The following is a 144,179-nucleotide window of genomic DNA, read 5'->3' as shown; positions in this document are numbered from 1 at the left end:
TGCCATTTGGCACATCTTTTCTTGTAATCTTAAATAAAATCAGGCCAACCAACAGAATAATGAAAAGTGAGTATTGAGTTGAACACAAATGAGATCTTATTCTGATAGAGAGAATGCAAGACATATTAGACACTGGAAAATGCTGGGACTTTTAAATAAAAGTTTACGCTAGTCTGTCTCAATACTATTTAACTAGGAAGAGACAAATCCATAGAGAGAAAAATTGGACTCAAGGAAGCGAACTTTTATTTTAATTTTTTTTACTGCTCCAAAAACAGAGAAAAATTATTTTTTAAAAAAGGCAAACAACACTATTTAAAAAAAATAGCTATCTTCCAAATGTAGCTGTATTTTAATTATTTAGTAATTTTAATTTATGTATAATTAGCTCATTTTTCTTCATTTTTAAATTATGAAATTTAGTTTTAAATGCCAATAATAAATTCAACTATAGAAAAGTAGATAGTAAAAGGTAAAATATGTCCCCCACGCTATTAATTTCTTCATTTTTTTTTTCTATCCATACTCTAAGAGGTTGCACTGAAAATTGTTTTGTATAGATATCCAGGCTATTATTTGTGCATATCTTCAAATGTGAATCATATTTCTATTAGTCTTTTACTGTATCACGTGAAATTGGTTCGATGAATATTCACCAAATTTGGAATATATACTTGAAGACATCTTAGTTAAAATAAAGAGCAGCTTCAAATGTTCCTCCAGATTTGAACATGAAAAGGGCAAACATTTGAATTCCATCTATTTTTATTTGGGATTATGTTGCTTCTTCCTGTGAGCACTGGTCTACAGCATAAGCCAAGATAAATTACAGCAAGTATATATTTAATTAATAATATTTAGGTGACTCGAGAAAAAATGAACATAAAAGCTTTGTTTTATGTTTAATATGAAATAGGCATTCTCCATATTGTCATGTATCATGAATTTTTTCACTGTATTTATTGTAAATAACTTTGAATGTCAGTTTACATAGCCATCCTATGAATGTTGACTGTATCATGATTTATTAAGATTCTCCTCATTGATAGGTTTTGGTTGTTTCCATGTTTTCTACCATAAAAGATTATTCAATAGCCATCCTTGTACCTTAGTTGAATATTTTTTTGATTTTTTGAATAATTCACTAGAGTAGATTCATAGAGGTAGACTTTCTGACTAGAGAGCAAAGAACTTTAGAGTTTTATCTTGATCAGTCAGTTCAGTTCAGTCGCTCAGTCGTGTCCGACTCTCCGCGACCCCATGAATCACAGCACGCCAGGCCTCCCTGTCCATCACCAACTCCCGGAGTTCACTCAAACTCATGTCCACAGAGTCGGTGATGCCATCCAGCCATCTCATTCTTGGTCGTCCCCTTCTCCTCCCACCCCTAACCTTTCCCAGCATCAGAGTCTTTTCCAGTGAGTCAACTCGTCGTATGAGGTGGCCAAAGTATTGCAGTTTCAGCTTTAGCATCAGTCCCTCCAATGAACATCCAGGATTGATCTCCTTTAGAATGGACCGGTTGGATCTCCTTGCAGTATAAGGGACTCTCAAGAGTCTTCTCCAACACCACAGTTCAAAAGCATCGATTCTTCGGCGATCAGCCTTCTTCACAGTCCAACTCTCACATCCATACATGACCACAGGAAAAACCATTTCCTTGACTAGACGGACCTTTGTTGGCAAAGTAATGTCTCTGCTTTTTATATTTATCTTGATAGGCAATCCCAAAGCACTCTGTTAAAAGACAGCAGAGAATAAAGGCAGCATCTGTATTCCCACAGTCACCAAATCTGAATTGTATAACTGTTGAAATGCTTTTGTTCTAATAGTTATAAAGGAGTATTTTGCTTCAAGATTCATTTCTTGGTTGGAGGATTTTAGAAACCATTCTGTGGATTGTCTTTTCACTTTCTTGATGGTGAGGCACAGAAGTTTTTAATTTTTAAGAAGTCTAGTTATGTTTTTCTTTTGTTGCTTATGTTTTGGGTATCCTACTTAAGGAACCATTGCTTAATCTAAAGTCAGAAAGGTTTAGTGTGTATTTTCTTCTAAGAATTTTATAGTTTTAGTCTTATATTAGTTTGCTGATGCATTTCAAAATTTTTTATATTGTGTGAGGTAGGAGTCCAGCTTCATTCTTTTACAAGTACATATCCAATTTTCCCAACTCCATTTGTTGAAAAAACTATTCTACCCTCCATTGAATTGCCTGGTACTTTTGCCAAAGATCATTTGATTGTAAATACGATTTATTTCTATATTATCAGTTCTATTCCATTGACCTATATGTTGATCTTTTTGCCAGTGTCTCACAGTCTTGACTGCTGTAGCCTTGTAGTAAGTTTTGAAATTGGAAAGTGTGAGTCCTTTAATTTTGTTCCTTTTCAAGATGATTTTAACTATGCAACTCCCTTTCAAATGAATTTTATTACCACTTTGTTGATTTCTGCAAAAGCTATTCAGAATTTTGATAGATATAATTTATATTATATTATAATTTATTTATAATAAATATAAAATATTTATAATTTATATTATATAAATATATTATATATATTTAATATTATATATTATATCTATATAATTATATAGATATAATTTGATTATACTGAATATGTAGATGAATTTGGAGAGCATTACACTCTACAGGTCCAAATTAAAATATATTTTATATATATATGTATATATTTGGCTAATGGCATGTAGGCCAACTTAAATTTATGAAACTTTATTGTTTTATTCATCCATTCAACACACTTAGCAAACAGTATATTCAAGGCACTATGCAAGGAATTCCAGAATAAACAGGATTCAGTGATTCCCTCCAGAAATTCATATACATGTATGTGTGTAGATGACATATTCACAGGTAATTGGAATTCAAGGCAGTATAAAAATGCCACATGAAATATGACATTTTTCCTGTAGCACCAATTATGGCAGGGAAAGCTTCTTGGAAGAAAAGCATTCCAGATAGGGAGTAAGGAACAATAGCTAAAAGCCCTTCCTAACCTAAGATTATAAAAATCCTATTTCCCAATCTACCTTAGACAGTTACTCAGTTCTTACAGATCTGTTTCATCATATTGCTAAAAAAGAAAGAGTGATAAAACGAGCTTCAATGACTATGTATATTCAAAGTTTCTGCCTCATCTGATGCTTGTAGGTAGTCGGCCTCGCTTCTGCTGCTGGATAATGAGTACAGACTTCCTTCTGGCTAAAGGCCCAGGAACAAGTTCTAAATTCTACCGCTCATCCTTTTGTTGCTTTTGTTGTTCAGTTGCTAACTCTGACTCTTTGAACTCCATGGACTGCAGCACTTCAGGCTTCCCTGTCCTTCATTGTCACCTGGAGTTTGCACAAATTCATGTCCATTGTCAGTGATGCCATCCAACCATCTCATCCTCTGTCATCCCCTTCTCCTCCTGCCCTCAGTCTTTCCCAGCATCAGGGTCTTTTCCAACGAGTTGGCTCTTCGCATCAGGTGGCCAAAGTATTGGAACTTCAACTTTAGCATCAGTCCTTCCAATGAATATTCAGGGTTGATTTCCTTTAGTATTGACTGATTTGATCTCCTTGCTGTCCAAGGGACTCTCAAGAGTCTTCTCCAGCATCACAATTCAAAGCATCAATTCTTCAGAACTCAGCCTTCTTTATGATCCAACTTGCATATGCATACATGACTACTGGAAAAATATAGATTTGACTATGATAACTTTTTGGCAAAGTGATGTCTTTGCTTTTTAATATGCTGTCTAGGTTTGTCATAGCTTTCCTTCCAAGGAGGAAGTGTCTTTTAATTTCATGGTTGCGGTCAACATCCACAGTGATTTTGAAGTCCAATAAAATAAAGTCTGTCACTGCTTTCACCCAATTCTTTACCAGCTGGAATAGTGATTTGCATATCACTGTAGGGCTTCTCTAGTGACTCAGTGGTAAAGAATCCGCCTGCCAATGTGAGAGACTCAGGTTCAATGAGGAAAATGACAACCCACTCCAGTATTCTTGCTGGGGAAGTCCCATGGACAGAGGAGCCTGGCAGCTACAGTCCATGGGTTGCAAAAGAGTCAGACACAGCAACAACAACAAATATCACTGTGATTCTTGTTACTGAGTTTGATTTTAAGCCCTTTGGTCCGGGTGGATGTTAGGAATCAATGATAATTTTGGAACACACATATGTATTCCAGTACTAAGGTATGAACTAAAATTGAATGTGGACCAAAAAATAAACTGCCCACCCAGAAAGTCATATAACCCAAGCTTGAATTTAACAGAAGGAGAAAAATAAATCTGTGCCATTTACTTTGAGCAAGGCAGAAGAAAGAATGTGGAAGACTGTTGAATCATCTATGCACTTCTCAGCTCGAGATGTATTTTTTTTACTAACTGTATTCTCCACTTCTCTCTTTTTTGCTGAGGGAAAGGGATAGAATCAAGGTCCAGAACAACCATAACTGTTTTAGATTGGGAGTGGGTGGGAGAATGACATCCCCCCCCATAACTGGGCAGCTGACCTGCTGGGCTGTGGCAGGGTGCCATGCATACATTAGCCAAATGGCCTGCAGTGCTGCCAGCAACCACGCATGAGGGCAGCACAGCTACCCCCAGAGGAGCTCACTGTACCCTCTGGAGAGGAACATTGCTCCACCCACGCCCACTGGCCAGCATCTGTGTATCAAGGATTTTTTTCAAAGTGTGGCTAAGGGCAGCTTTTTTTTTTTTTTTTTTCAGAATAAACATTTATCTTCTTCGGTTAACATCCACTTAAATATCCATCCAGTCCCTCAAATACAAAGGCACATTGCTGCTTCCAAAGAAATCTATAAATTGCTTTGAAGCAGAGGAAGCCTAATGCCCCCTCCACCTCCTCCTAAACTCTAGGCTTTGAAAGAGTCTTGTTGAGTGCTTCCCTGGTGGCTCAATGGTAAAGAATCTGCCTGCCAGTATAGGGTACATGGGTTCAATTCCTGGTCTGGGAGGATCCCACATGCTGCAGGGCAACCAAGCTTCTGTGCCACAACTGCTAAGCCCATGTGCTGTGACTCCTGAAGCCCAGAAACCCTGGAGCTTGTGCTCTGCACCAAGGGAAGCCACCGCAATGAGAAGCCCCAACATTGTAACTAGACAATGGCCCGTGCTTGCCTCAACTAGAGAAAGCTCAGAGCAAGCAGCAACAAAGACCCAGAGCAGCCAAAAATAAATAAATTAATTAAAGCACATTTTTTAAAAAAAGGAAGGGTCTTGATAACTAGGCTGTGACTCTGTCTAGTAAGAGATAAAAAGCATTCCTGAGGTTAATATGCCAATAATCAGTCTTAAAACCCCTTTACCATCACTCAGTCAGAAGTATCTTCATGCCCTCTGCAGTACATTTCCCTTGGTCTGTCCTTTCCTAACTTTAGCCCCTCTTCAAGACTGCCCTGTGCTCACTGTAATTTGATTTCAGCTCTGTAAATGATGTTATGATCTTGTCTTCATTTGAAACTGTGATACAGTGATCGCCTCTAGATTTTGTTTATCATGGATTGTTTTTTTGTATCCAGTTTTCTTTTTCATAGTGTTATATTCAAATATTATTTATCTTGATGACTAAGCTTTTTTGGCGCTCTGTACATTCTGTCCCCAGGCAAGTGACTCCTTGATCTTTCCCTTGTTCAGGCCCTGATCAGCAGGGTTACACTCAAAGACTGAGTAGTCATTGCCCTCTCTCTGTCACGGCCTCAACAGCCAAAGCTCTTTGGAAGTGCTAATATAGCCGTGAAGATACAGGGTTCTAATAATAAATTCCCTTGTACCAGAGTCAGTAGTGCTGGAAATCAGAAGGACAACAGCATGCTTACTTCTCTTCCTATAGCTGTATATCTGTGGAATCTTTTTAGGAATGTTATGGAAAACATTTGAAAAGACACATTCCCTATAACGTTATTTATTTGTTCTTGCATTGAGTTTTGTTGTGAGGTGCTGTTATAGTTAAGTATAAAATCATAAAGTACAATGAAGAGAAAATCTTGAGGGATATGTTATTATTTATTCTGAGATAGTAATCTCCTGCTGGTATATGAATGCTGATCAAGCGAAGTGAAAACATTATGAAAAATAAATGATGACGTAAAGCTGACACATTTATTTTCAAAGCAAGAGATATGGATCCTGTAAAAACTTTCCACTATTAAGCCTGTTTCTATTATTCAACATGATTGATGTATGTTTAATGATTTTTATCTGATGTGTCTGGGAATGTAGAAATGCAATTGCTTAGGTTAGTGTATGATTCTTTCTTAAGAAGTGAAGATTGTTTTATCCACAAAGCAGAGATCTTTCTTCTCAATTTAGGTTCTTCTCTAAGAAGCACCTGGTATGGCTCCTTCACCTTGAAAGATGCAGTCCAGCTACTAGCTTTGACGTAATGGTCCTTTGCTCCTAGTAACCTCACATTTGTGGAAAAGTTTTATTTGTGTGGCTTTGTTCGCCTGCTCATAGCATCATCTTGAAGAAGGTCATTGTTTTGTCTTCCAGTTTTGCAGAGGAGGAAAGTGAGGCCAAAAAAAGGATAAAGGAAATTTGTATCTGTGCACTGAACTAGCAGCGGGCTCATGGGCTTTCCTGGTGGCTCAGACAGTAAACAATCTGCCTGCAATGCAGGAGATCTGGGTTTGATTCCTGGGTTGGGAAGATCCCCTGGAGAAGGAAATGGCAACCCACTCCAGGATTCTTGCCTGAAGAATTCCATGGACGGAGGAGCCTGGCAGGTTACAGTCCATGAGTACACAAAGAGTTGGACATAACTGAGGGACTAACACTATATATAATATACTACCCACTCCAGTATTCTTGCCTGGAGAATCCCATGGATAGAGGAGCCTCGCGGACTACAAACCATGGGGTTGCAAAGAGTCTGACACAACTGAGCGGCTAATACTTTCACTTTTAGGACTACATGCTCCAACTTTCTGATTACGTGGCCTGTTCTCTGCTCTTAGCTAAACAAAACGGAAGATCAATTAATTTTTGTGTTTAGATTATTGGGCTTCCCCGGTGGCTCAGACAGTAAAGAATGAAAGTAAAGAAAGAAAGTGGAGTCGCTCAATCGTGTCCGACTCTGTGACCCCAAGGAGCCTGCCAAGCTCCTTGATCCATGGGATTTTTCAAGCAAGCATACTGAAGTAGGTTGCCATTTCCTTCTCCAGGGGATCTTCCTGATCCAGGGATTGAACCTGGGTCTCCCGCACTGCAGGAAGACTGAGCCACCAGGCTGAGCCACCAGGGAAGCCAGATGGTAAAGAATCCGCCTGCAGTGTGGGAGACCTGGTTTTGATCCCTGGGTGGGAAGATCCGCTGGAGGAGGGCACGGCAACCCACTCCAGTATTCTTGCTTAGAGAATCCCTATGAAGAGAGGAGCTAATATACCTACAACACATGAGATTCCATCTATTTTACATATTAATTATATCCCTCTTTAGTATCCTGGAGCACAAGCCATGTCTGAGAGCTCACCTCTATCTTTTTTTTACCTGATTAACCTTTCCTTAATCCTACAAAGAGGTCCTCCCATGTTCAAAAGAATTAAAGGAGGGGAATGGTTCCTGGGCAGCAGAAACAAGAAGCCCTTTAAAGTGTTGCTGTTTCAACTGATCTTACCAGAAACCTAGTAAGACACTCAACCTACAGGATCAGATTTGTCTTTTTCTATTATATTTGCCATTGTTTCCTCTTATTTATTCTGATCTCTTTCTTGGGGCATATGTTATTCGTATTTGGGGAATTCCTTCTATGCATTTTATATCAAATATCTTTTGAAATAATTTCGTCTCTGTGTCCCTTCTGATTCTGGAACTCATTTCCATCTGTGTTGGAGGCAACTTATTCCATTTATTTCCGACAGTTTCCACTGTGCCAGTTCTTCTAATGTAAATGTAATCCTGTTAGTGGAAGGACTGATGCTGAAACTGAAGCTCCAATACAGTGGCCACGTGACGCAAAGAGCCAACTCGTCGAAAAAGACCCTGATGCTGGGAAAGATTGAAGGCAAATAGATAAGGGGACAACAGAGGATGAGATGGTTAGATAGCATCACAATTTCAACGGACATGAATTTGAGCAAGTTCGGGAGATAGTGAAGGACAGGAGAGCCTGGCGTGCTGCAGTCCATGGGGTTGCAGAGCTGGACCCAAATCCTGTTATCATAGTTTGGATTTCTCTTACACTTTCCTTATCCCCTTTATAGTTCCCTATTTATTTCTATTTGCTTCTCAGCCAGAAAAATTTTGTCGTGTTCTGGTTTGAAATCCCAGTCTGCTGTCATATCACCTCATATTTAACATCTTAGTTCACGAGTCCATATGCTCTTGATTTTTACTAAGAACCAAAGCAGGTACTTGTAAAATTATTTCTCATTTCTGCAAATGCTAGTGGTTCCTTTAGTTAAATCTCTTCCTCCATGTTATGAATGCTTTTAATGGGCTGCCTGCCATTTTGTTCTGTTACTCATGTACGAGTGAGAAAATGTACATTAGGGAATTTCTCTGTGTGCATATATGCTCCTGGGTTCCTAGGTTGCTCTTAAAAACTATTTCTCAGATATTAAGCTAGAGGACTGACACCTGTGGGTTACTAGCCACCTGAGAAGTGATAGGGAGAGAGGAGAACCCCAAGGAGCAAGCAACCCCACAGTAACTCCTATACCCGCACCTGCCTTCCTGATGCAGCCTTGATGCTTGACTGGAGGCCCTGATGCTCACAGATCTTCGAATCAGAAACAGCCCTGGACCGTCCAGCCTTCTCTGGATGTGGCCACCTCCTCTCAGTGGTTCTGCCCACACTTGCAGCACCTGCTACTCACTGCTTCTGTGCCCATGGCATGAATCCAGGGTTCCCCAGAGGTACTAATATGCCACTTAGCTCTAGACAGTTAAATGAAACCCTAGCAGTGCACTCCCCCAAGTAAGACACTTTGACTGCAACCATGTCAGGGTGAGATTGTGATGTAAACTTTTGGACACATTGTCTTGTATCCAAATGAGCCCATAAAAAAATCAATGGTTCTCTATCACCAGAATCACCACCTAGAATCTGCAAAAACATCCCTGAACCCAATGCTGATTATGGTAGACTTTAAAAAAAAATTAATTGTTATTTTTCTTTTTGTTTTTGGTTGTGCTAGGTCTTCTTCGTTGCTGCACATAGACTTTCTCTAGTTGCAGAGGGCTGGGGCTACTCAGTAGTTGCAATGTGCAGGCATCTTATTGCGGTGGCCTCTCTTGCTGTGGAGCACAGACTCTGGGCGCACAAGCTGCAGTAGTTGCAGCATGTGGGTTCAGTAGTTGTAGCTTGCTGGCCCTAGGGCATGCAGGCTTCAGTAGTTTCAGCACAGGGGTTCATTAGTTATAGCTCATGGGCCCTAAAATGTACAGGCTTTGGTGGTTGCAGCAAGTGAGCTCAGTAGCTGTGGCTCACAGAATGGTAGACCTTTATATTTCTTGTTATTCCTTAAATTTCTGTGTTGCCAATTCTCCCCCACTCCCAATTATAAAATCCTTAGAGAACCAAGTCAATACAAAGTATCAGTTGGGTGTGGGACTCTATATAGTCAGACCTTTGAGATTAAACTCTGACTCCATCACTTATTAATTGTGTGACTCTAAGAAAAGCTCATGTACCTCAGTTTCCTCAGCTGGGTTACCATTTCCTCCTCCAGGGGATCTTCCCTACCAAAGAATCAAGCCTGCATCTTCTGCAGCTCTTGAATTGGCAGGTGAATTCTTTACCACTGAGCTACCTGAGAAGCCCTGCTGCTGCTGCTGCTAAGTCACTTCAGTCGTGTCCGACTCTGTGTGACCCCATAGACGGAAGCCCACCAGGCTCCCCCATCCCTGGGATTCTCCAGGCAAGAACACTGGAGTGGGTTGCCATTTCCTTCTCCAATGTGTGAAAGTGAAAAGTGAGAGTGAAGTCGCTCAGTCGTGTCTGACCCTTAGCGACCCCACGGACTGCAGCCTACCAGGCTCCTCTATCCATGGGATTTTCCAGGCAAGAGTACTCAACTATAAAATGGGGAAAATAATACACCAGGCTTAGTATTCTTTAAAATTAAAATAAATTAGTTAATATACTTAGGGCTTTAGACTTGTGCTATCATTGGCTAAATACTTGATTAACTTTAGATAGCATTATATTTTTTAAACATTTTTATAAGTAATAAATGCACATTTTCTGGAAGAAACGTGAACACTCAGGAGATTATAAAAGAATTAAAGTCTATACTCCCAACACTTCTAGATCTCATTCCTTTCCATCTTGCTTTTAGGATAGAGCAGTGAGTAGTTGGGGGCATATAAATCATATTTTAGGACCACTTGGTGCAATTCCTCTCATATATTGAGCATGCAATAAGTGTTAGCCTACCTAAAGTGTCTATCCATGTGATTCCAGGGCATCTTCTGTATTTCTGGCCCACAGACCATTTCCTTTTGGCACAGGGCATCAGAGACCACATATCCTGACCAAAATGATTTAGAGATGCTGTTTTTAAAGAGACATTAATGAGAGTTATAAACCCATTTATTCTAGACTACAGAGAAAATATAAAAGTTGGTTGTACTTAAGTACCAAAATTATGAGACAAGCCCAAAGGACACCGGGAGGATCTTTAAGGGCCACCAGTGGTCATCAGACCACACTTAGAGAACCACCAGTTTATGTCTGTTTATATATCCCAATAGAGAGCTTGCTTTTTAAAATGACACTGCTCTATTATTTTGTCACGGTTAGCTTGGGCTTCACTTATACATTACCACATCCTTTTTCTGCTCTAGGGGGATACAGCAAGTTTAAAATTAGTTTTATTGCTCTATTTCATTTTTAGTGTCATATAAAATACAGTTTGTAAAGACTCAAGCATAAGCCTACAAATGTTTCTATCGATGCCATCAAGAAAACAGAATAACTCCGGAAAGCATAACATGAAAAAAAAATTTAACTACAGTTTCTCTGAGCTGTCTTCTTCCTTCCCACGAAGTTCTAGTCCTATTTTTCTATTTCTCTCCTTTGAGGCCCAGCTTTGGAATTGGCACTGACTAGTCAGAGTGGCCATTAAAGATTCCACTGAACTGAATGTGCCAAGCAAACATAAATGCCAAAGTCCTGAATAAACACACTGCCTGGAGCTCTGCGAGTCAAGAAGGGATGATGCTTGTATAGGTCAGAGGCACTGGGCCTCCTAGCAGCCATCAACCACAGATGGATTCTGCATCTGAGTGACAGTGCAGATTTCTGGACTTAAGATCCAGCCCTCTAGGCAGGAAGCCTGATCCGGAAAGCTTGAAAAACCAGCAATCTGTAGGAAATAAATAAGGGACATTTGCTCCCCAAGTATTTCCTGTTTTAAAGAAGAAGTAAGAGAACAACTAAATTTGCTATCATCTCCTCCTGGCTCTGATTTCTTTTTTAATACTAAAAACAGTTTTCAGGGAGCAAGCCTCAAAGAGGAGACCTATGGTAACTGGAATTGTGGGAAGATTTCTTCATAACACTTAGCAATTCTTTGCACTGGAGGAGGAGTCAAGACCTGTATAAGATTTATGAATGTGAGTCCTTGGGCACTTCATGAACCACAGATAATCTATATTTTTAAATCAGCATCGTGGATTTTTTGATGGTCTATATTTACTTCTAGGGTGCTTTCCAGGTTTAGAATCTTCTTTTGTTCTTTTGATGCACAATATATTATGCTAATAATTTTATATACTCTGAATTTAATAGTATAATAGTAAATAAGAAAGTAGTACAATACTAACTTCAAGCTAGTGTAGATTTGAACACTCTTTTGTTTTCTAAATCCATGCCAGTCATTATATTAGTGCACATCCCACCCTCTTATTCTTAGAGCTCACTGAAGAAAAGGTTGGAGATTATGTAAATATAAAATATAAATTATATATATGCATAAAATGAATAAATAGAATATATATTCTAGTGCACTGAAAGACCTTTACATATAATATACATAATGTATATATGTATAACTTTATAATATTTATAAAAACTCTGACAAAGCACTAATTTCAAAATATATAAAGAACTATAAATCAGTAAGTAAAAAAGAGCAATCTTATAGAAAAATGATTAAAAGACTTGAAGAGGCATATCACAGGAAAAGGGCAACTACATTGGCAATAAACATATGAAATGATGCTCATTTTCTTTGGTAGCCAGGAAAGTGCAAATTAAAACTATGATAAGGAATACATAAATGAGCAAAGCTACAAAGTTCAAGTGATGATGAAGATGTGGAACTAGAGAAATATTCATGCACTGTAGGTGGGAAAATAAATTTGTATGACTCTGGAAAGCAGTTCAATATCATATAGTAAAGTTGAAGCCTATCATGTAGCACTATATCCAAGGCATATACCTTATAGAAATGTGTGACCTGCATTCCAGGACACAAGAACAAGAGCACTCATATCATGTTCATAATGGCCCCAAACTGGAACAAACACAAATGTTGACCAATAGTAGCACAGGTTCTCTTTATACACTGAAATACTATACTGAAAAGCAAATGAAAAAACTATAACTGACAAACATGAATAAATCACAATATTGAGTAAGTGAATATAGTATGGTTCTCAATATAAAGTCAAAAAAGAGGACAAACAAGACTATATTACTTAAGGATGCATATAATTGAGCAAAACTGTAAGGAAAATCAAAGAAAGGAATATCATAAACGTTATTATGGTGGATGATGGAAGATATTATGATGAGGAAAACACAGAGGAAAGTGTTTTCAGGTGAGTTATGTTTTACATTTCTGTTCTGAGTGACAGTGGCATGGATATTCTCTTTATCACCTCTTTGCTAAACCCTAGTTTTAAATTTTCTGGGTTTTTTTTTTTTTCTGACTACACTTCATATCTCATAATTGAAGAATTTAAAATTTAAAAGAAAGAAAATATTCTGAAGAGACTAGCTGATTGATGTCTGAAAATTAGAATCTATACTGAGGAATCAAACACTTGGTTGGAATGGCAATGACATTTGGGAGTCAAAGTCTGATGTAGGAAGATTCCAAAATTAGGAAACTAAATTCTAAGATTAGGAGCATAGTTGTTTTCCCAGAATTAATGCAAACTATCACTTCATGGGAAATAAATAGACGGGGAAACAGTGGAAACTGTATCAGACTTTATTTTTTTGGGCTCCAAAATCACTGCAGATGGTGATTGCAGCCATGAAATTAAAAGATACTTAATCCTTGGAAGGAAAGTTATGACCAACCTAGATAGCATATTAAAAAGTAAAGATATTACTTTGCCAACAAAGGTCCATCTAGTCAAAGCTATGGTTTTTCCAGTGGTCATGTATGGATGTGAAAGTTGGACTGTGAAGAAAGCTGAGCACCAAAGAATTGATGCTTTCGAACTGTGGTGCTGGAGAAGACTCTTGAGAGTCCCTTGGACTTCAAGGAGATCCAACCAGTCCATCCTAAAGGAGACCAGTCCTGGGTGTTCTTTGGAAGGACTGATGTTGAGGCCAAAACTCCAATACTTTGGCCACCTCATGCGAAGAGCTGATTCATTGGAAAAGAGTCTGATGCTGGGAGGGATTGGGGGCGGGAGGAGACGGGGACAACAGAGGATGAGATGGTTGGATGGCATCACCGACTTAATGCACATGAGTTTTGGTGAACTCCGGGAGCTGATGATGGACAGGGAGGCCTGGTGTGCTGTGATTCATGGGGTCGCAAAGAGTCGGACACGACTGAGCAGCTGATCTGAACTGATGAGCCAAAAACATTCCTTTAAAAAATTTTTGCTTTATTTTCTTGGGGAAATATACATTTATGACTTCAGTTTCTTTCAATAATAATGCAGTGTCCTCAGCCTGAGTTACTTGAGCTTAAACAGTTCTGGTTTTTGGCAGGGTCCACTTACATTTCTCCAATTATTTTTTTGGTCCCCTTCCTGTCGATCTTTATAACATCTACAATCATAGGGCAGATGTTTATGGTGTTTATTTTCTCCTACAAGGATGGCCTATTAAATTTAAAAATGTGAACTGCTTGCAAACAAAAAATGCAGAGGTCATTCATTACCCAAACTCCTGATGTGTAAATGGATTCATCATTCTATTCAGACTGTTGGTTACCCAGCACATACAGGAGATGATCCTGCTGTGGGGTTTGGGACCCCTGGACTAGAGTGCAAAGTTAGCCCTTCCTTCTGAGAATCAACAAACCCAGACCTTATCTGACCTATTTCTTACACATAGGACGCCAGAATATGTGGTAGTCAGAAAACTGCTTACAGTCTATCCAGTTATTTACTCCTTTAAACTAAAGAAAGATCAAAGTGTCTTTTCTAAAGCCTATGTAGGTTTTCAGTTTATTCAGATCCTGGCTTAGTTGGGTTGAATAACTACACTGCTAAGTTATTCTTTCACTGTGGCCATGGCAGAAAGGTAAATTGCTAACAAAAGACCAGGTGAGTCCATAAGTGCTAACCTTCTCCAATCTCTATGATGTGACCTGAGGCACAAGTCATCAGAGTCTGGGCTAAGAGTTACAAACAGGCCTGAAATGGATCAGTTCATCCAGTCTTTCCATCTAGATCTTCGGTTAAGTCCCTGAAGTTTCTTTCAGCCTTTAACTCTTATATCTCCTATATACCCATGGTGTATTTTCTCTCTGGACAAAAGTTGGCTATGCTACCAGAGTTTACCATGCACACTCTAGTTGTGTTTTACATTGTGGATTTCACATGTCAGTCTAAGGAGTTAAGTTTTTTCAGAAAAGTCTCTCTTCTCCTCAACTAAAAGTCAGGAATCCCCAGTGCAGTCATAAGAAAGTTCATGTGGGCAGCCTTTCATGATTAGCTCACTAGTGTTGGACAGGACGAAAGGAAAGTTTCCTTCTGCATGTGCGGGGTGCATTGTGGTTCTCCAGTGGCCCATGTCTGCATTTGTAAATCGTGATGTGCTGAAACTAAAGAAATTGTAAGAAATACGTTCTGGAAGACAAGATGAAAGCACGGCAAGGAGAAGGAGTTTGAGACGAAAAAGAGAGAGGGGCTCTTTATTTCAAGGTGTCAGGAGACAGAGCCTCCACAAAGTCTGATGGGGAGACCCTGCCAAGGAGGGGCAGGATATGTGTTTGGCCAATGATGGGGAGCTATTTCAGAGGGGTGCAGTCCAGGTTTCTGGTGGGGTGCTGTGAATTCATGGCATTTTGCAAGACCATTGAAAATGCTTAGTAATTGTTTGCAGCTGCTGTTCAGCCCTTTCCTTTACATTCCACGGCCCTGGAGATAGAAAGCACAATTCTTTATGCCTGGTTTTGTGGATCACAGTTTTAGCTGTAAATGCACTGTAGTCTATAAAATATAATTTTTATTTCATTGTTTCCACTTCATGCCAAATCATAAATTTTTTAAAAATAAAATGAATGGAAGAAACAAAAACAATAGAAAGGCTCTTTCAAGGAAATTGTCCCTCATATACAGTAGAAATTCAGAGATTCAGATCTGTCTAGATTAGTGGAAAGTTTGGCTGTAGAGGCTCTTAGAGATAGGTGCGTGTGTGTGTATCTGGGCATTTCCTTTCTAGGGTAATGTAGATGGCCTAGCGTGTGGACTACAGTGAACCACTAAGACTCCTAACAGTTTCTGGGCCTCAGGTGAAGTTCCCTGAAATGAGAGGTTGGAACAAGTTGGGATGGCAGATATGTGATGCATGCCAAGTAACACAATTAGTTGACTCTCTATTAGCCTCAGAAACACCCTCAAAATGTTTCTTAGCACAGAGTTCCTGTAAACATTCATTAGTCTCTCAGCCTCAACATACACCATTAAACCTATGGATGGTAATAAACTGATCTCAAAGATGCTTGGAGCACTGTAATTCCAATATGCAGATAGAGCTCCTGAAGGAACCCACTTTAAGGAATGCAAAAACGTAACTGGTGTATGGTTTCTAATACACAAACCCTTTGCAAGTTGCTTTGCACATATTTAAAATATCATCTTCACAGAATGCAATCGTTCTCATCAGACCAGAGGGAAGGGGTGGTAAGGGGAAGGAGTGGGCCAGTGGTTGGAATCACCTAGGGAGACTTTTAAAAACACCCAAACCTGGGGCCCACCCTGTCCATTATTTTTAAGCCTGCGATGGATCCAGGAGAATATTCTTGCTTAAAAATCTGTTTGCTAAATTTTGAAACATACTCCTGTCCAAAGAGCCTTTTCTGGAGTCTTGTTCATGTGATTTATTTCTTTAGACCATCTATTATTTCCAGAAACAGCAATGGTAGATATTATGTCAGCCCTTGCTCAAATTAAATTTACACATTGCAAATGAGTACAGTGCAAATAAAATGATTTTACCATTGATTGAATTTGCAGCTTTATTTCAGGGCCAAAGACACTGCATTTTTCAGATAATGGTGTCCACTCAACCCTTCCAGTTTTTCAGGCCAAAAACCCTGGAGTCATTTCTCAGCTCTTCTCTTTCCTTTACAGACCTCATACAGAATACTCAGCCAAGTCTGTCAGCCCTTGCTGCTTCTCACGATTTCCTCTGCTAGAGCTTTGAGTAGATTATTCCAATAGTTTCCTAGCTGGTTTCCTGCTTCAGTCCTTTGTCCCCAGTTTCTATTCTCCACCCAGGACAGAGTGAACCCAATGAAACTTAAGTTGGATCATGTCATTCTTCTGTTTAGAAACCTCCAAGTACCCTTGCAACTTAGTTCCATTCAAAGCCAAAGTCATTGGAACGATCTGCCAGATTCTGCACCTCCTGACATGCCTCTATTACTCCATTACAAATTTGTTCCTAAATTTGTTTGTATCCTTCTACTGAATGGTTCAGATGGTAGAGAATCTGCCTGTAATGCAGGAGGCCTGGGTTTGATCCCTGGGTCGGGAAGATCCCTTGAAGAAGAGAATGGCTACCCACCCCAATATTCTTACCTGGAGAATTCCATGGACAGTGGAGCTTGATGGGCTACAGTTCATGGAATCGCAGAGTTGGACATGACCAAGCGACTAACATACTTCACTGAAAGTCTTTGCATGTGTTGTTTTCCAAGTTCCCCATATGGCTCTCTCCCTCATCTCTTTCAAGCTTTGACTCAAGTGTAATATGATCAGAGAGTACCTTGCTTACCACCATTCTCATTAAAATTGTAACCCTACTCCCCATCCTGCTTTCCTATTTTAATTTGCTCTATTGTATGTATTACCATATAACATAATAAGCAGTTTAAGTATTTATTTTAGCAGCTTCACAAAGGAAGGGCTTTTGGTCTACTTTGCTCACTTCTCTGTCCCTAACATCTGGAACAGTGCCTGGCATATAGAAAGTGCTTGATAGATATTTGCCTAATAGAAATAAAAGAATGAATCAGCCAATGGACAATATGATTCAGTGACTGTAGGAAGCAACATTAATAAGCAGTAAATAACTGGGCCAAGGTTTTTTGGGAATTTCCATATTCAGTGTTTCCCCTACTATAAAATTGGCTAATCTTTCCTACCTTTCATCAGATCACAAAGCTGCAATTAGAACAAATAGGGATTTATTTTAACACTTTGGAAGAAATGTTCTATCTTATCTAAATATTTAGGAAATAACCATGCAATTTGCTATTTGAATCATTTACCTTTACTTTCCCTGCACTATTTCACTTAACAATTTCATAAAACATCAATAGTCAAAGAAGGAATAATAGAAGTCTCAAGTAAATCAATTCAGTTGCTCATTTTATTGTAACTCAGGAGAGGAAAGTTCAAGATACTAATTTAAAGCAGACCTGAAGATTATCTGTTTAATATAATCTCCATTCTTTTTAGGTAGAGTCATCATATTTTACAAATAAAAAATGTTAGTTTTCAAAAATAATTTGGGGAGAGTTTCAAGATATAAAAGTCAATCTAGAATAAACAGTATGACCCAAAATATTTGAATTAACCAATGATAAAAGTTAATATTTATGAGAATTTTCTAGACAGTCATTATACTAAAACTTTGCACACATGATCTTATGTTATCCTCACTTAAACTCTAAAATGGAAGAACATATGAAAAAAGATTGAGGCTTCAAAGTGTAATACATCTTACCTAAGTTCACACAGCTTAGTGGGTGGCAGAGCTGTGATTCAAATTTCAGTCCATTCAAGTCCAAAGACAACATTTGTAAGAACTTCAGTGGTTTATGGGAATGGTAAGATAAAATATTTCAAATCAGGATAGTTCTATAAAAATTGGGTCATAAGCTTAGAGCATTTTATGTTATCCTGAATTTCTAAATGTTGACTGTAAAAACAAAAGTTATTATCCTAACAAGTCAGAAGAAGAAAAACTGCTGATAGAACCACAGAGTGACTTTACCCTAGGAACCACAAAGTACTTTCACAAGATATACCTACCAAAAAGGCATTCACAGCAAAAAATAAAATGGCAATTTGGCATCTGTCCAGTTAATTGGATCAATGATACAAACTGCATGACTCAGCTCTCAGAGTGATTTTTTTTTTCCATTTTGAATTATTCAACATATTTGTCTCCAGAGATCAATGAATTGAGGGTGAGATTACAATGTCACCTCCTGATTTCCTGTCTGGACCATAATATATTTCCAAGTGAAGGCATTTTATCAAATTAGCACATCAAGGGATATCTTTAGTAAGACTGACATTTGAAATTAAATGCCTATTCCTCTGCCTACTTTGGAAAGAAAGGAGGTGGTGTACCTTGCAGAAAGAAAGAAAAAAAGAGTTGAAGCATACATATGTGGTGTATGGTGTGTGTGTGTGTGTGTGTGTGTGTGTGTGTGTGTGTGTAGGATTACCCAGGCAACTCATGGAGACTCAAAAATGAGAGTGTACTGGGGTGAGGGTGCTATCTGGGAGATCCTAGTTCCTGCTATCCTGTTATTTCCCAACAAGATCTCAGGAATTTCTATAGTCTTCAAATACATTCTCTACCAAAACACACACCACAAAAGCAGTCATTGTTACCTTCATTAAGTTTAAAGTCTTTGTTTTCTTTCTCATTATAGGTGATTTAAGTGACCATTTTCTGGATATTGTGAAACTATTTGTTGCTATGAAATGTTAAAAGGGACTCTCTCTCTATTTAGTATATTTTTGTTTATTTAGAACCTTTCAATAATTCATTTATATCCCAATAAATCCCAAAATAAAAGATAGAAAACAGAGACTGTGAATCAGTATAATTTCACGAGTGGAAGATGCGGAATCTTGGTGAATCTAAGAGAAGGTCCATGGAAGTCAAAGAAGTGTTGGGAAAGAAAGAAGTGATTATGACAAATGGCTCATGAGCCTCTTGGTACTGGCCTATGTGCCATCTTTGGATTATGAGCTAAACAGCATCATTTCTGCCACAAATGGGGCTGTCTAAATGTAATGTGTGCCAAAGGCTTTGACCTTGAATTAAAACTTTCACTTCTTTTAATGTGTAAATGATTATGCTGAACATTAGCCAAGAAAAATTAAATACACAGAAAGACCTCATATTTAAGAAACATTTGACACTAGAGAAACAAATCATCTTAGAATTAATTGAGATGAGAACATACGATATCTTAATAGGCAGAAAATACAGCCTCTTGGAAAAAAGCAAATGTTCTAATTAACACTTTGAAAAAACAAAAAAACTAGCTTAGAAAAAAAAAATTACTATATTTACCAGAACTGCCTTTGTAACTAAGGCTAAAAGTATGCAATGGGCAGGACTTCCATTTTAAATGTCCTTTCTGAGCTCTGCTTCAGAGTGGAATGAGTCAGGTGGAAGCCCTTCCACAAAGGGTTAAGTCAAAGCAGAGATATTCCACTAATGAGTGCTTTGTAGATGAAGTCAGAGATTCCACAGTGGTTAAAAATACAGTCTCTAATGCTGGACTGCCCAGGTTCAAAACCAAATTGTATCACTTACTAGCTGTGCTATCCTCAGATATATTTTTAAATTATTTAACATCTAGCCTCTTGAATAAGGTGAAAGAGAAAAGTGAAAAAGCTGGCTTAAAACCCAATATTCAAAAATCTAAGATTATGGTATCTAGTCCCATCACTTCATGGCAAATAGATGTGGAAAAAGTTGAAATGGTGACACACTTTATTTTCTCGGGTTCCAAAATCACTGCAGACAGTGACTGCACCATGAAATTAAAAGATGCTTGCTCTTTGAAAGAAAAGTTATAAGAAACCTAGACAATGTATTAAAAAGCAGAGACATCGCTTTGTTGAGAAAGATTCATATAGTCCAAGCTATGGTTTTTCCAGTAGTCATGTACAGATGTGAGAGTTGGACCACAAAGAAGGCTGGGCACTAAAGAACTGATGCCTTTGAATTGTGGTACTGGAGAAGACTCTTGAGAGTCCCTTGAACTGCCAGGAGATCAAACAAATCAATCCTAAAGAAAATCAATCCTGAATATTCATTGAAGGATTGATGCTGAAGCTGAAGCTCCAATAGTTTGGCCACCTGATGTGAAGAGATGACTCATTAGAAAAACCCTTATGCTGAGAAAGACTGAAGGCAGGAGGAGAACGGGGTGACAGAGGATGAGATGGTTGAATGGCAACACTGACTCAATGGACATGAACTTGGGCAATCTCCAGGAGATGATGAAGGACAGGGAAGCCTGGTGTGCTGCAGTCCATGGGGTCACAAAGAATCAGACACAACTTAACACCTGAACAACAACAAACTGGAAAATAGAGATAAAAATGAAGTCTTTTTCATGGGGTTCTCAGGAGGATCAAGAAGTTAACATATGTAAAGCACTTGGAACTGTGCCTTGCACAAGTCAGTGCCATATAGTGTTAGCTATTGCTAATAAGCAAATATAGAACCAAAATGGAAGCTGGAGACATCACCGTTGTATTTAAGTCACTCCTATGGCAGAAGATGACGTCATCCTAGATGAAAAATCACAGGGTGTCACATGGCACAAGATAGATGATTAACAAATACATGTTGAATGAATATATTAATAAGTGAGTGTCCCACTTATAGGCCAAGAAGATCCAAAACAAAACTGTATGTATATGAGAACAGCAAAGAAGATGAAAGCAAGCTAAGATGGCCAAACGTTGGTTTCATTGTCAGCTCTGCAGCTTTGGAGTGAGCCAGATATCTTAAAGGAACAGGCTGGACTTGTTGCCAAAAAAAAAAAGGATTACAAATTACTGACCTGAGTCATTCACTGTTTTAAAAAGTTGTGCTTTAAGTAATTTTTTTTTCTTCCACTCCATTCTCAGTGATCTGATGCATTTAAGAAGTCTCGATAGTAATATAAAATAATGTTGCAATTCACTGGATAATTTTGGTACAATAACAAATGAGGAAATATGACTAATCTGCCTTCGTCTTATCTTTTTCCTGTAGTAATAAATCAGCTATTTTGGGATGGTTGAATATTGTCTTCCCTTCCCATACCCTCCCTTTCCTAAAACACTTTTTGAGGTTTTGTTCGTCAAAAAAAGTCTATTCCAACTACTTCATTCACAACATGCATTTTACAAGCTTCTGACAAGAATTTCTTCTCGAACTCTGAAATAGTTCAGAACCACAAAGGCTTTACCATGTAATGGTTAACATTTTCAAACTCCCATCCAGTCATTACCATGACCTGGACAAAAATAAAAACTAAAGAGAATCGTAAAAACCACCTAGGGACAGTCCAGAACACCCATTTTACTATGTTGGGTCTTATTCTACTGGCCACTGGTGTAAGCGGGGGTTATACTCTTCAGGTAGTCAACATGAAATCAGATAAGTTAAATTTGGGTTGGCCAGGATGTTCATTAGGGTTTTTCCATAATATCTTACAGATGTTAAAATAGAATGATAAGAAGTTGGGTAGTCAGGTTGTTGGCAGAACCCAGGATTCCAGGACTCAGATGTAGTGCAGAAGATGTAAATACTGTAATTACAGATTAAGTTAAATACAGATTTAATTGGGCTGTGGTGTCTTGGACAGTGTATGGGGCAGCATAGTGGATTTCAGTCAAATGAGTCAGGAAACAGAAGCTGGCTTGGAGGAGCTCAACAGCTCCAAGCAAGACCTGTACTGCCGCTCTAGAAGTCTCTGTTGCCTTTTCTCTTAGGACAACTGAGCCATTCCTGTTCAATCTTTCTATTCCTGGCCAGCCTTTTGGGCGTAGGGGATCTTCAGTCTATTCTGACTAGGTCTCCTCACCTTGTCTATCTTTTGGCAGGTGCATTATCTGAACAAAAGTATACAGGATTTGCAGGAGAAATTTAAACATTTGGGGGAAAAACTCTTGTGTCACAGATGCTCCCTCTCCTGCTGCTACTGCAACCAAGTGATATCCTAAGAAAAGTCATTAATAGCAAAATTAATTTTAAAACTAAAAGATAAATGCATGTTTTATAATAGTTTGAGATTTTGATCAAAGGTAGAAATAATAATGTATAAAATTTTTAAAAATGGATGCCACTATTTTAAAAATAAAATGAATGTTGGTCAGAAAATCTCAAAATCAGAAGTTTGGGATCTGATTTGGTTTAAGTCAGTGGTTCATCACCCTGGCTATGTATTAGGATTAAGTGAAGAGTTTCAAGTAATTTGCTCTTCAGATAAGTTAAACCAGAATCTCTGGGAGAGAAATCTCCAAAATTGGTAAACAGATTCCTAAGTACAGAATGATTGAATCAGAGTCTTTAAGGATGGAAGTTGGTGAAGGAGGGGTTTGGTGATGTGGTGATAAGGGGCAGAAGTCTGTATTTTAAGGATACTTTATGGGAAATCTCTTCACTATACCATCCAAACTCTGAAACAATTTTGATACTTCATGTTTTGGTTTGCTAAAATTAATCCTCTACTAAGTTGTGCCATTTGGGTCAGACTATTTTCAATCTTATTGAGAATATCACCTTCACTTTGATTATTGTTGCTGTTGTTTAGTCACTAAGTCATGTCTGACTTTTTCGGACCCCATGGGCTGCAGCATGCCAGGTTTCCCTGTCCTTCTCTATCTCCAGGAGTTTGCTCAGATTCATGTCCATTGAGTTGGTGATGCTATCTAACCATCTCATCCTCTGCTGCCCCCTTCTCCTTTTGCCTCCAATCTATCCTAGCATCAGGGTCTTTTCCAATGAGCCGACTTTTTAAATCAAGTAGCCAAAGTATTGGAACTTCAGCTTCAGCATCAGCCCTTCCAATAGAATATTCAGGGTTGATTTCCTTCAGAATCGACTGGTTTGATCTCCTTGCTGTCCAAGAGTCTCCTCCAGCACCACAGTTTGAAAGCATCAATTCTTCGGTACTCAGTGTTCCTTATTGTCCAACTCTCACCTCTGTCCATGACTACTGGAAAAACCATCGCTTTGACTAGACGGACTTTTGTCGGCAAAGTAATGTCTCTGCTTTTTAATACGCTGTCTAGGTTTGTCATAGCTTTTCTTCCAAGAAGCAAGTGTCTTTTAATTTCTTGGCTATGGTCACCTTCTGAAGTGATTTTGGAGCCCAAGAAAATAAAGTCTGTCAGTGCTTCCCCAGTCTATTTGCCATGAAGTGATGGGACCAAATGCCATGATCTTAGTTTCGTTTGTTTAATAATTTTCCTTTATTCATTTTTTATTTATTTTTGACTATTCTGGGTCTTCTTTGCTACGCAGACTTTTCTCTAGTTGCAGTAAGCAGGGACTACCCTCTAGTTGAGGTGCACAGGTTTCTCACTGCAGGCTTCTTTTGTTGTGGAGCATGGGCTCTAGGCGTGTGGACTTCAGTAGCTGCAGCACATGGGCTCTCTAGTTGAGTCTTCCAGGCCCTAGAGCACTGGTTTAATAGCTGTGGTGAATGGGTTTAGTTTCTCCATGGAATGTGGGGTCTTCCTAGATTGGGGATCAAACCCATGTCTCTTGCATTGGCAAGTGGATTCTTTACCACTGAACCCTCGGGGAAGCCCAATCTTATTATTTTTTTTAATGTTGAGTTTTAAGACAACTTTTTCACTCTCCTCTTTCACTCTCATCAAGAGTCTCTTTAGTTCATTCTTTCTGAAGCTATTAGTAATTACTCTCTTCTCTTCTGCAGTAGCCTATTGGATACCTTCCTTGCTGCTGCTGCTGCTGCTAAGTCACTTCAGTCGTGTCCGACTCTGTGTGACCCCATAGACGGAAGCCCACCAGGCTCCCCTATCCCTGGGATTCTCCAGGCAAGAACACTGGAGTGGGTTGCCATTTCCTTCTCCAATGTGTGAAAGTGAAAAGTGAAAGCGAAGTCGCTCAGTCGTGTCTGACCCCCAGCGACCCCACGGACTGCAGCCCACCAGGCTCCTCCATCCATGGGATTTTCTAGGCAAGAGTACTGGAGTGGCTTGCCATTGCCTTCTCCGATACCTTCCTTAGGTGGTGGATAAGGAAGTGGATGCCTTCCTTAGGGGGGCTTGTCTTCTGGTGTCATATCTTTTTACCTTTTATGCTGTTCATGGAGTTCTTTCAGCAAGAATACTGGAGTGGTTTCCCATTCCCTCTTCCAGTGGGTTACCTTTTGTCAGAACTCTCCACTATGACCCATCTGTCTTGGGTGGCCCTGTAGGGCATGGCTCATAGCTCCATTGAGTTATGCAAGCCCCTCCACCACAATAAGGCTATGATCCATGAAGGGGTGACTTTGCTTGATACAACACAACTCCAGTTTAACTTTCCAGATGGTTTTTCTCTGTCAACTTTTTATGAGGTAGTAAGCCTACTTTGATAAAGACTGATCTTATAAATCTGTGTGTTGGCTTTTTGGAATTCCTTGCTAGATATATTCTGTGAACACTCATGCATGTTTTTATGGTGAACCAGGAAGAAAAACAAAGATATCAGGTTTCTAAAAACTGAGTTCCATTATAGATCGCTACTATGAGATGGCTGGATGGCATCACCGACTCAATGTACATGAGTTTGAGTGAACTCCGGGAATTGGTGATGGTCAGGGAGACCTGGCGTGCTGTGTCCTCAAAGAGTCGGACACGACTGAGCAACTGAACTGAACTGAATAATATATCACCTCACTTTTCTAGTCTCTCCCCTGGGACTGACTCTTCAGAAGTTTTCCCATTAGCAAGCATTACAGACTTCCCTGCTCTCCCAAAGGACTTCCAATGCTGGAGTGTCCTTCACTGACACCACTGCTGGAACAGAAGGTTGGCTTGCTGATTTCCTAAATGTGTCTATTGTCACTGGCCAGCAATAGTTTATTATTTGTGGTGTCCTAGGAGTTGCTAAGGGTCGGACACGAATGAGCGACTTCACTTTCACTTTTCACTTTCACACATTGGAGAAGGAAATGGCAACCCACTCCAGTGTTCTTGCCTGGAGAATCCCAGGGACGGGGGAGCCTGGTGGGCTTCCGTCTATGGGGTCGCACAGAGTCGGACACGACTGAAGTGACTTAGCAGCAGCAGCAGCAGCAGGGCTCTCAATTTACTTCTCTATTATGGAAAAAGTAGAAAGACATCGTCTCTGCATTTCCCCCCAGTCTTCTATAACCAAGCACACTACCTTTGCAGTGAGGAGGCTTATCCACTGGCAGAAAAGTCCACTTCCCTCTCACTGCCGACTTCCTCTCCCTGGAGCTGATGGATTTTAAACTCTGGGATGTGGGTACTCACTCATGCTGCCTTGCTCTGTTCTGAGGCTCTCTCAGAATGGAATTATAACTGTGAGTCAACCTAGTACTCCTGAAAAGAAAATACCTACAAGTGCTGGGCAGAAAGTTCTGTTCTGTTCTGTTCTGTTCAGTCGCTCAGTCGTGTCCGACTCTTTGCGACCCCATGGACTGTAGCCTACCAGGCTTCTCCGTCCACGGGATTCTCCAGGCAAGAATACTGGAGTGGGTTACCGTTTCCTTCTCCAGGGGATCTTCCCGACCCAGGGATCGAACCCGGGTCTCCCGCATTGGAGGCAGACGCTTTAACCTCTGAGCCACCAGGGAAGCCCAGAAAGTAGGTGTTTTATAAACACATTTCAACAAATACCTTTGATTTGACCTCTGTCTTAATCAAACAGCAAAAACAGACCTTGTGGCAGATGGTCCTGAGGCCATAAATTCAAGAAAGGCTTGCCTCTTAATCCAGTAGAAAAGGAGCTTCCTTTATCCCAGAAAACTTTCCAGGTCTGAATACGCAGATTTTCTGTAGAAGATTAGGCTTAAATTAGTAATGAAGTCTGTGTCCATTGACCAAAAGCACTTGAACATAGATAGCTCAACTTTATACTTCAGTCAATCACTGAATATAACCATAGTCATTCCAGTTTCCTCACATTAAAAAAAAGAAAGAAATGTTAGCAAATGGAACTTTTCAGGGAAAACTGAAATCAGAGTGAGAAAGATCAAAGGGAAGAAGATATTGAACATGGATAATCTCCCAGGAATTCAGTTTATACCCAGAGAGCAGACACCCAAAAACAAGGAAGTGATGCATCTTAAAAACATTCATTTTACCATGCATCTACCACAGGGCAAATCAAAGCAAAATAAGAAAACAAAGGAACTCTAAAAACTGAATTGCTTATTTCCTTAAAAAGTATTAATATTATAGTCTTTGTAGGAAGGTAAGACAGACACCATGAAAGGTGATGTAAAAATGCAGTGTAGTATCTGACTAGATTCTAAGAAATTGGAACAGAGAGCAAATGTGGTAATGGTTCAGAGATTCTTCTTGATAGGTGTTGTCTTGAACCAAGTAGGATACAGCTGGGCTTTTCAAACATAGGTAAAATTTCAAAACAAGGAACCGATTAAACAAACAAAAATTAAATGACTATAATAACCATCATAATCTTACATTTACTCGAAATAAAGAATAATAACGAATTTATTTATTTATATGTACCTGTTTTCATTTATTTTGTTTTCATATAGCACATATAAGCTGGGTCTATAAACTCTCTCAGAATCCATGCAGATCTGAGTGTTGGATTCCACTGGCAGTGCTGTTGATTCAAAGGACCAAGCTTAACTTTAGCTAAAACCTTCTGAGGCTGTAGATCAAGTCACCCAAGAAAACTGGTCTCATTATACGATGTCGACCATTATCACTTATTCACAAAGTTGAGTTCCAAACATTGGAAAAAATTAAACCTGCTCTCAAAGGAAAATATGTTACCTCTAATGAGGTTATGCAGTAAAACATACAGCAGGTTACAACAATAACTGCATAAAGAGGAATTTCAAAATGGTTTCAGGCTGTGGCACCACTGCTGAAATGAATCCATCCGATTAATGATGAGTATGGAAAGTAAATCCCCTTCTTTGGATCAGTGACCTCTGACATCATTTTTTAAAAATCCAGGTCCATTGTTCTTCAGTCATGCCTTATGTAAATGATGTGATTTTAAGGCTTTCTTGGACCCTTCAAATTTTCCATTTGATTTGAGTCTGAGCAAGATTAGACTGAATCACTCCTTATCGCTTATCTTGATGAGCCTGCAGTGCAGAGACTGGGAGCAGTGGGGCAGAAAGGCCTCAGCCTTAGAGTCAGACTGACTGTTTCAGCTGAGGTTCTACCGCCTATTAACTGTGTGTCCTTGGATAAGTCACGTAACCTATCTGAGCCTCAGATACCCCATCTGAAAATAGGGATAATATATACTATATACTCCATACCTTATAATGGTAGATTCTCAATATACAAAAGTAATGATCCTGGCATCTTCATTAATGTTTAGTTGTATTATTATTTCCTATGTGATTCTGGGCAAATCATCAACTCTTTCCAGGTTTCAATTGTCCTGGTTGTACACAGTGGGACCTTATGACAATCTTTTCACTTCCTTCCAGTTCTAAGATTTTATGAAGGAAATCACATCTGCCACCAACCTAAACCACAAGCACAAGCTTAGAATTTCTGCTGAGAAGTAGTTCTACTTCTGCATTAATGGAAATTTCACAATTTACTTAAAGGAGACAGGGCAGTGGAGATGTTTGCTAGCAACATATTTCTTCAAAACACTCTTCAAATTCTGGGCAAAAACACAGTCTAGAGAAGGGGAAGAATACCATCTGTTGGAAACAGGAAAACAGCCCTAGTGTTTTCCTTAGGACTCATTTATTTATATAGTATTCACATTATTTTTAGTGAACTTCTCATACAAAATCATACATAAGTCAGAATGCTATAGCCAAGAAAGAGAGACCACTAGGCTTAGAAGCAAAGAGGCGTTGGTTTGATTTTCGGCTCTCCTGTCTGCTAACTGTGTGACCTGAGCATCCCATGTCTTATCACAGAGAATAAGAACTTCCACATGTAGGAGTGCTATGTGTTGGCATTGCAGCAGGCTGTAACATAGTAAGGACTCAGTCCCCCAAATATTCTCTTCTGCATCCACAGAAGCAGGCATGTCACGGTGGTTTTCTTGGTCAAGAGAACTGCTGGTACTAAATGATCAGATAAAAGATGTTCAATAACCACTTGGTGGGTGGAATTGAACACATGTTCTTTCACGAGTCATTTGACTTCCAGAGAAAACTGCAAAAGTTCATTTATTTTCAGTTCAGTTCGGTTCAGTCGCTCAGTCGTGTCCGACTCTTTGCGACCCCATGAATCACACAGCACGCCAGGCCTCCCTGTCCATCACCAACTCCTGGTGATGGACGAACTCATGTCCATCAAGTCGGTGATGCCATCCAGCTATCTCATTCTCTGTCGTCACCTTCTCCTCCCGCCCCCAGCATTTTATTGATAATCAAAAGAGTGATCTGCCAACATTTATCCCACATCTAGAATCATGATGAATTAAAAGTAGCATTTCCCGAAGTGTTTGAACAAGAGCTCTTGGAAAGAGGAGTCCAGCTCTGAAATGTTTTTTAAAAAGCTGGTGTTCTGAATATGTAATACCACACTCCCTCCAGCCCTTACCACACATGTACATTTGGGAATTTACAGTGAAAAATAACTGGTCTAGGACTCTATAAAATGCTGCAGCAAAAAATTTGTTCTGCTGTGTTTAAGCCAGTAGTATTTGACCATGGCACCCTTAGAACACAAATTGAGAGATAGTTTTTGCAAGAAATGAAAGGAAGTAACAAACATACATAATATCTTTAGATTTTGAAAATCATTGCAAAATTTGTTTTAGAGCTTCAGTCAGTATGATATTGGAAGCAGTGTTTAGATATGAATAAGAAATTCTAAATAAGGCTTAAAAATAGAAAACTCAATGGGTACTCATAGTACTGTTAGTCCCTCAATTGTGTCCGACTCTTTGCAACCCCATGGACTGTAGCCTAACAGGCTCCTCTGTCCATGGGATTTCCCAGACAAGAACACTGGAGTGGGTAACCATTCCCTTCTCTAGGGCATCTTCCCAAACCAGGAATTGAAGTTGAGTCACCTGCATTGCAGATAGATTCTTTACCATCTGAACCACCAGGGAAGCTCCCAATGGGTACTGCTACCCTGGAAATAAAGTTCCCAGATACTTCCACTCTCTTTCCCCAAAGATACTATCATTTAATATCCGGGGAGATTATAGATAGGAATGACTTAGCTTTGATCAGTGAGCAATAGATAATCATTCTGAAATAAATTAATAGAAAATTAAATTAGTGAAATAAAAATAAGTTAATAAAAATGTGACTGACATAAAACCACAATTTATGAAATGACAAGACTACGAAAAAACAAATATTTTGAGATTTAGGAAGTGTATATGTGGTAGATACATTTTAATGTGAGTATTTAGATTTAAATGTCTAAAATTAATTCAACCAATATATATTCATTGAGTGCATATTATATTTCAGATAGGGTGCTGGATTCTAGAAACAAAGCAGTGGGGAAAAATTCTTGCCAGCATGGAGGCTGCAGTCTACACAGGAAACAGATGGAAGCCTAATAATAAAATTGGGCGTCAAATTGTGCTTGCAATAAGTCCTGCGAAAGAAGACAGACTTGTGCTCTGATTTCTATTTGGACAGCAAGATTAAGAACCACACGTGCCTTGCTTACTGTTGTATTCCAGCCCTTGGCACAGAGCCTGGCACAGAGAAGTTGCTCAATAGATATTTCTTGAATTATTTGAATGAATGAAGGTAGGAGGATATGACATAGTCAGAGTTGTCAAGGACCAGGACCTTAAGTAAAACTAACTTTGAAGGTGCTCTTGGAGTGAAGAAAGGAGGGAAGGCTGCAGGGAATTCATGTGCAAGGGAGGAAGCAAGACACACACGAAGAAAGGCCAGCAGGCTGGGGTGGTTGTCATAAAGAGAGAATGGAGTCATCCATGCAAGATGGCATAGGGACCTAAGCAAGGCAGGGAGTTCTAGGACCAACTGAGGGGTTTGGCTTTTATCTTAAGGTCAAAGGGAAACCACTGAGTACTTTAGCCAGTGGGAAGGGTAACACAATCAGATTTGTTTTTAAAATAGATATCCTGCCTGCTGAATTGGGGTGGGGAGGGAGAAGAAGGAGGAGATGTGGGTGGGCTATCTGAGAAACTGGTTTATGGGTAAGTGGAATGATTTAAGAGAAATCTAAAAGGCAAAACCATAGAAGGACAGAGAGACAAAGAAAGGAGAGGTATCAAGGAAAGCCCCTGGATTTCTGGTCTGAAAAACTGAAAAGATGGTGTGTCATTCACTGAGTTCAGAAATAATGTGAGGCCTGGGGGGTAGAGTCTCATGCATTCAGTTACAATTATGGAATGAATGGTTGTGAATGAATAATGTAGGGCTCAAGCAAAGGAAACAGAAAATATTTATTTACCTCATTCTTTCTCGTTTCACATATAATCAGTGAGCACTTATTTTAGAGGAGGTTGTGGTAGTCACTGCTCCTTAAGGTCACTGGTAAGTGTGTGTCCTTGAATTTTTTAAAAAGCCACAAGAAAAAAATCAGTGTGTAAATATGTACAGTGATTGATGTTAACTAAACTGACTGTGGTGGTCATGTCACAATATGTACATATGTCAAATAATTATGCTGTACATCTTAAACTAAGACAAAGTTATGCCAATTTTATCTCAGTAAAACTAGAGGTCGAGGGAGCCAGCACAGTGTTGAACATGTGAAAAATAATTTTAAGAGTCCTTATACTTTCCCCATACAATGATAAACAACATCTCTCTCTAAATGTGATTTTAACATCATTCTCCTTTTAGCCTGCCTTTTTAAGAAGCACATAAAGGACTGAAACATGACCATAAACATGCAAATGAAATAATGTATTGCTGAGGGTTAGAGATCATCTCCTAAAATTTCACTCAAAACACTGGAAACTGAGGAAAGAAAAGATAAAGTCCAAAAAATGAGTAGCAGAGAGTAATAATAGCACCCTCTACACAGGGTTGTTGTAGGATTTTAACAGAGATAATTATACGCCTACTGTATTTCCTAAATGTTATCTGCTGGTGATATTTGTATTACTAAACTTATCACATCAGGAGGTGATTTAGGAGACTAAAAGAACAAATTAGTTGAAAAATATTTTAGGTAACTGCATAGTTGATAGACTCACAGGTATTGTAGTTCTCAAAGTGGATTAGCATGTTTGAGGTTGGGAAATACCATTGTGGCCTATGATCATTGAGTTTAACCCATTGGGTGGATCTTATATTTTATACTCATTATTTCTCATTGATCCATTCAGGCTGCCTGCCCAAATACCAATACCAATAAAACAGAATTGCACCAATTTCTGAACATAGAGGACTCAAACTTTCATGACTTAAGCGTTAACTCCATGTGGGAATATTCGGCTATAGAACTGACATAAAAATATGTTTATTCTCAAATGATTGCATGCTTCTGTAATAATCAGACTGTCCTCCTCTATTTCTTTTCCAGTGAAGTGCTTTTCTGTCCAGCATTATAGGTGCATAAATTACCCAGATTAAAAAGCATATGGGAAGAAGAGGACATAGTCGATTGATCTCATTGAACATGCAGTGGATTTAAAGGGAACTCTGACTCTTTTTGATATACAGCATGCCCCACAGGTCTTTCTGGAACACAGTGGGGAAAGATTCCTTCAAAAATACTTTACTTGTTGACGTCAGTTAGTCAGAAAAAGAACAATTTAGTACTTTCAATTCATTTTATCTCCAACAATTGTGCATTGAGAGTCAGCTAAGTATCTGCCATTGTCCCAGGAGATGTGCAAGGGCAAGAAGTTTAAGAGTCAGTTCCTAGGTCCAATAAGTATATGATTGATTTGTCAGACAAGTTATACATACATGAAACAGAGCAATGTACAGACTGCCATTTGACTGATTACCAAAGTGGCACTCACAGGAGATGCCAAAGGAGGTCAGAGATGGGAATGATTGGCATTTATAGAGAATGTCACTTGAGAAATTTTGACTTGGGCCTTAAAGTGTAACTGGATTTGCATAAATCTGGAAATTAGAAGGTCATTCCTGGCCAAAGCAACAAGAGCAAGCTGAAGGGGTGTGGATGACTTAGCATCATTTTGCATCTGCAGAAAATAATGGAAAAATTATAAAATAGTATCTATTCATTATAGTGGGACAGGACCATGGGAAGAGTTTGACAATCAACTGAGGAGATAAGAATGAGAGAGGTCAGTGTGTTGGAGGAAAATGTATGGCTATATAGTGTATGGTTGTATGTATGTATGGTTATATATGTGTGTGTGTACATGCGTGTTTATTTATTTAGTTGGGAAAATTGTTGGAACTTCCATTTCAAACTTAACACCAGGTGATAATACTAACATATATTGTATATCTGTAGCAGGTAGCAGGGAAACCTTGTTAACAGTGAAAGAATTCTGGAGTTAGAATGTGTTTTCATTCTACACTTCCAATCAGGAACTCATATCTAACAATATAAAGAATGACTCTTTTGACTTGGAGCTTTTGTTAGATGATGAAAAAAATGTACCTAAAATGATAGCATACACACTCTTAAGTAAGAATCTTATGGACTTTAGTTTTCTGATTATAAACAATGATGTATAGAAGGCAGTCAATGTGTTCTACTAAGCAACTAGTCATAAGACTTGTCTACGTGGCTAAGGGCTATGGAAACAGATCTGATCTTGTCTGATGCTTTTCTGTGTGTATGCAGTTATTTGCACAATATGATGTCTGGTCTGGGTTGGAACGTCTATTTCTTTCTGCCGGGTCCTGATTTCTTAGTCAAGGTCACTATTCATGCCGCAGGTACTCTTTATTGATGAAATTCTTCATAAAGTTCTGCTCACCCTCAAATGCTGACCATGTCTTAGCTGCACTATATTCTGTGTCTGTGTGTGTCTTCTCCGCAGCAGCTGGGTTTCCTTTAGGAGAGCAGTGGTCTTCTGTCTGCTGTCGCAAGCAACAGTCACTTCTTCTTGCAGTGAGAACTGAAACCAGAATCACCATATGCTGTTTCCTGGACACTTCCTATTCAAGTCCCTGTCCCCTTCCTCACAGAAGCTGTAGTTTAGAGGTTAGGAACATGGGTTCTAGGATTTGAACGTCAGCACTGCAGCTTATTGACCACATGTTCCAGGACATTTAACATTTCTGTCCACCAGCTTTCTTTTTTTTTAGAGTAGGCTAATAATAGTGCCAACCCACAGAGTCATTGTGAAAATTAACCAAGATAAAATATGTAAAAGGGCTTAGAAGATTGTTTGACACATAACAGGAACTCAGTAGAGGTTAACTTTTCTTTTTATGCTTCTTCTTCACATTGTTTTTATTGTTATTACTATATCTCCTTATGCCCCAAGATCATGTGAACATCGCTCACTCACTCACTTTCTCTACTCGAAATAGATTCTAACACTACAGTCCATCAGCGAGCTGACACATCCTTGAACCTTCACTCTGGGGCAAATTGAAACAAAGTCAAGCAAAGTAATTCTTTTGATGATCTTGTTATAGAGATGAAATTTTTGCATATGAAAAACTTAAAAAGCCATTCAAAATTGAGAATATTATAGGAGGTCAGGAAGGAGTGAGACCAAATAGGCTTAAATTATAGTGTGAGGGATATAGAATAAATATCAGGAAACATTTATGCACAGTAAATGCTATTAAAATGGGGTCATTTACAATCTCCTTCCCCAAGAGCCCTTGCTAACAAATGAGGATTTAGATATAATCCTGTTTTAGCTCAGTAATTCAATGCATACTTTAGAAGCAAAGAGAGTGGATTTGATTATCTTGTTAAGGGTCCTTTGGTCCTCTGATGCTGTAATTCTGAGAAAAACTGCTTGGTAACCCTAAATCTCATGTTTCTCAATGAAAAATAGAAGAGCAGTAACTTTCTGTCAGCAGTCGCTCTGCGGTCTTTGAGCTGAAGGTGTTACAAGCAACATGGTTGTATGCATTTATTATTAACTGAAGAAATAGACTGATATGCAGAGTACACCATGAGAAATGCCAGGCTGGATGAAGCACAAGCTGGAATCAAGATTGCTGGGAGAAATATCAATAACCTCAGATATGCAGATGACACCACCCTTATGGTAGAAAGAGAAGAACTAAAGGGCTTCTTGATGAACGTGAAAGAGGAGAGTGAAAAAGTTGACTTAAAACTCATCATTCAGAAAACTAAGATCATAGCATCCAGTCCCATCACTTCATGGCAAATAGATGGGGAAACAATGGAAACAGTGTCAGACTTTATTTTTTGGGCTCCAAAATCACAGCAGATGGTGACAGCAGCCATGAAATCAAAAGACTCTTGCTCCTTGGAAGAAAAACTATGACAAACCTAGACAACATATTAAAAAGCAGAGACATTACTTTGCAACAAAGGTCCATCTAGTCAAAGCTATACCTTTTGCAGTAGTCATGTATGGATGTGAGAGTTGAACTATAAGGAAAGCTGAGCGCCAAAGAATTGATGCTTTTGAACCGTGGTGTTGGAGAAGACTCTTGAGAGTCCCTTGGACTACAAGGAGATCCAACCAGTCCATCCTAAAGGAAATCAGTCCTTAATATTCATTGGAAGGACTCATGCTGAAGCTGAAATTCCAATATTTTGGCCACCTCATGCAAAGAACTGACTCATTGGAGAAGACCCTGATGCTGGGAAAGATTGGAGGTGGGAGGAGAAGGGGACAACAGAGGATGAGATGATTGGATGGCATCACCGACTTCATGGACATGAGTTTGAGTTGACTCCAGGAGTTGGTGATGCACAGGAAAGCCTGGCGTGCTGCTGTCCATGGGGTCACAAAGAGTCAGACATGACTGAGTGATTGAACTGACAGGAGAAATTGATAATTTGAAGAAAAAGGAGGAACTCAGAAATTTTTATATTTTTAAGTCTTAGGGTTTCTTGATTTTAGAAGTATTTACCTGTAACCAAAAACATTCTACAGTATTTTAAAAGTATGTTATACGGTATAGTTTTCCTTAAAGAAGAAAGCTGATAAAAACTAAACTCTAAGAATGAATCAACAAGTATTTGTTTTTAAAAGCATTATAATTATCTCTCCTGAAATATATAGCACCATCCTTCACTGTTAAGATAGAATATCCATAAAGAATGTGTATCTACTACTGATTTAATGAAAAACCTGGCTGTGATTTCTATTTACACTATGCACAAACTTGGAAAGTTATTAAAGGACTTCCTTATGTAACTTTCCTTTTTCAAACTTATAGAAAAAAATTCCTCCTCCCTGTATTCATTTTTGAGCACATAAAATATGCCAGATGCTGGGTTTGATGTGAACTAAAGAAAGACAAATGACAGAAAATGAACAAATAAGAAACTTTTGAGAATGAGAATATGCTCTGATGAAAAAAGAATGATGGGTTAGGATATGTCTGGGGACGGGTGACTACTTTAAGATGGGTGATATAACCATTTCTCATCTGATTCCATTCAGATTAATTTCTCCCCTATGTTCTACTTTGCTCAGTACCCGAGTAGAACTGACCTTGCAGGTTCCATTCTATAGGCTCCTATGTCAGCTAACAGCTAGGTTTAATCAATGGAATCACTGAGATTGGAGCATTGCAAGAAGGGAGAAGCCAGGGTGTTTTGTCCCTCTCTCCCTGCCTCAGGTTATGTCTTCATTGGAGACTACATCTCCTCCCTGGCTCTTGCAATCATGTGGTTCTAGCCTCTTCTGTGCTCCTGGACTACAGTAAAACTACCTCCTCTTTTTGACCCTCCAACCCAGGGTTGGTAGTAGCTTTCTGTTGTTGCCAAGCTCTGGGTTGTTTTTCCATCTTTTATTTGTTTTCTCAGCTCTTCCACCACATATGTAAACAATACTATGTGTAAATGTCCTGTTTTAAAATATTTAAGAGCAGTTTCATTTTCCTGGGTAGAATCTGACTGTGACAGAGGATCAGGTAAGACTAAACTGAAGAAGCAAGATTTAAGATAAGAACTGGAAAGCTAAAAGGATCCAGGCATATGACGCTCTAGAAAGAGGACAGTCCAGGCTGATAAACATGCAAGTCCATAAAGAATGAATAACCTTGGACTTTCTAAGAAGCATAACACAATCCAGTGTAGTGTCAGGTGAGCATGGACAATGATCAGTTAAAGCCAGAGAGAAAGATGGATGCAGGATCACATAGGCTTTTATTCTAAGTGTGAGAGATATAAATAGATATAATTTGATTTGATTTTAACAAATATGATTCAAAGATTACTCTGGCTACAGTTACTCTGGATTCAGTACTGGAAGGGAAGATTGTCCAGAATAAGAGCTAAGGAGAGAAAAAGTGGGAAAAATCACAAAGAATATTTAGCTAGAGTAAACTCAATGCATTAGTAGTATCAATATTAAGAATGAGAGAAAAAAATAAGAACCAAAAATGACTAAATTTTTGAGCAACCAAGTGGATCCTGGCATTATCAATTGAGAAAAATGAGGAAGAAGCAAGTTGAAGAAGGAGAAACAGAATTAAGAATTCTGCTTTGGTCCTGTTAGATTGTGATGCCTCTTAGACCTCCCAGTAGAGATGTATAAGAGGCAGCAGGCATTTGAGTCTGGAGTTCAGGAGAGAGATTAGAGATGGAGAAATAACTTTAGGAGCTGTTGGTATATAAATGGTTCTTTAAACCAGAGGTTTGGATAATGTTGCCTGAAAAGAGAGTGAAGTTGGAAATGATTTATTGCAAGCCATCAGTGATTGTTCTAAACACAGGATTTTGAAGAGAAAAAAAACTCAGTAGACATGACCATGTTTTAAAAAATAGACTTTTTAAAGAACAAAGAGAAACATTTCGTGTGTGTGTGTGTGTGTTTAAAAATAGTCTAAGAATCTAAAGGCTAGCCCTATATAATTAATTTGATTAATGTTGACAGGTTTTCAAATAATTTAGGACACATGACAGATTGCCTGAATGGTCTTTGCCTTGTATATGGTCTAAGTGAAACAGATCCTAATTAGAAACTCTTTTCTCTCAAATAAATAAATTTCCCCAGAAAATCAGTCATGTTTGATGCACTGTCTGAAATGAGTGTACAAATATCAACTGACCCTGAAAATTACAAAGCTTTAACAATTCATCCTCCATTTCCTGTACCCTACCAAAGCGAGTAATGTATCATCTTTCAAGTAACGAGAAATGTTCAACTTCTTACTGTTTTTGGCATTCCATGTTCAGTTAGTTAACCAAACACAACATGTGCTTTCTGGAGCTCATACCTCTTCTTCAGTCCAAATGCTACACTTCTAACCCTGTGGTTCTCACCGTATCTCACCAGGATCACCTTCCTCCTGCTGGGAAACCCCTTCCCAACACCATTCCCTTCACAAGTGCTCTCACTGCCATTCCCAGAGCCACATCTCGTCCTGTTATCTGAAAATCCTAGAAGGGCTTGCTAATTCATTCCCGATTACATCTTCTGGGTCTCTAGTCCTCCGGAGCAGCCACACTGCTTTACCTGAAATCTCAACCTCTCGAACATCTCCAGAAGATCCCAAGCTGCTTATATCCATGGGATATCAGGTGATTCATGTAAAATGTTTGCTATACTTTGTTCAGCATGTGTTTTTAAACATTCAGAAAATAACAGATGTAGTCCCCAAGTAAAGATCAAAGTTTATTTTAAAGATATAGAATTATAAAAGAGGCTGCAATGCAAATCAAGTATTGACAGTGTGGGGAAAGGAAAAGTAAAAGGGATGAGTCAGGCATGTGTTTATTGGCTGTGTGCATGTGTATGCTCAGTCGTGTCCCACTCTTTGCGATTCCATGGACTGTAGCCCGCCAGGCTTCTCTGTCCAAGGGATTCTCCAGGCAAGAATACTGGAGTGGATTGCCATGTCCTCTTCCAGGGGATCTTCCTGACCCAGGAATCAAACTCCCATCTCTTGAGTCTCCTGCATTAGCAGGCAGATTCTTTACCACTTCACTACCTGGGAAACTCTGTTGTTTATTGGCTGCTTTCTCCTAATTGAAGCATCTCAGGTTTGGAGGTTGGATTTAGCAATGTAGAGAGTAAGACTTTTTTCCCCATACTTTTCTGATCATGCTAAGAAAAAAGAAAAAAAACTCAGGGTACTCTAAGTGGAGAGAAAAGATAAATACAAGACTTCCCAAAGATCATAAGACAACTCTATTTCTGACAGAGAAATATAAATTTTGAGAACTGAGAAACAGTAGGAGGTTTCAAAGGACCTTCAAGAGGTCTCAAAACCAAGCATTAGATGAAAGCAGGAAATGTTAACACACCAAATAGTACAGCTGGATATACAAAAGGTGAGAAGAAATAAGAAATTTGTGGTTGTAAAGAGGAAAGTTAGGGGTAACATGATGGAAAAAATTAAAATTATTTTTTTCTCATTAAAATTATATGTACAATTATAATTTTATTTTTTAAAGTTTTTTTTTAATGTGGACCATTTTTTAAGTTTTTATTGAATCATTTGAAACTATCACACCATTGTTTGTTAATCGGCTATACTCAAATACAAATAAAAAGTTTTTAAGAAAAGTCTTTATTGAATTTGTTACAATATTTCTCCTGTTTTGTGTTTTGATTTTTTGGCCCCAAGGCATGTGGGATCTTAACTCCCCAACCCGGGATCAAACCTACACCTCCATGCACTAGAAGATGAAGTCTCAACCAGTGGACCACCAGGGAAGTTCTACAAATGTAATTTTAACAGTAGATCACTTAAAGAGATCAACTAGCTTTGTCTAAGAAAATACCTTGAAAGTTTGTTTTGGGTACAGAAAATAAGACCTCTTCCAAAACATGGTGTTTGAAATGAGAGTACTTTTAAAGAGTTAGATAAATTGTTCTTCGTAAACAGCTAACCGTTATTTAGTAATTGGGATAAGGACAAAGAGAAAAGAGGGATGAAAATTAAGAGAAGGAAAGAAGGACTCAGAAACACAACAGCCAGCAGATCCTGTAGAAGCAGGGCTCCATGAGAAAGCCCAGGGGTGGGGGACTGAGGTCATTTGTGAACAGCAGCATTAATGCTCCATTTAAAAGCCGTCTGTAGTGCCGTGGTGGAAATCCCCCGCATTGCGCTAAACCATCAAAAAAATCTGCTCCACACATGTGCACCAAGGCTTTAGAAAATTACTAAGTAACAGGCTTGATTCAAGCTTAGAATGGCCTGGAACAGAGAGAAAAGAGGAGCTTCACTGAATGAGACAGGAAGGGAAACCTAGGCTTTCGACCACCACACTACCAAATCCTGGATGTATTAGAGGATCAGTAAGAACACGGACTGAAGAGTAGAACCAGCTTGCATTTAAATCTGAAGTACAAACAGAGATGATCCCTTTGACCTATGGGTTATATAAACACTAATGATAGTAAAATTCATTGAGGGAAATTATTTATTTCCAACGTAGCTGTTGGAAATTAAATAATTTCTCCCGCTGTCTCATCTTACGTCTCATATTATGTAATGTCGGCATGTTTTTAGCTTGTAGAAACAATAATTTACAATTATCCTTGTTGAAATCTTTATTTTTTTATGAAAAAGTTGCAATCTCTATAGGGGAAAAAAAAAGAGCATTGACTGACTTGTGGACTAAACCTTGAGACACAGTGGTCTGTGTCTTAGAAAGGATTACCTCTTGCTGCACTATTCTTCGCCAAGCAGAGAATTTTAGTCAAAGTATCTAGGAGGAAATCATTATGGATGCCTAATTGTTTCCAGTTCCACTGACCTTTCAGCATCATTTTTAAACTGTGGATCTTCCATCCAGATGAAAAACACTCACATGAATGCAAAAGTTTGCATAACATTTCAAGATTTTATTTACTGCCCTATATTTAAGAAACCCATCCGTATTGTGTTTGTTTTTAAAAAACTTGGGAAATGTGGCTCCCTGGTCCGCCCAACCCCAAACCATGCTACTAATCCTGTCATTCTCATCAGTTGACTCCTGAATTCCTACCTCATCCAAACCAACTTCACCAACTTATAAGAAAAAAAAGGCAGCGGGGGCAGGAGGGAGGGGAGGCCATTGCTTTTCTTTATCTTTTTGCTATAGGTTCTAGATTTTTTTTTTTTTTCAGCTATCTCTGTTTGGATTCAGTCACTATTGGTTGGATTCAGACCTATGGTTCTGGAGAAGGCAGTGGCAACCCACTCCAGTACTCTCGCCTGAAAAATCCCATGGACAGAGGAGCCTGGTGGGCTGCAGTCCATGGGGTCACTACTAGTCGGACACGACTGAGTGACTTCACTTTCACTTTTCACTTTCACACATTGGAGAAGGAAATGGCAACCCACTCCAGTGTCCTTGCCTGGAGAATCCCAGGGACGGGGGAGCCTGGTGGGCTGCCGTCTGTGGGGTCACAGAGTCGGAGACGACTGAAGCAACTTAGCAGCAGCAGCAGCAGACCTATGGTTCAGAAAAAATTGGAATTTCTCTTCATCCTCAGTCTGAGGATGGTGTAACCATCCTCAGAATGGATTATTTCCACTCATGGTTCTTGAGTGCACTCAGAGTTCTACCTCCACCGGTAGAACCTGGAGAACATCATTTAGGCTCTCTGGGTTCTATCTTATTCATGCAAAGAGGAAGTTTACGATTTCTTCTGGCTCTAACATTTTATTTCTCTTAATATAAAATTTTATCAGAATAGATAAACATTCTTCCTTCTGATCAGAAATTTCTGGTCAAAGTGTGCCTAGTACCTCAGTAGTCCCTATTTTTAAAGTGTATATGCAGATAGACTTCCCTAGAAGTCCAGTGTTAAGAGTCTGCCTGCCAGTGCAGGGGACATGGGTTTAATGCCTGGTCTAGGAAGATCCTACATGCCTCAGAGCAACTAAGCCCATGGGCCATAACAACCAAACCCACATGCCTAGAACCTGTGCTCGGCAACAAGGGAAACCATTGAGATGAGACGCCCACGCACCGCATCTAGAGAGTAACCCCTGCTTGCCACAACTAGAGAAAGCCCATGCACTGCAACGAAGACCCAACATAGCCAAAAATAATAAATAAATAAATATTTTTAAAATATTAAAAAATAAAAAGACAAATCCTAGAGGAAAAGAACAAAATTTTTTTTAAAAAAGTAGAAGTATATACTCAGCAAAACAGACTTTCCTGTTTATAGGCCCAGAACATTGCCCATTGAGGGTAAAAGATATTCAGGTTTATTGCTTTCCAAATACTATATAATCTCTTTCATCACAAACACCACATTGCAGAAAAGTAAATCAGATGAATATACTGGTAGTGGTGCCATAATTATCAAGATCACACTTTCCATCCAAATACATTCCATACTTTTCTGTAATATGATATCAGCAGTTCAGACTGTTTTCCTGCAGGCCAAGAATCTTGAAGTCAGGAGGGTTTGGTGCTGAGCTTGCCAGAAATTAAAGCATTAAAGCAAAATAATATGTCATCTTTAGTCCTGAATTGTGCAGCAGAATTCTAAGTGCCTTTTAATAGGTGGTATCAGTTCAGTTCAGTTTAGTTCAGTCGCTCAGTCGTGTCCGACTCTCCGCGACCCCATGAATCACAGCACGCCAGGCCTCCCTGTCCATCACCAACTCCCAGAGTTCACTCAAACTCATGTCCATCGAGTCACTGATGCCATCCAGCCATCTCATTCTCGGTCGTCCCCTTCTCCTCCCGCCCCCAACCTTTCCCAGCATCAGAGTCTTTTCCAGTGAGTCAACTCGTCGCATGAGGTGGCCAAAGTATTGCAGTTTCAGCTTTAGCATCAGTCCTTCCAATGAACACCCAGGATTGATCTTCTTTAGAATGGACTGGTTGGATCTTCTTGCAGTATAAAGGACTCTCAAGAGTCTTCTCCAACACCACAGTTCAAAAGCATCAATTCTTCGGCGATCAGCTTTCTTCACGGTCCAACTCTCACATCCATACATTACCACGGAAAAACCATAGCCTTGACTAGACGGACCTTGGTTGGCAAAGTAATGTCTCTGCTTTTTAATATACTATCAAGGTTGGTCATGACTTTCCTTCCAAGGAGTAAGCGTCTTTTCATTTCACGGCTGCAATCAGCATCCGCAGTGATTTTGGAGCCCCCAAAAAATAAAGTCTAACACTGTTTCCACTGTTTTTCCATCTATTTCCCATGAAGTGATGGGACCAGATGCCATGATCTTTGTTTTCTGAATGTTGAGCTTCAAGCCAACCTTTTCACTCTCCTCTTTCACTTTCATCAAGAGGCCTTTGAGTTCCTCTTCACTTTCTGCCATAAGGGTAGTGTCATCTGCATATCTGAGGTTATTGATATTTCTCCCCGCAATCTTGATTCCAGCTTGTGCTTCTTCCAGCCCAGCGTTCCTCATGATGTACTCTGCATATAAGTTAAATAAGCAAGGTGACAATATACAGCCTTGACGTACTCCTTTTCCTATTTGGAACCAGTCTGTTGTTCCATGTCCAGTTCTAACTGTTGCTTCCTGACCTGCATACAAGTTTCTCAAGAGGCAGGTCAGGTGGTCTGGGATTCCCATCTCTTTCAGAATGTTCCACAGTTTAGTGTGATCCACACAGTCAAAGGCTTTGGCATAGTCAATGAAGCAGAAATAGATATTTTTCTGAAACTCTCTTGCTTTCTCCATGATCCAGCGGATGTTGGCAATTTGATCTCTGGTGCCTCTTCCTTTTCTAAAACCTGCTTGAACATCTGGGAGTTCACGGTTCACATATTGCTGAAGCCTGGCTTGGAGGATTTTGAGCATGACTTTACTAGCGTGTGAGATGAGTGCAGTTGTGTGGTAGTTTGAGCATTCTTTGGCATTGCCTTTCTTTGGGATTGGAATGAAGACTGACCTTTTCCAGTCCTGTGGCCACTGCTGAGTTTTCCAAATTTGCTGGCATATTGAGTGCAGCACTTTCACAGCATCATCTTTCAGGATTTGAAATAGCTCAACTGGAATTCCATCACCTCCACTAGCTTTGTTCGTAGTGATGCTTTCTAAGGCCCACTTGACGTCACATTCCAAGATGTCTGGCTCTAGGTCAGTGATCACATTATCGTGACTATCTTGGTCATGAAGATCTTTTTTGTACAGTTCTTCTGTGTATTCTTGCCACCTCTTTTTATAACCTATCCTAAGTGGCCCTATCCAAAATGGCCCTTTGGATTGATGCCAATCCTTTTCATATAAACAATACTGCCATCGACATTTTTAGATGTGTGTTTTTGTGGATACATTTGAACATGTATATATGACGCACGTGTGACCTTCATTTGGTGACCATATTATCAAGATGTATGAGGTTTTTCAACCAAGTCATAAGTAATTAAACAAAGGTAGTTGAGATTCAGATGGGTTGAAACAAACACCCAGCCTTCTTGTCAGCAGATTGTCCTTTGAGGTTGAAAAGGAAAGCTGTAAGATAATATACAGGTTCAGTTGATATTATTTTAATATATAAAAGAGTTATGCTTGGAAGTATATATAAAGAATGAAGGTTCCCACCAAGTTTTATAACCTAGGGAGTTATATAATAACTCTAATAGAGTTAGGTAGGAAAAATCAGTTCAGTTGTTCAGTAACATCCAACTCTTTGTGACCCCCATGAACTGCAGCATGCCAGGCTTCCCTGTCCATCACCAACTCCCAGAGCTTACTCAAACTCATGTCCATCAAGTCTGTGATGTCATACAACCATTTCATACTCTGTCGTCCCCTTCTCCTCCTGCCTTCAATCTTTCCCAGCATCAGGGTCTTTTCCAGGGAAGCAGTTCTTCACATCAGGTGGCCAAATATTGGAGTTTCAGCTTCAGCATGAGTCCTTCCAATGAATATTCAGGACTGATTTCTTTTAGGATAGACTGGTTGGATCTCCTTGCAGTCCAAGGGACTGTCAAGAGTCTTTTCCAACACCAAAGCATCAATTCTTTGGCGCTCAGCTTTCTTTATAGTCGAACTCTCACATCCATACATGACTACTGGAAAAACCATAGCTTTGAATAGAAGGACCTTTGTTGGCAAAGTATTGTCTCTGTTTTTTAATATTCTGTCTAGGTTGGTCATAGTTTTTCTTCCAAGGAGCAAGCGTCTTTTAATTTCATGGCTGCAGTCACCATCTGCAGTGATTTTGGAGGCCCAAAATATAAAATTTCTCACTATTTCCATTAGTTTCTATCTTAAAGCTCCAAAAAATGGCCAAATTTCTCAAGTAATCAAGTGGATGAGAGATAAGGAATCCTTTCGACAGACCATAGATCTCTCTGCTACACAAGGTAGGATTAAAATATTAGCCTTCAAATTGTGAAGTCCCTGTTATGAACTCTTAAACAGGACTCAGTATGTTCTGTCAGAATTCAGTGAATGTCCTGATCTAAATTTCTGGTTGTTAAGCAATCTCAGTCAAGCTGAGAAATCAGCTCCAAAAGTGATATTAGATGACATAATTCCTTTAGTAGCTAAGCATCTTTCAACTCTCGAAAAACTTTGAATTAAGTATAGAAGTATTTAAAAGGATCAAAACAATCTTACTAATGTTTTTGATTAAGTGATATATCCATGTTTGAAGGAACTTGGCATATTAAAATGAGAAATGAGGTGGATAGTTGCAATTTAAAATGTGTAATGAAATAGTTGATCTAGACTTGCAATTTTAACTCATATACTATATATATAAACTTTGGAGTATGAAAAAAATTAAATTTCACTATGTTTATGTGGTTGGATTTTTTAAAAGACTTTTTTTTAAATGTTAAGTATTTGGGAAATTTTTTTCAGATAAACAATTAAGATACTTGAAAAGGAAACCAAGCAGATGAACTACAATATTAACTTTAAAATATATGAAGGAATTTGGTTAATTAAGTGCATAAATGTGGTTACACACATTCAGAATTTCCCTAAAAATCACTACTAAAATTATCCAGATTTACAAATAGAATAATAAATCTGTAAAATGAATTTAAAAGTTTAAGTTAAGGGTGGTAGCTCAGGGGTAAAAAATCTGCCTGCCAATGTAGAAGACACAGGCTCAACCCCTGACTAAGGAAGATCCCATATGCCATGGAGCAACTAAGCCTGTGCTGTGCTGTGTTTAGTTGTTCAATTGTGTCTGACTCTTTGCCATCCCATGGACTGTAGCCCACCAGGCTTTTCTGTCCATAGAATTCTCTAGGCAAGAATACTGGAGTGGATTGCCATGTCCTCCTCCAGGAGATCTTCCCAACCCAGGAATCGATCCCAGGTTTCCCACATTGCAGGAGGATTCTTTACCAGCTGAGCTACTAGGGAAGCCTAACCAAGTCTGTGTGCCATAATTATTGAGTCTGTGCTCTAGAGTCCCAGAGCCCCAACTACTGGGCCCATATGCCTACAGCCCATGTTCTGCAACAAGAGAAGCCATTGCAATGAGAAGCCTGACTAGAGAGTAGCCCCTAATCGCTTGAAACTAGAGAAAAGCCCACACAGTAACAAAGAAGATCCAGCACAGCCAAAAATAAATAAACAAATAAAATTATATAAAAATAAAATCCTATTTAGAAAATAAAAGCTTAAGTATGGTTTCAGATTTTTAACTTTAATAGAGTAAATGCTACATTTTTAAGCAAAAGTTCTATTTCTGCTTCATTGACTATGCCAAAGCCTTTGACTGTGTGGATCACAATAAACTGTGGAACATTCTGAAAGAGATGGGAATACCAGACCACCTGACCTGCCTCTTGAGAAACCTGTATGCAGGTCAGGAAGCAACAGTCAAAACTATACATGAACAACAGACTGGTTCCAAATAGGAAAAGGAGGACGTCAAGGCTGTATATTGTCACCTTGCTTATTTAACTCATATGCAGAGTACATCATGAGAAACCCTGGGCTGGAAGAAGCACAAGCTGGAATCAAGATTGCGGGGAGAAATATCAATAACCTCAGATATGCAGATGACACTACCCTTATGGCAGAAGTGAAGAGGAACTCAAAGGCCTCTTGATGAAAGTGAAAAAGGAGAGTGAAAATGTTGGCTTGAAGCTCAACATTCAGAAAACAAAGATCATGGCATCTGGTCCCATCACTTCATGGGAAATAGATGGAAAAACAGTGGAAACAGTGTCAGACTTTATTTTTTTGGGCTCCAAAATCACTGCGGATGCTGATTGCAGCCATGAAATGAAAAGACGCTTACTCCTTGGAAGGAAAGTCATGACCAACCTTGATAGTATATTAAAAAGCAGAGACATTACTTTGCCAACAAAGGTCCGTCTAGTCAAGGCTATGGTTTTTCCCGTGGTCATGTATGGATGTGAGAGTTGGACTGTGAAGAAAGCTGATCGCCGAAGAATTGATGTTTTTGAACTGTGGTGTTGGAGAAGACTCTTGAGAATCCCTTGGACTGCAAGGAGATCCAACCAGTCCATTCTAAAGGAGATCAATCCTGGGTGTTCATTGGAAGGACTGATGCTAAAGCTGAAACTGCAATACTTTGGCCACCTCATGCGACGAGTTGACTCACTGGAAAAAACTCTGATGCTGGGAAAGGTTAGGGGTGGGAGGAGAAGGGGACGACAGAGAATAAGATGGCTGGATGGCATCACCGACTCTGTGGACATGAGTTTGAGTGAACTCCGGGAGTTGGTGATGGACAGGGAGGCCTGGCGTGCTGTGATTCATGGGGTCGCGGAGAGTCGGACACGACTGAGCAACTGAACTGAACTGAACTCTCTGTATAGTGCTTCCCTGGTAGCTCAGCTGGTAAAGAATCCACCTGCAATGCAGGAGACCCTGGTTCGATTCCTGGGTCAGGAAGATCCACTGGAGAAGGGATAGGCTACCCACTCCCATATTCTTGGGTTTCCCTGGTGACTCAAATGGTAAAGAATCCTCCTGCAATGCGGGAGACCTGGGTTTGATCCCTGGGTTGGGAAGATCCCTTGGAGAAGGGAATGGCAACCCACTCCACTATTCTGGCCTGGAGAATTCCATGGACAGAGGGGCCAGGCAGACTACAGTCCATGGGTTCACAAAGAGTTGGACACGACTGACTGACTTTCACTTCACTTCACTTCACATACAAAAACTATTTTCAAGACAAAAATATTCACACTTAATAGTTGCCACCTGCATTATATCCCTTATACCAATATAAGAGGGCTAAGAAATAAAATTTTTAAAGGAATTCCTAATCCTACCAGTACTATTATAAATAAGAATAGCCCATTAGAAAAAAAAAAAATTAGCCAATTTTAAAGGAAAAAAATGCAAACAGCCAAAAGATATGAAAACATTCTTAATCTCTCTCATCATTAAAGACAGGGGAAAAAAATCAAAAGTGTGGATTCAGTGAGACACAGTCACTGTCATATGTAGATAAATTGTTACCTAGAACTACTTTTTTGGAAGACAATTTGCCAAAAACTGTCATGTTTTAAAATACCGACTTGACATTTCCACTTCTAGGAATTTATCATATACACGTATTTGAATGAGTTCACAAAGGCATTTATCCAAGAATGTCCACTGCAGCATTGTTTGTAATTAAAGAGTTGGAATGAGCATCAGTAAAGGACAAGTCAAATATATTATTAGATCGATGCAGTGGCTTAGTACCCAGCGACTCAAAAGACCAGAGTAACGTTGCATGTATTGATTTTGAAAAATCTTCGATTATGTTAATTTAAAACTAAGGCCAAGTATAGAGCTGTTATGATATGCTTCCAACGTATACTGGAAAGAAAAAAAATGATATTTATGTGTGCTTATGCATAGGAATTTTCTGTAAGAACATAAATTCATGCCTTTTATAGGTGGTTGACTATAAGGAAAATGTATTAGCTTCCTAGGGCTGCTATAGCAAAGTACCATAACAAAATTTGCTATAACAAACTGGGAGGCTTAAAAAATGACAGAAATCTATTCTTTCAAAGTTCTGGAGTCCAGAAGTCAGAAATCAAGGTGCTGGCCAAGTTCATTCCTTCTGAGGATTCCTTCTGTAAAGGAAGATCTGTTCCATGCCCTTCTCCTAGCTTCTGCTGAAGGCTGACAATCCTTGGTGTTTCTTGGTCTCTAAATGTGTCAATCCCGTTTCTACCTCTGTCATCACATGACTTCCTCCCATGCCTTCATGTCTTCACATGGTCTTCTCTTATAAGAATAATAATTGTATGAGAGTTATCCATGTTATCCAGAATGGCTTCATTTTACTTAATATCTGCAGCAATCCTATTTCCAAATAAGATCACATTCTGAGGTATTGGGGATTAGGACTTCAACGTATCTTTCTGGAGAGACATAATTCAACCCATAACTGAAGGATATAGCCATCTATGCTTAGAGTAAAACCTAAAAATTTGTTAATAAGGAAAGACTACTAGTTCAGTGATGCAAGGATGATGAAGTGTTGTTTGTGGTCCTTGTCCCTTCTGAGATAAACATTTGGACAGCAAACACCATGCTATATAAACTGATTGTCCAAATCTCAACATTCAGCTTTCAATTAATTTTAACAATGCTTCTCTTCTCTATTAGGAAGGCTTCCTTTTGGTTGAAAAGAACAGGAAGTTAAAACTCAATTTCCCTCAAAAAATATTTTTATTTCATGGAATTTCAGAAATGAAAGGGACTTTGCAGATCCTTTTGTGTACGCCTGCAGTGCTCAACAGTATCTTCAGCAAAAGGCCCAGTCTCCATGTGAATGAAAAACCTACTGTTTTCTTAAGCTGCCATTTCTGTGCCATGGCAGCCCTGATGATTAGAAAGCAGATACTGAGCCAAATTTGCCTTCCTAAAATTTTCACCAATCTGTCTGTGATCAGACATCTAAGCTTTGCATAATTACATGCAGATTTAATGTTTTAAAGTACATGTGTGTACATATCTGTGTATATATATGTGTGTGAATATATACTTTATACAATGTATTAAAATATATTAAAAATACATTTATATTACAACTATCAATATATCCAGGGACTCTTTGAGCTCTATTCCGTGTCTTATTTGAGTGCAGTTGCAACCACTTCTTAGAGTTAAATATCAAAATAACAAAAGTAATAACCATATAAAGGAAAAATGCCAAAATGAAAGCATTTGATTACACAAGCAATCAGCTATCTAAAAAATAGTAATTGGTCACATTCTTATTGTCATTGATCCTTTCAAATATATTTGTGCATAGAAAAGACTCATCATGTAATTTGATTAACATGATTAAGAAAACATCCAATTTAAAAGTTCTACAGCTTTTCTTTGAAGTCTCAAGTCTTATTTCCAAGATATTCGTAAAGAGACATAGTCTCCTGGGGAGAATGTTAAAAAACAGGAAAGTTATCTCATGTATTTAAGAAAGAGCTGAAAGCCTTGAAAATAAAAGGGGAAGTTTTGTGGGAATTTTGCCCAAGAAATCTTTTAGAAAACTTAAATACTTTAGGCAGCTTGAACAAAGGCATGAATTCTGTGTGAAAGGATTCCATAGAATCATGACAAATTGTCCCATTCAGTTGCTTGGCCAGATTTTGTCACACAGTAAGAGAGACATTAATAAATATATGTCAGCTTGTCATTCTTTCACAGGATATTCCCTTCACTCAAATAAATGGACTTATTTGAGGCTACAATAGCCATCTTTGTCTAAGAAACACTGACAGTTTGTAGATACATGTTGTTTGCTTGCAGCACCAATTCACACAACTCTTTATACCTGGGCAGAAACAACAATGATGCTTCTTTGGAAATATGAAATGTCTCCAGAACTCTCAGAAATCCTATAGAAAGGTGCAATCATGAGTCACTTGGACTTTTCAGAAACTGTCAGAAAATCAAATCTAATGTACTGCAAAAATTAAGTTCTGTATCAAAGGATTTTTGCCACCCAGCTGTACAGTGAGGTAGCTCAGAAAATTGAGGGTTTAAATTTACCTTTTTTCTTTAATCAGTTGTAAAGGATACCATTTCTTCATTATCTCTGTGATTTCAAGAAAATATTCCCTGATAATTAAGGTCTGGAATCATAACTTCACAGTAGGGGAGAAAAAAAAAGTATCACGTAAAAGATAAACATTCTCCCTTTACGATATCTATGACAGACTTGTGATAAAAGCTAATGGTTGTACGATCTGTGAGCATGTTAATGATATATCCCACTGGATAAGGAGCACTCAATCATGGGCCTCTTCTGCTATACTTTAACAGACTTTTGTTACCAGTGAACAGTTGATTCGGTTCCTAGGGGTGAGTTGTTTATTGCCAAGATCAGTGCACTCAACATTAAAAAGAGAGGTTATTTAGCCTTTTTAGAAGTCACAATTTTTTAAAACACTTGTTAACACTGAATTATTTCATTTATTTCTTTTTTACTGCGCTGGATCTTTGTTGCATTGCACAGGCTTTCTCTAGTTATGGCGAGTGGAAGCTAGGTTGCTGTGCAAAGGCTTCTTATTGGATGGCTTCTCTCCTTGCGGAGCACTGGCTCTAGGGCGAATGGGCTTCAATAGTTGCAGCACACAAGCTCAGCAACTGGGGAGCTGGGGCTCTAGATCACGGGCTCAGTAGTTGTGACACACTGGCTTAGCGGCTCCGTGACACGTGGTATCTTTCTGGATCAGAAATTGAACTGTGTCCCCTACACTGGCAGCCAGTTTGCTATCCACTGTGCTACCAGGGAAGTCCTAGAATTCATGTATCACAAAGTGTTTGTTGGTTACTTCTTTGTTTTCCACTTAACAATGATTTATTTTTTTAGAACTACTCATAGATGTACATCGAAAACTAAACAAAATCTAGACAAAATGTAAAAGATCAGAAACCTTAATAAAGTGACGTTGAAAGCAGGCAGAATATCAATTAAATTCTGTCCCAAGTTAAGTGATATAGATTACTATATGCCCTACATCGTTCACTGACAAAGGTTATTGATGGAAGTGCTGCTTATCTGGAAATATGTACTATTAATTTGCTCACAAAATACCTATTTTTTTAGCCTAATCAAGTGTCTAATATTATTGCAACCTGCCGTAACCAAATTTCTGTAGTGATTCAATGGTAAGGTTTTTTCCTCATGGACTGAACATTTTGCTATTCTTCTAAAAATACTTTCTAAATATTGTCTGTCATTTGATTGTACTCAGCCAGAGCTGGTTTGGGACTAGGTTTTGCAAAATCAGGGGTTTTGCCCAACAGTGGCTAATTTGGGTTTTGGTTTGGCATTGTGGCCTATAAGAACATGGAGGGTTTCCACTTTCCAAGTTTTCTTAACTGACTGATGACGCATCCTGAAACAAGAATCCTGTTTTTCTTTTCAATAATTTGTTCTCCTTTCTGGGAGAGTGGCCTGTAAAACGTCGCTAAAACTTGTTATTTCAACACTATTAAACAATAAGTCAACCTAAGCTTTACAAGTTACTCTGTCATAGATCTGGGTGACTGTATTGAGGTAAGGAGCTTTATCAACCTGCAACATATCTTTTTTATTTAGGAAAAACCCCACAGCTTCTCTACTGCTTCCATTCTTCTGTGACTCTATTTCCTCTTTTCTCGCTGAGCCAGGAAATTTTGATAGCTCCAGGTTCTTACAGTCCTTATTCCTCCTGCTCCGTAAGTCCAGCTCAGGACTCCCACTCTATTTCTTCACAGACTTCATTTAATGTCGTGTATGTGTGCTCAGTCTCTTAGTCGTGTCCGACTCTTTGCTACCCCATGGACTGTAGCTCACCTTGCTTCTCTGTCCATGGAATTTCCCAGGCAAGAATACTGGAGTGGGTTGCCATTTCCTTCTCTAGGGGATCTTCCCAACCCAGGGATAGACCTCTTATCTCCTGCTTTGACAGGCAGATTATTTACCGTCTGAGCCACCAGGGAAGCCCTGTAGATGTCATACATACATAACTTATATGTGCCATGATTCATGGACTCTATGACTCCTTGATTGGAATATGCACCATTTTATCTACCACTAAAAAAGATCGATAATGCTACCAATTTAAAAATCTATGCAAGCCATCAAATGTGTGACATATTCCAACTTCAGAAATATTAAAACATGAAAAAAATTATCTTGGGATCAATGAACCATATATAGTAATTTAAGGCAAGATAAAAAGAGAATAACTTTAAATAACCTTATAAAGGCAGAACTACTGTCTTTCATTTTGATTTATTGATTGTCTAAGCCCTACCTATCTCTTCCTTCATTTGATTTTTATATTACTCAAACAAACAAAGAAAAGTGCCTACCATGTACTGCATGTCCTCAGTACCTATATACTGAGGACATACAATAAATAAGAGCGAGTCTCTGTGCTTAAGAAATTTTGGTTTGGGGAATGGATACAGAAAGCAGCTAGAAAATTATGATAGAGTGACTACCCCTATACTAGCCAAAAGCACAGAACGCTATGGGAACACAGTGAAAGGTTACCTTATTCAGCCTTCCAGAAGTTATGGAGAGCAATGGAGCAAGGCAGCTTCTGGGCCATACTCTCAAAGATGAAGGAGAAGAGTTAGCCATTTGAAAGGACAAGGCAGCAAGAGAAATTTAACACTGTGTTCTGGCAAATGCAAATGTGTCTGTAAAACTATAGAACAGGAAGAACTGAGATGATCTAGAACCAGCTGGTGAATGGCATTGCCTATTGTGCAGAGGAGATGAAAATTGATTCAGAGGACATTGGCGAGCCAATGAAGGTCTTAAGCATAAAGTGACCAGATCAATTAACCTTTTATTTTACGTTGTCTTTCACTTTGTATTCAATAAGAATCAATTTAATCATGAATAAGTGGGTAATCTTTCTATCCTTGGCTTCTGAAGTTTCACTGAGATTGTACTGAATACTGTTTTGTTTTTTCCTTCTGGAAATGCCTATCGATCCATTTTGATAAATTTCCTTTCATTCTTTATAATTTTCTTCCTCTAATATTTCTTTCTGAAATTTCTACAACCTAGATTGCTAATTCCCTAAATTGATTTTCTGTGATTCTTTTCTTATTCAAATTTTTCTTCTCTTCGTGTTATGGTTTTAACTCAGGAAACATTTCCTAGAATTTATCCTTCAGTCCTAACACTCATTTTTTATGGAAGGGATAGCATGATCCTAGTTTTAATTTCTAAGAACGCTTTCAGTTTTCTTTTTACAGCAATTTGTTGCTATTTCTAAATTTAATAGCTTTTTCACATTTCCCCAAGAATATAATTAAAGAGTTTTAGCATATGTATTATCCCTGCATTATCCCTCCATTTCCTTTTCTTTCTCTGTTTTCACCTTGTTTACTTTGCTTTCTCTCTCCATCTTTAAGTTCAGTTCAGTTCAGTCACTCAGTCATGTCCGAATCTTTGTGACCCCATGAACCGCAGCATGCCAGGCCTCCCTGTCCATCACCAACTCCTGGAGTTCACTCAAACTCATGTCCATTGAGTAGGTGATGCCATCCAACCATCTCATCCTCTGTCATCCCCTTCTCCTCCTGCCCACAATCCCTCCCAGCATCAGGGTCTTTTCCAGTGAGTCAACTCTTCACATGAGGTGGCCAAAGTATTGGAGTTTCAGCTTCAGCATCAGTCCTTCCAATGAACACCCAGCACTGATCTCCTTGCAGTCCAAGGGACTCTCAAGAGTCTTCTCCAGCACCACAGTTCAAAAGCGTCATTTCTTCAGCGATCAGCTTTCTTCACAGTCCAACTCTCACATCCATACATGACCACTGGAAAAACCATAGCCTTGACTAGATGGACTTTTGTCGGCAAAGTAATGTCTCTGCTTTCTAATATGCTATCTAGGTTGGTCATAACTTTCCTTCCAAGGAGTAAGTGTCTTTTAATTTCATGGCTGCAATCAGCATCTGCAGTGATTTTGGAGCCCAAAAAAAAAAGTCTGACACTGTCTCCATCCTTAAACATAATAGCAGTTCTTTATGTTCTGATGATCAAAGGTTGTTCATTCATATTTAAGAGTGGAACTCTAAGAACGGAGTGGAAATTCAGTGCACATGGCCAGAGTTAGCTCATTTCCCTCCAGGTAGATCTTACAGGTAGCTGGCCATTCTGTTAGATCTTCCTAAGCAAATAACCTCAGATATGCAGATGACACCACCCTTATGGCAGAAAGTGAAGAGGAACTCAAAGGCCTCTTGATGAAAGTGAAAGAGGAGAGTGAAAAGGTTGGCTTGAAGCTCAAGCTTCAGAAACCGAAGATCATGGCATCTGGTCCCATCACTTCATGGGAAATAGATGGAAAAACAGTGGAAACAGTGTCAGACTTTATTTTGGGGGGCTCCAAAATCACTGAGGATGCTGATTGCAGCCAGGAAATTAAAAGACGCTTACTCCTTGGAAGGAAAGTTATGAGCAACTTAGATAGCATATTAAAAAGCAGAGACATTACTTTGCCAACCAAGGTCCGTTTAGTCAAGGCTATGGTTTTTCCAGTGGTCATGTATGGATGTGAGAGTTGGACTGTGAAGAAAGCTGATCGCCGAAGAATTGATGCTTTTGAACTGTGGTGCTGGAGAAGACTCTTGAGAGTCCCTTGGACTGCAAGGAGATCCAACCAGTCCATTCTAAAGGAGATCGATCCTGGGTGTTCATTGGAAGGACTGATGCCAAAGCTGAAACTGCAATACTTTGGCCACCTCATGCAAAGAGTTGACTCACTGGAAAAGACTCTGATGCTGGGAGGGATTGGGGGTGGGAGGAGACGGGGACGACAGAGAATGAGATGGCTGGATGGCATCACCGACTCGATGGACATGAGTTTGAGTGAACTCCGGGAGTTGGTGATGGACAGGGAGGCCTGGCGTGCTGTGGTTCATGGGGTCTCAAAGAGTCGGACACAACTAAGCGACTGAACTGAACTGAACTGAACTGAAGCACTAGCCTGTAGGGGGTCTTTCAGTTTTTCTAGAGACCACCTAATCGCTTGTCTTGGGAAAAGCTTCCTGATTGTGATATTGTGTACAAAGGCAGGAAAAGGGGACTGGTGGGATAAAACTATTCTATTTGTTTCCTGTGAGAGTAGATTCCTTGTGCTGAACTATGACTTTTTGCCTTCATTCGTTCTCCACTGTTCCTGGTGTCTTATGATAATGATGGACAAAATCGGGAATGTGGTCGTTATGAATGTTCTGTCCATGGTGGGCATTAGGGAATTGGAAGGACTTGATTGTTAGTGCTTTATTCACTGAAGAGAGGATCGACTTGTATTATCTTATCATCTACTCCCTGATCCAGTCCCATCCCTCAGTTCAGTTCAGTTCAGTTCAGTCGCTCAGTCGTGTCCGACTCTCCACGACCCCATGAATCACAACACGCCAGGCCTCCCTATCCATCACCAACTCCCGGAGTACACTCAACTCATGTCCACAGAGTCAGTGATGCCATCCAGCCATCTCATTCTCCGTCATCCCCTTCTCTTCCCGCCCCCAACCTTTCCCAGCATCAGAGTCTTTTCCAGTGAGTCAACTCGTCGCATGAGGTGGCCAAAGTATTGCAGTTTCAGCTTCAGCATCAGTCCTTCCAATGAACACCCAGGATTGATCTCCTTTAGAATGGACTGGTTGGATCTCCTTGCAGTATAAGGGACTCTCAAGAGTCTTCTCCAACACCACAGTTCAAAAGCATCGATTCTTCGGCGATCAGCTTTCTTCACAGTCCAACTCTCACATCCATACATGACCACGGGAAAAACCATAGCCTTGACTAGACGGACCTTGGTTGGCAAAGTAATGTCTCTGCTTTTTAATATACTATCAAGGTTGGTCATAGCTTTCCTTCCAAGGAGCAAGCGTCTTTTAATTTCATGGCTGCAATCAGCATCTGCAGTGATTTTGGAGCCCAAAAAAATAAAGTCTGACACTGTTTCCACTGTTTTTCCATCTATTTCCCATGAAGTGATGGGACCAGATGCCATGATCTTTGTTTTCTGAATGTTGAGCTTCAAGCCAACCTTTTCACTCTCCTCTTTCACTTTCATCAAGAGGCTTTTGAGTTCCTCTTCACTTTCTGCCATAAGGGTAGTGTCATCTGCATATCTGAGGTTATTGATATTTCTCCCAGCAATCTTGATTCCAGCTTGTGCTTCTTCCAGCCCAGCGTTCATCATGATGTACTCTGCATACAAGTTAAATAAGCAAGGTGACAATATACAACCTTGACGTACACCTTTTCCTATTTGGAACCAGTCTGTTGTTCCATGTCCAGTTCTAACTGTTGCTTCCTGACCTGCATACAGGTTTCTCAAGAGTTAGGTCAGGTGGTCTGGTATTCCCATCTCTTTCAGAATGTTCCACAGTTTATTGTGATCGACACAGTCAAAGGCTTTGGCATAGTCAATGAAGCAGAAATAGATGTTTTTCTGGAACTCTCTTGCTTTTTCCATGATCCAGTGGATGTTGGCAATTTGATCTCTGGTTCCTCTGCCTTTTCTAAAACCTGCTTGAACATCTGGGAGTTCACGGTTTACATACTGCTGAAGCCTGGCTTGGAGAATTTTGAGCATGACTTTACTAGTATGTGAGATGAGTGCAATTGTGCGGTAGTTTGAGCATTCTTTGGCATTGCCATCCCTCAACCCTCCAAATATCTTACCAGGAACTGCCATGAGGAATCTCCAGGGTTCTGCAGTGTGAACTGCAGCTTTGTGATTATTGTGCTACCTGCAATACACGAGGTCTAGATTCTTCTGCCTTAAGAAATCTATATCTGCACCTTCATTCCACTATCTATCAATCAATGGTTTGTTCAAATACCTTGCCTGCTGAAGCTGTCTCTTTTTCTTTTTGTCCTTTTGGGTTTATACCTTTTGGTTGTGGTGGTGTTTAGTCTCTAAGTCGTGCCCCACCCTTTTGCGACCCCATGGACTGTAGCTTGCCAGGATCCTCTGTCCATGGGATTTCCCAGGCAAGAATACTGAAGTGGGTTGTCATTTCCTTCTCCAGGGCATCTTCCCCATCCAGGAATTGAACTTGCATCTCCTACATTGACAGGTAGATTCTTTAACGTATAGCCTTTTACTCATTTATTAATAGTTTAGTGGGGGTTTGGGAGGGTAACATGTGAGTTCAATTTGTCTTCTTTAACTGAATGCTATATTTGCAATTTAGATTTGCAGTATTTTAACTCAATTTCTTAAGCTTACATATGGAATAAACATATTTTCTGAACTGTAAATTAATAAGCATGATATGAACATTATGAGAGACAGAATGGTAGAACATTTGAAGTCAGAGCTACCCTGAAAAATTAGAAGTGTACAATCATGATTCCCAATTAACATTTTAAATTGAAAATGCTTCATTTTCATACTTTTTATGGCCTTAATTAAATTTTCTAAAGTCATGAGCCAGAATAGACGAGTAATTCATCAGAAAACCTTGAACCCAGGAAATTCTTACTCCCAATCTCAACTTTCTCACTCTCTTCCTCCAGAGTAGTTTCACCAATACTCCAAGGAATTAATACATCCAATTTCAGACTTAGATGTATTTTTAATCTAGATAAGGGCCAACTTTTCCACTCTTAGCTCAGAAGGATATATCTTTTTGCTTTTTCATATGTGGCACAGCACAACTGAACCAACACCTAATTCTGAAAAATCTGCATTTTGTAGTACATTCAACAAATTTATCCAGAACTCACAATTTGCTTGCTCGGTTGTTTGAATTTTTCCATCTTCCTTGTAACTTTCTCAATAAATGCACTCTAAATGGAGCAAAACCTGGAAAGATTCTCAGACACCAAAAAAAAAAAAAAATCAAATAAATATACGTATTCTCTGAAGTTAGGGGATAGCTTAAAATGTCTTGATAAACCTTTGGGATGGATGAAAAGAACCTAAGGGCATGAAGAGGTTTGAAGTAAAAGAGAAAGATATATCAGCATGTCACTAACAAGAATTTAGAAGTTTGCATCAGTTCAGTTCAGTCGCTCAGTTGTGTCCGACTCTCTGCGACCCCATGAATCACAGCACTCCAGGCCTCCCTGTCCATCACCAACTCCCGGAGTTCACTCAAACTCATGTCCATCGAGTCGGTGATGCCATCCAGCCATCTCATTCTCTGTCGTCCCCTTCTCCTCCCGCCCTCAATCCCTCCCAGCATCAGAGTCTTTTCCAGTGAGTCAACTCTTTGCATGAGGTGACCAAAGTATTGGAGTTTCAGCTTGAGCATCAGTCTTTCCAATGAACACCCAGGATCGATCTCCTTTAGAACGGACTGGTTTGCATAATACCTTCCAAATCTTTCCATGTTTTGAAATAGCAGAATTTTCTTCTATTATGGCTAAGTGGTATTCCATTCTCTTTATCCATTCATCTGTTGAGACACACTTAGGTTGCTTCTAAATCTTGGCTATTGTAAATAATGCTGCTATGACCATTAGGTTGTATGTATATTTTTGAATTAGTGTTTTCATTTTCTTCAGATATATACCCAAGAAAAGAATTGCTGGATCATATGGTAGTTCTGTTTTTAATTTTGTAAGAAACCTCCATACTGTTTTCCACAGGGCTGTACAGATTTACATTCCCTCCAATAGCGTGCAAGTGTTCGCCTTTCTCCACATCCTCACCAGGATTTGTTATGTATGGTCTTTTTGGTGACAGCCACTCTGACAGGTGTGAGGTGATCCCTCACTGTGGTATCGATGATTAAATATGCTGAGCATCTTTCCCTGTACATTTTGGCCATCTGTATGTCTTCTTTGGAAAAAATTCTGTTCAGATCTTCTGCCTGTTTTTTAATTGGATTGTTTGTTTTTTTGATATTTTATGTATAAGCTATTTATATACTTTGAATATTACCTCCTTATTGGTCATATCACTTGCAAATACCTTCTCTTTTTATTTTGTGTATGGTTTCCTTTGCTGTGCAAAAGATTTTAAGTTTGATTTGATTCCAATTGTTTATTTTTGCTTTTGTTTCCTTTGCCTTAGAAGACAGATCCAGAAAAATACTGCCACAATTTATGTCAAAGTTTGTTGTGCCTGTGCTCTCTTCTAGTTTTATGGTTGCAGAGACTCTAGGGAGAAACAGAAAAGGTTTTTGAATACTCTGCATGTGAAAAGAATAGGAATTTGGGCTTGTGAAAAAGAGTATGACTCTACAAAGGAGCAAAGAATAAGACTTTCAACAATAAGGATTCTAATATTCAAATATACATTGTGTTGTTTATATGTCAAAATATATATATATATGTATTTTAATATCTATCAAGGTGTATAATGGGGTTTCCCAGGTGGCACTAGCGGTAAAGAACCTCACAGCCAATGTAGGAGATGTAAGAGACCCAGATTCAACTCCCAGGTGGGAAAGATCTGGAGGAGGAAGTGGCAACCCACTCCAATATTCTTTCCTGGAGTATCCCATGGACAGAGGAGCTTGGCAGACTACAGTCCATAGGATTGCAAGAGTTGGACACAACTGAAGTGACTTAGCACACATGCAAGGTATAAAATACACATTTAATTAATATATGTTTGTCAAATAAAATATGTATTTCAACAAAAGTCAAACAGAGAAAGATAAATTTTGCATGATTTCACTTATATGTAGAATCTAAAAAAATAAAACAACTGAACAAACATAATAAAACAGAAACAGAGTTCTAGATACATAGAATAAACAACTGGTTGCCAGAAGGGAGGGGGTGGGAGGAAAGAAATAAGTGAGGGAGATTAAGAGGTACAAAGTAAATGAATCACAGACATGAAATGTACAGTGTGAAGAATATAGTCAGTAATTATGCAATATTTTTGTATGGTGACATATCATAATTAAACTTATTGTGGTGATCATTTTGAAATGTACAGAAATATCAAATCACTCTGTTGTGTAACAAGAACTAAAATAGTGTTATAGATAAACTATACTTTGAAAACAAACAAAAGAACTCATAGAAAAGAGATCAAATTTGTGGTTCCCAGAGGCAGGAAGGAGGGGGAGGGAGAATTGGATGAAGGTGGTCAAAAGGAAGACATTTCCAGTTATGAGTTATGTTAGGGGTGTAATGTACAACATGATAAATATAATTAACACTGCTATCTGTTATGTATGAAAGTCATATGTATGTTATGTATGAAAGTTGTTCAGAGTAAATCTTAAGAGTTCTCATCACAAGGAAAAAATTTTTTTTATTTCTTTAATTTTGTATCTGTATGAAACAATGCATGTTCACCAAATGTATGTGATGATCATTTTATGGTGCAAGTAAAATCATTCTGCTGTATAATTTAAACTTATACAGTCCTATATGTCGATTAGATCTCAATACAACTAGGAGAACAAAAAGTAAAGAAAACCTGTAAAAAAATAAATCCCATTTTATTTCCATACACCTTCAGAAAAGACCACTGTACTCACAAAGATCTTTATTTAGGTGTGTTTCATATGATATAGTGTGAGTTGATCAAGGAAGGATATCGAGTTTGATGTGGTACAAAACAGAGATGTCAGACAAGGAACAGCAGGGTGAACCATGAACTGAAAAAAAAGTAGCAGAAACATGAGCTCCAAGTCAGCCAAGAAAACTGTAAATCAACTCCTCTCCAGAATCCACAGAGAGATAGGAAAGAACTCAAGGCTCCCACTCTAAGTTCATAATACATCAGCTGACATCTGAGTTAGTTTTATGCAATGTCCCTGAGCCTTTTAAAAAAGGCAAACAAACTTGCCAGAGGAGACTGAATCTTATATTGTATCTGCTTTTGCTGAGGATCAAGCAGAAAAGGTATTTAAGCCGAGTATGAATGGTGGTGTTGGAGAAGACTCTTGAGAGTCCCTTGGACTGCAAGAAGATCCAACCAGTCCATCCTAAAGGAAATCAGTCCTGAATATTCACTGGAAGGACTGATGTTGAAGCTGAAACTCCAATACTTTGGCCACCTGATGCGAAGAACTGACTTATTGGAAAAGACCCTGATGCCAGGAAAGATTGAGGGCAGGAGGAGAAGGGGGCAACAGAGGATGAGATGGTTGGATGGCATCATCAACTCAATGGACATGTGTTTAAGTAAACTCTGGGAGTTGGTGATGGACAAGGAGGCCTGGTGTGCTGCAGTCCATGGGATCACAAAGAGTCAGATACAAGTGAGCAACTGAACTGAACTGAACTGAATACACACAACAGAGTGCCTCAGGAAATCCCTCTTGCTGAGGGTGTTCTAGGGTGAGTTCTTGGGGTGGGAGGGGAAAAGACTTAGATAGGAGATGGGACTGGGTGGGGTTCTTTAAGATCATGAGTATCTGTGGTTCTGAGCACTATGCGGACTGTTTCAATTTTCCCCAAATGTAGCTAAAGTTAAACTGATGTTATATTTAATGCCTCATAGCTCTCTTAGTAAAGTTCAACACCACCATATGATAGTCTTGTTCAAGCCAGTGGTAGAAAAATAGAGGTGTTGCAAAAACTATTCCAGCATTTCCTATTGGATAAACTCTATCATTCTCTAAAACACCAAAAGGAGATGTGAACAGAGACAGAAGTAAAAATCTTCCCAAACCAGGAGGGCTGAGCCAGGTTGGAATAGCATGCCCAGCCTCTTAAACAGAGGTCTCCTCCTGGTCGGAAGTAGGGTTTATTTCTCTGAAAAGGGCTGGCATGCTAAATTATTATTTGTATTTATGAAGCTTTCTCATAAGCACCCTCTGGTGACTGGCATTTTAATTCAAGATGTGGTCTTTATTTTAGGGATAAATCAGTAAAAAGGGTCTGCACTAACCTGTCATTTTCCTCTTCTATTTTGAAGTTCTCTGTATGGGAGTTAACTTCACCCAAAAAAAGCATTTGGAAAATTCCTAGTTAGGCCACTTGCTTGTTTTGTGAATGACTTTTGTGGTCAGCTATAACATATATAGCATGCTTTCTTCTTAATCCTGCCTTTTTCATGCATGTTTTTCTTATTTTGGCATTTTTATGGAAGTGATTAAATATTATTTGGTTTCAAGCTGGTGTAGAAATTGCAGAGATGTAGAAAATACTCTCTAGCTGAAATCCAGCATACACTTACCCACACGATCATAAACACACTCACATATGCATGCAACATTCCTCAAAAATGTCCAGATAGCTTTTGTTTGATTCAGCTTGGTTTTCTTTCTTTGCATTTATTTTCTTTTTCTTTTTTTCTCTTTTGCAAGAAAGAATGGCGGAAGACAATGAAAGTAAGATTTTTAGCTAATTTTGGGCTGCTTTCTAATAGTAGCAGCATTGTTTGTGTGCCCAAGCCTCCTGCTTTCATCCAGAGTTAAATGTAGAAATGTTGTTTCCAGTCTTATTCAAAATAACTGAAATATTTCTGTAAGGTGTCACCTTCCAAGCCTTCATTAATGTTTGCAGTTTCAAAGACAAATCATATTGCTATAGAAACTCTTAAAGGAATATTACTTCCTCACCCCACTCCACTCCATTCCACCACCCAAATAACTTTAAGCTGAAGAGGAAGTAAATCCTGAAATTTAAATAAAAAATTTTTGACACACTGATTGGTATTTAGTAACTTCCAAAAAGTATTCAAAGAAGCAAAGTGTTTCTTATTCTATTACATCATGTTGTGTGATTACATCACACATGTTGTATGATAAAAATCTAACAATTTTAAGAGGAACTCTGGTTTTGGTTATTACAAACTTTAATTTCTGTTGACACAAAGAGGAAAGCATAAAAGAGTAAAGTTGGGAATTGAGGCAGAATAAAAATTTTTGTGAAGAATCCTACAGCTGTGAGAAGAGTTAAAAAGTCTATTCAATATTTCATATCTGCCTGTAGACTTATTAAGATAAAAAGAATCTATTTAATTTGATTACTTCCTAGAAGGCTGAAATGGAATACTTGACTTCATTGCTACACAGTCCAGTATCTGGGTCTGCATCAGTCATGTCTGACTCTGTAACTTCATGGACTATAGTCTGCCAGGCCCCCCATCCATGGAATTCTCCAGGAAATAATATTGGAGAGGGTAGCCATTCCCTCATATTAATTCCCAGTGTATTTAAAAAGCAGAGACATTACTTGCCAACAAAGGTCCGTCTAGTCAAGGCTGTGGTTTTTTCAGTAGTCATGTATAGATGTGAGAGTTGGACTATAAAGAAAGCTGAGTGCTGAAGAATTGATGCTTTTGAACTGTGGTGTTGAAGAAGACTCTTGAGAGTCTCTTGGACTGCAAGGAGATCCAATCAGTCCATCCTAAAAGAAATCAGTCCTCAACATTCATTGGAAGGACTGATGTTGAAGCTGGAACTCCAATACTTTGGCCACCTGATGCAAAGAACTGACTCATTGGAAAACACCCTGATGCTGGGAAAGATTGAAGGTGGGAGGAGAAGGGGATGACAGAGGATGAGATGGTTGGATGACATCACAGACTCAATGGACATGAGTTTGAGTAAACTCCAGGAGTTGGTGATGAACAGGGTGACCTAGCATGCTGCAGTCCACGGGGTCACAAAGAGCCGGACACAACTGAGCAACTGAACTAAACTGAACTGAGCAGTTCCCTCCTCCAGTAAATCTTCCCAATTCAGAGATAGAACAGGGGTGGGTCTCCTGCATTGCAGGCAGATTCTTTACCATCTGAGCCACCAGGGAGACCCTACTGCTTATAACTGAAAAGAGATGGTATTTTGGATACATTTTTAAATATTTATGCCTGTTACAATAATAATCGTGATGATTAAAGTTGTATTCAGAATTTCTCTTTACCTATCCATAGTATTTAGTTGCTAGGAGACAAATATGAATTATCTCATATCATTATTAAAAGAGCCATAATCCACTTTCAGGGTTTCCCTGATGACTCAGTGGTAAAGAATCTGTCTGCAATGCAGGAACTGCAGGAGACTCGAGTTTGATCCCTGCATCAGGCAGATCCCTTGGAGCAGGGCATGGCAACCCACTCTAGTATTCTTTTTTTTTTTTTAATAGTTCAGTTGTTTTTTTGTTATTTTTTGTTAATTTAATTAATTTATTTATTTTATTTCACAATATTGTATTGGTTTTGCCATACATTGACTTGAATCCGCCATGAGTGTACATGTGTTCCCCATCCTGAACCCCCTTCCCACCTCCCTCCCCATCCCATCCCTCTGGGTCATCCCAGTGCACCAGCCCCAAGCACCCTGTATCATGCATCAAACCTGGACTGTCGTTTAATTTCACATATGGTATTTTACATGTTTCAAGGCCATTCTCCCATATCATCCCGCCCTTGCCCTCTCCCACCAAGTCCAAAAGACTGTTCAGTACATCTGTGTCTCTTTTGCTGTCTCGTATACAGGGTTTTCGTTACCTTCTTTCTAAATTCCACATATATGCGTTAGTATACTGTATTGGTGTTTTTCTTTCTGGCTTACTTCACTCCGTATAATAAGCTCCAGTTTCATCCACCTCATTAGAACTGATAGCATTCTTGCCTGGAGAATCCCACGCATAGAGGAGCCTGACAGGCTACAGTCCATGGGATTGCAAAGAGTTGGACACAACTAAAGAGACTGAGCATGCATGCAATCCACTTTCAGTTTCACTGTGCTGGTTGCCTTGGGACAGGTATTTATTTAGACTCTGTAGACACATTGTATATTCAATGCAATACCAGTATCTTTCTCTGTCTGTTCTTTCATTTGTAATTTGGAGAAAGGTTAATAAACAAAAATCTTGCCCTAAAAAGTAAGATAATCTCTTATAAGACTCAGAGTTTTGTCAAATTATCTGCAATTCAAAATTTTGATGATTTACATAAATCAGTTGAAAGCAAATGCAAACTTGATATGTTTAATTCTCCTTTCACATCAAAAATGTGTAACAATAGAATAATTTTATATAACATTTCTGACATGATTGATTTTATCTATTTTATCGTGATATGCAGGACAGGTATTTTTCAAATTGAAGACTGTCACATATAGAGATGGGCCATTTGCTATAGGACACAAAGTAGCAATTGGGTCGATATTAATCACCACATCAGCTCTATCTCAGCCCAGTATATCTTCTATTGATCTGAAAAGGGTATCTCTTCTACTGAGAAATCTCAAACTTCATCCTTCCATGTTACAAGTAAACTATACTATGATTTTGTGCCCTCATTACCATTTGTGTTCTTTAGAGTGTCTACTTATATATTTTAAGAAGACCTATTCAGATTAATAACAAGTATTTTAACTCACTTCTTTATCTAACATCGTACTTTTATTGTTTCTTTTTAAAAAAATCCTTGAATTTTTGTTGTGTCTAGACTTATTAATAGTTCAACTTGGAGACTATTCAGTAATAATAAAGAGCACAAATTCTTCAAAAACATGATTTCAACCCCAAAGTTTTCCCAGTCCAAACAGTAAGTTTTCCACCTGATTCATCTCAGGCTTTATTTTTGTGTGCCTAACACTTCTCTGCCAACCCTCGCGTTGTTTTCCTTGCTTGGATGGAAGACTCTGTCTCTTCCTATGGGCCTTGCTTGGGACTGCCATAATCAGCGAGCATTCCTCACCTAAGATGAACCAGATGGCCATGAAGAGAAGTTAATGTCCCCCTCACATGTCCTCTGGGCAATCTTCCTTCATAAAGGACAAGTGTGTTGACTTACCACTTACTCTGAGACTTAACGTTAATCCAAATAACTAAGGACAATTTTCCTATATTGATAGCAGGCATAAGCCACGAGGATCCTACCTTTGTGCAGCAAGAAATCAACTTTTTTGAAGACAGTCCTGAATTGTGCTGTATATACAGTACCAAAACAATGTTCTGATCCAGTGAAAATATTTTAGGTGAAATAGAAGACTGATTTTTACATTAAAACACCCATAGATTCTTGGAAATTAAAATGAGTATGTATATAGCAAAAAAAAAAATAGTGATAAAATATAGCTAAGTTCATAGCATCTGTGCTATGGATACATTATAATTTTACAACTCTAATATCTATATTCCTCTTACTTGTTTTTCATCAAATGTTTAAGAGGTCATACAGAGTAGCTGAAAGGTCACTGGGTGGGGTAATAAGACTTAGAAGGATTGGTTTGAATCTTGGCACCTTCACAAGCAATCTAATTGCACTTGAAGGCATTCCCTGAATTTTCTGAGATATAATTGTATCATCTTTAAAATGCAGGCAATTATATAGGTTTAATTTGCAAGATGGCTATTAGGATCAAATAAGAATATATTTGAAAGTTTACTAAATTAAAAAGTTACATGCATAAAAATGCATAACGAGCATTATCTTCATCAAAGTCAAACTAATTTCCAAGTTCTATCTCATTCCTTTTCTGCCCTTGGTAGAGGTGCCACAAGCCTTGAGCAACAGAATAATAAGGAAAAGAACTGAAGTCTCCCCTCTCCCCACCCCAAATATCAGCAGTAACTTCATGATGTAGAAATGCCTTTGGTAGCTGCATCCTGACTACCAAAGACACCCCTGAAAGCAGATCTACTTGAAGCACTGTGATTTCCTGACTTTATGAAGTCAGAAAAAAGAAAAAAACAAACTCTGGAACGTCTTATCAGACAAGCACATGACAGCAATATGGGCCTCTTTCTAGCTCAGAAGCCAAACAGACTTTGTACCTATTTGTTTTCACCCCTGTGGTGTGAAGCCCACAGGACAGACGAGGTCATTTCCCAAATCATCTGACTCCAGCTTGAAATCAGTAACCAAGAGGAAAAAAATCTTGGGAGCACGGGGACATCAAAGAGGCGCCATGCCTGGGCCTGCTGATCAAGCCTAATATTGAGTGGAGAGTGATGCGTATGATTCACTTGATCCTTGATCCCAGAAGGCACTCTTCCATCACATAGATGTCTGGGTCCCCTCCGAAGAGGAATTAGGGTAAAACAGTCACCCTTCCAGACAAGGGGTACTGTTATATCCAGAGTCTGATTTCTGAGCTCAACACTCACAGAATATTCATTTTCCCATGAAATAGCTCCATGTGAAAAGCTCTCTGAGCTAAGTCATGGAAATCTTAAGAGTAAGTTAAGCCTTGTTTATCCACAGCACCCATTTGTAACCCCACAGCAACCAGTACATGGAAAAGCTGAATGAATAAACTCCATGGAATACTTAATGGTAGCAGTCATTTTTAATTTTTTTATTATGGAAATTTTAAAATATAAACTGGAACAGAGAGAATTGTAGACGGACCCCCCCATACACCCATCACTCTGCTTCAAGAATTTGGTTTTGTCTAGTCTCCCTCAGTTTGGGGAATGAAGTAGATTATTAACATTTTAAAGAAAATCCAAGATACCACATCATTTTACCATAAACAGTTAACATCTCTAACTCATAAGGACAATACATGCACACAACTTGACAAAATTAGTAACACCTTAATGTCTTCTAAAATCCCAATTTTTCTGTTTCAAAAATATTTTTAACATTTGTTTGCTAGAAGCAGAATCTATACAAGACTCACAAAATAGCCCAGTATTTTCCTTGCCTTCATAAATCTGTTATGGTCTCTCCACCATCCCCCTCCATTTTACTAATACTGCTGACTGGTTGGGAAAAGCAGGCTTTTTCACGGAATGTGCCACACTCTGGATTGGGCTTACATGATTGGTTGCTGTTGTTCAGTAGCTCAGTCGTGTCCGACTCTTTGCTACCCCATGGGCTGCAGCACTCCAGGCTTCCCTGTCCTTCACCATCTCCCGGAGTTTGCTCAAACTCATGTCCATTGAATCGGTGATGCCATCCAACCATCTCATCCTCTGTCGTCCCCTTCTCCTCCTACCTTCAATCTTTCCCAGCATCAGGGTCTTTTCCAATGAGTCGGCTCTTCGCATCAAGTGGTGTCATTTAACTTGATCCCCTATATGTATATCTTCCCTAAACTAGTAGATGTAGCTAGAGAATTGTTTATAATCAGTCTACTTCAAATGCACTTTAGAGTTAGCTGAATACTTCCTAGAGCATTTCATGGAATCTTTCAAAAAGCACCAAATGGCAGAAATCAATTTGGCCTGCCTGCACGGCCAAGTATGAGTAAAGTCACTCAGTCGTGTCTGACTCTTTGTGACCCCATGGACTGTAGGCTACCAGTCTCCTCTGTCCATGGGATTCTCCAGGCAAGAATACTGGAGTGGGTTGCCATTTCCTTCTCTAACATGCCAAGTATAGCACATCCATATTCTAAACTTACTAGAAATTCAATCTTTAAATTAAGCAATATATATACTCTCTTTTTGGTCTTGTTTGTTTTAATGGATCTGTACTGGAGCAATAACTACACACCTGGAGAATCCCATGGACTGTACAATCCAAGGGGTAGCAAAGAGGTAGTTACCCCATGCAAATCAGCTAACGTAATAAAGCAGAGCTTTCTCCCCAACTACTTCTTCCCCCTGAATCACTGTGCTGTGCACCTGATACACCACATTGTAAATTAACTATGCTTCAGTACGAAATAAAACAATATAAAAAGTAATACAAAATAGAAACAGACTCACAGACTTAGAGAATGAACTTATTGTTGCCAGGGAAAGGATTGGGGGAAGGGATGGCTGGGAGTTTGGGATGGACATTTACACACTACTATGTTTAAAATGTGGCTGCAGTCCATGGGGTCGCTGAGGGTTGGACACAACTGAGCGACTTCACTTTCACTTTTCACTTTCATGCATTGGAGAAGGAAATGGCAACCCACTCCAGTGTTCTTGTCTGGAGAATCCCAGGAACGGGGGAGCCTGGTGGGCTGCCGTCTATGGGGTCTCACAGAGTCGGACACGACTGAAGTGACTTAGCAGCAGCAGCAGCATGTTTAAAATGGATAGCTGACAAGCACGTGCTGTGTAGCACATGGAACTCTGCTCAATGGTCACGTGGCAACCTGGATGGGAGAGGAGTTTGGAGGAGAATGGAAACATGTGTATGTATGGCTGAATCCCCTCACTGTTCACCTGAAACTGTCTCAACATTGTTTGTTAATCAGCTATACCCTAATCAACTATACAAAATACAAAGGAAAAACATTAAGTCACAAAAGAAAATCTGCTATCCAAAATAAATAAAGCAAAGCTTTCTTTTTCAGAGAACTGGTTTACTAATATACTATTATCTGTAACTCAGACTCCAATCACAACTAACTATAAAAGTGTGGAGGGGGAGACACACAGAGAGAGGAGAGTGTTACCAAATTGTTAGGTAGAGTTAATGTCTAACAGTAGTTTTAAAACTGCCTAATATAAAATGAAATAACAAAGTGTCCGCTTGACAGATAAATACATTTAAAATTTATGATTACTTGTTTCCCGGTTCACCTCAACAAAATGACTTTAGGATTTAGACATATTCAGCTGCAGCTGCAGAGTTCTAAACCAGTTTTCCTCCTCCACCCAGACACACCTCGCCCAGCCTTGGCTCGTGGGACTTCTCCAGCAAGCTCACCTTAGTGGGCTCATTTCCTCCACAGAAAATCAAAGCCACAGCAGAGGTTGGCCTATTGCCTGGCTGGCCTGGAAGAATGTCTTTCACCAAGGATTGGGGAGATTGAGGACAGCAATCAGCCTGAGTGTTAACTAAAATAAGTATGCTTTTCTTGCCATGGAAAAAAATCAGATTACCTCCAATCAGATGGGGTGCTGACTTCTGAAAGCCAGGTACAAATTGTTTGAGGGTCACTGGTTCTTTTGAATCATCAGAACTCTTGCCTGAAAAATCCCTTGGACAGAGGAGCCTGGTGGGCTGCCGTCTGTGGGGTCTCACGAGTCGGACACGACTGAAGCGACTTAGCAGCAGCAGCAGCATATCTTGTATCTTCTACCCGTATTTCTTGTAGAAATCGGCAGCTTGCATCTTGAACCAACACACACACAAACACACACACACACACCTGCTACTATCTCTACTTCTACCTGGTCTCTTTTAAAACCTTTCTCAGAAACACTCCTTATACGGCCTTGACACTGCAGTCCTCAGCTGGAGAGCAAAACCTCCCCTTTTCTTTTCTCTTCTCCCTCTCATAACCCTTGTCCAAAAGGGCCAGACCCAGGCTTAAAGTCAAGACAGAACTTTCCATTTATAGTCAATGTCTAGACACCAGAGATGGCCTGGAAAGGATGCTAAGGTCATGATCAAAGACATGAGACCACAGATCCAAGAAGGAGAGAACAAGGTGAACTGAGGTGTGAACCCAGACTGGAGCACAGAAGGACCAGAAGTCTGGAAAGCAGAGGACCCAGAGCAGACCCAGGAACGAGGAGGTGGAAGAAACAGATGCGCCTTCCAGAGCCCTACTGGAGAGTAGCTTTTTCATTTCATTTCTGGCAGCTTTTTCATTTCTTTGTAAATTCTATGGGAAGTCAAGACTGCATAGGAGTTAAGTCACAGACCCTGGAACCACACTACCTGGCTTTGAAGCCTGGCTTTGCCACTTATTAGCTCTGTGATGTTAATCAGTTGTCTCAACTTCTTAAACTGCAAAAAGGATATGATAATCCAAGTTCTAACCCACAGAATTATTACAAGGATTAAGCAAATTAATGTCTAAAAAGTGTTTAGAAAAGAGCCTATTTTAAAAAGCCATAAAAGTAAAATAATAGATACCCATGTACCCTGCATCAAGCCTCAGGGAATAAAAATTACTATCATGATTGGAGCTCTCTTTTATTTATTTCTCTTATTTCTCTCAAAAGAAACCTCAATCTCGAAATTGAGATTTATCATCCCTAAGCCCCTGTTTCCTGAGAAATCTGTATGCAAGAAGCAATTGTTAAAACTGTATATGGAACAACAGACTGGTTCCAAATCGGGAAAGGACTATGTCAAGGCTGCATATTGTCACCCTGATTATTTAACTTATATGCAGAGTACATCATGGGAAATGTTGGGCTGGATGAAGCACAAGCTGGAATCAAGATTGCTGGGAGAAATATCAATAACCTCAGATATGCAGATGATACCACCCTTATGGCAGAAAGTGAAGAGGAACTAAAAAGCCTCTTGATGAACGTGAAAGAGGAGAGTGAAAAAGCTGGCTTAAAACTCAACATTCAGAAAACTAAGATCATGGCATCCCGTCCCATCACTTCATGGGAAATAGACGGGAAAACAATGGAAACAGTGACAGACTTTATTTTCTTGGGCTCCAAAATCACTGCAGATGGTGATTGCAACCACGAAATTAAAAGACGCTGACTCCTTGGAAGGAAAGCAATGTCCAACCTAGACAGCATATTTAAAAGCAGAGACATTATTTTGCCAACAAAGGTCCGTCTGGTCAAAGATATGGTTTTTCCAGTAGTTATGTATGGATGTGAGAGTTGGACTGTGAAGAAAGCTGAGTGCTGAAGAATTGATGCTTTTGAACTGTAGTGCTGGAGAAGACTCTTGAAAGTCCCTTGGACTGCAAGGAGATCCAACCAGTCCATCCTAAAGGAAATCAGTCCTGAATATTCATTAGAAGAACTGATGTTGAATCTTGAACTCCAATACTTTGGCCACCTGATGTGAAGAACTGACTGATTAGAAAAGACCCTGATGCTTGGAAGACTGAAGGCTGGAGGAGAAGGGGTCGACAGAGGATGAGATGGCTGGATGGCATCACCAACTCAATGGACATGAGTTTGAGTGAACTCCCGGAGTTGGTGATGAACAGGGAAGCCTGGCATGTTGCAGTCCACGGGATCACAAAGAGTCGGACACAACTGAGCCAATGAACTGAAGCATTTTTATATTCATTTATATGAATAGTTGTATCTCAAGTGATGCATAATTTTATTTTTTATATTTTAAGCTGTATGTAAAGGCTTTGTGCTTTATGTATTTATCTGTTCCTTGTTCTGCTTATTTAATTCATCAGTGTTGATATAAGCAGTTCTGGGTCATATGTCCAAGTCATTCCTATTATTGTTAGAGTATTCCCAATGGATGCTTGAACCATGATTTATTTATCTGCTCTCCTGTCGGTAGTCACTTAAGCTGTTCTACTAGTTGCTATTCTAAGCATTCTTAGACATATTTCTTAGCAAATGAGATAGAGTTCTAAGCTGATTTAGAAGTGAAATTTCTGAGGTTTAAGGTAAGCTTATTTCAAACTTACTTGATACTTTAAAAATTATTCTTTTAAGGTTATTGGCACTCAGTGGTTAAGACTTTATGATTTCACTGGAGAGTTTGAGCCCTAGTAGTGGAGCTAAGATCCCACATACCACAAACTGAGGTCAAAAAACAAAACAAAAAATTATTCTTTTAAGATATTTAGACAAAAATCATGTTATCATCAACACTATACTTGTGCTATTATTGCAAGTCCTTTGACAGATTCCCCTGTTTAATCCTTATAACAACACTGTGTAGGATGTTATTTCCCTAACTTTACTGAGGGTAAGTTCAGCAATTCTCAGAAATCACAATTGGATTCACACCTAGATACACCAGTTCCAGTAAGTAAGTAAGTAAGTGAAAGTCACTCAGTCATGTCCGACTCTTTTCGACCCCATGGGCTATTCAATCCATGGAATTCTCCAGGCCATAATACTCGAATGGGTAGCTTATCCCTTCTCCAGGGGATCTTCCAAACCCAGGGATTGAACCCAGGTCTCCCACATTGCAGGCAGATTCTTTGCCATCTGAGCCACCAGGGAAGCCAAAGAATACTGGAGTGGGTAGCCTATCCCTTCTCCAGAGGATCTTCCCGACCCAGGAATTGAACTGGGGTCTCCTGCATCATAGGCAGATTCTTTACCAGTGGAGCTATTAGGGAAGCCCCCAGTTACAGAGTTGTGCTAAATGAAAATGAGGTAAACAAAAAGCCAAGGAATTATGACCAAAAAGTATCACAAAGTAGATAAAAGATTTAAATGCAGGAGATGAGACTTCATATAATCAAGTATGACCTCATCTTAACTAATCACATTTACATAGACCCTCTTTCTAAATAAGACCCAATCTGAAGTTCCAGGGTAGACATGAATCTTATGTGGGGGAACACTATACAACCCAGCAAAGGATTCCCCTCTATCATCTGTGGCCAAAGAGAAGAATCTAATCTACTTTCCACAGAGCGAGCCTTCTGATACTCAGAAAGAGCTCTGCTATACATAGATCTCCACTCCTGACCCCTGGCCACATGTGCCCAATTCAGTCAAGCCATGCTGGCTGAGCACCCAGTAGTTCTAAGTCACCAAGAAAATTCCCTCGCTATCCAAGCAGCCCTACTCTGGACACCCTTCCATTTGCCAATGTCTTTCACATGAAGGAGTATCTACAACAGATATTGGACAGAGCAGTACAGGATCCTAAAGGTAAGAAAAAGGAAAGTGAAGTTGCTCAGTCATGTCTGACTCTTTGCCACACTATGGACTGTAGCCTACCAGGTTCCTCCATCCAAGGGATTTTCCAGGCAAGAATACTGGAGTGGGTTGCCATTTCTTTCTCCAAGTAAACCCTAAGAGTTGTCCTAACCACTATTGTTATGATTGGGTCTTGACTACATAAGCCATACATTGTAGATCATTCAAGAAAGTTGAGCAATAGTTCTAGCTCTGTCTCCAGCTGTGTAACCAGAAGTAAATCAAGGTTTCTGTGCTTAAATTTCTTAACCTTTAGAAAAAGAAATACTTGCCCTAACTTGTTTGACAATGGTGTTGTGAGAACACACATCAGATTGGTACAAAACACTCAGATAAAAATGAACAGGAAGAACGTGACTAAACAACCACAATGCAATGGAATTTAATTTTCTTTTATGCCATGGGGTCCTTGGATTATCCAGTGAAATCTATGGTTCACCTCCTCAGAAAATGCACATAAGCATGGGCACATGCATATACCTAAGTTTCAGAATAATTAGGGAAAAAATTACCCTAGAGTCCAAACACAGTTTCTCTTCATTCTTTAATTAAGAGGTGATATTGAACCTGAACATTAAATGAGTATAACAAAGAGTATTCCCCCTTGTTTCACAAGTGGTGGCTCCAGTTTAGAACTGAGGTTACTAAGCCAACCCAGGAACCCCAGCACAACATGTGGCCATAGTTGGAGCAGAGCAGAAATTTTTTGTATTGAATTGTCTACAGATCTCCAAAGTGAAAGAGGTTGGTGTCCATTTTCATATTTTCTGCCTCCCCCCTCCCCTTTAATATCTCCATTTCAGCAGAAATTCGCTCATCTCTCTCTGAAAGGATGAAACTGATCCATTAAAGTAATCCTCACTAATTTGCTATAAAATTAGGGTCTAGGATTAGCCACAGGGTCAGTCTTAGGAAAATTCACTGCAGTCAGAGGAGCATCATTATCTAAACACATGATTTACTAGTAATAGAATTTCTGATATTGGTGGTGGAAATAATTTGGGGAAAAAGCACCTTTCTTGTCCCCTCAAATAATGTATTTTTTTACATAACTTTATGTCCCCCAGAAAGGCAAACTACTCCAGTATTTTTGCCTGAAAAATTCCATGAATGGAGGAGCCTGGTGGGCTACAGTTCCTGGGGTCACAAAAGAGTTGGACACAACTTAGTGACTGAGCATGCATTCATAGTATTTATATAATCTCAAACTACCCAAAGGAATATATATAACTTCTTCTCCCAGGATTGTACATAACTTCTTTGTCTTCCCATCAAAAGCCAAAATGGGAAGGGAAGACAGGACATGCCCATTTTATACATAAGAAAATTGAGTCCTTTAGATATTAGAAAACTTGCAGACATTTTCAGTTTAGTGGGAGATGGAGCCTGGACTTTACTCCAGATCTGATCTTAAATCTCACGTTACTTTGCTGTATCAGGAAAACAATTGTATACATAAAATATAGTTTCAATTTTCAAATGGCCTCTATGAAGGCAAGATGTAAAATGACTTTAGGGATAGTAGAGGGCCATCCCAGGAGTCAGAGGTCCTACAGTCTTCTCTCTTTATGGGTAACCTTAAACTGGGTGCAGGGCAGAGTTGACAATCACCTCCACTTGCTCAAAAATAGGAAAAAATTCTGTCCTTCACCAATGGATGCCTAAGATCTATTTAACACTGGCCAGTGCCTTTCACTTTCACAGTGTCAGGGATGGAAATGCAAATTCCTGGGTATAGGTGCATGCGAATGGCTAATATCAGGTCTTCCTCTGAAAAGAAATCTAGAAAGGAGGCAGCAGGGAGAAAAGTCACCACCAGAACCAGGATACCACCTGAGGATGTAGAGAGTCAAGGGAAGGGAGAAAGGGCACATCTAATCCAGCCAGTCCATCCGAAAGGAGATCAGTCCTGAGTGTTCATTGGAAGGACTGATGCTGAAGCTGAAACTCCAATCCTTTGGCCACATGATGCAAAGACCTGACTCATTGGAAAAGACCCCGATGCTGGGAAAGACTGAAGGCGGGAGGAGAAGGGGACAACAGAGGATGAGATGGTTGGATGGCATCACTGACTCAGTGGGCATGAGTTTGAGCAAGCTCCAGGAGTTGGTGATGGACAGGGAGGCCTGGCGAGCTGCAGTCCACGGGGTGGCAAAGAGTCAGACACGACTGAACGACTGAACTGAACTGAAAAGACCAAGGGCACTGGCTTCCTGTCACCCTCGCTGTTTTCCCTCCACACACAGTTCTCAGGGCTCATTGAGGAACAAGCTGAGTGTCTTCTTGACCACAGGAGAAAAACGGTGGTTCTCAAAGAGGGTCCCCAAGACCACAGCCTCCACATGACCAGGAAGAGCTGGTTAAAGATGCAGATTCGCTTGTACTGCATGCCTCGCCTGCCCCACAAACCCACCCACACACCTTTCCAGGCTCTGGGGCTGGGCCCAGGAATTTTCCCTGGAGCAAGTCCCCAGGAGGCATGTGGTAAACAGTAAAGTTTGACAACTGTTGCTCTAGAGGCCAAAGAAGATGAGGAAAACACTGATGAGAACCCACTTCTGAAAGACCTTGAGGAAAGCGCCTCAGAGAAATGCTATTTGATAGGGTTTCTTCTACAACTCTCCTCTTTTCTGACCTGAGAAATACTTGGTGTATTTTTTTTTCACTTTTTTTTTGCCTCGATGGGTCTTCCTAGCTTTGCGCTGGCTTTCTCTAGTTGCGGTGAGCGAGGGCTACAACCTTTTTGTTTTGGTGCAAGAGTTTCTCATTCTGGCGCCTAGGCTCCAGGCGCCTGGGCTAAGCACTCAATAGCTGTGACTCGCAGGCTGCAGAGCACAGGCTCAATAGCTGTGGCACAGTGGGCTTAGTTGCTCCACTGTTTGTGGGATCTTCCAGGACCAAGGATCAAACTTGTGTCTACCTACATTGACAGGCAGATTCTTATCCAGTGCACCAACAGGGAAGTCCACCTGGAGTACATGTTTTTTAATTGTGCAAATCTACGCATGTATCCACTGTGTGTGTTAGTCGTTCAGTCATGTCCGACTCTTTACGACCCCATGGGGTGTAACCTGCCAGGCTCCTCTGTCCATGGGATTTTCTAGGCAAGAATACTGGAGTGGGTTCCCATTACCTTCTCCAGGGGATCTTCCTGAGCCAGGGATCAAACCCGGGTCTCCTGCATTGCAAGCAGACTCTTTACCGTCTGAGCTACGAGGGAAGCCTATGCATATATCATTTCACTTAAATGCACAAATGTGATCTATAACTATATCTGCATAAAGCCTCTTTTTATTTTTATTTTTCCCTTTTAGCAGCTCTCTCCCTATCTCCTCTCCTTGTTTATCCTCATCTCCATTGGGTCCCCAGTAATCTGTGCTGCAGTCCAGTATCTGGTCTCCCTGATAACCGTGTATTCAGACTCACACACAAACACACACACTCGAACCTACATAGATGAATGTTGTTTGTTGTATTACTAAAGTAGAAACATATTTTACATTTTAAAACTGCCTAATAGAAATCCTCCCATATTACAAGGTTCAGCTCCAATGCATTCTTTTAAATGGTTGCGTATGATTTCAGAGTGCAGATAAATCATAAATTATTCAATCATGCCCTTATTGACAGACGTAATTTTTTCTTAGGTTCCTGCTGCTATGGACACTGCAGCAATTAACATCTTTGTATTTCTTAGGTATGTTTTACTTCTAGGGGTTAGATTCTTGTTCACAGGATAGAGAGTTGCATAAGAATTTGCTACAACAATAATTGATATTAGCATTTTGCAGGATTACACATATTTTTAAACAACTTTCTAACTTATTTTCCAAATAAGGTAGTATTTTAATGCATAATTCACATGAAGGCTCTTTTTCCCTTTACAACTTCTCATTATAAAAATTTATATTATTAGCAAAGTATAACAAGCTATGTAAATCTATCATATGGAATTTTTAAATGTTCTTCACGTTACATCATTCCAGCTTTTCCAGGAACAAGTGCATTTCACTAGTGTTTCGCATCACAAGTGAATAATGAGTTCTGAGGTGCTATACAGGTGCTGGAGCAGGAAACGGCAACCCATTCCAGTAATCTTGCCTGCAAAATTCCATGGACAGAGGAGCCTGGTAGGCGACAGTCCATGCGGTGACAAAGAGTTGGATACGACTGAGCATGCACGCCACACACATACGGGTGTAACCAAGAAAGCAAACAAAAGCAACCAACAAAGCAAAACAGAAATAGCCCATCTTCAGTGAGACTATCCTCCACATATTTTGGATTTTAAATAAAGAGATAGATGATACGGAAAACTCGCCAATATTTGCCAACAGCCAAATCTGATAGGGCCAGTTTATCTGCATCTATGAAGGTGCAGAACAAGAGAAGGTCAAAGAACATTTTCTGGGAACAATAACCATTCTTTCTTTTTTTTTTTTACAACACTGAGGAGGGGAGGAAAAAAAGAGGTGACCTTGTTAGAGCCACAGACTTCAACCAGTCCTTGCTTGATTACAAAATCTGGAAGCATCCAGCAAGGTACCAAGATGCACAGATGGCTTACCCATGGCCAAGTCTAAAGAACCATTTACAATTCATGGGAAATGGCAGGATTCAAAATGGAATGTTTAAGGAAGATGAGAACAGTAAGGGAAGAGATAGAAGAAGGCCAGGAGAAAGGAGAGAGAAAGCCTTAGGTCTGTGAGCTGAAGGGGGAAAAGCCGCTTAATTATGGAAGAAAAGACACATACACATAGGATAGCTCACACAGGCAGAGTTGCTGTGGAAGCACATTCCAGGAAAATCTTAAGAGATTACTTTAATAATAAACCATGCATTCTTCAGCAAGCCATCACGAGATTAACTACCCCTTTCCTCAGCTGGGAACAGTCGTCAGTTTAGGGGTTTTGTGTGGTTTTTTTTTTTTTCTTCCTTCTCCCTCCCAAGCAGCTTTTGTGCAATGAGAGTCATGCAAGGACCGTAGCTTTTCAAGCACTGCACTCAAGTTTCCTCACCTTAATTTTCCAAACATTCATTTCAGGAGTGATAAGAAAAGACCACGGTTTAGGCAGGGTTACCATCTGGGTGGGCTTGGGTGTGATTCTCCAGCTGCGAGCCTGTTCATTTTAGATCCACTGAAATACCAACAGCTTCCATGGGACAGGGGACTCTGTCCTACCAGGGATAAAAAGGGTTATGTTTATTTTCATTCTCTCTGTCTTTTTTTTTTCTTTCTTTCTTAATGTGAGAAGGACACTGAATTACTGCCAGAAGCAATATCAGAGCCCTAGAAATATAAAAACACACTTCAAATCTAATCAGAGTTCTCTATTGTCGACTCAAGATTTCTGTATGAAATGATAGAGCTGTCTACTTGAAGCTGTATGTATGAGCCCACTGCTCAAAAATGAACTGTTTTCATCAAAATCTTCTCTTGAAACTGCAACTCATGGCAGATGAAATCATTTTCTCTGGCTTCTTAGACAAATCCCTTCCATTTGGTGGAGTGGAGCAAACATAAGTCAACATTTCTTGATAAGAGTCTTTCAATTAAAAAAAAATAGATGCGGGTGGTCACTTCTGAGAAAGTGTTACATAGTGAGGTTAAGAGAGAAGCTTTTTTTTCCCTCTCAAATTATCAACGCTTGTATGTGCCTGAAATCAGCTATCATTTTTCTAACTACTTAGCTTTGGGAAATGAAACCAAACTTCCGCACTCCTGGATCTTAGAAATAAAGCACCAGGTCCTAAGATATACCAGAATTAAAGTTCTCTGCATAAAAGTTATAAATAGTCCCAAGACTGAATTTTATATACCTCTTGTCATTCACACAAAGTCATTTTCTTTAGTAAATTACCTCAGAGAAATATTGAAAGCTGTCAGCACCACACTCCCCTCCCCTACCTCCCCAGATGTGAGGGGGTGAGACAGGTGGCTGAAACAGTAAAGGTCAAAAGAGGTAGTGTTCTCATTGTTACCGGGTTTTGCTGCTCTGCACCCCTACCTCCTGGGCTGTTCCAAGTCTGACCTACTTGAGAGCAGGGACTGTCACTCATACTGATTTGTCCCAAATTACACAGTGGCTTTGCAGTCGGGGCTAAGCTGGAACCACAAAATACATCCTTGGTGTCCCATGAGCCCGATTTGAACCCCCAGTTTCCAGAGATAAAATGCAAATCCAGTGTGTGTTGCTTACTCAATAAAATCAATTACCCCCTCCCATCCAAGTCACAGTTTAGCATTTTCACATTGACTACACACTGGAGGCGCCAGTGGTAAAGAGTCTTTCTGCCAATGCAGGAGATGCAAGAGACATCGGTTCAGTCCCTGGGTGGGGACGATCCCCTGGAGAAGGAAATGTCAACCCACTCCAGTATTCTTGGCTGGAGGATCCCATGGACAGAGGAGCCTGGTGGGCTACAGTCCATGGGGTTGCAAAGAATTGTACACGACTGAGCACGCATGCCAAACACTGTCTCAGACTTTAAAAAAAAAAGGAAGGAAACAGACACATTTTTCACAAGGATAATTTCATAATTCTTAAAAAGCAACAAAGCTTCTGGGGATGTTTCACAATTGTTCATGATTTTAAAATATGGGAAAGATGAATCCCCAGCTTGTTAAGGTCCACTAAGATGATTCATGGGGTCTCAAAGAGTCGGACACGACTGAGCGACTGAACTGAAATGAAGATACAACTACGGAATGCCTTCTACTGCTGAGTACTGCATGTCAATATTTTCAGTTTTTTTCTATTCTCTTTTTTTTTCTTCTTTCTTTCTTTTGGCCAAGCCAGGAGGCTTGTGAGATCTTAGTTCCCCCACCAGGAATCTAACCTGTGACCCCTGCATTCAAAATGGAGTCTTAACTACTGGACTGCCAGGGAAGTCCCTTTTCAAATATTTTATTTCTCATATTTCAGATTTTTCTTGGATAGGAAACACTCTGGAAATCAGATAAAGTCATATTAAGTGTCTACACAGGGATACCCATACTGTGGGGGAAGCCAGTAAATAATCTCTGTTTACATCAAATATATAGCTTACTTAGATAAGTTATATAGACCTGCACATTTTTGTTTGTATCAATTTCATAGAGTATTGTTTTATATGTGTATATACAGAATTATATTTCACACGTAAATGCAGTGTGTTTTACATATACACACAGATTACCCACCAATTTACATATATACGCAGATTACCCACATCTGCCCTGAAAGAGACACGAATTCCTTTAACCCGGGAGGGAATGGGATCACACGCCCAACTGTAGAGACAGCAGATTCTGAGCTAGCATCCACCGCCTCTAGCCAGGAAAGTCAGGAGTAAAGGCAGCCCTTTGTTCCAAGGGCCCCATCGGGTTCGGATGACTTGGGACGCCACATCACTGGAAGCGGCAGTCCAGAGAAGGAATTTTTGAGATGAAGGTCGCTGGGTCCCACCCCTTTCCTGCGGGGTTTCCCTTTCCTGTCCTTAAGCGCACCCTCCCCGTCCCTTCCTCAGCCCCGCGAGCCTGGGCTGCGGACGGCGCCCCGACTCCCCTTCGCTGGGCTCGGGGCGATCGCCCCCCGCTGGTGGGGCTCCCGGCTCCCCGGAGCCGGCTACTTTGCGCGGCCCCAGCTCGAGTTAATAAACAGTTAAGTTTGGAAGACTCAGCAGACACGTTGAGGGGGAGTTACCCAACCCAGGCAGCAAAAACATCCCGGCGCATTCCTGGGGAGTCCAAAGCTGCCAGCATCTGATTAGAACCATATCTCGCCGGGAGTGGCCCGCGGCTCCGAGGCTCCCGGGCCGGCGGCTATTTAAGCGCGGCAGCCGTGTGGGCAGCGCGGCCGCCAGGAGGCTCGGGCACCGAGGAGTCATGCCCGCATCGCAGAGGCGCTAGCTAGACTGTGAGTAGCTCTGGTTCCTTCTTCCCTTTGGCCCCATTTTTGGCGACCTCCCTCCCTCCTTTGCTCTTTTCCCCTCTTGGGATGCAGAACTGGGACTGTTGGGCAGTCTTATTAAGGAGACGGCGTACTTGGGCAGACCGGCGCTTTTGTGGCCTGACATCCGAGGAATACTTCCACGGAAAGCCTTTACCTTTGGGGTCGGACTCCAGATGTCCAGCTAGTGACATGCAACAAGCGCCTCCCTTGTGTGTGTGCGTGTCTGTCTGTCTGCTTGTTCAAAAGCCCCACTGGTGTGGCCGCTGACCGCCTAATTAACTCCTCCAAGAGTGTTTATTTTTGCCGTGTGACAAAGGCTGGGGACCTGGTTTGTGTCCACAAGAAGCTTTTTCCCGGTGACTGACAATGTGTGGCCTTAAAATGTGAAGTTTGTCTTACCCCCGCATTCTTAACAAAGTATCTGCCCAAGAGGCTGAACAAACTTGTTTGAAATCCTCTGGGGATTTAAAAGGTGTTTGCCTGCTCGCTATAATCTAGAAAGATTAAGGACGAATTTTAGGAAAGGGGGGAAAAGAATGAATGGGTTAACACCGGCCCCAGTCAGCATAGCGGGTTTCATAGCATGGAGCTGACTGTGTTATTTGTTCCTGCCGTCCTTCCCTCTTGACTTAATTCTTAGCCCGGAATTCAGGTCCACAGTCAGTTTTAGCAGGGAGCCCTTTGAGTCCAAAGGGAAATCTAACTGGATTAAAAATGCTTAAAGAATCTGGATGTTATCTCCACCCCCACCTTATCCTCTTTTTTTTTTTTTAGTTTGTGTTTGGAAGGAAGAGAGGCACTCTGTAAAACGAGAAGAGCAGAAATCAGTTTCCAGACACATGGAAAGACTTAAAAATTCTGGAGGGGCGACTTTATGAATAGTAAATGTTGTTATTGCACTATAAAGTGACTTAATGAAAAAATTTCTGGCCCTAATCAGACAAAGCAGGGGAGTGGGGTAGAAGGAGGTGAGACAGAAGTAACTCAAATAGAAGGAATTGCTGAGGAAAAAAAAGCAGCTGCAAAAGAATGCCTTCGAGATGCCCGATAAGGCTCTCAAAATGGCTTTGATGGGATTTTAATTGATCTCCCTGCAGGCTTGAGGTTGGCTCCCCACACGGGAGCGTCTCCTGGCTATTGGCGAGGGGAAAACTAGCTGGGAATAGGGGAGCTTGACAGCTACCAAAAGGCTTGTCTCCCTTGCTCTGGGTCACCTCCACCTGGCTTCTTAAATCAGCAGCCAGACCCCGATTAGGCTACTCTTCTTTGGGCCCAGAGAAGAGTACCTACCTCTCTCAGGTTCTGTCTCTTCTTTGAGGGGAGATGGGCCTCCATGACACTGTAAGAAAGTTTGTTGCCATGAGAATTCACCCCTTTTGGTTGAAGTGCTAGGTATGTGGCTGCACCTAATACAATGTACAATCTTGTCGGAAAAGCACAAAGGAGGCCTGGTGGTTTTCTTTCCATTGTGTATTTCTGGGACAGATTACTTCTAAATCCCTCATCAGTCTCCTCCTAAGGCAGACTGGATTCTTTTTCCTGTTGATGATGAATAACTTCATTTTCCCTTCCCTTCCCACTCCCAGCTCTCTTCCTTCTTATCCAAATGGATGCCCTAGAAATCAGTCCTTCTCAGGCTCTACCCTCCTTCATTTTATTTAATTTATTATTTATTATTTATTTTTTTTTTATTGGAGGCTAATTATTTTACAATATTATATTGGTTTGTTTTGCCATACATTGACATGAATCCGCCCCGGGTGTACTTGAGTTCCCCCTTCCTGAACCCCCCTCCCACCTCCCTCCTCCCTTTATCCTCCCTCTGGGTCATCCCTGCACACCAGCCCCGAGCATCCTGTAACATGCGTCGACCCTGAACTGGTGATTTGTTTCATATATGACAACATACAATAGAAGGTAGAGGACTGTCTCCCAGCTTCGAGCTCTGACACATAGGTAGCCGCCATTCTGGTCGTCTTAGATACAAGCTGATTTTCTCCTGTGGAGGTGAGAGAGGGAAGGGGGTCCCATTGCTTGTTCAAGGCCTTGCCTCATTGTTAAGGGCAGAAGTTAGGATCTGCATTTCCACTCAAGACTTTTTATAGTTGTGGATTCAACTAAAAGTCCAAATTCCTGTGCCTTAGACTTGCTCCTTGCTTTGCCTGAAAGGTCGAGTTACTTTCAACTACCTTGTTTGGGTTGAACAGAATTGCTTTTGAGACGCTTGTTGGCATTCAGGGACCCCAGAATGTGGCTGTCCAGCTGGTTGGGGTGCCCTTTACTTTCCTGCTCAGCCATGCCTCTGTTACCTGAGGATTTACAAAGAGGAAGACGGAAGCCTTGGTCATGGCTCCTGGTCAGTAGGAGGCTTTGTGGAGACGTGGACTCTTGGTGGCAGAGCCAGTAAGTGCTGTTGGTTTCTCATTCTACCCTCATATGTCTGTAAACCTACACTAGCCTCCACAGATATTTCTTACCTGGGTAGTTGTTTTTTTGGGGGGCTGCATTATGTTTGTTGCTGGGTGCAGGCTTTCTCTAGTTTCGAAGAATGGGGGCTACTTTTTGTTGTGGTGTGTCGGCTTCTCATTGCAGTGGCTCCTCTTGTTGTGGAACAGGGACTCTAGAGTGAGGCTCAGTTAGCTGTGGCACATGGGGTCAATTGCTCTGTGGCATGTGGGATCTTCCCAGACCAAGGATCGATCCTGTGTCCCCTGCATTGGTAGGCAGATTCTTAACCACTGGACCACCAAGGAAGCCCACCAGGGAAGCCATAGTTTTGAAGATTCCATATGTTTCCCTTCCTCAGTCTTTCCTAACTTGAGGATTTAATGAGTATTTTTCTTAAAGACAAATATAAGATACTGAAATATTTAAAAAGGCTACCAAAGACAGAACTCCAGGGTGCTAAGTTGCCCTGCTGCTGCTAAGTCACTTCAGTCGTGTCCGACTCTGTGCGACCCCATAGACGGCAGCCCACTAGGCTCCTCTGTCCCTGGGATTCTCCAGGCAAGAATACTGGAGTGGGTTGCCATTTCCTTCTCCAGTGCATGAAAGTGAAAAGTGAAAGTGAAGTTTCTCAGTCATGCCCGACTCTTAGCGACTCCATGGACTGCGGCCTACCAGGCTCTTCCGCCCTAAGGATTAGCAGAAGATGCCTCCTCCCCAGGAGAAAAGACTTGAAAGTGGACTGGTTGAGGAAGTTTTGGTATTTGATCAAACACCTAGGGCTCTGTAGGGCCAAGAAGGTGGCTCAGAGGGGAAAACGTATGCCTGAAATGCGGGAGACCCGGGTTCGATCCCTGGGTCGGGAAGATCCCCTGGAGAAGAAAATGGCAACCCCCTCCAGTATTCTTGCCTGGAGAATCCCACGGACAGAGCAGCCTGGTAGGCTACAGCCAACGGGGTTGCAAAGAGTTGGACACAACTGAGCGACTTCACTTTCTTTCTTTCACTTTCTAGGGCTCTCTACCCTCCAGGGGCTTCCCTGGTGGCTCAGTGATAAAGAATCTACATGCCAATGCAGGAGACACAGTTTCGATCCCTGGGTTGTGAAGATCCCTGCAGTAGGAAATGGCAACCCACTCCAGTATTCTTGCCTGGAGAATTCCATGGACAAGAGGAGCCTGGCAGGCTACGGTCCACGGGGTTGCAAAGAGTTGGACTGAGCATGCACGCATCCTCCAAGCAGAGCCAGAATGAGGACTGGCAGTATGAAGCACCTGAGGAACAGGATGTGATATCTAAAAATTCCCTGGTGCTGCTGTGTAATTCTAAAGTTGAAGCTGTGCCACTGAATTGCACAGAGGTTGGCCAAAATCACATTTAGCTGAAATAGCTGTGACCCCAGATCTCTGTATTTAAGGGAAACCTAACTCATGGTTATGTATCCTGACCGGATTAATCCTGTGACTCAGAAGGAAAGCAGGCCTTGGAGTCCCCTTCTTCTACAAAGAACACACTGATTTCCTGTGAGGGGAACAAATGTGCTGAGAGTGAACACAAAGCAGTGGCCCACAGGCCGTTTCTGCCTCCCACCTAGCGAAGCCGGGGAGTGGTGGTGAGCAAGTGGGTTCTGCAGTCCCATGGCCTCAGTTCAAACCCCAGGGACTGCACTGCTGCCTGTGTGACCTTGAGCAAATTGCATCACTTCTCTGTACTTAAGCTTTCTTATCCGAAGAGAATAATACCTACCCACAGTTTTGCTGGGAAGACTGTTAATCTAATATGCTTAGACGCCTTTATTCTGTTGTTTTGTTTTCATTTTGCCTCCTGAACCGCTGAATTACATATCTTTAGTGAAAATTAAAGGCAGAATGGGGAATATCTTTGTCAAAGTTGGACACCACCCATCTACCTGAAAAATGTTAATCCCTTAAGCTCTTCATATGAACAAAGCCAGGGAATTTGCTGTGCTTACACTAAACCAGCTGGGAGTTACTCTCTGTTCTCTGCCTGGAGCTTGCAGTTTGGTTTGGTCAAGCTGATCTCTGGGCTCATTTCAGTCTTTCCCTCCACCCCAAGACTCCCTACAGAGGGGGAGCAGTCCTTCCCCATGAAGTCGCATTGGAGCAGAAGGAAGGGGGAAGGGAGGGACCCCTGTACTAAACTGAGGGACTAGACTAGAAATAAAAATCCTTCTAAGTACCTAGGGCCCCATACTGTCCTTGCCCACAGAGCTGGGCAGGTTGCCATGGTTACTCCCCTTCCCGAATCTTTTTCCTACCTTGGAAGGAAGCCTGCTACCTTAGGGTAAGCAAAATCTGAACAAATTGCTTCCTGGTCTAAAAATGGAAGTTACTTTTTTTTCCTAAGTGAGATAGAATGTCCTCTCTACCTACCTCATCTTTCCCTTCTAAACTTATTTTAATCCAAAAATTTACTCCTAATTGTCCAACTCCAGCTCATACTTACATCATCACAGTAAAGAAGAAACATTAAAACTTAATAAAATTTCAGTAACATAAAAGCTGCTGCCTCAATGTAGAAGCAGCCCAGCAGTGTCTCTCTGCTACTATAAGCTATAACTTAGCCTCTAGGATAGCTAGAGGCAAGTGACCTTTAACTTCTTCAAACTGGGAAGAATTTAGTGTCAACAGAGCAGCAGTGAATGTTCAGCTGCAGGGAAGTTACCAGGAGGCAGAATCCATAAAGGCTGTCACTTAGATATTTAGGGAACCACAAAGGAGAAGGAGTTGCTGGGTTTGAAAGTAAAAATACTGGAAAAGCTGGGTTTGAAACATTCTCCAACCTGGAAGAGATTTGGGCGAGGAATTTATGATGGAAGTTTTCCTCTGGGTGAAAAGTGACCCCATTTCTCTCAGGCAATGAGTTACTCTGAAACAGACTTAGATCTTTGTGTGACAGGTAAACTGCTCTAAGTTCTCATTTAACAGTTAAATCCAGTCATTCTTTCAGTGTCGGACACTTAGCTAGAGTGTGTCGTTCACAGCTAGAAAGAACTCATCTCAGACTAACTCTCAGAGTGTAGTCCCAGATCAGCTACATCAGCATCACTTGGCAACTTGTTGGAAATGCAAATTCTTGGTTCCTATCCCAGACCCACTAAACCAAATATGAGCAGTAGGGTCCATCCAGCTGTATTCCAACAAACCCTTCACATGATCTAAGAGAAACTTTCATAACTCAGTTGTTCAATGGAAAGCATAACAAAGTAACTGAATTCCTACAATCATGGAAATAATAAAGAAAAGCATTTAAACGGAGCTCAGTTGAACTGAATCTTAAAAAGATAAAAAAGCACAGATCCTGATTTTTTTCATGCTATCTCAAGTACTGCTTTCTTGATTCTAGGAAAACCAATCTGCTCCTTAGTTCTGTGTTATCACCTCTCTTCCAAATTCTTTTCCTTCTTCTGGGGTTTTAAAGGAACATAATTAATCTCCATTTATTAGAAAACTGTCCCAGTTACTTCTTTTTAAAAAAGATTTCAGTAAAGCAGATCATTCTTCTTGAGCCAGATGGTTTTCTCTAACCTATAAAACTTTTTATTTTGTTTTTTCATGCCATGCCCAGAGTACAGATGGAGGCCTCTTCATGATAAATGAATCTGTTGCACTTGGTTTTTATAGTGCTTTATGGTTAATGAAGTACTGTTCTTCTCCCATCTGACTTTCATTTTAAATAAGGTAGAAACGATATCTCCATTTCTTTGTTCCAGTGTGATCAATAGATATCAGCCTGCCCAAGGTCATTTCAGTAAAGTGGTAGAGTCAGGATGAAAGCATGAATCTTTATGATCAAAATCTTGATGTTTATCGGAATACTTAGTAAATACCTATTATGTGAAGTATGTGGCTAGGCTAGCAATGGAAGAACTCCCAGTGAGTAGGAACCTAGAAGAAAGTCTGAGTTATGTGAAGGAAAGAGAATAGACTCTAGTCCTGCAGTGGAATGACAGCACTGCTGTTTCTTAGGTACGCTACTCAATGTCTCTGACCCTGAGTCACTTCACTCACCTTGCACAACAGTCCTAAGAGTGACCGGTGTTAATCAGAAAGACTGGTGTTTAGCAGAGGTCACTTCTTATATTGAAGGATACAAGGGTGTGATATAGGAGAGAATTGGAACTCTGAAGAGGCAGCAGAAGTTAATGGTTAAGAACTTGGGCTTTGAACCACAAATGACTGTGTCCGTAGTAACTAAGCTGATACAAATGGTCTTGTTCTCATTGTTTGTGGTCTTTAGGCAAGCTAAAATCTAGACATGAATGCATTCAGGCTGCAAACGAGAAGCCCATCTTTCTTACATACCATGAAACGTGAGGGTCAAGCAAGAAAATGTGGCAACGCTTCATAGACCACTACAGGCACACAGATGCTAATTCTTAAGGCACCTCTCAAATGTTCTCTGGGAAAGGCAGTTGAGTCCTCCTGAGGTTAGCATTAATCCATGCCCAAAGAACTGGAAAGTGAAGAATAACTTCATTAATGGATCTGTGTTGGGTGCAACTGCCCTCCTTGTTCTATGAATAAACATTTCACCCAGTGACCTCACTTATTTTTCATATTTTAAGTATCCTATTAAGGGACCAAGACCTGTTCTAATCTTCTGTAATATTTAATGCAGATTCTAACATGCTTTTTGTCAGCATTTAGTGCAGCAGAAATAAGCCTCATGCGTGTGAATATTTGTCAGAGGGTTCACATAGTCCTGTGAAGATTGCTGAACCAGTCTGTCTTTGGGACACAACATTAATCCTGATGGGAAACATACAACTTGTAGACCAAAGGGTCAGAAATTGGAATGGTACATATAGTAGGTGCCCAAATCTCCCTTCAAAGAAAATATCGCTGTGCTTTACTCCATCATCGTTGAGTGGTGGTGGTGTGATTTGGGGGTTTTGTTTTGGGATTTCTTTTTTAAACCTTTGCCTCTGAAGTCAGACATCTCAAATAAAATCCCAGCTTCAAAGTAGAAAACAAATATGTAACTGATTGAAACAGGCTCTTGTGGCCATAGGTGGTTGACAGTATGGAGATTTAGTATTGATTTCTCCCTGGACCAAGGTTCGGCTGTAGTTGAAACTTTTCAGAAGTGTTCATGTACTTGAATTGAAATGATAGTTTTATTTAATGTCCAACCTGTCTTCTGAAGGATATAGTGATGCATAGATATTTGCTTGGCTGCCTGATAACTTGTTCTTGGGGTTTTTGAATTGTCAGCTGGTCTGAAATTTTTGCTGATTGTAATTGAAATTTGGATAAAAGTATTTACATCTACTTTCTAGTGGTAACTTTAAATGGTAACTTTAAAGTTGGCATCTAAATGGTAACTCCCACTAGGGAACATGTAACTGTCAACAATTGCTTCCTACAAGAAATTTAGAGAAAATGACAACAGCTCAAGTAATATATTGTTTTATTATAATTAAATGGTACACAGTAGAGTCCAGAGAAAGGAAAGGACTCATGTGATGATGGACTTGGCTTTTAAACGAATGGTGGATCATTCGTTTAAAGATCAGCAAAGCGAGGAAGAAAAATGAGTTCTAGGCAGGAGCTCATAAGTATATCGTGCAGATATATGCCCAAAGAACACTGACTGGCCAGTCTGACCAAGAGAAAATACAAAATGACAGAGAGGTCAGAGGTGATAGATTTGAAAGTGAGAGCTGGATTGCATTGAGCTTTGGATGTCAGGCCAAGAACTTAGATCTTTATCTGCTACGCAGTAGATCTCTTTATTAAATCAGGAGAACATAATGCTGACTGAGATCAATTAACCTAGCTATCTTGGCAGTATGAATTTGAGTGGTGACTGCTCAACAGTTGAAGAAAAGCCTGTATTTCATGAAAAATCAGAAAAGTAAAGATTTTAATATAAAGGAACAAATGGCAACTGTGTATTATCCTTCATGTTTTAAGGGCACTGCTCTTTACCAGACTGGGGATGGAGGGGTAGGGGTAGGGTTGGGGCTAGAAAAGTAGGATAAATAATTCCCTGACCTCAAGATTTCACTGAATTAGGGGAAGATTTCTACATGGGTCAGAGGGCAACAATAGGTCAAGTGTAGAGAAATGGTAGGGCTAGTGAGAGGTCAGTGAAGACCTCAGACAGTATGTCTTTTTTGTTGTTGTTTTTTAATTGGAGGATAACTGTTTTACAATGTTGTATTGGTTTCTGCTATACAACATGAATCAGTCATAGTTATATATTATATACATTATAAAAATGAAGACGAGGATACATATATACATATACATGTATCCTTTTCTTCATCTCTAGTGAGTTGGCTGTTTGCGCCAGGTGGTCCGAGTATCGAAACTTCACTTTCAGCATCAGTCTTCCCAATGATTATTCAGGGTTGATTTCTTTTAGGATTGACTGATTTGATCTCCTTGTAGTCTAAGGAACTCTCAAGAGTCTTCTCCAGCACCATAGTTCAAAAGCATCAATTCTTCAGTGCTCAGCCTTCATTATGGTCTAACTCTCACATCTGTACATGATTATTGGAAAAACCATAGCTTTGACTATACTGACCTTTTATCAGCAAAGTGATGTCTCTGATTTTTGGGAGTGGCAGAGGGTGAGATGGTTAGATAGCATTACCAATTCAATGGACATGAATTTGAGCAAACTCTGTCGTGCTGCAGTTCACGGGGTTGCAAAGAGTCAAACAGGACTTATTGACTGAACAACAAACAGCCCCTTCCTCTGAACCTCCCTCCAGCCCCACCACCCTCCCATCCCTCTAGGTAATCACAGTGCCAAGCTGGGCTCCTTGTATTATATAGCAGCTTCCCACTAGTTATCTATTGTACATGGTAGACACGTCTTGGATGGACTTTGAATGATGGGTAGGGATAAAAGTAGGTGAAGGCAGCAAATGCTACAGTCTAGGGAGGTAATAAGAGAAGGCATTGTGTGTGTGTCCATGGTAAATGGAAGCAATCAGCCTCTCCAGGGAACAGATGGCTATGTATATACTTAGTGTGCATTCTAATTATGCAAGGCTTTGAATCTCAGGTTGACTTTGAATGGAAGAATTGAACAGTGATGCCTGATTAATACAAAATCAGGAAACCTTAAGGTCTGATAGGGCACCACTACAAGAATTCAACCATGAAAATATGTCAGGGACAACTAAAGTCTCTTACAATTTAGATTCTCATTGGATCCTTTTGAGAAGATGAAAGGTAGAATTCACCCCACAAAGAGCTTCATATTCTAATATTATGAAATACCTGTACTATCTGTATCAGTTCAGTTCAGTTCATTTCAGTCACTCAGTCATGTCCGACTCTTTGCAACCCCATGGACCGCAGCACGCCAGGCTTTCCTGTCCATCACCAACTTCTGGAACCTGCTCAAACTCATGTCCATTGAGTTGGTGATGCCATCCAACCATCTCATCCTCTGTTGTCCCCTTCTCCTCCCACCTTCAACCTTTCCCAGCATCAGGGTCTTTTCCAATGAGTCAGTTCTTCACATCAGGTGGCCAAAGTATTAGAGTTTCAGCTTCAGCATCAGTCCTTCCAGTGAACATTCAGGACTGATTTCCTTTAGGATTGACCAGTTTGATCTCCTTGCAGTCCAAGGGACTTTCATGAGTCTTCTCCAACACCACAGTTCAAAAGCATCAATTCTTTGGTGCTTAACTTTCTTTATAGTCCAACTCTCACATCCATACATGACTACTTGAAAAACATAGTACTGTGTGTATAAAAAATATCAAGAGCACTGTGTTAAGAGTTGGCTAATTTTGAGGAGCAAGGTATGTGACACAAGGTAGTACACCTTTTTTGGAAGCAGGAATTCAGAATGGCGATGAGGAAAGATTGGGGAGGGATGCCAGAAGTAAGTAAAAAAACAAATTCAATTTTTGGTGGAGAGGAAGGAGAGATGAAAATGAAGAGCAATTATGGAAAAAGAGGGCCAGAAGTGTGCCACATTCAGTAGATATGTGAACGGTCTAAGATACAATCTCAGTTTCATTGTGGATCTTTTAGGTATATCCATGAACAAAAGAAAATCTGTACTTCTGTTTCCAGATAGTGTGTAGAGACACAAATGTTCGGCTTTCCATACAAGAACTCTATAATACTATAATAGAAACAATGGATGCAACTGTGCAGTGCTTTAGGATCCAGATTCTTATATTTCATTCAGCCAGCACTTGTTGAGGGCCTTGCTATTCAGGGTGATGGTAAGCCATTTTCCTTTTTAAGAAAAAAAAAATTATTTATTTTTAATTGAAGAATGATTGCCTTACAGTACTGTATTCATTTCTAGAATACATCAACATGAGTCAGCTGTAGGTTTACCCATGTCCCCTCCCACTTGAACATCCCTCTCACTTCCCTCCGCTTTTCACTTCTCTAGGTTGTTACCAAGCCCTGGTTTGAATTCCCTGAGTCGTACTAAAGCCATTTTCTTGATGAAGTCTGACCTTAACCAAATGTTACCTAATATTCTCTTGCTAATCCTCTTGTAAATGAAGTAGTGCTCTTTAAAGAACCAAAGATACTAGTAGGGACCCATGGTTATATTTTCAAAATATTGATTCATTTACATCCACAGTTCAGTTGTTTAGCCTGATCTGAAAGTGACACTGTTGTACTCTTAGAAAAATCTTTTAATTAAGAGTGCCACAGACTATTTTTGGTTCTAGAATATAGTGGTTTGTGTCATCTCTGAATTGCTTGTGCTCCTGAAGTGACAAAATTGCTGTCAAGGGAGCATGGTGTTTCTTTCCCATGTTTATGAAAACAGTGTTGATTCAGGGTTCTAGTTTTAAGATAACTTTGCAGGAAACATTGTCCTGCACAGTCCTTAATGATCTAACATATCACAAGATTTCTGCCCCCACTGGCTCTGTCACAGAGATGCAATATTGTGTTCCAGATTGCAGTATTATTATAGTGAAAAGTGTTAGTTGCTCAGTTGTGTCCCGACTCTTTGGGACCCCGTGGACTATAGCTCATCAGGCTCCTCTGTCCTTGGAATTCTGTAGGCAAGAATACTGGAGTGGGTAGCCATTCTTTTCCTTCAGCTGATCTTCCTGTCCCAAGGATTGAACCGAGGTCTCCTGCATTGCAGGCAGATTCTTTACTATCCAAGCCACCAAGGAAGCCCAATATTGTTATAGAATATTCCCAAATATTCAATGCAAATATCCCCTATCTAATTAATGTTTTAAGTAAATGTCATCATTTTAAAAATCTTGAAAAGGATCCTTATACTCTTAGACAAAATTTTCATCTTTCCATGGTCAATATTTAAAAGAGAGCAATTTATAAAATTCCTTGAAGTAGTCTAATTTTACCTTCTTTTACTAAATGTTGTTAATGGCAGTGAAACTTTATAGCCTAATTGGAAATATTTCATCTGAAATACTCAGCCTACTTTACATGCTTATTTTCTCTTCCCTGCCTACACTGTAAGCCCCTTGAGAGTAGATACCGTATCTATTTTTGTCACTGTATATATAGCATAGTACAGTGCTTAGTACATAGCAGGTGTTCAGTAAACATTCACCAGGTGAATGAGTGACTCAACTACTCATCTGCAACATTATTTGGAATTTATTATAAATTGAGCAGAATGGGGAGCTTCAGCTTGCCTTATCTTTGGAACAAGCAAAATAGTTTTGAGTCTTTTTTTTAATTTTAAGGTTATTTATAATGAGCAATATCCCTAGGTTCCTCTAAGTTATATCAGTGCAGAGCCTGAGAAAGGCTAACAAGCTGTTACTGAAATTTAACAGACAGTGTAGTCTTTTCAAGTCCTCAGTTTAACTTCTACCACTGGAATGTTCATCATGGCCCTCAAATCTATCTGACCCCATGAACATGATCCCTGGCTGATAATAATCATAGTGGTGAATAGTTCTCAACCTGGTATTTCCTCCAAGGACAGCTTCTTAGCCTTCTCCTGTTTCTCCTTTTAAAAGCATCCACCAAACTATTTACTAAAGAACTAATAAAAATTGAGAAAAATAAATGAAACCTTTGGCTCAGTACTGGATAATTAAGGTTATCCCTTTCACAGCACAATTTCTGCTCAAATCAAGGAAAGCTGGGTTTTAATTTGTGTGTGCAACTATATTACAGGTAAAGATTTGATATCCATTAGGTTCTTTAAATGATGACTTTGGTCTCTACAGAGACCTCGGTGGATCTGAGGAAACCAATCTGGAAATTGGCATTAGGCCATACTCTGACCAACTTTAAAAATCCTAGCATAGGAGTTTTATCAAGCCATGCTGCTGCTGCTGCTGCTAAGTCACTTCAGTCGTGTCCGACTCTGTGTGACCCCATAGACGGCAGCCCACCAGGCTCCCCCGTCCCTGGGATTCTCCAGGCAAGAACACTGGAGTGGGTTGCCATTTCCTTCTCCATAGTGAGCGTTTATTCAGAACTTTCTGTTCATTTGTTTTAATGTATCAGGAGCTTTCCTCAGCACCTTTGGATAAGTAAACATCAGTTAATGAAGTCTAAGATGACAATATGGAAAGCTTACTGTGGGCAGCATTTCACATGCTTCCAGAGATGTTCAAGTTCCATTTGTAGGTTCCTTTAGCTTTTGAGTTTAATTTCAGGTGACTGATCCTAGAGTAGCTTCATGATTCTGTCTTTAGCCCAACTTAGACTGTAGATTTGCCTACATTTTAAATATTGCTATCTGACAAATTAGGACTTCTCTAAGGAATTTCATTTTAGAAATACAGAAAGGCACATGTCACCCTAATATCACTATTCTAAACCTATTAGAAGCAGAAATCTGTCTCTCACCCTACTGTCACTCTTCTCAGCCAGCATTTCCTTGGTATTGATCCTTCTAGTCTCCCAGTAGTTTTATAGAGAAGCATGTACACAATGGGAAAATGCTATATATTCTGCTTTAAACAAGGAGCTATAATGGCATGACTGCTTCAGTCCACAGTTGCCTTTTACAAAAGTTGTCCCTTTAGGTGCTCAAATTTCTAATATCACTTTACTTACATAGTTCAGTTCAGTTCAGTTCAGTCGCTCAGTCGTGTCCGACTCTCTGCAACCCCATGAATCACAGCACTCCAGGGCTCCCTGTCCATCACCAACTCCTGCAGTTCACTCAAACTCATGTCCGAGTCGGTGATGCCATCCAGCCATCTCATTCTCTGTCATCCCCGTCTCACATGAGGTGGTCAAAGGATTGGAGTTTCAGCTTTAGCATCAGTCCTTCCAATGAACACCCAGAACTGATCTCCTTTAGAATGGACTGGTTTGACCTCCTTGCAGTCCAAGGGACTCTCAAGAGTCTTCTCCAGCACCATAGTTCAAAAGCATCAATTCTTCAGCGATCAGCTTTCTTAACAGTCCAACTCTCACATCCATACATGACCACGGGAAAAACCATAGCCTTGACTAGACGGACCTTGGTTGGCAAAGTAATGTCTCTGCTTTTTAATATACTATCTAGGTTGGTCATAACTTTCCTTCCAAGGAGTAAGCGTCTTTTCATTTCATGGCTGCAATCAGCATCTGCAGTGATTTTGGAGCCCCCCAAAATAAAGTCTGACACTGTTTCCACTGTTTTTCCATCTATTTCCCATGAAGTGATAGGACCAGATGCCATGATCTTCGTTTTCTGAATGTTGAGCTTCAAGCCAAACTTTTCACTCTCCTCTTTCACTTTCATCAAGAGGCCTTTGAGTTCCTCTTCACTTTCTGCCATAACGGTGGTGTCATCTGCATATCTGAGGTTATTGATATTTCTCCCAGAAATCTTGATTCCAGCTTGTGCTTCTTCCAGCCCAGCGTTCCTCATGATGTACTCTGCATATAAGTTAAATAAACAGGCTGACAATATACAACCTTGACGTACTCCTTTTCCTATTTGGAACCAGTCTGTTGTTCCATGTCCAGTTCTAACTGTTGCTTCCTGACCTGCATATAGGTTTCTCAAGAGGCAGGTCAGGTGGTCTGGTATTCCCATCTCTTTCAGAATGTTCCACAGTTTATTGTGATCCACACAGTCAAAGGCTTTGGAATAGTCAATGAAGCAGCAATAGATATTTTTCTGGAACTTTCTTGCTTTCTCCATGATCCAGCAGATGTTGGCAATTTGATCTCTGGTGCCTCTGCCTTTTCTAAAACCTGCTTGAATATCTGGAAGTTCACAGTTCACATATTGCTGAAGCCTGGCTTGGAAAATTTTGAGCATGACTTTACTAGCGTGTGAGATGAGTGCAATTGCATGGTAGCTTGAGCATTCTTTGGCATTCCCTTTCTTTGGGATTGGAATGAAGACTGACCTTCATTCCAATAATTGACTTACATAAATTATTATAAAACTGACATGAGACTTCTTCTTTTAGGTTTTAGAATGAAAGTTATAAGACATATTGCCCCCCCTTGTTTTTTTAAAGCCATCTTTAGGACACACTGTTTATTTGAAGTTTGAGGGTCCCCAATCATCTTAGTTTGATAAGATACTGCTACTGCTAAGTCACTTCAGTCGTGTCCAACTCTGTGCGACCCCATAGATGGTAGCCCACCAGGCTCTGCCGTCTCTGGGATTCTCCAGGCAAGAACACTGGAGTGGGCTGCCATTTCCTTCTCCATTGATAAGATGGGATAACCTTGAATCTGACATTTAAGATTGTTAGACCTTAACCTTTCAATTAAAAGGCTTTGTTTCCAAAAGATAAGCCACATAAGTAAATGAAAAAAACCGGCAGTGTTGAATCACTCAAAATGGCAAGCTCATGCAACTCGCCTACTACAAAGCTATCTGGCTCTTTGATTCCATGGCTCCATACACAGACTTGTCACCACCTCGACCTCCACACCATTGCTCAAAATCTACAAGTCTTCTCAGTACCGTCTAGACAAAAGAGAGTTCTGTAAACCCACTCTAATCCAGTCTGACCCACTTTTCAACCTTTTTTTCATAATATAACCCAGCGTGGGTCCAGCATTCTAGCCAGGATGACATAAATAGCCTTTTCTCATTGCTGTCACTTCCTCTTTCCCAAGTGTCTTATCTGGCTAACATTCATTCCACCTATCAGAAGAGCTACAAAAATTCTCTCTTTTTGCCTGTATTGTTCTAAAACAAAGAAATTCAGAGCATAGATATTAGACGCATGTGACTTTCTGGGAGCTGACTGATTTCTGTACTTCAGCATCCACGCTTGTCAAATAGAAATGACAATACTTTCTTCTAGGACTAAAGAAGAGATACATAGCCTCACACTGGGCAAGTAATAAATATTCAATAAATTTAATGTTTAAAAATGTGGTATTCCTTCTGTGTTTCTAAAAAACCTATTAAAGCCATCCCTAACCCAGAACTCCCAACCTACTTTACTCTGCTGTCTTTTTCCAGACCACCTGCCAGCTTCTGAAACCCATAGTCCATTTATGGGTTTCCAGTGCTAGAGTGTAAACCCCATAAGGTAAAAAGGAATGAATTTGAGTCAGTTCTAATGAAGCAGATGACCCTAGAACCTATTATACAGAGTGAAGTAAATCAAAAAGAGAAAAACAAATATTGTATTATTAATGCATATACGTAGAGTCTAGAAAGATGGTACTGATGAACCCATTTGCAGGTCAGCGATGGAGACTCAGACAGAGAGAACGGACTGTGTACACAGCAGCGGGAAGGAGAGCGTGGGAAGAATTGACAGAGTAGCACTGAAGCATATACCTTACCACATACAAGATAGATTGCCAGTGGGAATGTGCTGTATAACTCAAGGAGCTCATCACAGTACTCGGACAATCTAGAGGGGTGGGATGGGATGGGAGGTGAGAGGGAGGTTCAAGAGGGAGGGGACAGATGTAAACCTATGGCTGATTCATGTAGATGTATGGCAGAAGCCAACACAATAGTGTAAAGCAATTATCCTCCAATTAAAAATAAATTTAATAAATAAACTCTATAAGGGAATAGATCTTTATTTCACTCACTGATGTATCTCAACTGCTAGAAGAGTGCCTGGCACATAGTAGGGATGTAGATTTATTATGTGAATTAATTGGTTGGCACTAATCACTGGCATTCAGGGGTTAACTTTGTTTCCAGGCTCTAAATCGTAATGGCCTTGAGCAGGTACAGTTCAGTTCAGTTCAGTCACTCAATCGTGTCCGACTCTCCGTGACCCCATGAATCACAGCACACCAGGCCTCCCTGTCCATCACCAACTCCTGGAGTTCACTCAAACTCATGTCCACAGAGTCGGTGATGCCATCCAGCCATCTCATCCTCTGCCGTCCCCTTCTCCTCCCGCCCCCAACCTTTCCCAGCATCAGAGTCTTTTCCAGTGAGTCAACTCGTCACATGAGGTAGCCAAAATATTGCAGTTTCAGCTTTAGCATCAGTCCTTCCAATGAACACCCAGGATTGATCTCCTTTAGAATAGACTGGTTGGATCTCCTTGCAGTCCAAGGGACTCTCAAGAGTCTTCTCCAGCACCACAGTTCAAAAGCATCAATTCTTCGGCGATCAGCTTTCTTCACAGTCTAACTCTCACATCCGTACATGACCACGGGAAAAACCACAGCCTTGACTAGACGGACCTTGGTTGGCAAAGTAATGTCACTGCTTTTTAATATGCTATCAAGATTGGTCATAAGTTTCCTTCCAAGGAGTAAGCGTCTTTTAATTTCCTGGCTGCAATCAGCATCTGCAGTGATTTTGGAGCCCCCAAAAATAAAGTCCGACACTGTTTTCACTGTTTCCCCATCTATTTCCTATGAAGTGATGGGACCAGATGCCATGATCTTTGTTTTCTGAATGTTGAGCTTCAAGCCAACCTTTTCACTCTCCTCTTTCACTCTCATCAAGAGGCTTTTGAGTTCCTCTTTACTTTCTGCCATAAGGGTAGTGTCATCTGCATATCTGAGGTTATTGATATTTCTCCTGGAAATCTTGATTCCAGCTTGTGCCTCTTCCAGCCCAGCGTTCCTCATGATGTACTCTGCATATAAGTTAAATAAGCAAGGTGACAATATACAGCCTTGACGTACTCCTTTTCCTATTTGGAACAATCACTAAACCCTTATGCTTTCAACAATAGCAAAAAAAATAAAAATAAAGCTGCTTGTATTTGAAGGCCTTTTGAATTTTCTAGTAGCACGGCTTCAGAACAAAATCTAAGGTAGCCAATGATTTACCATCTGTAGAGTCACACTGACTAAGCACAATGCTCTTAAGAGTCAACAGGGGTGGCATTTGACTCTTAAGAGAATTTCTCAGTTGAAGATGAAAATGTAGAATGAAATTTCAGTTAGAGAACCTCAACTCTGGAGAGAATGGCCAGATTTTTATTCACATCCTACTTGTGGTGAAAGTGAAAGTCGCTCAGTCGTGTCCAGCTCTTTGCAACCGTGTGAACTATACAGTCCATGGAATTCTCCAGGCCAGAATACTGGAGTGGGTACCCTTTCCCTTCTCCAGGGGAATCTTCCCAACCCAGGGATTAAACCATGGTCTCCCGCATTGCAGGTGGATTCTTTACCAACTGAGTTGACAATTAATCTTAAAAGTAAAACTTTGCTTATCTTAGAGAGACTAAGAAAGCATGCTATTGTTGTTCCTCTCAACTGTTTTCTTTGGTGACACTCGCTGTCTACATGCTTCTAAACATTCTGGTTTTTAAAGAGATTACAACTGTATTACAAACTAATATATATAAAATAGATAAACATCAAGGTCCTACTATAGAGCACAGGGAACTATATTCAATATCCTATAATTATCCATAATGGAAAAGAAAAAATTAAACCTATAAATATATTTCTAATTTCAAGTTTTACTGCAGTAGAAGACATCATTGGATTATAGAAAAGCTTGATCATTGGTTTTTTTAAAGAACTTGTCTTAACCTCCTTGTGTACAATATTGAGTCTTTTTAATAAAGATTGGATTAGGAACTTAATAGTGGCTTTCAAAGACTTGTCTTTGCACAGGGCTATAGAGTTCGGCTAAGGAAACAAATGATCTAATTGCATTCTCTCATGCTAAAAATGCCTGCATAATGAGACTGGAAAATAGCAGATGCCACTGTGGAGTGACTCTAAAGCTTCAAGGACCAACTAAAGTTCCTTTTATTTAATGACCATATATAATAAGGATCATAAAGAGAAGCTACAAATGGAGTCTCTTTCTAATCACTTATATCCATTCATGTTTTCCTTAAGTGATGGTGGTGGTTTAGTAGCTAAGTCGTGTCCGACTCTTGTAATCCCACGGACTCTAGCCCGCCAGGCTCCTCTGTCCATGGAATTCTCCAGGCAAAAATACTGGAGTGGGTTGCCATTTCCTTCCCCATTTCCTTAAGTATTTAAACGTCAATTGCCTAGCAAACACAATTTTGCCGCAGGTCATTAATGGTTCAGATGGCAGATGAGATTGCTCTAAATGCTAATGAAACCACTTGCTCAGTGAATCGTTGATGTTGACAGTGAAGACTAATCAGAAACCTTTTGGTAGTTGAATATAAATATGATATCTCATAATGGGTCAGAAGGTTTCAGTGGAAGCCCAGCAAAGTGGCTGGTGATAAGGAAACATGTCCACTAGTTCGTGCATGCATATTATGTCGCTTTAGTCATGTCCAACTCTTTCCAGCCCTGTGGATTGTAGCCTGCCAGGCTCCTCTGTCCATAGGATTCTCTAGGCAAGAATATTAGAGTGGGTCACCATGCCCTCCTCCAGGGAATCTTCCCAACCCAGGGATCAAAGCCACATCTCTTACATCTCCTGCATTGGCAGGTGGATTCTTTACCACTAGGACCACTTGGGAAGCTCTCCTAGCTCTAGTCTACCTGCTCATCTCATGCTAAATCTGTAGAGCTGTGTGGCACACCTACGATTTGTCATCCTAAGAAGGCAATGAAAACCAACAGGGATGGTGTACATGTAATAGGCCTGGGAGAAGGGAGGATTCCCATCTCATCAGCTTATTCTGGGAAAGTCTTCCCATAGTAAATTAAATTTATGACCAATTATTTGCCTTAAAGTCAAGGCTTGACCACGAGGTGATACTTGGTAACTATGAGTGCTAGACAGATTATAAATGGTAACTTAATGCAAAGGGCAAATGTTCAACACAATTTCTTTTTTAAAAAATTTTATTGAAATATACTTCATTTACAGTATTGTGTTAATTTCTTACAATTTGTAGTCAAAGCTCTGAAAACTAGAAAATAGATACAGTTTACAGGCTTTTAGCACAATATAGTTCTCCCACTATTAAGTCAAATTCATTTAATTGGAAAGGAATAGAGGGTTACCCAGTATTAGATTCACACTATCTTAAGCTGCAGATGAATAACACATTTTAACAGACACAGAGACAGATCTAATAAATGTTTTTATAGTCCAGAAAGCCAGGAAAAGTATATAGATACTATATACTTTTATATACTACTATATAAATTTATCATTTCAAATATGTTAAGCTCTTTGGGAAGTAGCAATTCCTTTGCTTCTATATGAATTGATGGTTTATTTAGTTAATGCATTTATTGCCTTTATAAAATTTTTAAAGCAATGTCTTTATTTTTTACTGTTCTGTGTCTTCATTGCTGCAAGGGCTTTTCCCCAGTTGTGGCAAGTGAGGGTTACTCTCTAGCTGTGGTGTACAGGCTTCTCTTGTTGCAGAGCACAGGCTCTCGGGTTCATGGGCTTCAGAAGCTGCGGCCTAGGACTCAGAAGTTGCAGGTCTCTGGCTGCAGAGCACAGGCTCAGCAGTTACGGCACATGGTGCCACAGTGGCTCAGTGGCTATGCCACAACATGTGGAATCTTCCTGGATCAGGGGTCTCACCTGTGTCTCCTGCATTGGCAGGCAGATTCTTTATCATTGAGCCACCAGGGAAGGCCCATTAGATACGCAAACTATGCTGTTTAATCAGGCTAATAGTATAGGTTTATAGGAAACAACATACTGCATTGAATATTACTTCATGTAAATATAAAGTTAAGACATTGATTACTTCTTCGATCTTGCAGAAAATATCTAGATCAACAGTAAAAAACAATCATGTTGGAACTGGACAAGAAAAATATCATTTTTCTAGGCTCCTCACAAAGTCATTGGTTACTGCCATCTAAGGAACTTATCTTTTGAAAAAGAGAAAATAGTGAATGAAATATTCAGGACTTGAGACTTTGAAAATACGTATAATGACATAACCAGGACAATTTTCTTAAGTAACTCATTTTTATGCAGCTGGCACAAATTTGTCATTCCCTCCCCACCCACCAAGCTCTGGGATGATTTTAATATTAGAAGAGATGACTTAAGAAAACAATCCAGTGGACTATATGTGTTAGAAAATCTTCAAAGTCACTCTTTAAATCCCAGGTAAACTTTTCCACATCTGTACAGATTAAGATGATACTTGAGATCTTTCCTTGTATTCCTTGATTGTTACAACCAAGAAAACCAGTAACCTATATCTTCATTTTCTAACAACTCTTAACTTAGTTCACTGAAACACCACCTTCATTTTAACTTAATTTGCAGAAGTCACTTAAATGATTACCAAATGTGGAATAGAAATTGACTTCCTGGAAACTTTTTTAGATTATTAACATTTAATGTTTGGAATATATAGGAGTGGCTTTTACCTAAAGGCTTTTGTAGGTATAAGTATCCATGAATTACTCTTCCCAACTTATGAATTATGCATCAGGATTTCTAAGGTAGATGCCTAGAAATGTTTGTGGAAGGGAGGACCAGTTAATGGTGACAACTTACCTAATAGTAACAGGTTTAATTTGGTTGCTTTCACATGGATTTATGTATAGAATTCATGAAGCAAAGTGTCTCACATACTTAGACTTTAGAAGTGAAAGTCTGTTAGTAAGTGGTAGATTTTTTTTCTTGTAATTGGAACTTCCTGTGCTCATCTGTCTCTGCAGTGAATGAACCATATACACATATTTTGATACTTGGAACACTTTATTACATACATTGTTCAATGTAGTTGCTTCAACTGCCCAGCAATTAAAATCCCAAAACTGTTTTGTTTAGCATGAGTTAGTGTGCTGCTGTTTAGAATTTTTCCACCCCTTAGTTTAAAAATACATTGGTTTATCCCCATACACTTATTTGGTCCAATACCATTTCCCAAAAGATGAGGGAATAATGATGGAGTCTGAACTTTAGTTCAAGGATGCTTGCGCATTTCCACTACTTCCTCCATCTCACTCTGCAGCAACTTAGAATATCTGTGAGCTCATAAGTTCAAAGCAGGTGGTCTAGCTATTTCAGACCATTTTTAGAACCTGTCACCTAAATTTTCAACACTTGAGTAGTATTAATATATCATTGCAAGAAGCAAGAAAGCAAGTTGGTAGATTCACCTTTCTGCCTATCTAACAGAACCTGCAATTACCTAGGGATTTCTTATCTGTTAACTTAGCTAATTTGGCCAGTAACCAAGAAGTAAGCAAATGAGTGTAAATGCATATTTCTTCCAGATGAGTTCCCCTGACCTTTTAGATTTCATTCTGATGACTTCCTAACCTTCAGCAAGGTAGATCACTGATGTTGGGAGAGGAGAGGGCTGGTTATCAGGTTGCTGTTTCTCTGTCAACCTGAAATTCAACAAATATTAATAGATAGAAAATTCCTTTTTATTTTTAAATGACTCATTTTTCCTTTATCTTATTTAAAAGCAATCAAATCTTCCTAAGGGAAATCAGCTAAATCATGAAGCACCACCCTTAGAGTGACAACTGATCTATTGAGTATACAGTAAATAGTTAACAATAAGTTAACTTACTGAATCACACTAAGCTATATACCTGATACTAACACCACATTTTAAATCAACTATACGACAACAAATAAAATAATGTAAAAAGTGGTGCATTCATATATGCATCAAATGATATGCAGTAGAACGTTCACAGAAACACAATTCATAACAGCTCCAAATTGGATAACATTTGTGGTATATTCATTTAATGAGATATGTGATAATGATAATGAACAAGATACAACATAGCTGGAACTTCATAAATATTATGTTGAGTAAAATAAAGCAGATGCAGAAGCAAAAAAAAAAAAGTAAATAAAATATAGGTGCTTCTAAATAATGTATTTTTTATTGAATTCTTCTAACATCCAAGATGACTCCTCTAACTTTCAAGGTGACTGTTGTAATGGCACTCAAGTAGAAAGTGGGACCTGTTTAACAATTAAGATTTATGTGTACAAGCATCATAGGTGAAATCGCAGAGGGGCTCAAACATATAAACCATGTATCCTGAGATCCATGTGCTAGGTGTACTACATGGCTGGGCTGGATTCATTCAGGATTACTTCATTTGGGAACGAGAAAGCACAACTTGATGCTGTGTGTTCTAGGAAACAAACTGCTAAGTTTCATCTGTATGATTTATTTAAAAACTAGCTTGAAATTAGGATGAGGGATGAGTTTTGTTAAATGAAATTGGGAAGGATAGATATGAGAACAGTGAAGTATTTACTGGTCAATTGGGGAAAGTATACATAGATATGCAGGAAGATTACTGAAGAAGGTGTGAATAGTGTTAGTGTATTGGCTTAGAAATCAAATGTACAATAGTCCTTTTCCCTTGTTCTGATTTATTAGTATTTTGACTATATTTTCTTGCAAGGGACAAGCATAGTATCCACTCTACATTTAGGTGCCAAATTCAAAGTAAAAATCATATGTTTCTGTAATTTTGTACCAGCTCCATAATGCTTCTCAAATCACTGCCCCAGAGGCCCTGCATTAGAATTCCAGAGGCTTCCATGTTAGTAGTTTGGTCCTTAAAAACAAAAAACAAAACCTTAAAAATATTTCATAGATTGTTTATTCTCTATTCTAAAGAGAGTGTTATACTCTCTTCCTTTGCCTTTAGGATGGGAGGGAAGCAGAATGAAATATAGTATCCTTTACTATCTAATAGTATGAAGTAGAGTTCTTCTGAATTCAGATTTTTAAACTGCAGCTCGGTGTCCCCAGCCTTACAACAGCACCCAGGACGAGTTACTGTGCTACCACGACACCGTGATGACTTTTGTCCCTGAAGCAAGTGCGCTGGTGACTGAGGCAGGGGCTGCCGTCTCTGGTCCCGCCAGGCTGTCCCAGGGTCGGGGGAGAAGTGCTCTGCAGGGCTCTATCATGTCCCCACAGGCCCTCAAGTCACACAGCTCTTTCAGTGTGCTCATACGTATCACCCATCAGCCAGGGTATTGTGTGTTCAAAAGTCTCTTCAGTCATGACCCTATGGACTGTGGCCCGCCGGGCTCCTCTGTCCACAGGATTCTCCAGGCAAGAATACTGGAGTGGATTGCCATGCCCTCCTCCAGGGGATCTCCCCGACCCAGGAAGATCTCTTATGTCTCCTGCATTGGGAGGTGGGTTCTTTACCACTAGCGCCACCTGAACCAGGGTACTGAAGCCTGCCAGCATGTCTTCTTGACTGGGTTAGCTCGGGACCCTGACACTTGAGTCCAGTCTCTTTTGAAGGCTGGGGTGGGGGAGAGGGGGCGTTGCACTGGGTCTTCACTGCTGTGCTTTCTCGAGCTGTAGCGAGCATGGGCTACTCTCCGTTGTGGCGCACAGGCTTCTCATTGTGGTGGCTTCCCCTGTGGAGCACGGACTCCAGGCACGAAGGCTTCGGCAGTTGCAGCGTTTGGTTTCCGTAACTATGGCCTGCGGCTCTGGGACGCGTGGGCATCAGTAGTTGGGGCACACTGATTCAGTTGCCTTGAGGCATGCGGAATCTTCCCAGAGCAGGGATCAAACCCGTGTCCCCTGCATTGGCAGGTGGATCCCCATCCACAGTGTCACCAGGAAAAGTCCTGAGCCCTGGGCTTGAATCTCGCCTTCTTATTTTTTATCTGTTCCTCAGACATAAGGAGCTCTCCCTCCCATATCTCCCTCCACATTCCCACTCCACGTTGGACCACTTTAATCCACTGGCCATTTCCCAGATATGTCTTACCTTGATAAACAAATTTGCCTACTAAGTTGCCAACTACCTCTGAGCCTAAAGCCCAAGGTGTATGGAGAAGTGTAGCCTTTGTTTCCAAGCCCCTCCTACCCCCTCAAAAGGCATAATTTCCTTTCCTCTAGAACAATGGATTCCTAAGTGGCGCTAGTGGTAAAGAACCCACCTCCCAATGTAGGAGACATAAGAGATCTTCCTGGGTCAGGGAGATCCCCTGGAGGAGGGCATGGCAATCCACTCAAGTATTATTGCCTGGAGAATCCCTTTCCTTAGAAATAATGAGAATCACTCATGGCTCCTTCCATAGGTGATTCGTTATCTCTCTAATAGAGAAGCAGCTAATAAGGTGGTTCAAGATGGTGCTTAATGAACCATCTATGAACCTGACTCAAGGATGCAGTCATTACCTCTTCCCCACATAGCTCCTGAGGCATGAGTAAAAGGAGATGTTAACGTTGAGACAGGTATACTCTATAAGGTCAGTTAATCCAATCCTAAGCATCATGTTCCGTATTCACAAAAACTACATGGTCCATAGACCACAGAGATATTCCAACAGTACCTTCTTTCCTAGAGTTTGACTAAGTGTAAGGAGAGATTCTAGAGTCAGTTTGCTGAGCACGAGCTTATTAGCTTGTGCCCAGCTTGCACAAGTTACTCAGTGAATCTACACATTCTACCTTTTCTACAACTTAAGTAATGTGATTGTAAAATTGATCATCTACAATACTTCAGTTCATCTTGTGAGTAATTTTTAGACATTTTTAGTGAATTGGTTGCATTGCACAGTCTAGGGAATAAGCCTTCATTCAGATAATAACATATCAGATATTACATATCTGTTATTATTCAGATAATAACATTAAGCCTATTTGGGGGGCTTCTCAGATGGCACTAGTGGTAAAGAACCTGCTTGCCAATGCAGGAGACATAAGAGACTCAGGCACAGACTTTATTTTTTTGGGCTCCAAAATCACTGCGGATGCTGACTGCAGCCATGAAATTAAAAGACGCATACTCCTTGGAAGGAAAGTTATGACCAACCTAGATAGTATATTAAAAAGCAGAGACATTACATTGCCAACCAAGGTCCGTCTAGTCAAAGCTATGGTTTTTCCAGTGGTCATGTATGGATGTGAGAGTTGGACTGTGAAGAAAGCCGATCGCCGAAGAATTGATGCTTTTGAACTGTGGTGCTGGAGAAGACTCTTGAGAGTCCCTTGGACTGCAAGGAGATCCAACCAGTCCATTCTAAAGGAGATCAATCCTGGGTGTTCATTGGAAGGACTGATGCTAAAGCTGAAACTCCGATACTTTGGCCACCTCATGCGACGAGTTGACTCACTGGAAAAGACTCTGATGCTGGGAAGGATTGGGGGCGGGAGGAGAAGGGGATGACAGAGAATGAGATGGCTGGATGGCATCACCGACTCGATGGACATGAGTTTGAGTGAACTCTGGGAGTTGGTGATGGACAGGGAGACCTGGCGTGCTGTGATTCATGGGGTCGCAAAGAGTCGGACACGACTGAGCGACTGAACTGAACTGAACTGAACAATACTTCAGTTCACCTTTTGAGTAATTTTTAGACATTTTTAGTGAATTAGTTGCATTGCACAGTCTAGGTAATAGACTTTCGTTCAGATAATAACATATCAGATATTACATATCTGTTATTATTCAGATAATAACATTAAGCCTATTTTGGGGGCTTCCCAGATGACACTAATGGTAAAGAACCTGCCTGCCAATGCAGGAGACATAAGAGACTCAGGTTCAACCCCTGGGTTGGGAAGATCCCCTGGAGGAGGGCACAGCAAACCGCTCCAGTATTCTTGCCTGGAGAATCCTTTGGACAGAGGAGCCTGGAGGGCTACAGTCCTTGGGGTCACAAAAAGTCAGACACGACTGAAGTGACACATGCAAGCCTGTTTTTAAAGTCTTAAACTCTCCTAAACACTTTTATTATGATGACTGTTCTTTAGGTTCTGTTAGGAAATACTCCTAATAAAAACTTATTTTAAAAACAAAATGGGTGGAGGTGGGTACAAAATTGAGAGGTCATAATGAGTCAAGAATATTGGAAGCTGCCAACTGAAGAACTCAAACTTCCCATCAGGCTTTAGAAAAAATAACTAAAAGGCCAAGTACTGAGTAGCAGAGAATGTACTGAAATAATGTGAATTCTTTGATCTGTGAGTTGTGTCTCAAGCCTAGCCAAATACTTTCTTCCAAGCAACCAAATTAGCATTTGTGAGCTAGTTTGACCAGGTAGGACTCCAGCCACTCAGCAAAAGAGGATCTAGTGATGCCCTATCATTAGACCCCATAAACTCCTTTTTCTGTTTTGGTTCCGGAAACAATCTATTCAAGCTATTCTGCTCATGTATCTTCCTGTTCTTTGGTATATCTGTTAATTAGTTCTTGATTCAGTCTCAATATAATGGGCCTTGTATGGACTTCTTAATAATAGTTTTTTAAAAAAACAGACTCATACACTCTAAAAACAGGACACTCAAGTCTCATTTTAGGATCTAGATTTTTCCTGGTACCAACTCTTTTCTACAACCAGATGTTTAACAGTTAGACAAGTTATATATTCTTTCTTGCCCTCAGTTTCTTAATCCTTATAATAAAAGGGTATGACGAAATTATTCCCTAGGTTTCTTGCAGTTCAGTAGTCTAACCCATTTGGTATTTATTTCTTTAAGGCAACAAAGAATTGTGGAAGTTAGACTCATACCTCAAACTTGTCAGTATGTTAGAATCACCTGCGAATCTTTAAAATATATTGGTGCTTCCATCTCTTTCCGCATAGACTCCAACTTAATGGATCTGGGTGTGTCACGGACCTGGACATCTTAAGAGCTCCTCATAAAAGTTCCCCAGGGGATATGAGGTAGACCTTTTACACTGCCAGTGGTGATAATGGAGGCCTAGATTTGACCTGGACTTCATTAGAACATGCCTCTCTGGGTAACTTAATGTAGTCTTTATTCCCATAGTCCTATTCCTGTCAGATGTGTGTGTGTTAGTTGCACAGTCATGTCTGACTCTTTGTGACCCCATGGACTGTAATTCACCAGGCTTCTCTGCCCATGGGATTCTCCAAGAAAGAATACTGGAATGGGTACAGTTCCCTTCTCCAGGGGATCTTTCCAACCTAGGGATTGAACCCGGGTGTCCTGCATTACAGCAAATTCTTTACCATCAAGCCACCAGGGAAGCCCATTCCTGTCAGAACCTACCTTCCACAGTTACAAAGCCAGAGTTGGACAGGAGGTGGTTCTAGCTGCTGCTGCTGCTGCTGCTGCTAAGTCGCTTCAGTCGTGTCTGACCCTGTGCGACCCCATAGACAGCAGGCCATCAGGCTCCCCCGTCCCTGGGATTCTACTTACTAGCTATTTACTTCTTGGTCCCACTTGTTCTAAAATCATTTAAACACTTGGTGTGGAAAAGCAATGTCAACTACAACACAAGATGGACACCTGCAGTCTGCATAGTCCGTGGCTTGCTACAGTCCATGGGGTTGCAGAGAGTTGGACGTGACTGAGTGACTGAACTGAGCTGTCCATGAAACCTAGATGTGATTTAATCATAGCTGCCACCTGAGAGCTTTCTGTATTCGAGGCACTGAGGTCTCTATATCAGTTATTATTGATTTCTTATAACAACACTACAAATTATATTCCCATTTTACAGGTGAAGAAATGAATATTAGCTTGATTGACTCAAGCCGCAGAGCTAGAAGGTAGTGAAAATGTGAAAGACTTCTTAGCCTGAACTCTGACCTGCTAAACTATCTGGCCTCTTTCCCAAATTAACTGTCTGGGGAACTTTTAACTCTGGTCTGACTTGGTTTCAAAGGCTGGGAGAAGTTTTCCAGTTCAGAGCTTTCTAAGTCCTATCTTCTTGCAGCATCCTTCCCAGGGGTTACAGGCGATGATACGTGCCCTCTGTAAATGCCTAACCAGTGCATACCTCCTTGACTCGGGCACGTTTTGTTCCTGAGGCCCCTGCAGCAGCGTCAGCATTTACAAGAAAATCTCCTAAGGACTCCTTTTCAATGTGTGTTAACATAGTCTCATTTCCCCAATTAAATAGTCTGCAAAAATCTTACTGTCTGCTCAGCTTGGCCTTTGCAGGGTAGAATCAGTTTTCCTAAAAGCATGGGGATTCAAGCAGTTAAGGGAGACTAGTTTTGCACCAAATATCAGAAACTTGGCTGCATCATTTCTGGCAAGGCCCGTTATTCTCAAAAGGCTACTTTGAAGATAGTGCTGAAGGCTGTTTGCTGCCCTCTTGGACTCCGAGATGTGCCCTAGAGGTTAATATTTCACATGTCCTAGTTCAGTATCTCAGCTGAGACAAGCAAAAGGTTCCAAAGGACAAGGAAGCACACTTCTGACCCTTTCAAAGTGCTGGACACTAGCAAAGACATCGATGTTGCTTTGTCCTTGATTCTCCTTAACTCCCTTTCCTGTGTCTGTTTTATGTGGCTCTTTCTGGAAAGTTAACTGATATGTGAAAGTCCATGGGATTATGACTCTGAAAGCAGCTGGAAAAATACAGGTTAACATCAGTGGAATTTAAAAAAAGATAAGAACAGCAGCATATATAAAAGGAAAGGGAACACAGATCATGTTCAATTAAAGCCCATTAGCTAATCAGTGATTGATCTTGTGTTATTGAGTCTATTTCAGTATTCATAAGATGGAGACACAGTCTATTCACAGAGCTACCAGGACAAGTGTTCAAAGGGCTTGCTAGGTTAGGGGTTTGTACTATTCCTTTTAACATTAAAAACAGGTCCTCTATCTTTGTAGAATGGAGCCACCTTTAAATAAGTTCTTAACTCAAGTTATTCCTTTTACCAGCATTAAGTAAGTAAGTAAGTAAAGTCACTCAGTCGTGTCCGACTCTTTGCAACCCCATGGACTGTAGCCTACCAGGCTTCTCCGTCCATGGGATTCTCCAGGCAAGAATACTGGAGTGGGTTACCATTTCCTTCTCCAGGGGATCTTCCCAACCCAGGGATTGAACCCGGGTCTCCTGCATTGGAGGCAGACACTTTAACCTCTGAGCCACATTGAGACTGACCAAATTCCTATCTGCTCCGAATAATAGGTAAAAAGATAGACTGGGAGGGAGGTGGCAAACTTGTGTCATGATGTTGCTTTAGAACCCTGTCATTAGAATCGTTGCTGATGCCAATACTATTCCTCCTGATGGAAAAGGTGAGTAGGAGTAAGGAGGCACCAGCCAAATTTGTCCCTGCACAAGTGTGTCCCTATGCTCAGTGTTCCAAGGTTCTAAATACTTGCATGAATCACTTTAAGTGCTAAATAAACTAGAGCAGATTGTTTTCTAGCGCAAAGGACATAGTCATCTTAAGGTGACTCACACAGTCTTCTGGTATACATTTCTCAGAACTTTCTCAGAAACCAAAAAAACAAAAAATGTTGCAAAATGTCTCCTGATCATCGGATTCCTGTGCACTAGAAAGGGGAAGTCCCCTCATGGTTTGCATGAAGTCCAAAATCCAAGTTAGAGATCCTCACTTAAATGAAGCTCATTTTTTTTGACTTAGCATAGTTTTCATTTACAACTTTCTATTCTGTATTAGACCTTAAAAAGGGGTCAAAATATACAGTAACTTTAGATTCTCATCTGTTTTCAGATGTATCATCTTATTTCTCTTCTTGTGCTTCTAAAGAAGTAAACAGATCATTCCTGAGAGCTAGAGTAACAAACCAGCTAGGTTTAGAAGGGGTGAGGGGGCAGACCATGTGACTTTTTGATTATATTTTTGTACTTTACTAGTAATCCATGTTTAATGATAGCATCCTTGCGTGTGTTTCCTGATTAGCTTTAGGTCCTTAGTCAGAAGGACTATCCTTGTTGGTTGTCCTACACCCAGTGATTCTCCTTTAAAAATAAAAGTTAAAAATCTTTTTTACCTTACTAGAGCTTTAAAATAGATGCCTTTTTTTTTTTTTTTCAACAATACCCTAATTTGGGAAAGCAGTCACAGGAAATGGTAGGGCCTCTTCTGGTCCTCAGCTTCCTTTTTCAGGCCCAAAGCCTTCCCAAAAATCAATTCATTATAAAACCTATTACAGGTTTTATGAGCACAGTTGACAATTCTGTCGCATTGTTGGAAGGAGTATGCATTTGAATTTTAAACACTGGATTTAAGTTGATTATTCGCACAGAGGGACCTCAGTCAGGAAGCAAGACTTCCTCTGTCTCCCGCAGGTCAAATGGTAACTTGGGCATTTGGGAGGTCTGTGATGAGGGAATTTCTTTTTAAACCTGTATAGAAAGGTGAGTGTTTATCACTCTCTTATACACAAAACTGGTTTTACACTTTGGCTAAAAATTGTTCGGTAAACCTTTAATATTTCTTTATAAAGAGATTTATCTTTGAGTCTTGGAGCCTGTGGACAAAATCTACCTTCCAATCATTTCAGAGAGCACAGATAACTTTTAAATTGTATGGCCTGCAATAGAGACCTACCCTTGGCTATTACAACCCAACAGACACATCCCTTTTCTTCAAAAAATGTGCTAAGATGCTAAAGGAATGTTTTACACCTATTTTTTTCTCCCCTGCTCCTTGTAACTGCTCATCCCCAAACCATGAAAGAATATAATCAATGAATACCAAGTACCTTAAAACAATCCTAATGCTATGAATGTTGAACTTCAGGGTCTAACAAAAGGTTTTGCTGTAAAACCATGGTAGCACCACTCACTGTAGACCTCTTCCATTTTGAAAGCTGTCTCCTGACACCAGATTTAATGCCTGGTCTTGAGTTATAAGGTTGTTATGTCTTGTATCATTTTTATGACTAAACCACACACCACCATTCCCTCTCCCAAGCCCCCTCAAAATGCTTTGTGGCATTTCTCAAATTCCTTTAAAATACTCACTTTTGAATAAAATTTGCCATGTTTAATGAGCTAAGACTTTTCTTGTCAGCAATAATATCCTACAGAAAAGTATGATATTACACTTCAAAGATGGGGCAATAAATTCTTATGCCAGGTTCTTTCCTGCCAGAATTGGGCAGGAAGGAATGAAAGTCTTCAGGGACAAACAAGTAGCAGCAATGGGTAGGAAAATGAGAGATAAGGCAGCTCTGCTAATTCGAAAAGAAAAGGAGTCAAAAAGGAAAAATTCCTGAAAGAGATGAGAAATGTTGGGGTTTCTATATAAGAATGAAAGAAAAGGATATTAAAGATATGCAGGAATATGAATCAGAATAAACTCCGGAAGATAGTGAAGGACAGGGGAAGCTGGTGTACTGCAGTTAATGGCGTTACAAAGAGTCAGACACGACTTAGCGACTGACAGAAGCAACAAGGGGTAAAATATTGAATATAAAATGAAAAGTCTCGATCTTTGTCCTAAGTGCAAGAGGAACCCCAAGATTAAGTGGGAAAGCTTTACTTTAAAATTTAGAATGTCATCATTAAGAAAAAATTCAGATTATCCTAATTCAGTGAACATAAGAAGGACTGATGCTAAAGCTGAAACTCTAATATTTTGGCCACCTCATGCGACGAGTTGACTCACTGGAAAAGAGTCTGATGCTAGGAGGGATTGAGGGTAGGAGGAGAGGGGATGAGAGAGAATGAGATGGCTGGATGGCATCACCGACTCGATGGACATGAGTTTGAGTGAACTCCGGGAGTTGGTGATGGACAGGGATGCCTGGCGTGCTGTGATTCCTGGGGTCGCAAAGAGTCGGACACGACTGAGCAACTGAACGGAACTGAACTGAAGCCATAGACTGAAGCTTCAAGATTGTCATGGAAGCAAAAAAATGGGGGGAAAGGGGCTCACAAAAAGGTATAGATGTGTGATGCATGCAGTCAGATATGCTCAAAAGAATGAAAGCAAAGTAATTGGATTTGGTCAGAAGAGCCATTAGCAGTTGGAGTTGACTTTCTGAGATTAGCATTAAGATGAATAGTCCTTTGAGAGGAAGAGAGCACCAATTTTAGATGTTTAAATCATGAAGCCCTAACTGGAGGACTGCGGGATCACATGGAAGTATCTTCCTTATTTCTAAGATACGATGAGCAACTAAGAAAGGAAAGGGCCCAAGGGGAGAAGCTGAGGATGCAGGAGGATGGATGTTAATGTTTCTCCTTAGATCAGAGCTTGGTCTCACTGCCTGATGTTGTTAACATGGGGAAATATCCTCTTGATTTGAAAGAAGAACATTATTTTTGGCTTCCTGAAATTAGAAGACCAGGAATGTGACTAGGAGATTTATCACATTGCTGGAAAATAAATCTTGGAACCACTCGAAATCAACCAAGACACACACAAAAAAAACAGAGGTGTTGTATTAGTTTCCAAGGGCTGCCGTGACAAATTATCAAAACCTGGGTTACTTGAAGCAACAGGAATTTATTCTCTCATGGTCCTGGAGGCCAGAAGCCCTGAATCAGTGTGTCATCAGGGTTTATTCCTTCTGAAGGTGCTGAGAGAATTCTCATTGCACATCTGTCTCAGCCTCTGGGGGACACTGGCCATCCTGGCATTCCTGATTTGTAGATGCATCAATCCAATATCTACCTCTGTATTCACATCACATTTGCAGTGTGTCTCTGCGCTTCTAATCTCCCCTTGCCTTTCTTTTATAATGACATTTGTTATGGAATTTAGGACCCTCCCAAATCAAGGATGATCCCAACTCAAGAGCCTTCACTTGATGACAGTTATAAATAACCTTTACTCAGATACGGTCACATACAAAGGTTCAGGGGTCAGGACTTGGGTGTATCTTTTTTGGGGGGAGGTGAGGGACACTACAAGTATATAACAGAACATCGCTGTAGCCAACATGAGCTTTTCCGTATGAGACTCATCAGTGTAGCACATGAGGAACTCTGGCTTGGGGCCAGACAGCCTGGATTGGAGGCCTGGTTTTAACTCGGCAGCTGCGTTGTTTAAAACCTCTGTGCCTTGGTTTTCCTTCTGGAAAAGTGAAATAATACTGCATCATACTACTCACAGGGTTACCATGAGTATTCTGGACTTAATGCAGTTAAAGGGCTAATAGTGCCTGCCCCCAACTAAGTCATGGGTAAATAGGACTTCAAGTCCCCTAATGTTGTTACCTGTAAATAGGCTGTCTCCCCAGGAACCTACCAGTCAGGTGTCTTTAAGCAAAATCAACTATTAAATCTTCAAATGCAATAATTTAGATAACATTAGCCATGCATAGATTTTATGTCTGTGTGTGTGTATGTGTTTCAAAAGACTATTAAGATTGCAAAGAATGAAACTAGCTTTTGGGTTGAGACTAGTGGGCGAGCCCAGAAGTGATCTTCACAGGATTACACACTGTGAGTAGCTTTTCTCTGCCTTTTGCCTTCAGTTCACATAGAAAGTTAACCTAGCTCTCTCTGGTACGGTATAGAAATGTTCACTCATGAGAGGTGAAAGAACATTTTGAGATGTTAACTCACTTCTGTGTGCTTACAGTGACTTTGCTTTTTGTTTTACCTGCTGTGATATATGGGGGAGATTTATGGAGAACATACTAAACTGTTTTGAGGGCCCCACACCCCTGTGTGTGCTTAGTTGTATCCGACTCTTTGCAACCCAATGGACTATAGCCTGCTAGGTTCCTCTGTCCATGGAATTTTCCAGACAAGAATACTGGAGTGGGTTTCCATTCCCAGGGATCTTCCCCAATCAAGGATTGAACCCACGTCCCTCGTGTCTCCTGCATTATTAGTAGGTTGATTCTTTACCAGTGTGCCACCTGGGAAGCTGTTTAGAGGATAGTAATGCTAAATAATAGCAAAAAGTATGTTCACTCAGTGAGAACATTTTTTTGACATTTAAAAAAATTTTGTAATTTTTATTTATTTGGCTGTGTTGGTCCTCGTTTGTGGAATGCAGCATCTTTGTTGCAGCATGTAGGCTCTTTCGGCTGCAGCATGTGAGATCTTAGCTGTGGCATGTGGGATCTAGCTCCCTGACCAAATATCAAACCTGTGCCCCCTACAGTGGGAGCCCAGAATCTTAACCACTGGACCACCAGGGAAGCCCCTACATGTGACATATTTTGATCCCTATCTTTAATACTAGCTTTTTATCCAACGTTCTGATACGAATTTCTTAGCCGAATAATAACAGTTTTTATTTTATTGAGATATAGTTGATTTACAACATTATATGTTTAAGATGTACAGCATAGTGATTCACAATTTTAAAGATTATACTCAATTTATAGTTATTATAAAATATTGGCTGTATTTCCCATCTATGCAATATATCCTTGTAGCTTGTTTATTTTGTACATAGGAGTCGTCCCTATAGTCACATTACCAGATAATAATTACTTAAAGAAAAATCTAGTAAATACCTTCTTTCCATTTTGGAAACTACAAAGGAAACAGTCCTACCCACTCCCGTGCTATCAGAGTTCAGTTTAACAGAGAAGTAAGAACAAAATGATTCTGAAGAACTACACTCAGAAGTCCCTGGTTGTGGGCCTGTTAGGACATAAAGTCTGGGTTTGCTGTGTTATGATCTCATTGTGCCTCTAAACTCTGCCCACAGGTGTCTGCAGCAGGTTATGTTTGTTTGAGACGACTCCATCAGGGATCGCCTGCTGTCACGAAGAGTTTGCTGGTGCTGAAGCTGGCCGTCTGCCTTCTTGCCATGTCTAACGAAGTAGAAACGAGCGCAACTAATGGTCAGCCTGACCAACAGGCTGCACCAAAGGCACCTTCCAAGAAGGAAAAGAAGAAAGGTACGGAGAAATCTTCTCGAACCCTAGGAGGGGAGTTAGTGGTGGTTACCAGTGAAGAAGGATGAAGTTAAAGGGACAGTAAGATTTGGCCCTTGCCTTGATTCAATCTCAGCCAAGTCTCAAATTCTCCTAAATATGAAAGTAAGACTTTGGCAGAGGAGATTGGTTCAACTCCTCTATGAAAAGACATGTGTATATATATGAACCCAGTAATTGCCTCAACTTGGATCCTGCTGGGAAACTTTCATAGATATTATTCAGTTGGGAAATGCAACTGTCAAGTATTACATGGTCATCTTTCAGTAACCTATGTATAATTTTGCTTTACTGAAGTAGCTGTTTTATAAAAATCAAGATCTTTATTTTATAAGACCCTCTTCTTTTGACACAAAAGTACCACTAGAAAGTGTCAGCATCCTTAATCATTCATAGTTTGAGAATATCCATGATTTCTTTGCCTTTCACATCCATGCTTCAGAAATGGGAATGAGAAGAAAAGCAAAAGAAGTCATATTGATGAAATAATCATCTTAATGGTTTTCAAGGGAATTTACCCACAGTTCTCTTCTGTTTATTGATGGTTCAAAAATGTTAGTAAATTGTGCAGTGGCTTATTTTCCTTTTATTAGAAAAAGTATTATCTTCTTTATATTCTTTTTAAAAAATATTTTTGCAACTATGATGAAGAATATCCCAGAATATCCCCCAATCCTATCTCACATATTCCTGTAAGTTTCCCATAATTCAGCCTGTTCTACATTATTAAAAGTTCATTTTCTCTCCACCCTAATGCCATACAGTTTTACACAGTATGATTTTTTTTTTAACTCAGAGGAAATAAGGATAATGGTAGAATGTTGCATTGATCAATTGTAGTATAATCAAGATTTATGTAACTCAGATTTTTAGATTCTACAGCATTTTTGGTCATACCTGGCGCTGATATTTCAGCACATGTATAAACTTGATCCTCTAACTTTTTCTTTTCTCAGGCACTGAAAAGACAGACGAATATCTTTTGGCAAGATTCAAAGGTGATGGTGTGAAATACAAGGCCAAGCTAATTGGCATTGATGATGTGCCAGATGCAAGAGGGGATAAAATGAGCCAAGATTCTATGATGAAACTAAAGGTAACAGAGGAAAGCATAATTTGTTCCTATGTTAAGCAAATGTCCAACAGAGGGAGTGATATTAGAAGTTGTTTTTACTTATGGCTTTCCTGGTAGCTCAATGATAAAGAGCCTGCTTGCCAATGCAGAAGACTGGGGTTCGATCCCTGGTTTGGGAAGATTCCCTGGAGGAGAGCATGGCAACCCCCTCCATTATTCCTGGAGAATCCCCATGGACAGAGGAGCCTGTGGGCTACAGTCCATGTGGTAGCAAAGAGTCAGACATGACTAAAGCAACTTAGCACGCAGGCATGTACAGCAGGACCCTAGATGTCTTTTCCTTTGAGCAGACCAAATTTCAGAGCCTGGAGGTATTCGGGTAAAGTGCAGGACTCTTCTTTGAAATGAATGTTATTTACTGTTAGTCCTTTAGGTTTATTTGAGTTTTTAAATTCTAATACTGCCACACTATGAACCTCATTAAGGAAGTAATACTCATTAAATAAGACAATGCCTAGAAGGAACATCTTTGAAGACATTTGAAGATATTCTGGTTCAACCTTCTTGTCTTTGCCAGTGACTCTTCAGTGGCCAAGGGAATTAGAAGGACTTGCCCAAGTTCACATAGCTAACTAGTGATCTCCTGGCTCACTGTCTTCCATTTAATCCTGCTGTCTCTTATGAAGGATGCTTAATCCTTTCATAGATGGTAAACCAAGCTGAAAACAAAGCTGATTGTCTTTTAAAATTTTAGAATCAGAGGTATCACAGGGTGCTTTTAACTAGAGTTTTTCTTGTTCTCCCAATCTCATCAGGGAATGGCGGCAGCTGCTCGGTCTCAGGGACAACACAAGCAAAGGATCTGGGTCAATATTTCTCTTTCTGGAATAAAAATCATTGATGAGAAAACTGGGGTAAGAATTCACTTTCACTGACACCTTTCTGACCATCTGAGCCTGACAAATAATTTGTGGTGTAAATTTCAGCTGCCATTTTCCCTTTTCAAAATCCTGTAGGAAAAAAAGAATAGTGCATATTGCTGCACTTTTCCAGGAGTAACAGGCAAAAAACAGACAGGGTAGGAGGTGAGGAGTCATGATACATTACTTTGAAATTTATTTCTTGTAATAGATGTGAACCTCAAGTCAATAAGTCTAACCTCAACACCAGTATACCATAGATACCAGTATCAGTCAGGTATTTTTTTAGACTAAGAGATTAATCCTTACCCCTGGTTTGTGCTTCTGCCATAGATCTGTGTTTGGGTCTATTTTAATATATTGATCATGGGTGAACTTGATGAACGAAGCATCTCCCTTTCTTTTTCCCTCTCCCCTTCCTTCTTACCCCATAGATGTAACCTTGCTCATTTTCTGTGGTTGCTGTTATTCTATCACATGAATAGTCTTTCTTAATTTTGGTTTATTTTTTATCAAAAAACTATCATACTTCAAGTGTTCTGGGATTTTTTTTCTTCCCTCTACTCTATATAACATCAGATTCATCCATTTAAAATGGGTTTTCATTGCTACACAATAGTTTATTGTATCAGGATACTGTGGGGAGATCTCCCATTGCTATTCAACCCTTCCTAGAGATTCCCATTATTTAATATGCAAAAATTCATTGGTCAAACTTAGGGCCCGGGAATCCTGGCACAGCTTAGCCACCCTGCTACCTTCATGCACTGCTGTCTCTACTGTCCCTTATCTTTTGACTCTTGTCCTGCCAGAGAATAGTGACAGGTTTCCCTCACAAGCATTCTCTTACTCCCAAACTTCCTAATATACCTAATATAAACTTTCAGTGGCCTCAGTTGCTGAGAAAGAAAAGCAAAGACACATTCTGGGCACCTACAAATATCACTCAAGAGTTGAGCCCTACTATCTACTTGAAAGGATCAAGAGAAACGAGAATAGGGAACTGAGGGGAAGGCACTACTAAATCAATAAGCCCCCTTCATATGACACTCCTAGATAATGACATGCACATCTAAGTGAGGTTAGTAAATACTTGGTGGCAGAAGTTGGTGACTTCCAGAATGTCCCAGGAGTAATTGCCCCAATAATACTTAGGATGGTTCTCTGACCTGAGCCATTGTCAAAGGATCCTTGTGAACATTCCTCTAGCTTAGATATGCCATTCACTAGAGTTTGAGTTGGGAAAGTCAGAAACAGAAGATAGGATGCAAGATAAGATGAGGTGGCAAGAATGCACATAACTATACAAAAAAAGATCTTCATGACCCAATAACCATGATGGTATGATCACTCACCTAGAGCCAGACATCCTGGAATGCAAAGTAAAGTGGGCCTTAGGAAGCATCACTGCAAACAAAGCTAGTGGAGGTGATGGAATTCCAGTTGAGCTATTTCAAATCCTAAAAGATGATGCTGTGAAAGTGATGCATTCAATATGCCAGCAAATTTGGAAAACTCAGCAGTGGCCACAGGACTTTAAAAGTTCAGTTTTCATTCCAATCCCAAAGAAAGGCAATGCCAAAGAATGCTCAAACTACCACACAATTCTACTCATCTCACAGCAAAGTAATGCTCAGAATTCTCCAAGCCAGGCTTCAACAGTACATGAACCATGAACTTTCACATGTTCAAGCTGGATTTAGAAAAGGCAGAGGAACCAGAGATGGAATTGCCAACATCTGTTGGATCATTGAAAAAGCAAGAAAGTTCCAGAAAAACTTCTACTTCTTCTTTATTGACTATGCCAAAGCCTTTGACAGTGTGGATCACAACAAACTGTGGAAAATTCTTCAAGAGATGGGAATACCAGACCACCTGACCTGCCTCCTGAGAAATTTGTATGCAAATCAAGAAGCAACAGTTAGAACTGGACATGGAACAACAGACTGGTTCCAAATCGGGAAAGGAGTATGTCACCCTGCTTATTTAACTTATATACAGAGTACATCATGAGAAATGCTGGACTGGATGAAGCACAAGCTGGAATCAAGAATGCTGGGAGAAATGTCAATAACCTCAGATATGCAGATGACACCACCCTTATGGCAGAAAGTGAAGAAGAACTAAAGAGCCTCTTGATAAAAGTGAAAAAGGAGAGTGAAAAAGTTGGCTTAAAACTCAACATTCAGAAAACTAAGATCATGGCATCTGTTCCCATCACTTCATGGCAAATAGACTGGGAAACAATGGAAACAATGACAGACTTTATTTTGGGGGGCTCCAAAATCATTGCAGATGGTGGCTGCAGCCATAAAATCAAAAGATGCTTGCTCCTTGGAAGAAAAGTTATGACCAACCTAGACAGCATATTAAAAAGCAGAAACATTACTTTGCCAACAAAGGTCCATCTAGTCAAAGCTATGGTTTCTCCAGTAGTCATGTATGGGTGTGAGAGTTGGACTATAAAGAAAGCTGAGTGCTGAAGAATTGATGCTTTTGAACTGTGGTGTTGGAGAAGACTCTTGAGAGTCCCTTGGACTGCAAGGAGTCCATCCTAAAGGAAATCAGTCCTGAATATTCATTGGAAAGACTGATGCTGAAGCTGAAACTTCAATACTTTGGCCACCTGATGGGAAGAACTGACTCATTGGGAAAGACCCTGATGCTGGGAAAGACTGAAGGCGGGAGGAGAAGAGGAGGACAGATGGTTGGATGGCATCACCGACTCAACGGACATAGGCTCTGGGAGTTGGTGATGGACAGGGAAGCCTTGTGTGCTGCAGTCCATGGGATCACAAAGAGTCGGACACAGCTGAGCGACTGAACTGAACTGAACTTGGAAAGTAGACCTACTTGGCATGCTTTAGAAGTTATATGTCCCATCTTGGCTTTAGAAATTCTTGTAATCAATGATTACAGTAAAGTTGCAGGTTATAAAATCAACACACAGAAATCCCTTGCATTCCTATACACTAATAATGAGAAAATAGAAAGAGAAATTAAGGAAAGTATTCCATTCACTGTTGCAACGAAAAGAATTAAATACTTAGGAATATATCTACCTAAGGAAACAAAAGACTTGTACATAGAAAACTATAAAACACTAGTGAAAGTAATCAAAGAGGACACTAATAGATGGAGAAATATACCGTGTTCGTGGATTGGAAGAATAAATATTGTAAAAATGAGTATACTACCCAAAGTAATTTATACATTCAATGCAATCCCTATCAAGCTGCCAACAATATTTTTCACAGAACTAGAACAAATATTCTCACAATTTGTATGGAAATACAAAAAACCTCGAATAGCCAAAGCAATCTTGAGAAAGAAGAATGAAACTGGGGGAATTAACCTGCCAGACTTCAGGCTCTACTACAAAGCCACAGTCATCAAGACAGTATGGTACTGGCATAAAGACAGAAATATAGATCAATGGAACAAAATAGAAAGCCCAGAGATAAATCCACGCACCTATGGACACCTTATCTTTGACAAAGGAGGCAAGAATATACAATGGAGAAAAGACAGTCTCTTTAACAAGTGGTGCTGGGAAAACTGGTCAGCCACTTGTAAAAGAATGAAACTAGAACACTTCCTAACACCATACACCAAAATAAACTCAAAATGGATTAGAGAGCTAAATGTAAGACCAGAAACTATAAAACTCCTAGAGGAGAACGTAGGCAAAACTCTCTCCGACATAAATCACAGCAGGATCCTCCAAGACCCACCTCCCAGAATATTGGAAATAAAAGCAAAAATAAACAAATGGGACCTAATTAAAATCAAAAGCTTCTGCACAGCAAAGGAAACTATAAGTAAGGTGAAAAGACAGCCTTCAGAATGGGAGAAAATAATAGCAAATGAAGCAACTGATAAAGGATTAATCTCCAAAATATATAAGCAGCTCCTGCAGCTCAATTCCAGAAAAATAAATGACCCAATCAAAACATGGGCCAAAGAACTAAACAGACATTTCTCCAAAGAAGACATAAAGATGGCTAACAAACACATGAAAAAATGCTCAACATCCCTCATAATCAGAGAGATGCAAATCAAAACCACAATGAGATACCATTTCACACCAGTCAGAATGGCTGCTATCCCAAAGTCTACATGCAATAAATGCTGGAAAGGGTGTGGAGAGAAGGGAACCCTCTTACACTGTTGGTGGGAATGCAAACTAGTACAGCCACTATGGAGAACAGTGTGGAGATTCCTCAAAAAACTGGAAATAGAACTGCCATATGATCCAGCAATCGCACTTCTGGGCATACACACCAAGGAAACCAGAATTGAAAGAGACACATGTACTCCAATGTTCATCGCAGCACTGTTTATAATAGCCAGGACATGGAAGCAACCTAGATGTCCATCTGCAGATGAATGGATAAGAAAGCTTTGGTACATATACACAATGGAGTATTACTCAGCCATTAAAAAGAATGCATTTGAATCAGTTCTAATGAGGTGGATGAAACTGGAGCCTATTATACAGAGTGAAGTAAGCCAGAAAGAAAAACACCAATACAGTATACTAATGCATATATACGGAATTTAGAAAGATGGTAATGATAACCCTGTATACGAGAGAGCAAAAGAGACACAGTTGTATCGAACAGTCTTTGGGACTTTGTGGGAGAGGGTGAGGGTGGGATGATTTGAGAGAATGACATTGAAACATGTATGTTGTCATATGTGAAACGAATCAGCAGTTTAGGGTCAATGCATGTTACAGGATACTCGGGGCTGGTGTGCGGGGATGACCAAGAGGGAGGATAAAGGGAGGAGGGAGGTGAGAGGGGGGTTCAGGAGGGGGAACTCATGTACACCTGGGGCGAATTCATGTCAATGTATGGCAAAACCAACCAATATAATATTGTAAAATAAAAAAAATAAAGATAAAAAAAAAAAGAAATTCTTGGTGTCCTAATCCTCAGTTCTTCCTTGCAATGTGGTAGCATGTCTTTGGGATAGAGAGACTCAAGTATAGATATTTTCAGAAGGATCATTCTTTCTATTTCTGTTTTCTACTCTTTGTTGCTAGTTTACTTTTTTTGTTTGTTTGCTTGTTTTTTGTTTGTTTCCCATCTTGAACCCTTCCTAGCAAGAATAAATGTGGCCTTCAACCAGGAGGGAAAAATATTCAGATGTTTTAGCCTTTTCATATATGCCTAGATATCTGATACTTAGTTATACTTGCCTGCAAATAGATTCTGCAAATAGATTTTCTCAGTACATCATTTTTGATGTTCCTTTTTAAGGTAATAGAACATGAACATCCAGTAAATAAGATTTCTTTCATTGCCCGTGATGTGACAGACAACCGAGCATTTGGTTATGTGTGTGGAGGAGAAGGCCAACACCAGTTTTTTGCCATAAAAACAGGGCAACAGGTAAGCTCTGATCCTTGAGGTCTGCCTGGAGGGCCACTCAAGCGTTAAGAGTGTCTTGTCTCTCAACTAGAGAGCTTGCTGGAAACAGTTGGATGTAGGAGGACTAAACAATGCTTCAGAGGATGACTCTCTTTAATTGGTCTAAGGGATCTCCTTTAAATGTCATTGATACCCATGTAATGTGTGGCACAAGGGCTGTCAGAATGGAATTTGTCATAAGGTCACTGCTGATTTTAGAATTAAAATTGCTGATAGTGAATTATTCCCAAAAAGTTTGAAGGGACTTGGAAGATTATAGTAATACTTCTTGTTTTATCTATATACTTTATGTTTCTGGAGATAGGGGTGAGAGTGGTGGAGATCTCCCACAGACCAGAGGAGGGTAGGAAGGAGCTTTAAGAGAAAGGAAGAAAACTAATACTAATGAGACGTGATGGGGAACAAAGGGAAGAAAATAGATTAAAATACTGATAAAGATGCTTTGTCTCGCTTCAGGCTGAGCCATTAGTCATTGATCTGAAAGACCTTTTCCAAGTTATCTATAATACAAAGAAAAAGGAAGAAGAAAAGAAAAAGGCAAGTACTGTCCCATACAGGCCCTATCACACGTAATACAATATTCTAGACTGTGTCTGACATTATGTGAACATATGTCCTCTCTGGAGAGCTGGCGTCTATGTGGCTCTTCAACATGTAGAATATAAGGAAATGTATTTCTCTTCTTTCCAAACGGCAGTGGATGGCTGTTATAGTTAGACCCTTCTGATTTCCAGTCTCTGACTCTAATTTTTTCTCCTTATAAGTTTCATGTTGATTCCAAGGACTGTACATGAGTACCAAGTCTAATAGCTCTATTTAAATTCAGTACTGATACGAGGAGGGGCGGGGAATGTAGGGCAGAAATCAAATGCAAGACTCTCTTATGCCTTATGCCTGTGAGCCTATTGGTATATTTATTCTCCTTTTGAACTTCCTTTGGGATTCCCTGATAGCTCAGTTGGTAAAGAATCCACCTGCAGTGCAGGAGACCCACGTTCAATTCCTGGGTGGGGAAGATCCACTGGAGAAAGGATAGGATACTCACTCCAGTTTTCTTGGGCTTCCCTTTTGGCTCAGCTGGTAAAGAATCCACCTGCAATGCGGGAGACCTGGGTTCGATCCTCGGGAAGGGAAGATCCCCTGGAGAAGGGACAGACTACCCACTCTAGTATTCTGGTCTGGAGAATTCCATATACTGTATAGTCCGTGGGGTCGCAAAGAGTCGGACATGACTGAGCAACTGTCACTTTCACTTTGAACTCACTTTACTGATAATTTATTAAGATCATTGAATTTGTGTCTTTCTTTTTAGATGGAAGAAGCCAACAAAACAGTAGAGGTAAAAGAGCACCTTTTGTTCTTGTGAATTGCATGTGTCATATGTATCAGCCCTGTTTGCCATCTACCCAAGCAGACTTCCCTCCTGGCTTATTACTGTGTGTTCATGACCCCTCGTCTTAAAAGATGACAGTTGAATGATTAGTGCCAAAATCTTAACTGCTAATAAGTCAATACACTAGGAAATTAAATTGCATAAAGAAAACTCACCAACTGAATCTTTAATATTTGCCATCTTTTCAGAATGGGAGTGATGCCCTAATGAATCTTGATGACCCACCTTGCAAACTGAAATTGGTATGTATGTGAATTTTTATGATTCTTACTTACCTGAACACAGGTTTTACTTCCTAAAGATGTTGCTAATACCGAATATGTATGGAATCTGTATGAAGAGCCAATTGTGACAACTCTTTAACTGTCAGTATAACATTTATGTCAGTATACAAAGTAATCTTTTTAGTAAGAACTTCTGAATCTAATCCAAATACTTTTTTAAAAGTATGCATCAGGTGGATTTGTCTGGGGACTTGTCTACACTACCTGACCTAACTAACCTAATATCAAATCTATATTGGATAAGTGAAAATCCAATTGTGACAACTATTTTCCTAAACTTTAGCTTAGGAAACAATTACAACAATATACAAAATAATCCTTTTTAATAGACACATCTGAATCTAATCAAAATACTTTTTTAAGGGTGTTGACCAGATGGATTTGTTTGGGGACATGTCTACACCTCCTGACCTAAGTAGTCCAACAGTAAGTGTCTGTTTTTAAATTTGCAATGTAATGGAAATGGCATCTATAACTCAAATTGGCAATTAACCAGAAATCTTGAGCATTTCATTGAAACTTGGAAGGTGACTATTGATTTTTCTACATAAAGTGTAAATGGCTACTAGAACAAATTTGCATCTTAAGTCACCATAGGAGCCTATCAGCACTACATCGGATACATTAATATTGCTTAGAAGTTAAATCTGAGCAATAGGTCAGGCAATGTAGTCCATCTTGGTATTACTTAGGATCAGAAGGAGGAGCTGAATATTAATCCTTGTGGTAAGCCAACTTGAAGGAAATATGTTTGTTAGATGACTGACTGTATAGATTCCTGGCCTCTTCTTTTTTTTTCTAATTCTTTTGTTATAATTTGGCAGCATAAGCTCGGTATAAAGTAAGACCAAAGTAAGAGGCTCAGGTATGTTTAACCAAAGCTTGTCTTTGTTTAAGAAGATGCTCATTCTTTACAGGATATTATAGTATATCAAATCTTATTATTATTGATCTGTAACAACTCTGAGAATGGAGCGATATTTTTCTTTACAAACAAGGAAATGGTGATTCAAAAAACCTCTCACCTACCCAAGCAGAGGTTCAGTTTCAAGGCTTAAGCCTAAGTCTCAGACCTTCCAAAACAGGCTTCAAGTGAAACTACTTGTAATTTTGAATGACTTCTTAAAACTTTTTTATTTATTTAACAGTTTCTTGACTATCTGCTGTTTGCAGGGCACAGAAGGAGATTCATAATTCAGTGACATCATTTAATGTCTAGCAGGGAGATCAATGTTAAAATAATCACAAAGCCTAACAGTTGATGTTACTTACAAGGTTTTTATTTAGTTTAGAGGTTCAGATAATGCCTCTGAGTAAGTGAGTTTCTGGACTTGAACATAAATTATGAGAAAGCACCTAGACATAACTCAAGAAAAAGTGTGTCAGTCTAGAATGATGGGAAGAATGTTTATCTAGGAGTCTCCTGTAGAACTGTCAAGCAAACCTCTGTGACCAAGAAGGTCATAGGAACTAGAGCAGCAGTGTATTGAAAAGTGGTGACCATCTTGCTTGGTGGAGTACTATAGAGAATGGCATGCTTATGAAATTTCACACAAATACCTAGGCCCAGTGAGATGGGAAGGAGCAGGGGCTGCGGATATTCATCTCTACCCCCACCTTTATGAGAATCAAAATGCATAACATAGCATTTTAGCGACCCTAAAAAACCTGTAGTAGAAAAGCTCATTTAATATACTTTTAAGTGGGAAGTGCTGACTCATTTGTCTGTGAAACCTTTCCTTCTTTGTAACGTTTGTTACTATTGCAAAAATAAACTTTTTGAAATACCAGATAAGATAATCCTGAAAGGTCCATCCTTGCTCTGAGGCTGTTTGGTTGCTAGGCAACTTTGCCCCTCCTTCATGAGAAGCTCCCTTCCCAAAGAAAATTGACATCTGAACAACCTTCTTTCCAACAACATTCAAACAACTAGTATTTTGGAAGAGGTCAAAACACTCAATGTATGTAGAATTCCAGCGAGATGAGATAGGCAGGGAAGCACTGAATGCTTAATATGCTTCTGTAGACTTCTAGAAAGTTCTAAAAAATGAAATGAAGAAAAACAGGAGTAATCTTAAGTCTCCTTTATATTGGACTTTGTGCATTCTAGGAATTTTTGGCTCGTAGAAATAAAATGCAAGTTTTAGTTAAACTAGCAGTAAATTTAAATGATAAATAACATCAAAGTTATGATATCTGTAAAAGAATGTTAATGGTCCTAATTATGTGCTCTTTAGACTTTGCCAGTGTGTTTCTACATATGACTCCATATTCATAAGTCATGAAATAGATTTATTTCTATTCGATAAAACCAACCTGTTTAAAAATTTTGAAATCTCACAACAGTTGCTCTGAAAGAGATGAAGAGAGGCAGAAATCTAAATTACCTAGACTTTATGAGCAGTTTCTTAATCCATCTGTGCCTCCCTCCAACATTTATAAGAATAGTTTTTTGCATTCCAATTAAAACTCATGCTGCAAACTAAGTGACATGCCTTACAATGTAATTTTTATCACAAAATCACTTGAACAATATTTTTCCATACTGTATCTCAAAAGAAGAAGGAAAGGAAAAGAAAAATAAAGAACAAAAGCATGACCTTTAACTTTAAAAACTTCACCATTTGAAAGCCTGGTTATTAAGAAAAAAGGCATAAGATGCTGTTCCCCCATCAAATCTGATATGGGGATGGGATCAGGTCACAAAACACAGTGTCATGTATATAGAAGATGCAATGGGTGGGCACAAGTGAAGCGGAAATAGAAGGATCAGTGGGGAAAAGCTTTGTAAAGAATCTGAACTTGAGTTAGGTCTTTGAAGTATGTAGGAGAGTAGAGTAATAGTTAGGCTAAAAGCAAGTGACCTACCTCCATTGTGGGTCATTTTGAAAGTCTGGTTAATGAAGTTTATTTTGATATAGGGGAGCAGCAGGAAGTCCCCAAAGGCTTTAAGCAGGGAGTCCCAGGGTTTGGTAGGCTGGAATGGTTAGGCAAGATGAATTACCTGAAGAAAAGCTACTCTACTGAACTCAGTATTTAAAATCTGGTCTGTGCAGACATCTTCTTGGTTGCCTGTTTGCCCTTTTTACTGGAGCCTCTTAAGAGCAGGGACTATATTCATGTTCATGTCACCAGTTCTTGTCTCTCAGGTGCTTACGTGACAGCCAAGTGGATGAAGTGTTTACAGTTTACAGTCTAATGCAGAATTAAATAAATGCTGACGGAGGAGGTAGAGGAGGAGCCTTACGTTTTTTCAGTTGTAGTCTATGAAGCGGGTTTTTAATTTTGAATTAACAACAAACGCAACCTGAGGAGAGCCTTATACATTTTACTTATAGGGTGACTATTCAGAAGTCTAACATTGTGGCTCCTGTTTCGTGTCCTCAGAACTTCTTCTGAAGTATTTGAAGGAGAACTCTACCAGCTGTGAACACCCAACTGTTCTAATCCAGAGGTGGCTCATACTAAATGAATAAATATTGAAATCACAAGCTTTTGTAATACATTTTGTCCTACCTTTTGATTGTTAAAGATCACTACATTGAGATCTTCCAATCAATTTCTTTGATTTTTTTAAGGTTTATTTTTTTTTAGTCACAAGCTGTCTCTTCTGACAAGTTCTTCTGGTTATCAGGAGAAAAAATGGCTTTTTAAAAATTGTATCTTTATCCCTAACAATAAAGGAAGCCAAAAGGTAAATACCAATTAGATTTGACATAGGACCTAAAATTTTTAAAAATTTATTCTTTTCTGTTAGAGCTGAGAAAGCCTATTCAATCTCCTTTTTTATTTGCTGGTTTGAGGATTTTATATTCCCTTGAGGATGTCTTGATCATTGTCCCAATGACCAAAATATTTAATAGTCTGCCCAGGCTAATGATAGAAAATTAGCTTCCTTTTCAGTTGGGCAATTTTTATTGTTTATTTTCTTCTATAGCTAGCATAGTTAAGTGTTTAATTGATCGGTCAATCAGAAGGAAGGTCTGTCAGTATGACAGCTGTATCCTAGGGTGAATCTTAATTGGTTGTGTCGTTGACCTGAATAAAGACATGTCAAATTTATCTAATTTGCTGCTTTTATGTTGAGAAGAATGTCTTATCTGACAATTGAGAACTCAATTAATGGATCTGAAAAATGATAGAGAAGGAATAGAATTTGGTGTGTCTTAACCCATATCTCCACCTTATACACAAATTAAAGATGACTTTAAAATTAGTTGAATTTATCCATTGAGTAGATGAGATTACTTAATGGTATTATTGACAGCAATGGACATGAGTTTGAGCAAACTCCAAGAGATAGTGAAAGACAGGGAAGCCTGGTGGGCTGCAGTCCATGGGGTCCCTAAGAGTTGGACACAACTTAGCGACTGAACAACAGGAGATTACTGTCACAACACAAGCAATGCTAAGCTGTATTATGACAAAAGATATAATTATATATTACATCAGTATTTTGAGTATCATGTTCTGAGAAGGATGTAGACAAAAAGTTACGTCCAAAAGAGAAACACAGATGATGAGAATGACAGATCCAACTTGGCAGCACCTTCAAAAAGATCCTTAAGTATTTAAAGAGGCATACCTAGCAGGCTATGATGGAATGGACAATCTTTTTTGACCCCCTCCCAGAAGAAAACCCAATTATAGGGAAACATATTAACCTTAAACTTTGTCACAGCCAAAACTATAAAATATGACTCTATTAGCCAGTGAATTCACTTATTGAGAAAGATGATGGTAGGTGACTCTAGGGGTGTAATAGGAGTGTATATCAGGTATGAAGTGTGTTTAGGTGTCTGAGGTCATTTCCTTCAAGTTCAATTATACTTAGTCACTTGGAATGATTTGCAATCAGTTCCCTTTAAGACTTTCAAAGGCATAAATTGAAACAATGATTATGAGCTCAGTCAGTCTGAAAGGGTGAGGGGAGACATGTAAAACACATAACTGTAAGTTTTCAGTGAATGAAGTGGAAACCTAATTAAAAGGGCCTGAGAGGTGCAAGGAGGACCTGTTCTGTACACTCAGGGACGTGATGGGAGGAGGTAAGGGTCAACCAGTAAGACTGAAATATAATGGACGTTTTTATAATCCTGGTCATCAGTATGTAGCTTTCTCATTTGAAGTCACAACATGGACTAACCCTTTCTTTTTTTTTTTCTTTCCAAATGTGATAGGAAAGCAAAGATATCCTGTTAGTGGATCTAAACTCTGAAATCGACACCAATCAGAATTCTTTACAAGAAAATCTGTTCTTAACAAATGGCATCACCTCCTGCTCTCTTCCTCGACCAAAGCCTCAGGCATCTTTCTTGCCTGAAAATGCCTTTTCTGCCAATCTCAACTTCTTTCCCACCCCTAATCCTGATCCTTTCCGTGATGATCCTTTTGCACAGCCAGACCAATCGGCACCCTCTTCGTCTGATTCTCTCAAATCTCCAGATCAGAAGAAAGAGAATTTGAGTAGCTCGTCTACCCCTCTGAGTAATGGGCCCCTGAATGGGGATGTTGATTACTTTGGTCAGCAATTTGACCAGATCTCTAACCGGACTGGCAAACAGGAAGCTCAGGCAGGCCCGTGGCCCTTATCAAGTACGCAAACACAGCCAGCAGTGAGAACTCACAATGAGGTATCTGAAAGAGAACAGAACGGCTTCCATATCAAATCCTCCCCGAACCCTTTTGTGGGAAGCCCTCCCAAAGGACTGCCCGTCCCGAATGGCGTAAAGCAGGACTTGGAAAGCTCTGTCCAGTCCTCACCACATGACTCCATAGCCATTATCCCACCTCCACAAAGTACCAAACCTGGAAGAGGCAGAAGGACTGCTAAGGTGAATTGTCTTCTCCACATAGCCATTGGCAGAATGCATGCGCGGTACCAGAGGGTGGTGTGATGCAAGCTCTCTTTCCTGCTGCTTTTGTAGTTTCCTGTGTGGCTGTAAAATAGAAGGTGGGATAAGGCTCATCGTTCTCCAGGAACACTTTCCTCTAATCGGCACCCTTTTTAAGCTTCTCACTCGGCAGTGTTTGTCACCCTCTACTTTCCGTTTGCATGTCTTGTCACGTATTATTAACTAAACACAAGTTTTTCCATTTTTAATGCTGCTATGCTTCTGTACCTCTGGTAAGTTTGATCGTCATGTTATGGGAGGGGAGGACAAGGGTTCCTGTGATCCCCTTTGAACCCTCCCCATACTAACCCACACCCCACACACACACCCCGCCTTGTATTGCATTCCTGTCCAGGTGGTGGTATAAAATTCTCGAGTCTGTCTCCTCTGACTAATGCCAGAATAATCCAATGTCTTAAAAGAAACTTATATATTTACTGTTACCACTTCATTCAAAAGCAATTTAAAATGTGGTTTATGTAAGTTTCATTTTAAAAATCTCATTGGAATATGCAAGCTGGCTCAATGATTAAACTACTGTCTCATCTTTATGCAGAATGATTTAAATCCAGGAGAATGACCGAAATATTTAAGTTACTCACTTATAGTTGTCCTTTCACTGCCAGCTTCCAGCTTTTAGCTGATCAGGAGGTCAGACAGATACAAATGTGTGAACAAGCAAATTAGATTTCACTTTGAGTGTCCTCCATTGTATCATTCACCAAGATCCAATATTATGCCCATTGCCTGGATCTGTGTCTTTTTTGTTTTGTTTTGTCTTTTGGGTTTTTTTTTTGTAGTAATTTATCAATAATAGGAAAAAGTTTTTCTTTTCTTTTTGTGTACCCAAAGTTGAGTTACAGAGTAGGAAACAGAATAGAGCTGTATTTCACTGTTCCCGAGTAACTCCTCCATATCCCTCTCTGTCCCATCAGTCTCCAGCAAAAGACTTACTTGCAGCAGACATCTTTGCTCCTCCCATCTCAGAACCTCCAGGACAATCTACAGGACAACCTGCAACCCTACAGACCAACCCTCTGGATCTCTTCAAAACAAGTGCTCCTGCCCCACTGGGGCCCCTCCCGGGTCTAGGTAGGTGTTTAGAGATGGTTAGGTTTGGCTCTGTTACTTTCATCAGATGGTAATTCATAGGAGGAAGCACTTCATATCCATAGAAGTTCCTGGGGCATAAGATTTGAGCATCCTAGGGAGCCTTTCTTCCACTTTTACTTCTGTACAATCCACCTCCATTTGGAACTCTTGACTTGTAACTGGAATGGGCTCCTTGAGTTGGCATATGAGAAGAAATCCATTTCCAAGTGTTTTCTCCTACCTGAACTAACTTGCCGTGGCTTACTGAAGACAGTTGTAAGGGATTCTGAAGCTCAGACCAGTTTCATTGGAGAAATGGGGTTGAGATTGTCTCCATTTGAAAAAGTAATAACATGCATGTCTTCCATGAAATCTTGTCATTATTAAATCAAAGCCCTATTATCCCCTGTTAAACTAATGCCCCTCTTGGAAGGGCTACACACCTCAACAGGGATGTAAGTGAAGTCTGAATCAAGTGTAAGTCACTGAATGGAAGTGCAGGGTTCTGAGCCCAGCTCTGTTCTTCGGCATGTGATGGGTGTGAGAAAGGCATGTATCCTGATCAGTCTCTGAATACTTAGGCCTGAGCAGCTCCTTGCTGATATTTTGGTTAGTTGTGTGCCTTAGTAGAGTTAGAAGATAAGTTTATAGTACAGAAACCTGAAGGTGAAAAGAACACAGAAATAGGGAAGAGATGGGATTTTATCAGATACCTAAGACATGCGGCTGCTGTCATTCAAAACCATGTCATAAGCTCATGTGGACCACTGAGCCCCTCTGTGGCAGGACTCTGGGAAAGGCCACGTGGCTGAGAGCTGGTCCTGCTACTTTTTGCCCACCACCTCCGGTTCTTTCCTGCCTCCATGGAACAGTGCTTCAGAAACTCTGACGATGGTCTTTGCGGTCCTACTGGGGATTCTGGTTCTTTTCCTACTTCTTGGCACCTCCACAAGCCCCAAATAGACTCTGTCTCACGAGAGAGCTAAGGCGGGCTATAAATGAAGGGGCCCCTCTTCCCTATTTTACAAAAGTTGACCAGGGATCTTGGCTTTCTCTGCCTCCTGCAGAGTCCATTATCAGGACTCTTTCTTCCTGCTGTTTTCCTGCAAAGGAAAATATTTTGGTTCTGTCATATTACATCAGTTCAATCATATCTGGAGTGTGGTGGCAACAGGGAGTTGGTTCCCAACTGCTGAGTGGCTGCAAGACCTGCAGGTGTGAAAGCCAGCTCATTTCAGATCCCTGCTTGGCATTTACACCATCAGGAGACTCTTCCCAGGCACCTCAGATTTCTTGGGGTCTTTGTGTTTCTACAGCCCTTTCTCCTACGCCCCTAAAGGGAGCTGGTTGGTGCTTTCCCTGCAGAAGGGTAGAGAGCTTGCATGCAGTGCCTGTGAAGAGATCACATCATAGAACTTTGTAGTCTGATATCAAGGCCCTGAAGAATTTTCACAGCCAATATTTAACAAATCAGCCTGAAAATACAGCTGGACCCTATAACTATTAATTTATGCAGATGAAGTAAAGCTTTTTGGCTAGGTGCCCTTGTTGAGGCCTTAGGGTATACAATTGCCGGATACTGATGATTCTTCTCAATTTGGACCTGGGACTCAAACTGAGCCCTACAGTATAGCCACTGTCCACCCACAGTGATCCTCAACCGAGCCATGGAAGGCTGTAGGTCTGGCTTCCGCTGGACCCAGCTGGAGGACTGTCTCCTCTGGAGAACTGGGTGTGGGGAAAGGGTATTGTAGAAAGCTTTGACTAGCTGCCCTGTGTTTTAATATAGCATCAGGAAGTTAATAAAATTAACTTTTTATACCCACACTTTCTTTTTCCTTACTTTCTCCAGCAGGGCTTTAAATATCTTGGAAACACAATGCGTGGGCTCTGGTAGATGGGAATGAAGGTTTGCCTAAGTGTACACTGGGAAAGTCTTTGAAAGAAAGAAAGTGAAAGTGTTGGTTGCTTAGTTGTGTCCAACTCTTTGCGACCCCGTGGACTGCAGCTTGCCAGGCTCCTCTGTCCATAGAATTCTTTAGGCAAGAATACTGGAGTGGGTTGTCATTCCCTTCTCCAGGGATTCTCCCCCATCCAGGGATTGAACCCAGACCTTCTACATTTCAGGCAGATTTTTTATTGTCTGAGCCACCATGGAAAGTCTTTAATTCCTGGCAAATATCAATATATTTTTGTCCTTTATCACCACTCCCACTAATACTGTCTGTGACTAAAGCTACACATATTCCTAAGGGAAGGCAAGTCAGTTTTACCCAATTTATACATCCAATTGGAGTAAATTATTAGTGAGTGATTCTGGCTTCAGTTAATAAAGTTTATAAGTTTAAATTATTTTTTTTAAATGATAGCAATAACTTTGTTCAAACTCAACCTACTTCAAGAAGCCTGTATTATCGAATCTAAGAGAACTGTTCCCTTGATTGGTTGTGAAAGGAATGCAGGCATACCTTGTTTTATTACACTTCATTTTATTGCTCTTTGGAGACAGTGAACTCTTTTTTTTACAAATTGTTGGTTTAGGGCAACCATGAGTGAAGCAAGTATATCAACACCATTTTCCCAATAGCATTTGCTCAGTTCTTGTCTCTTTGTCACATTTTGGTAATTTCTGCAGTATTCCAAACATTTTATTCTTAAATGGATATGGTGATCTGTGATTGATGATCTTTGATATTACTATTGCCAAGAGATTATGACTTGCTGAAGGCTCAGATGATGGTTAACAGTTTTAACAATAAATTATTTTAAAGTTAAGGTATGTACTTTGTTTTTTTTAGCCATAATACTATTGCATATTTACTAGAGTATGGTGTAATATAAGCATAACTTTTATATGCACTGGAAAACCGAAAAGCTTGCTTGACTCACTTTATTGTCATATTCCCTTTTACGACAGTCTGGAAACAAGCTTGAAATATCTCCAAGGTCTGCCTGTGTGCATATTCTTTGGTGTAAATGAAGTCTAATTTCTGTATACATGTAAATAAGTATTTGAGGGACTTCCCTGGCAGTCTAATGGCTAAGACTCTGTGCTCCCAATGCAAGGGCACAGGTTTGATCCCTGCTTGGAGAACTAAGATCCTGCATGCCACACAGTGTGGCCAAGAATAATAAATAAGCATTTTAATAAACATTCCAATAAGAAATATAGTTCTGTTCCTTGATGTCAAGGAGACAGAACAGAAGGGTAGGGACTGGAATCAGTGGTATGCCTGAGTTTTGGTCTCTATCACAGACTGTGACTGTCCCAATTTTAATAATTAATATTCTTCTACCCAATTTCTTCACCTCAAAAGTAAGCATATTAATTTAATAAGATGAGCCACCATTGAAAGCCACTCACTCTTCATGAACTTCATGGTCAGATGGAGGGGGTTTGTGATGACAGAGCTGAATCAATTAACACCAAGCTTCAATCCTAAGAAAATTCGAGATAGAATATCTTGCTCCATCAGCCCCTGAACACCATTTCAAAATATCTGTCCCTCTGGAAACAAAAACATTCCTAACCCAAGCCTGAAGGCCTTTTCCTTCTTTGGTTAGAAAGTGTTCATAACTAAAGAATTGCTCTGCTCCAAAGCCCAAAGCAAGTAGGTTTTTGAGAGCAGAACATCATTTGTGAAGCAGTATGAGGCTGAATTTAGGTTTTTCTGTTAGTGGTGACAGTTTAACTGGATTATTAATACACTTGGGAAGACACAAAAGAGAAAATGTCCTACGTGTTAGAATAAAATGTCAGGAATGAGCTTCTCAAGAAGAGGAGGGTGAGCATTGAAGGACTTAGATTTTAGTATTTAATTAATCACAGATCAACATGGCAGGGGTCTGGTGATAGAGCCATTTCCCTACAAACAGCAGATGCCTGGACAGGTGTAGTTACTCACATTGCGAGTGTTTTTGTTTCTTGTTGTTTGGGTTTTTTGTTTGTCTGTTTTTTGTCTGTTTTGTCTTTGTTTTTCTTTACGTTATCTCCTCTCCCTTCCGGCAGAGTTTAGTGAGTGTCACATGGCAGGAAGCACTTTTATTTGAAACAGCTCTCCTAGGATAACCAGCCTTTCCTCCATTTTTGTATGTAAAAGTCTAAAACTATCTTGGCATAAACCAAATTTTACTATCCTTTTATATAGTTGTGTCAACCTTGGCAACATTTAAAAGAAAAGAAACTTTGAAATGGTTTCTTCAGGATGTAAGCATGTTAAGGCCTAATGTATATGCCTAATAGCTAGTCTCCATAAGACTCCAGACCTGAGCCATTTGCCAAATGAAAAGATTACATCAATGACTCGAGTATCCAATGGATTATCTTAATTAACGACTTCATAAAAAGCACGGCTTATATATGTCGATGTATTTACTCAACATGTAGATTCATACTAGTGGCAGGCTCTGTTCTAGCTGTTTGAATTACATCAATATATGTATGAAAAGGGCTCATTGTCTTTTATAACTTGGTACTTGTGGACTGTATTACCTATCTAATGAGGAAAGTTTAAAAACGTGTGGTAGAAAAAAAGGGCTTTGAAGTTCAACAAACATTTGAATATGTGCTGCAGCTAATTCATCTTTGAAAACAAAGTGAAAGTGTTAGTTGCTCAGTCAAGTCTAACACTTTGCCACCCCATGGACTGTAGCCCACCAGGCTCTCCTGTCCCTGGAATTCTCCAGACAAAAATACTGGAGTGGGTAGCCATTCCCTTCTCCAGGGCATCTTCCTGACCCAAGGATAGAACCTGGGTCTCCTGAATTGCAGGCAGGTTCTTTACCGTCTGAGCCACCAGGGAAACCCAATTCATCTTTAAAGTGATTTAATCTAATAAGACGGAGAAGGCAACGGCAAGCCCCTCCAGTACTCTTGCCTAGAAAATCCCATGGATGGAGGAGCCTGGTAGGCTGCAGTCCATGGGGTCGCTACGAGTCAGACATGACTGAGTGACTTCACTTTCACTTTTCACTTTCACACATCGGAGAAGGAAATCGCAACCCACTCCAGTGTTCTTGCCTGGAGAATCCCAGGGACAGGGGAGCCTGGTGGGCTGCCATCTATGGGGTCACACAGAGTCGGACACAACTGAAGCGACTTAGCAGCAGCAGCAGCAGCAATCTAATAAGAACCATGTCAGCCTCAAGGCTTAATAAAAGTTGGCATGTAGATGCTCTCTATAAATGCTCTCCAGAGAGCTGACTTTCTGGAACTCAGGAATCCTCTTCAAGCTGGTCTTCTGATTTAAGTCCTTTATCCTGCTTCCTTCCTTCAGGTGGTGTGCCAGTTCTATCTGCTCAGGCAGGGCCATGGAGCCCAGCACCTTTAGTCTTCAGTCAGTCCCCTTCAATGGTCCCGGGCGCTATGATGGCTGGTCAGCCTTCAGGATTCAGTCAGCCAATCGTCTTTACCACAAGCCCCAGTGTTCCGGGTTGGAACCAGCCTTCCTCTTTCGCAGTCTCAGTTTCCTCTCCACCCCCTGTAGCTTGGGGCACATCAGCAGCCATAACACCCAATACATGGTCAGCAAACAGCCCTCTGGGGAATCCTTTTCAGGGCAATGTTTTTCCAGCTCCTGCTGTGTCCACCCAGCCCCCTTCTATGCTCTCCTCTCTCCTGGTGACTCCTCCTCAACCACCTCCCAGAACTGGCCCTCCAAAGGATGTCCCCAGCGATGCCTTCATTGCATTGGATCCTCTTGGGGACAGAGAAGTCAAGGAAGTGAAAGAAATGTTTAAGGACTTCCAACTGCGGCAGCCACCTACTGTGCCGGCAAGGAAGGGAGAACAGAACTCCTCTGGGACCTCGAGTGCCTTCTCCAATTATTTCAGCAGCAAAGTTGGCATTCCTCAGGAGAATGCAGACCATGATGACCTGGACGCTAATCAACTGTTGAGAAAGATCAATGGTAAGCTACCTACTTCTCTGGCAACTGCACCCAAAAGAATTTCAGCCTTGTGAATCCAGAGAGTCTCTCAGAATCTTCTCCAGACCCCTCATAGCTGTACTCTTGCTTTTTTCATCTATCAAGGATATGGAGACAACTTAACCACTTAGCTTATGGAGTTAACAGGGTACCTTAGTTAGCGATTTCTAAGGATTGGCCCAGTGCTGCCCTCTTGTGACAATTCTTAAAAGGGCTACCGAGAGCTATTGAAATTCAATGGGTTGTGGCACCCGGAGGACTATAGTTTTTTTCATGAATAGATATGTATGGATCATACTACCCATCCAATGAGGGAAGTTAAAAGGCGTGGTAGAAAGAAAGAGCTTTGAAATGCAACCAGTATTTGAATGCTAGCTGTACTTTTATTAGTTAGTTAATCTATTAGGTAATTGAATCTCTGCTGCTAACTGCTAAGTCACTTCAGTCGTGTCCGACTCTGTGTGACCCCATAGACGGAAGCCCACCAGGCTCCCCCATCCCTGGGATTCTCCAGGCAAGAACACTGGAGTGGGTTGCCATTTCCTTCTCCAAACTGAATCTCTAGAAGTCTTTATTTCTGAGTTGGCCTCAAGGCTTAATGAAGGTTTACCATGTAGGTGCTTTAAAGTGAGGGAATTCTGAATCTCTTCCACTTCAAGTGAATATGCCTGGCTTCCTCTTCCAAGAAGGGATGAATTTGCTTGTAATCATCACTGGGAGTCCTGGTATTTGGTGTGATAATTTTTGTTTGGTCAATGTCAGTTTCAAAAATATGGAACTGAACTTCTAAGATAAGCCTGACTAGAGGACTTGTGCTTGCATTGGAGGAAAGCTTGTTTACTAACTACTTTTTCACCTTCTAGATCTACCAAAGCCAGCTCCCCGACACAGTGCCCCACCAGTTACCAAATCCGCTGACAATGCATTTGAGAACCCCTTTTCTAAAGATTCTTTCCGCTCATCACCAGCCTCTGTAAGTACCAACTATTAGAAGCTGATATTCCAAAGTACACGCCACATAGAGTTATCACCTCCTGAATTAACCTTGCTTGTATCTTTGACGGTAAAGGACATTTGAATAAGATTTATCACTGAGAACCACTGCAGTGTAAACTTCAACTCAAACTGGGGAAAGATTATTTTTACAGGAACTACTGTCTTGAATTTGAGAAGCAAATATCATATAGAAAAGTCCTTTGTCTCTCACTTAATCTAGCTTGGGAAAGCACTTTGAAAGAAAATTGAGCCAAAACACTATGCTTAAAAATCTTTCAAACGTTTAATTTCCTAATGCAAAATTACTTAGCTCATAAAAATAATATTTTGCATTTTGGGGGAGCAAACATAATTCTGAATCTTGCTGTTGATGTAAATATTAAATATATATCAATCACGAGCAGGAAAACACAAATCATTTAGACCCACACAATATCTGATTAGTCTGTGACCTAAGTGATTTTTAAAGGAATCCGAGAAGTCTTAATTATAGGTATTTTCTTATCATTGTAATTATAGTCATTGACCAGGTGGTTTTGTTTCCATAGATGGCTTCTCCTCAACCCACATCATCCGATATATATAGAGATCCATTTGGAAATCCTTTTGCCTAACTTCTGTAAGTAGAAGGTTCTGCTAAGCTTAGACTTCATAAGAAAGGGTGGCACAAAGAATAAGGGTGAAATTTTAATTTTAGAATTGGAAATAAAAAGTTCTTCTGAAATGGAGAAGTAAAAGATACGGAACACTATGCTCAACTAATTCACTAATGACTAAGCTGAGCATTTATGAATAGAATTCTTATACAAATAAAAAAAGTAATATACTCATGGATATAGGTTTCTGTCCTTGTTTTTAATATTTCACTTCTGTATAGAAGTAAAGCCCCATATAACACATAACAGCCTTCTAGGTTTTGGATCTTCATATTGAAGTGATTGCAAAGTTTCCTAGTAACTACTCAGTTTTCTATAGAAGCTTCAAATTCTGAAGGCCTTCTGAAACCACCAAAGAGGTCAGCCAAACAAATCATGATTACACTTTTGCCATCCAATTCAATATGCATTTCTTTGTGAGGGGGCCTCAAAATTGGTCTGAAATCGTCTGGTGGCATTAAATCTCAAAGTGGTGACGCTCAGGAACCCCTTGAAAGGCAAGTTCAGCTGAGTCCACCGGTGGGTTTTATCCTGTCAGTTATTGTGTGTTACCACCTTAGACTGGGAGAAGGCAATGGCAACACGCTGCAGTACTCTTGCCTGGAGAATCTCATGGACAGAGGAGCCTGGCAGGCTACAGTCCATGGGGTCGCAAGAGTCGGACACGACTGAGCAACTGAACCACCACCACCACCTTAGATTTAGATCTGGGAGTGAAGATGGGAGTGTGTTTCTTTCTCACCAGTTAGTGGAAGCAACTTTATCTGATCTTAAAAGAATGCAGTTAGTGGAGGAGAAGAGGCTTATCTGCATCTTAAAGGAAGCAGGGGATAGCTGGAAGAGGAGCAAAATAGCAAGAATGGAAAGAACCCAAACCCATTTGTTTTCCCCCAGTTTTGCCCCCTGGCCCGCGTTCTTGTGGGACTACCAAACTCTCTCTCAACCCACATAGAACTTAATTATTTTAAATAGATGCATATCTTAAGTCTGATACTAACAATAAGATTTGAGTTTATTTGCAATTTGGATTAGCCCGCTCACTCCACTTCTGTAATTACAGTCTTTCTGAAAATGCTTTCCCATAAAATAGGCTGCAGAGTGAGATTATTGAAAAGGCAAATTCCTGGGCCCTAGCCCTGAGGAATCCCCCATGATGCTGAGGAAAAGCTTTACTTTAGCAAGCATCCAGATGAGTTGCAATGTTAATAAAATGGGATGATATATTGAACCTTAACAGAGACTCACTCTTACCTCCTCTCCCGAGGTGGCACCCATGAACCAATCAAAAGGAATACCGTGCATTAGAAGTCTAGGAGGATTGTTTGCACCTAATTGAATTGAATAGAGTTTTCTCTGGAAGCTCTTCCCTCTTTAGGTCATGAAGGAAGGGTAATTCTAGTTAACCTGCTAAATGGCAGATTGGGGAGTGAGTAGAAGAACTACCATGGGACAAAATGGCTAACATTATTGAGCACTTGTGTTAATCACTTTATTACAGATTCTACATCAGTTGTTTTACCCTCTTGAATCAGTCCTAGGAGATACTATTATTAACATAAATAATGAATTAATGTTTAACACATTAAATATTCAACCTCCAAATTCTAACCATGGGTTTTTTTCTTCTCCATACTTCTCTAGGAACTTGGCACGCTGACTGTCCAGAGAAACAAAGAGGTTGGCCTTGGTAGTCAAGGACAAAGCTAATTGGCAGACAAGTCCTGACCTTTGCCTTTGTTCTAGCTTTGACATATTATCAGTTGCCTTATTTCTTGCTGCCTCTCCCACTTGTAGAATACCTTCTACTTTCTGTTTCGCTAAACTGAATCTATGGCTTTAAATAAATTAAGAACCTAAACTCACTAGCCGAATGTAAATGAAGTAGTTTTCCTACTTGGACCCTTGTCTATTGCGACCCTAGAACCTTCTGGAACCCATGTGACCCATGTACCCTCTGGTTGGGCGATACAGCCACCACAGCCCCTCAGATCATACTGTTTTGAATAAATTTTGAAATCCCTACTGTTCATAGTGTTTGGGGGTTCTGTTTCAGAGCATTAAACCTAAAGATTGTAGAACAAGGCACCTTCTTAAATCTTGCTTTAGACCATCACTTACAGAGCATTTTTAAAGTAAAATGGAAGCAAGTTCAATTTCTCCTTAGGAGAATCTCCTCAGAATCTGACACACCTAAGAATGTAAGAATGTTTTTAAAGATGCAACTTTTCTTTCTGAAGATTCATTTTCTCTCAAGGGTGAGATTGTCCTTTCTCTTATCTCTTGCTAGCTATTGCAAAGGAAGGAGCAATCATTTTTCATCTCTCCTCTTCTTTTCCCTCCAATTCTCTTTTTAGTCATTTTTGCTCCTGGCCTTCTCTCTTTCATAAGCAATAGAGTTTTATGGGGCAAAAAATATCTAATGGTTCACCAATCTGAAGCCTCTATGCTCTACCTTCTCAGTAATCACTAATCTCAGTAACTAGAGTTGCAAATGCACACAACCTTTATCCTTTCTATGGAATAAGAGGCTATCTTCTTGAGCTGAAGTTCCAGAACAGTTCATGTTGAGGAAAAATTGAACTCGACTCAGCAATGAAGGACTGCATTCCTAAGAGAAGCACATCACAAAGTTAAATGTGATTGTGCCAAACATGTTAGGTGCTTATTTGGGGTCATGCCTGACCTTTATCAAGTAACTGGAAAGCTTTCTTGATGTCACAGTCTCACAGTCAGAAGATAAATGGGGCGGGGTGGGGGGGGTGCGGGGTGGGAAGGGGCGGGATTCTGTAGAGCAAGTATTTGGTGTTATCATTAAAAATTTAATGTATGCAGTATTTTTCTCCTCACAATCTTGGAAACTCTTCCAGTTCATTTTCAGTCCTGTTGTTGGCACAGATCTGAAGGGTTTGTTCTTGTCATAGTGAGTTTTGTTTTACTTTGCTTATGTTGAGTTTCTAATGTTATTTCTTGACCCCTAGTGCTCAGGTTCTTGTGGGTGTTAATCAACCACATACAATGTTATCTTTAGGTGGAAGAAGAGGATGACTGCTCAGGATCAAAACAAGATGGTGGCCTCATGAACCTCTATTGATTAGCCCCAAGTAGTCCAAGCTAAAGTCCTATGGTTTTATGTTGAATGGTAATAGCTGATCATGTATGGCAATGTCTGACTTTCTACTCAGTTATTATCAACAGACTTGAAATAAATATTTTATATGTCCAAATACCTAAATGTGCTAAACTGGAGGCAATTATTTCTAGATAGTTTGCATTTTTTGAAAGTAGACAAATTTTTTGAAACTGATGACCAGCCACACAATTGTTTTGTACATACTTATTTTCTTGTGCACTTTTCTGTATGCAAAGAAAGCTATAAATTTACTCATTTCAATAAACTGGAATGGCAGAATCTCATGTGTTACTGTCAGTTCATTTGACCCCTGCTTTGGGTTGATGTGATAGGGTCAAGATAAAATATACACTAGTGTAAGGTGAACAAATGTTAATTATAACACATTCTGGATTGTCACCAAAATGAAAAAGTAGAAATCTGTGAAATGGGACCACAGGTAAATTAATACCTGATGCCTTTCAAGACTCAATTTTCCTCTCTCAGACCTCTACATTCTCCTTTCCTGGGAATTTAATGGGAGTCCAGTGGATAAGACCTATGCCAGAACAACCTCAATT

At 40.0% G+C, this 144,179-nt stretch overlaps 1 protein-coding gene across 2 annotated transcripts; it reads left to right on the top strand.

The window, feature by feature from the left end:
• The first annotated feature begins 81,080 nt into the window (after positions 1-81,080).
• Positions 81,081-143,898, top strand: DAB2 (DAB adaptor protein 2). 2 transcript variants are annotated; one of them, XM_055422129.2, is made up of 15 exons: positions 81,081-81,509; positions 116,586-116,778; positions 117,771-117,910; positions 118,705-118,803; positions 124,077-124,208; positions 124,704-124,784; positions 125,560-125,586; positions 125,829-125,882; positions 126,288-126,350; positions 131,105-131,758; positions 132,754-132,910; positions 138,187-138,819; positions 139,701-139,810; positions 140,382-140,452; positions 142,131-143,898. In XM_055422129.2, exons 2-14 carry the CDS (start codon positions 116,688-116,690, stop codon positions 140,445-140,447), a joined length of 2,307 nt encoding a protein of 768 aa, XP_055278104.2. In that variant the 5' UTR covers positions 81,081-81,509; positions 116,586-116,687; the 3' UTR covers positions 140,448-140,452; positions 142,131-143,898. The 2 variants fall into 2 exon arrangements, with proteins under 2 accessions (XP_055278104.2, XP_055278105.2); XM_055422130.2 differs by lacking the exon at positions 126,288-126,350.
• The last annotated feature ends 281 nt before the right edge of the window (positions 143,899-144,179 follow it).

The sequence above is a fragment of the Moschus berezovskii genome, chromosome 18 (genome assembly GCF_049115385.1).
Source record: "Moschus berezovskii isolate FMDL1 chromosome 18, NW_MosBer_1.0, whole genome shotgun sequence".
Taxonomy (NCBI): domain Eukaryota; kingdom Metazoa; phylum Chordata; class Mammalia; order Artiodactyla; family Moschidae; genus Moschus; species Moschus berezovskii.
The sequence above is the reverse complement of the archived record's forward strand: the minus strand, read 5'-3'. Positions and strand labels throughout refer to the sequence as shown.

What these genes read in the sequence shown, in the direction of transcription:
- DAB2 (XM_055422129.2), top strand. Translation starts at nt 116,688, where the DNA reads ATGTCTAACGAAGTAGAAACGAGCGCAACTAATGGTCAGCCTGACCAA. An exon ending in CCATAAAAACAGGGCAACAG is followed by an intron (nt 124,209 to 124,703) that starts GTAAGCTCTGAT and finishes GTCTCGCTTCAG; the next exon opens with GCTGAGCCATTAGTCATTGA. An exon ending in CACCTTGCAAACTGAAATTG is followed by an intron (nt 125,883 to 126,287) that starts GTATGTATGTGA and finishes TACTTTTTTAAG; the next exon opens with GGTGTTGACCAGATGGATTT.